The sequence below is a fragment of the Crinia signifera genome, chromosome 6 (genome assembly GCF_055691185.1).
Source record: "Crinia signifera chromosome 6, ASM5569118v1, whole genome shotgun sequence".
Lineage (NCBI taxonomy): Eukaryota > Metazoa > Chordata > Amphibia > Anura > Myobatrachidae > Crinia > Crinia signifera.
Genome location: NC_139222.1, coordinates 168,813,502 through 168,957,680, shown reverse-complemented (window position 1 = coordinate 168,957,680; position 144,179 = coordinate 168,813,502). Strand labels below are relative to the sequence as shown.

Sequence of the window (144,179 nt, the reverse complement as noted above, 5' to 3'; positions counted from 1 at the left end):
CCTCTGTGGGTGTCCACGACACCCATAGAGGGAGATTAAATTAGTGTGCCAAGCGTAGCGAGGCACCGGGCCCGCTGCGAGCGCAGGGACCCCACAAGGGGGGCGATCCACGTCCCCCCCTTGTCGGGATTTCGGTGGTCGGGATTCCGGGGTCTGGATTTTGACCACCGGGATTCCATACCAATTCCAAAAGAGGATATGCTTGATAGACCCCGGCATGTCATGGAGGGATGTTGTCGATCACAAATGATAGACAATCAAAAGGTTGACGCATGAAAAAGGTTGACATGGAACGATAAGTGGTTTAAATTATCATCTAGTGTGTATGCACATTTACACAGTCACATCATGCTGCAAGTTGGTGTCTCCGGTTTTGGAAAATCTGCTGCGGTATTGTCATAAGATGCGCCTGCAACAAAAGACGCAGCCATCTCTGCATTCGAGTCCCAATAACTAAATTCAATTGGAGAATTGGGATATTTAGATTTTTTCTGTACAGGGTAAATATTGGCTGCTTTTGCCTGTATACCACAAATGTTAACTTCATTTTAAACTGAAAATTTAGATTTCAGTTTGATTTCACCTCACCCCTATGCACCGAGTATCTGAAAACTTATTGCACACCCCTTGTATAGTACATGCAAAGAGAAACAAAACTAAAATTTTAAAAGGGTTCATAGAATATATTTGATATGTTGGACTTTATGTCGTCAAACTGATGGTCGACATGCATTGGGTTGACACCTGACATGTCGACATATGTCAACCGGGTCATTAGGTCGACACACGCATTAGGTCGACATAGGTTTGTCATTTTTATTTGCGCCAACATGTGCTGACAGGTGGTATTTCATGCCGTACTTTCCACTGGGGCGTGGAGGGAGAATAGTGTGCTGAGCGTAGTGAGGCACTGTTCCTGAAGCATGGCAAGTGCAGTGTGCCATGCAAGGGAACTCGGTGCACTGACACAATGTCCATGTTGACTGTCGATAATTGGGCCCAAAAATTTGAAAAACCCATCTCGACCGGTTGACTATCGACTTTCCCCATGTTGAACTAATGCTTGTGTCGATTTAACGACCCCGTCGACCTAAGCCCATGGCAACCTTTTCAGGTGTCGACATAAGACCATGTCCACCTTTAGTGGTCGACCAAATGCATGTCGAACTTCCTGTGGTCAACCCCATTGGACTATCAGTCTACCTTCTACTCTTCTACCATCTACTGTATATAAAATCTCAGTGATTTGCATATTGTCCTAATTAAATAACCAAAGATAATTAGTCACCTCTCTACTCCCATGCATTGCAAGAACAGCCAATGTTGATTATTGTAATTCTGTGTGTGTGTATATAGAGTAAAGTATTCTTACAGTCTTAATCTTCAGATGCCAATGTCACAAGACATGAGCTGCTTGGAAGGAAGCTTTTCTGAATATATTAAGTAAATAGACAAAATCTGGGACCTTACAGCACATACTTAGTGATTCAGATAAGGAAAACCACCACATTACAAAATATTTGTCTTCAAAGGTCACACTCCTACCAGAGAACATACTTATGCACAATCAACTATTTCAAAATGGCGATTCCCATAAATTGTACACACATATCTTCCAAGTGTTTCCGCCAAAGCAGGGTGACACTAAGATTAGACATTTTGACATCACAAATGCAGTTGTGTAAATTTCAATGGTTTTGCCAGTGATGATGTCACCAATCATTCACCTCCCTCATTGGGTGACACTTAACTGGCTATTTCATTTGTTTGTGACTTTTATATAAATTTACAAGAAGCTTTACAACTAAGGTGCAACTAATGCTACTCATGCTCCAATGTTTTATAGTAAAATTTGTACATTGTTAGTCTCTAGATTATATGCTTTCTTAAGGCCTCCATACACTAGGGCGACTTGTCCTAAGTACAAGTCAGCCCTGATTTCCCCTGAGCTTCCCCGGCAGCTCCCGGGGGAGCTTGATAAGATTTGGCACTTGATGTGCCATGTTTTACATGTGATAAATCGCATCAGATTTATCACATGTAAAAATCCGGGGAGCTGCAGGAGATCTAGCGGTCCGTGGGAGCGGGTACCAGTCCGAGGGGGTGAGCGGCAGAAGCAGGCACTGGTCTGGGGAGCGGCAGGAGAAGGCTGGGAGTGGGGACCAGTCCGGGGGAGCGGCACGAGATGTAGCGGCAGGCAGGGAGCGGGGACCACAGCGCAAAATGCAGAGCAGAGACCGGGTGCGCGGCGGGAGAATAGAAAGAAATCCTATTAAAATAACTGGGAGGCCGCTGATTGGCTGGGAACTCAGCCAATCAGCGGCCACCCAGTCTTTTGAATAGTATGGTTTCTATTCTCCCGCTGCTCTGCGGTCCCCATGGCGAGCGGGAGAATAGAAATCATCCTATTCAAAAGACTGGGTGGCCACTGATTGGCTGAGTTCTCAGCCAATCAACGGCCGCCCAGTCTTTTGAATAGGATTTCTTTCTATTCTCTCGCCGCGTCCCCGGTCTCTGCTCTGCATCTGCGCCGCTGTCCCCACTCCCTGCCTGCCGCTACATCTCGTGCCGCTCCTCCGGACCGGTCCCCACTCCCAGCCTGCTCCTGCCGCTCCCCCAGATGGCTGCACATGATTTGTCTTATGTGCAGACCGTCCGACATCCGTATCTGATCCGATGCGCATGGGACCGCACATCGGATCAGATCAGATGTCATACCCTACGCAATTTGGCCAATTTCACCCCGATTTCTCGGCCCAATCCTCCAGAATCGGGTGAAATCGAGTAGTGTATGGGGGCCTTTAGTATCTAATCACATGAAAGCAAGCAAGAGAATTTGTTGTAAAAACAACAAAATACATGTTGTACACGTCCATAAATATTGATTACAAGTGCATTCCTCATATTTTAATCTACTAGTAGCGCATCTTCTTTAATATATGATTTATTGGTGAGAATTCAGTTATCACACCCCGATCTCCCATCTAGAGTGTCGGGAGATTGCAGGGGGATATTCATGTAATTGTGCTCATTATGGTTGGGTTTAGCATCTAAACTCAACCAAAGTAATGTGCGCAATGCAAATAGTACCGTTGGAGCGCTCAAATGGGTCCCTTTGCACATTTTAGCTTGCCACCCCCAAGGGATGCATGCGGAAATTAAGGCGCTGGCAACCAATCATGCCTGACGGAGCTTCAATTGAATAGCTCCTTCGAGCACCATCAGCTAGCTGGCTGCTGGCTTGCTTACATTTGAATTCCACCCATAACAAGTTATTTGAGCCGGCATGTACCGACAGGCCGTATTTCATGCCCTACCGCAGCAAGCAGTACATGCCCTCTAGTGTGTACGCACCTTTATGCTGGGTACACACCAGGACGACTAGGGCCCGATTCTGTCAATTTAGATCCAATTCCGACCGGTTGTATGCAGATTGTATGTACTATCGTGTGTTTTTGACATTTATTTGATCCGATTCCGATCCAATGCGCGTACACGCCACTCGTTTGGTCGCATCTTTGGTCCTACGTGCTGCAGGTAGGATCCGGCAATCCCAGGCCGACCGACCGTCAATCGTATGCAGATCGTGAGTGTTTTTTGCCGCCTCCGTCATCCGTCCGTCGGTGCGTCCGTCGTTTGATCCAGCCTATTTGAGTGGCATTTCCTAAACACTCCCCCGGCGCCATGTTTTTCCACATAGCAAACAGTGCTGGCGCAGCAGTTGGACTCTCCTTCTTGTCTCATCTCCCAGAACAACAACCTGGTATGTTTGCACTCCCAATGCTCTCCTATGCATGCCCACTGTTGCCACCAATGTATATAGTGTGTATAGAGCACTGGTTTGGCAACCGTGCACCCGACCATGTCACTGTTTGCTCGGGTGGGCCCCATGTGTGTATATATACATATAACCATTGTCCACCATTGCAGTATTCCATGCACTCCTCTCTGCTAGGCCCTATTCACCTGTGTTTGTGTATATATAGATATATACATATAACCATTGTCCACCATTGCAGTATTCCATGCACTCCTCTCTGCTAGGCCCCATTCACCTGTGTGTGTGTGTTTAGTTTGTGTATATATACATATAACCATTGTCCACCATTGCAGTATTCCATGCACTCCTCTCTGCTAGGCCCCATTCACCTGTGTTTGTGTATATATAGATATATACATATAACCATTGTCCACCATTGCAGTATTCCATGCACTCCTCTCTGCTAGGCCCCATTCACCTGTGTGTGTGAATGGCAATCTGCACAATAAAATGTATAGTGGTTTTCATAAAAGTTTATTAACATTTTAAATACTTAAAACATAAGAACTAGGTAAACTGGTAACTATAACTATAAAAATTTAAATATGAAACAAAACATGGATATAACTATAACTATAAAAATTTAAATATGAAACAAAACATGGATATAACTATAACAACTAAAATGGTTTTATCTTTTTACAGTCCCAATGTCCAACGCAAAGGAACAAGAGTTTTTGGAAGGGTTTATTGAAAAATATCGTTCACACGAATGCCTGTGGCGAACAAAATCCAAAGAGTATTCGAACAAAATGAAAAGAAACCAAGCCTTGGAGGACTTGGCACGCTACAGTCTTCCATTTCACCCAGAGGACAATGTTGAATGGGTGAGGAAACGCATCCAGAATCTGCGCACGGTGTTCTTAAAGGAACACAAGAAGGTGGAGGCTGCAAAGAAGTCTGGTGCTGGAGTCGACGAGATGTATCAAACATCGCTCTGGTACTATGATCGGTTGACATTCACCCTCAGCCAGGAGTCGATGAGGACAGGAGTAGTCCTGATGGTCGAACATGAAAACCAAGAAGTCACGGCGCAGGAGGAGGAGAATTCGCAGTCTGCATCGGTGAGTCTATTTTTTTGGCTATCTAATTGATTCCTCCTGCCAATCCACAGCGCCCTCCCCATTAAAGTAGGCCATGTACTCTTCCCTCACCTGTTTGGCTCGTGCACTCCCTGTGTAGTGTTGTGTTGGGGTTTGCAAGGAGGATATCTGCACTACCTCCTCTGGCAGTTCTTGGTCTTCTTGGAGTGCTGTGCCTGTAGCCCTTTGCTGTGTGGCTTTTCTGCGGAGCAAATTGTGCAGGACACAGCACGCCGTGACAACCCAGTCAATTTTGTCCACCCTCAGGTTAATGGCAGTGTGGAAAATGCGAAACCGGTTAGCCAGGATGCCAAAAGCATTTTCCACAACACGCCGTGCCCTGGATAGCCTGTAGTTAAAGATCCTTTTGTTATGGTTCAGGCCCCTTTGCGCATATGGCTTCATGACATGCTCGTGCAGGCCAAAAGCCTCGTCAGCCACAAAAACAAAGTTAAGCCCCTGTTTAGTTTCCTGGACAGACGGCAAGTGAAGGGTGTTCGCTATGAGCCTTTCGTAGAACTTTGTGTCCTTGAAAGTGCCACCATCCGATGCACGGCCATTCCTTCCTACATCCAGGAAGATAAACTCATAGTTCGCATTAACAACAGCCATTAGTACAATGCTAAAATAGCCCTTGTAATTAAAATAGTAGGAACCACTATTGATAGGCTGGGCTATGCGGACATGTTTGCCATCAATGGCTCCACCGCAATTTGGAAAGTTCCATCGCTGTTCAAACTCCTCTGCGATGACTTTCCATTCATTCACGCTGGTAGGGAACTGAAATTAGAAGTAAATAGAATTGATTAGTAAACATGTTCAATTTCTTTACAGCTTGGTGACTACCCACCTGCAACCCCAGACCTATCTGTCCTATCTGATAATGCATGCACATCGAGCGAAGTTCCTACTCCGGCACGCACTCCGCCACCCACCCTGGAACCCACTCCACCACTCCCCCGTGCCAAAAAAATGCGTGGCAAAGGAAAAAAAGGAGAACCATCAGCACATGAAGAATTTATGATGCGGGCACAGCAAGTCCCGCAAAGAAACCCGGACAAACATGACAACTACTTCACTTATGTGGCAGAGTGTGTTCGCAACATGGCTCCGGACCAGCAACTTACTTTTGAAAAGTTATGCATGGAGTTGGTGTATAATGGCAGTTTAGGGTATCTCAACAGTGGCACTAAAATAGTTGGCATGGGTAGTGCACCAGACACACCACTGTCATTAGAATCACCAGTGCCTACTCCGCCTGCCACCGTAGCAGGCCAGTCGAGCACAATTCCAACACATACCCAGTCAACACCTACACAGCCTTCTCAACCCCCCCAGTACCGTCAATTCTACAGTTCTTTACTGATAGAAGATCCAGAGTCTCCTGTTTTTGAGGATCTGTCTTAAAAAATAGGCTATTTTATCATTTACCATCGACATGGTCTCAGCTGCAGGTATGTGATGGCCACTGCTCACATGGCGTATGGCGCAAATCAATGGGGCCGGGACCATTGTATCTGCGCCATGCGCCATGTGGGCCGCAGCCTTTACATATCTGCAGCAGACATCCTCTGCCACACAAGGGCCACAGTGTGTTTTTTTGTTTTTTTTTATATGCTGCTACCTGTACCTGCATTACCAGAGGGAGAACAGCATTCTCCTCAATCTGGATAGCAAACTCCATTTATTGCCCTTTTGTCTTTGCCAATAGTATGGGGTACTGTGCGGCAGACATGGTCTCAGCTGCAGGTATGTGATGGCCACTGCTCACATGGCGTATGGCGCACATCAATGGGGCCGGGGCCATTGCATCTGCGCCATGCGCCATGTGGGCCGCAGCCTTTACATATCTGCAGCAGACATCCTCTGCCACACAGTACCTTATCCCTACTGTTGTAAGGGTCTGTTCCAGAAGTTACCAGAGTGTGTTTTTTTGTTTTTTTATATGCTGCTACCTGTACCTGCATTACCAGAGGGAGAACAGGATTCTCCTCAATCTGGATAGCAAACTCCATTTATTGCCCTTTTGTCTTTGCCAATAGTATGGGGTACTGTGCGGCAGACATGGTCTCAGCTGCAGGTATGTGATGGCCACTGCTCACATGGCGTATGGCGCACATCAATGGGGCCGGGGCCATTGCATCTGCGCCATGCGCCATGTGGGCCGCAGCCTTTACATATCTGCAGCAGACATCCTCTGCCACACAGTACCTTATCCCTACTGTTGTAAGGGCCTGTTCCAGAAGTTACCAGAGTGTGTTTTTTTGTTTTTTTATATGCTGCTACCTGTACCTGCATTACCAGAGGGAGAACAGGATTCTCCTCAATCTGGATAGCAAACTCCATTTATTGCCCTTTTGTCTTTACCAATAGTATGGGGTACTGTGCGGCAGACATGGTCTCAGCTGCAGGTATGTGATGGCCACTGCTCACATGGCGTATGGCGCACATCAATGGGGCCGGGGCCATTGCATCTGCGCCATGCGCCATGTGGGCCGCAGCCTTTACATATCTGCAGCAGACATCCTCTGCCACACAGTAGCCCGTACTTATTGGGAAAGTTTAAACTGGGTCATACATACTTAAATCTTTATATATAGTGTGTGTTTTTGTACAATATGTTTTATATATGGTATTATAATATATTTGTGTTGACACAATCTATTTACTATTTTACATGTTTTACCTATGAAAGGCCTAAAAAACCTGTTTCTGTCCTAGGCCTAAATTATAAATAAAAATATTTTGTTTGCACAATAAAGTGTACGGTGTATATTTCATCCTTACCTTGCAATACTGGTACTGCAGCACCTTCACAATGGCTTTGCAGGTCTCCGGGATGATGAGGCCCAAAGCTTGCGGTTAGATGAGGGATCCAAACTTTAGGTCAGCAAGAGACCGTCCTGTCGCCAGAAACCTCAGGGTCACCACCAGCCGTTCCTCAGCAGGGATAGCCATGCGATACTTGGTATCCTGCTTCTCGATGTGGGGAGTCACCAGACGCAGCAATTCCTGGAATGTGGCATCATCCATCCTCAAGAAGTTATGAAAATCGTCTGGGTTATTTTCCCTGATGTCCCTGAGCAGTGGCATGTGCGAACGAGTCTGACGCTGAAGTAGCCACTGCTTTGTCCAGCATGATCTTTCTCTCCTGCGCTGGGCTCTCTGACGCCTGAGCTTCAACACTGCATAATAGAGCAGTTACTGTTGCTGGTGACTACCCATCACTGCATTCTCCATAGTGCAGGGTTAAAATACACTTTGTAATGGCAGGCAAAACAAAGTAATGTGTAAATAGCTATGTCCAGCGTTCAGCAGGTATAAACCAAGCCTCACTAGTAACAAAGCAGAAATACACTGGTTTAAAATGGCTGCTGCTATTCCTATCCCCCTCTGCTAGTCCTCCCCCTCTGCTAGTCCAGCCCCTTCATTCAAATTTCAAAGGCCAATCTGACGACGGTAGCATGTGTTCTTGCAAAAAAACAAAAACCAGCGATCCGACCATCTTAACGACCATCGCGGGCGCATCGGGATCGGATACAGATCGTTCCGCCAAAAAACCACAATTTTTGCTAATCGTTTGCTGGGGACTGCCTGGGAGCTCCCGGGAAGTCCAAGGGAAATCGTTCCATGGTCGTCTATCGGTCGTGGACGACGGTGGTCGTCCTGGTGTGTACCCTACATTAGTCTGCAAAAAAAAAACAAATGTAATCAAAAGAAGGATATGACAAACACAAAGATAAGAACATAGATAAGGGAAAACACAATAGGTAAAAGGGGTAAAAAGAAAGTAAAGTTAAATGTTTATAAAATATATGAACAACAATATAGAACTTACTACATCAGTAGTCAACATTAACCAGTTATTGTACTTATTCTAAGATTTTCCTATGCAAAACAAAAATAAAAAAAAGTCAATGGATTTGCATACCTCTTAACTGTCCCACTAACCGTGGGAACGTCCCGGTTTTTGGGGGCGTTCCCGTATCCTGCCCAGGGCCGCCATTGTCCCGTGGTGGGGGGGGGGGCAGTTGGGAGTCCCCCCAGCCTGGAGAGAATAGACGCTGTGTGCATGCGCACAGTATCTAATCAGCGGTGCAGAGCGGTTTAAAATAGGGGGGCGGCCTTAGGACACGTCATCCCACGAGGCCACACCCCCTTCTCACAGGCTTCGCCGCGTGTGTGTCCCGATCCTGTACTACCAGAAGTTGGGAGGTATGGATTTGAAGAATATGAATATTTGCATCTAGTTTATTTAAATATATAACCCATTTATAGTAGAATTGAATAACACACTTCTCTAAATCAGACAAGGTTGAATGACTCCAAAATGTAGGATTTTAATAATCTGTTTAACTGAAAATATTGATGTAGAAGAGGGACATGGCAGAACTATGAACAACACTAATAAGTCAATACCCTTCTGGACCTAGCTCCTAATAGGTAAAATTGACACATACAGTTGGGCAAAAAGGTATTTGGACATCCACTGATTGTGCAAGGTGACCCACTTAAAAAGATGAGAGAAGTCTGTAATTTCCATCATAGGTACACTTCAACTGTGAGACACAGAATGTGTGTAGGGGAGGGGGGGGTGGGTGGGACGGACGGACAGACAGGAAATCACATTGTATGATTTTTAAACAATTTATTTGTAAATTCTTGCGGAATTTTTTTTGGACACCTACCAACCAGCAAGACCTGTTACTTCTTCTTTAAGAAGCTCTTCTATCCCCCACTTGTTACCTGCATTAATAGCACCTGTCCACACCCTCAAGAGCTTTCTAAGGATACCAGGGGATACCTAAGGATACCAGGGACAAAATTGTAGAGCTGTACAAGGCTACTCCACAATAAGCAAGCAGCTTGGTAAGAAGAGGTGCAATTATTAAAAAATGGAAGAAATACAAGATCACTGACAATCTCCCTCGACCTGTGGCTCCGTATCAATGATCTTGAGAAAGGTAAGGAATCAGCCCAGAACTACACAGGGGGACCTGGTCAATGACCTCAAGAGAGCCGGGACCACAGTCACAGAGGTTACCATTAGTAACACACTACGTTGTCATGGATGAAAATCCTGCAGCGCCCAAAAAGGTTCCCCTGCTTAAGCCAGCACATGTCCACGTCCGTCTAAAGTTTGCCAGTGACCATCTGGATGATCCAGAGGAGGATTGGGAGAATGTCATGAGGTCAGATGAGAGCAGAATAGAACTTTTTGGTATATATACTCCACTCGCCGTGTTTGGTGGGAGACTAATGGCATCCCAAAAACACCATACCCACTGTGAAGATGAGGGTGGAAACATGCTTTGGGGCTGCTTTTCTGCAAAGGGGACAGGGTGACTAATCCATATTAAGGAGAGGCTGAATGCGGCCATATATTGTGAGATTTTGTCCAAAAACCTCCTTCCCTCAGTAAAAGCATTAAGGGCCTTATTCTAGTTCACTCTTTCTGACAAAATCCTTCTTAGATGGACAAAACCATGTGCACTGCAGGGGGCAGATGTAAAATGTGCAGAGAGAATTAGATTTTGGTGAGTCATTTTGCTTCTGTGCAGGGTAAATACTGGCTGCTTTATTTTTACACTGCAATATAGATCTCACTTTGAAGTAAAACCCCACCCAAATCTAATTCTCTCTGCACAAGTAACATCTGCCCCACCTGCAGTGCACAGGTTTTGTCCATCTAAGAAGGATTTTGTCAGAAAGAGTGAACTAGAATAAGGCCCTAAGTATGGAACATGGCTGGGGCTTCAATGACCCCACACACACCACCCAGGCAACTAAGGAGTGGCTCCGTAAGAAGCATTTCAAGGTCTTGGAGTGTCCTAGCCAGTCTCCAGACCTCAACCCAATTGAAAGTCTATGGAGGGAGTTGAAAGTTTGTGATGCCTGGCCACAGCCACAAAACATGATAGATCTAGAGAAGATCTGCATGAAAGAGTGGGCCAAAATACCTGCTACAATGAGTGCAAACCTGGTCAAGAACTACAGGAAACGACCTCTGTAATTGCCAACCGAGTTTATATTGCAAAGCATTGAGTTTACCTTTTGATTGTCCAAATACGGTAGGTAGTTATGTAGTAGCCGGGCGCCCACTAAGCAATTTACTTAGTGGGCTATTCTGCGTAAGAAAATCGCATTGCATGGGCCTTTTTATGGGCCGTGCGATACTATGCGGTTTTCCTATGTAATTTATTCACTGCTCTCTTGGCCCCGGCGGATCGCATTGCATCGCACCTCCCAATTTTATAGGGTGCGATGCTATTACATTAGCTATACACTTGTATGACATAGATGGAGGTTTTAAGCACCCCCCCACTATCCACGCCACCCCGAAGCGTGGTGAGGGCAGCGAGCCCGGCGAGGAGCGGCGGAATGCGTCCTCCGACCTTTTCATACACCCATTATCCACGTCGGCGCGGAGTTAATTTTATATAGTGTCTGGGGGGGGGGGGGTGTGACTAAAACCTCATTGTATGTCACACAAGTGTATAGCTAATGTAATGGCATCGCACCCTATAAAATTGCATGCGCTTTTGCGGGAGGTGCGATGCGATCCGCCGGGGCCAAGAGAGCAGTGAATAAATTACATAGGAAAATCACATCGCACGGCCCATAAAAAGGCCGATGCGATTCCCCTAAGCTAGAGTATGTATGCTATTTGGGCGCTACTACATAAATACCTTAAAATCAAACACTGTGATTTCCTTCTTTTTTTTTTTTACCACATTCTGTCTCTCACAGTTGAAGTGTACCTATGATGGAATTTACAGACCTCTCTAGAACACAGGATAATAATAAAGGTTATAACGAGGGCTATATAACCCTAAGTTCGGCTAAGTTTGGTTCTCCCCCTGGATATAGCAACGCAGCACATATATTTGGTGACAGATCTACATAACTACACACAGAGCACAACCATATATAAAAGGGTACAGTGATTATTGCAGATAAGGAATATTGACATCTATTAAGCAGGTATCAAAAGGGGACAATATGTAGTATGAGAAGAGGATAACTCAGATCATAGTCCAGTGCGTATTATTAAAACAGGGTGTGTAGAAATCGTAAGTAAAAGGGGAAACATTGATACATATTGCTGGTATTCTAGCGGCAGAGGTGTTCATAAGGGTGGGCACAGCATTAGGGGGTGCCTGTGCACCCCTAACACTCAATGTGCGCAGACCTATGGGCGTGGGGATAGGGGTTCGGAGTGACTGCTGGCAGCATGGGAGATGGCAGGTAGAGCGCGGCATTGTAGCTGTAATGATAACGAGCGGCGGGGGTCAGCGGTGGCGGCAGAAGTGTTTAAAACACTGGGCAGCCCTCTGATTGGCTGAGCTATCTCAGCCAATCAGAGGTCTGCCCAATGTTTTAAACGGTACTTGTGTAGTTTCACGGCGCCCGATATATCAGATGCAATATCGGACGATATATATCGATGCGATCCTATGCTATTTTTTACCTGTTCATAACCCCACTATCCACTATGCATGGAGTAGATTGGAAAGTTTTGGGGAGATGAGCGCTAATAAGAAGAATAGAGCAATAAGAATAGGGAAAAAAGTAAGAAAAACACCTGAAAATAAAAATGGGTTAAACATGAAATGCTTACAGCTCTTTTGAGCTAATGTGGATGTCCGTGGGTAGCGTGTATCTAACTTTCCCTACCTCAGGTAGTGCTTAACAGCACGAAACGCGTAGAAGGCAGCTCCGTGGTCCCCCAGCGTGCCCCACTCCTCTGGACTCCAGCCGGATTAACATCTTTTCTAAAGCGGCACCCGCCGCCGAAGTGACACCGCGCTGACGGGAGAAGAGGAGAAGACGTGCGGCAATTCAACCAGCCGCAGAAAGCAGATCTCTCTCACCCCGCAAGCACTCGGTGCCGGCACCTGAGGTAGGGAAAGTTAGATACACGCTACCCACGGACATCCACATTAGCTCAAAAGAGCTGTAAGCATTTCATGTTTAACCCATTTTTATTTTCAGGTGTTTTTCTTACTTTTTTCCCTATTCTTATTGCTCTATTCTTCTTATTAGCGCTCATCTCCCCAAAACTTTCCAAACGTTATTTCAATTGAGCTGCTTCTTATATCTCCAGCGCAGTGAGCAAACATATTTTTTAATGCATGGAGTAGATGTTATATAGTGTGACGAGCGCAGTGAGCCTCCGAGCCCGAAGCGTGGCAAGCGTAGCGAGCCCCGCGAGGGGACACAAATCCATGCGTAGTGGATAGTGGGGTTATGAACAGGTAAAAAAAATATATCGGCCAATATCGCATCTGATATATCGGGCGCCGTGAAACGACACAAGTACCTTTTAAACTTATCTGCCGCCACCGCTGACTGACCCCCACCGCCCACTAGCATTACAGCTACCATGCCGCCCTCTACCCGCCGTCTCCCATGCCGCTTGCAGTCCCTCCGGTCCCCTATCCCCACGCTGCTGAAAAAGCGTTCCCTCCGCCCCCCACCAGCGGATTGGTTTTGAGCATCGCATGTGGCTAAATAAGCAACATGAGATTGCTCCTGCAATTGGATAAATATTATGTGCAGCACATAAGACCGTGAGATTCGGCATTCCATCGGCGTGCCCATGCATTGTGTTGAATGGTACACATTTTGTGCATACAATCATTCGATTTATCGGCCAGATGTGGTTGAAATCGAATGATTGCATGCAATATCTCAGAAGTGTATGGGCAGCATTATTTATGCCCACATCTTAAGATCGCAGATGTTTCTAGTGTGTGGGCACCTTTAGGTGTATGGCAGCTTTAGGAGTTGATTGGCTGGTGCGTTATCACCTTAAATTTTATCTCTTCTTAAAGATGCCCACACTAGAACAATTGTTTTGCCAATTGGCCATTTCCCAAACGATCGGCTGAAAAATCGGCTGATTTTTTCCGATAACTGTCCGATATCGATCGGATGCGCTCTCCTGTGGATCTCTCGCTAAATCTTCTGATCTTACATGCATGAAAGATTAGAAGATTTAGCAAAAGATCCATAGGAACGCACATGGGATCTTAAGATAAATCTTTGGTAAAGATGTGCGCTTGCCAGAAATCTTTTGTCCAGGACGGATGAAAGATTTGAAGGCTAATTTATGCACACATTTTAAGATTGCAGATCTTTCTAGTGTGTGGGCACCTTGTGGCTTAATACATCAGGCAGGCAGCCTTTCTGGGTGCACTGGGCAGGATTACCCTGGGTGGAATAAACTACCCACAGGAAAGGTAAAGTAAAATCTTCTACATTATTATTTATTAACAATTTCTTATACAGTGAAGCAGGTTCTGTTTCACTTTACAATTAGAAATAGTTGGTGGTTACAGGCAGTCAAATGATAGGAGGGCCCTGCTCGCAAGTTTACAATCTATATGATTTTAATTTAGATACATAAGGTTGTATCATTGTTTAATAGAGAAAAGGACTTGTGTGAATTCACTCCGCTTCTGAATAGGTTTTAGATCAATCTATAAATGTATCATTACTTGACCCTCCAGGTACATTGATGTACTCAGTGTCGCAGGGGCTCCATGTACCTTTTTGGCAGGTGTGTTAGAACTTGTGATGCAAGGTTTAAATAAGGCAGACAATGTAACCGCATAGCTTCCTTCCAACAACTACACAGTGATTCAGGGAGTACATAGTGGTGGTAAGGGCAGAAAGCACCAGGGATAATTGGGTTAGGACAGAGAAGAGACTGGGGGGCAGATATATTAAGCCTGGAGAAGAGTTTAAATTGAAGGGGATAATACACTAGCAAATCAGCTCCTAACTGTCATGTTACAGGCTAGGTTTGAAAAAGACACTAAAGGGGTGTACAAACGGTGAGATTTTGGCAGAAGAGTTTGAATAGATAGTCAAAATTGCCTAGAAGGTTAGACAGAATCTCTCAGCTTTTCTCCAGTTTATTCAATATTGTCTAGCATAGATTGCTTAGCATAGCATAGATAACTTTTGCAGGCAAAGCAATTTTGACTAGATTATAAACTATCATTACTCAGACAAAATCGCTTAGTCAAAATCTCACCGCGTGTACGGGGCTTTAGCAGCTGGTTGGCTGTTGCGTTTATCACCTTCGTTTTTATCTCCAGGTTTAATTCTTCTGCCCCTGGGTGACAAACAGCTAAATGAGAAGTGTTATAGCCCATACACACTAGGCGATGTGTTCAGTGAAATATATTGTTGAACAATTTCCCTTGAACTATTCAGTGTCCTGGACAAACTATATTGTGCATACACAATGAACGATATGCACCTTTTTGTGAACAACATAGCCAAAATTGAGCTGAATGTACCGACAACACAAACACTTGTAAATGACCTGTGGGAGTGCGCATCTTTTGTTACATACTCACTGGGCAGTATTTTGAATGCTATCACTCAGAGGGGAAAAATGAGCAATATTGTTCAAAATATCACCCAGTGTGTAGGCACCTTTAGTGACGAGCCATAACGGCATTAGAGACAAGTCAAGCACAGCTTTTTGTGCAAGAACATTTTAATTAAAAATGTTACATTTATTCTTGAAGTGCCCTGACATTTTGCATAGTCACCCCATTACCTGTACTGGCCATCTAGCGGATGAGCTGATAGTAGGTACTTTTTTGGCAGTGCAAAAGGTATAATGTATTGTAGAATTGTATTCCAAATGGTAAGCCCGGGTTGCCTACCTGACCCTCTGCATGATGGAGAAAATGCTGTGTTCCTGGACTTCCCTGGTAATGTAGGATTGCCTTTCTTATCAATTACCTACAGTAGCTCACCACAGGTGCTGGCAATCATACATTACCAGGGAAGTCCAGGAGCAGAGCATTTTCTCCCTGAAGGAGAAGGTCAGGTAGGCACTTTATAATCATTGATGAAAATAATAAATAAGTAATACAAGCCTACTTCTGGAGAATACTAGTTTAAAGTCCTTTTTGAAATAAGTCCACAAAGAAATTAAATGAATTGTTTTATCTGAGAATAATTAACACACACTATCTGTAAAATAATGATTAGCTCCTGGTGTAAACATTGATTTTGTGTTAATCTAAATAATCACGCCTTACAAATAAGCAACAGACTTATTCTGGCAATGCCCTTAATATTTACATTTAAAATTCAAAAGAAAAACTAGTTTGTACAGTAAATAGTTTTAATGCTGACACTAAATAGGAGTGATGTTTTCTAACATTCACCTTTAATGCTGTGTACACACGGGGGCGATAGGGGCTGAAATCGCTGGGAATATGGTCGCTGGTGACCATATTGCCAGTGATGGGAGTGTGCCCCGGCGATAACTCGGCGGGTGCGCGCTCCCGTTTTCTGCCCCATTCTAATCGCTGGTCGCAGCAGCTTGCTCCTGCGACCAGCTGATTACCTCTGCGGCACCGCCGGCAGAGGTTTCCTTTCATCAGCGACCATCTCTGGTCGCTGATGAAAAGGAGAAACTGAGCAATATATTGCTCAGCCATATATTGCTAGTAATATATGGCTGAGCAATATATCTCCCCCGTGTGTACGGGGCTTTACCCTTTGAGTGCCAACGTTGCTGTGAGAGATGTGCAAAATATACGCTAAAAAGTTCAGGGCCGTAGTTGAGGAATCAGAATCACTTTAGTTATTGCCGGCAAATGATCTGAAGTCCCAAAAAAACACTGGTTGCTGTGAGTGAGGCTGCCATTTCAGAGAATATTTTGCACATCCCTCACAGCAACATTTCCCCTCAAAGGGTTAAAACAGCTTCTGCCTAGCTTATGTGAAAGGTGGGGAATGTGCTACTTGTTTGCTACCGATTATGTGGGGCATAACAAAGCAGATATAAGAGGTTATTCTGGTTCACTCACAAAGGCAAATTCACTTTCGGATGGACAAAACCAAATGCACTGCAGGTGGGCCTGATGTAACATGTGCAGAGAGAGATAGATTTGGGTGGGTTGGTACTTTAAACTGATATCTATATTGCAGTGTAAAAGTAAAGTAGCCAGTATTTACCCTGCACAGAAACCAAAATAAATCACCCAAATCTAACTTTCTCTACACATGTGACATATGCCCCACCTGCAGTGCACATGGTTTTGGCCATCTGAGAGTGAATTTGCCTTTGCGAGTAAGCCAGAATAAACCCCATGATGTCAGGGAAGTGTGATCATGTATTTTAATAAAACTCGGTACATTAGAGTTTTAGGTCTTAAAGAATTAAAGAACTTCAGATGGGGCACTGAAAACTGTAAATTCCAAACTGGGAATAGCTAGGCCTTGTCACATTGTTGATCTGTGCCATGTTCCCCTCTGCCATCTACAGTGCCCAGAGGGGAATAGCGCAGTGTCTGAAATTTATTGAGCTTTGTCTGTCCCGAGGCGACCACCAACACTACAAATCCAAAGTATTGTATGTCCCAGAATGCAATGCACATGACCTGGAATTCTGGGGTGAAAAACTCAGAGTAGACAAGGATTGCAATGTTCATAGGAGGCTGTTCCAGCAGGTAAGAGGAGGAAATAAGGGAATTGTCAGACCCCTATATATTTGTGATTTGACACTGTGGGGAAAATTTACTAAAGGAAATTTGTAAAAAATAGGTGTATTTGTATCCAGAAATACACTTATTTTTGACATTTACTATCCCGAAAATACGGCAATTCGTATTCGTATTGATAGCACATTTCTCCTTGTATGTATTCTGAGTGGTGAGAAATAATGTTTCAGATCCATAGAGGCTGATTATCATCCCCCACAACTTCCCTACTGTATATTGTAAAGCATGGAAAGGGCCGAGGAAATGAACTAGTGAGCAGTGGAGGAAGGTGATGTGGTCAGTTGCCAGGTGTTTTGGTTGAGTGGGACACTGCCTGGCTCTCCCACCCATAAATTTGAACCCCTGGGACCACCCCAAGCCAGAGAGGGCTATCAGGAAATTGGTCCATGCTCTTATTATTATTATTGTTTATTTATATGTCGCCACAAAGGCAGCACCTAACAATACACAAATTAGCAAAAACATAATGAATTACAGTACAAGACAATTTAGGACAAGTACATGGTAAATATGGATAATTACTTCTGGGGACAGGACACCGAAGCAATCATCAGGGGGGCAGAGGTTTATATATTCTAAGAAAGGCACATGAGGATAGAGTGCCCTGCTCGTGAGAGCTTACATTCTAAAAGGGAGGGTTAGACAGACTGGGATGACACAGAGGGGAAGAAGTGAGCATAAAAAGAAGGTTAGGATGAGAGATGGTCAGGTTTTATGCAGGAGGGTGGGAAGGGGTCAGCTTAGTCTTTGATATTTTAAGTCTAAAAAAGCGCTGGGTCATCCAAGAGTAGATATCACAGAGACAGTTGGAGTGAGGATAGAGGGAGAGAGATCAGGAAAGGAGCAGTAGATTTCAGTATTATCAGCATAGATGTGATAGTGGAAGTTGAGTGAGCAAATGAGCTCACCCAGAGAGGACATAAAGAGAAGAAGAGGACCAAGAATAACATGTTGGGGGCACCTACTATCAATGGAAGAGCAGGAGAGGTGAAGTCATTAGAGGTACAGTTGTGCATTTTCAAAACTGACAGTGCAAATACAGTGATAGTCAAAGTTTTAGCAGATGTAAAAATGGTGATATCACAGCTGAATGGCCAGATTAAGCATCCAGGAGTAGTATGTTGTGAGTATGAAGTGAGCTCATTTAAAGCAGTCCTTTGGTTTTCTGAGTTGCTGTTGTTTCCTGTCCTTCTCTTTCACTTCAGTATAATGCAGGTATAATGCTGCAGTCATATTTAAATTATGCCACACTTTAAAAATTATGCTCACAGCTGACCATGCACACAGCCTAAACGGCTCACAGCCTATGTAATGAGTCGTAAATGCAGAAAGAATGCATGTGCACGCATTAATTGGACTCAAACCATCCAATCCCCAACCCCCCTAATACAATGAATGGTAATAAAAGTGGCTTACATAAACACCCATGGAATTCCAAGATACCAAGTTGGTTGTCAGTAGGGATGGCACTCGACCATCAATGATTTGAAATCATCAATGTTTTTTGTGGTTCTTGGCCGATGTTGAATACTTTTGCCTTGGTGAGCCAATGTTTATTTTTTTCTCCGACCCACCCGACACCTGGAAGTCCCAACCCTGGTGATTGGCCCATGGGCCATCTAGTCATATATAATGGATGACCATCAATAGCTAAAACTATCAATGGTTATTCATTAAATAGTATACTACTATCGATGGGTGGGATGGCAACCATCTATGGCGTCTGCACCGATGGCCATCCCTGTTGTCAGTTTCTTTCAGTTTCTGTCCCGTTTCAGTCCATGCTAAGTACAGGCTGAAGTTATGTCATTGTTTTCTCCCTACTTAAAAATCTTCCTACTGACAAAACATCTATAGTCAGCTTTTAATTGTCAGCCAAGGCTATAGTCAGCCTTCTATCCTCAATAAGTACTAAAAGCTGTAAAGGCCCCCATACATTATGCGATTATGGGCCGATTCCATGTGATTTGGGCACTTGGGCCGATAAATCACGTGAAATCGTCCCAAAATCGCATGCTTGTGACATTTGATCCAACCCGATGCGCGGTCCCGTGCGCATCGGACCAGATCAGGAGGTCAGATGTTCAGCATGTACGATGACGTCCGACCTCCTTCAGCGGGCAGGCGGGCAGCAGCGGCTCTGAGATGAGTGCCCAGTGGGGGGTGCTGGTGACAGTGGGGTGGGCGGCGGTAATAATCAGCATGCTGTCACTGTGTGCCGATGGCAGTGGGCAAGCAGCAGCTGCTATTACAACTTTAAAATAACATGTCAAATGACTGTCCGGCTTCTGATTGGCTGAGATAGTGCACTCTCAGTCAAGCAGCGGCTGCTGGGAAGGAGCTGCTGATTGGCTGAGAGTGCTCTATCTCAGCCAATCAAAAGCCAGACAATCATTTGACATGTTATTTTAAAGTTGTAATAGCTGCCACTGCCCACCCACTGCCACACAGTGACAGTGCACTGATTATCACTGCCGCCCACCACACTGTTACCGGCACCACCCGCTGCACCCACCAGACACTTTTCAGAGCCATTGCTGCCAGGCCCCACTACTGCAGCTGCTCACCGGCTGCACCCCCACACTGCTCCTCACCGCCCTGCAGCTCCACGTTTTTTTTTTTTACATGTGATAAATCGCATGCGATTTATCACATGTAAACAATGGCACACCAAGTGCCAAATTGTATGTGAGCCTCCCGGGGAGCTGCCGGGCGGCTCGCAGGATAATTGGGTCCAACTTGTCCCTAGGACAAGTCAGCCTAATGTATGGGGGCCTTAAGTTCATTGATTGAGACCCCACCCAGCCAGTGCCCCTCTCTCACTACCAATAAAACTAAGATAAGCAAATGGTAAGAGGTTACATACCATCCTAGTCACTAATAAATTCTAACTCACTTTAAATCTTAAAAATGCATTTGCAAAATTACCTATGATATTGCAGTATGCAAGACAGAGTGATGCTGGCAATGACGGGAAGTTACAGTAAATACCTATGATATTGCAGTATGCAAGACAGAGTGATGCTGGCAATGACGGGAAGTTACAGTAAATACCTATGATATTGCAGTATGCAAGACAGAGTGATGCTGGCTCAATACTGGCAATAGCATGTGAAGTTAAATACCTAAGTACCACTCCAACAGTGTTCCCCTGGGATATAATACAGTACAAAAAAATTGAGATTGCAGTCATTTAAGTGGTTTGACATCACTGAGCCTTCCCATGATTATTCACTCACAAATAGGAACAGAAAAGCTCAATATCTGTGTCATGCTCCAGAGTTGGCCTTTATTACAGTATGCGGTGCTTGCTTGGAGGTCTGGACTTGGTGCAGTTACATCTGGAGTTGCTGCAGGTAACTGATGAGTGATTTGTATACTGCCGTCTTACTAGCTACTTCTCTGACAACTCCATCCTTGATCATCTTCAGTCTGGCTTTCACACACGCCACTGACACTGTCCACTCCAATGAAATCACCAATGACCTGCTTTCAGCCAAGTCCAAGGGTCACTTCTCACTACTTATCATACTGGATCTCTTTGCTTCTTTAAACATTGTATATCATTCTCTCCTCTACACCCTTCAGACTATTTGCCTCTCTAGCACTGTTCTGGCCTGGTTCACCTCGTGCCTCACTTACTGCTCTTTCTCATTGTTTGCCTCTGGCTCCACCTTAATTTCTTCCATCCTCCCTGTTGGGGTTGCTCGGGGTTCTGTCCTAGGCACCTGTCTCTTTTCCTTGTACACCCCTTCCCTGGGTGTGCTAATTAGCTCCTTTGGCCTTCAATACTACCTATATGCCAACAACACACATCTATACCTCCTTCTCTATACTCTCTTGGGTATCCAGCTGCCTCTCTGCCATCTCATTCTGGATGTTTGAGTGCTTTCTAAAGCTCAACATGGAGAAAACAGAACTTATCATATTTCTCCACCCCTCAATAACTCCATCACTGTTGACAACACCATCATCTCCCCCATTCCACAACTCTGTTGCTTGGGTGTCACTCTTGACTCCCACATCCCCACAACCAATTCCAGGCTCATTCCTGCCAGTTCCAGCCTCACAACGTTGTTCACATTAGGCTGTTTCCCTCTCAGAGTCCGACTAAACCTATTATTCATCTCACAGATTGAATACTACAACAGTCTCCTCACAGTCTCCCACACTACCAGTTTCTCCCCTCCAGTCTGCCCTCAACTCTGAAGCTAGACTTATCTTCCTTTCTTGCCTCTCCACTTCTGCCAAGCCCCTTCAAGAAAATCTGCACTGGCTGCCATTCTCTTATGTAATCCTCCTCAAACTCCTAACAGTCAAATAAAAGACCCTCTCTGGCTCTATTGCTCCCTACATCTTCAACCTCATTTTCCTACACACTCACTGGTCTGCCAAAGACCATCCCCTCAACTCTACCATGGTAACTGCATCCCACATAAGTGTAGTCAAGATTTTGCCCTCTGGAATGAGCTCACTCACCGTCAATGCCTGACTGTGTCTGCCACACACAGCATTACTGGGAGCGAGGGAGGGGACGCGGTGACGCGACAGCCGCTTTGCCACCATTGGTTGGTGCGGCCACCGTGTGACGGCGTCCCCTCCCACACCACAGTACTGATGTGCAGGGCGGGCGCAGTCCGGATTTGGCGGGCACATCTTTGAGGCGGCAAATGGCTACTCTGCAGTTCTCGCCTCTCTCCTGGCTTCCCCCCCTCTCTCAGGCACCACACGGCCCTGAAAAAGACCAAAGCGTGGCGAGTGCAGCGAGCCCCGCGGATTTCTGCACTCGCCACACTATATAAAATCGACTCCATGCGTAGTGGACAGTATGGTTATGAACAGGTAAGAAATCGCATTGGATCGGCCGATATCACATCCAATATATCAGCCGCTGTGAAACTAAACAAGTACCTATCGCACAATAAGAAACGACACTGAGGCATGGATAATCCCAACGTTTCGTGGCTGTGTTGCCACTTTATCAAGGTGCCTAAGAATTAAAAATCTTCTTATATGTTACTTTTTCCCTTTTTTTATATATTGTTGTATATGATCTTTGCACATTATGTGTTACAGCGTAAGCATTGGTTACACATGTCGTGCTTTTTTATATCAACTAACTTTATTGTTCCTCTTTTTGCACAATGCAGGTCCCCTCTGTGCAGCACTGCATGGACAGGCTTCCCGCAGCTAGCCAGTCTCAAGCAATAATTTTTTTTTTAAAAGAACATGATACAATAGCAGAAATCATATTTAGTACAAAACGGGGGATACATGTCCCCACTTCCGGCGGGCGGACGTTACTTCCGCCCCGCTTCCGGTGTATGCTTGTATAGTAAGTCTATGGGACTTCCGCCACCCTTTAGCAGACAGTCCCTGTTCAGATATGCCCCGCTTCCGGTTTTCGGCTGTCTGTCTGTCTCTTGGGCAGTCATTGGTTGCCGTGACTGTCAGTCATCCATTAGGTTGTTAGACTGGGATTAGTTGCGATATTGTCTCCAGTCGGCAGACATTTTGTTGGGGATGATCATATCTTTAGACAGAGTATCTGCCATCTTTCTGTATTCTGATGGGCCAATTCATAGTTTTTCTTTCTTTATGCTCATGTTTTTCTTAATAATCGATTTGACATATGACATGGGGGTAGAGAAAATATAATAAGTACACAATTTTGAAAGTATTTTACGCAATTGTGAGTTAATAAGTGAAATATAAGGACAATCGCAGATACCGATGCTCAGCCTATCCACTTTTTTATATTTCACTTATTACCTCACTCTTTAATCCTGTCACAGCCTCCCGGACTGCGGTGGTCACTTACCGGGTCCGGGGGCGTGGGTGGTGCGGGCGCCTTCTCCGGGCTCAGCGGCGGCTGCGGCGGGTCTGGGGCGGCGTGCAGGGCTGTCCGGGTCAGGGCGCTGGTTTCCGCGCTGGCAGCAGAAGTTTCCCGGCTGCGCCGAAGGAAACAGGAGGCAGGGCTCTGTCGGGCAGGCGGGTGCGCGCTCACTAGGGGAGCGCGTGCCGCTCTCATGCACTTTTAAAGGTACAGGCAGGAAATTAGGGGTTTTGCCTGCAGGGATAAAAGGAAGTCCCTGACAGGTAAACGCCGCCAGAGTATAGGTTCACTTTGCCTACTCCAGCGTTCTGATACTGTGTTCTCTGATTGTTACCGACCCGTGCTATTCCTGACTACTCTATTGCCAAATCCCTGTGTACTGACTACCGTGCTTCACTGTGTACTGACCCGGCCTGAACTGACTCTCCGATTATCCGACCTCTGATACTGTGTCCCACCGATTGTTACTGACCCGGCTTTTCCCTGACTATTCTTTGCTGCATCCCTTTGGTACCGCTTTGCCCATCTGGTGTCGACCCGGCTAGACGACCACGTCCATATTCACCCAGCACTTCCACTCACTAGGGAAACCTATCCAGGGGGCCGCGACCGACGTGTCGGGAGCCGCAGAAGCCCAAATCCCGCTTGGAGGGGTCACTGGCAGAAAACCCCCGGCACAGTTAGACTCCGCGCCCCTGTGGTAGGTCAAGCCAATTCCCGAGTGGAAGTGTACCCAAGTTGTGTGACAGAATACTCTGGCCCATTTGAGTATGGACCCAGCAAGTGGCCCGTCTCCTAAGGAGCTCCTGGAGCATCTCCTATCCAGGGTGGAAAAACAGGAGCAGGACCAGGCGCAAATCATGCAGTGCCTCCAAACCCTGATGCAGCGTGTTGAGTCACCACCACCTCCACCTCCGCCAGCACCATTGCCTCCAGCAGTTGTCGTCGGTGCACCTTCCCTTCGTATTCCTAACCCGGCCAAGTTTGACGGCAACCCGAAAGAATGTAGAGGTTTTTTGAACCAGTGTCTTATCCAGTTCGAGGTTCAAGCGGCACCTTTTCCTTCGGAGAGGACGAAAGTGGCTTATATAATTTCTTTGTTGACCGGCCAAGCCCTGTCTTGGGCCTCCCCACTCTGGGAGAAGAATCATGCCATTGTCAGCCGAAGTGCAGATTTCATCACTGAATTTCGCAAGGTCTTCGATGAGCCAGGTCGAGTGACTTCTTCTGCATCAGCAATTCTGCGCCTGAGACAAGGGAACCAAATGGTGGGCCAGTACACGGTTCAGTTTCGGACTCTAGCCTCTAAGTTGGGGTGGAATGATGAGGCCTTAATAGCCACTTTCACACAGGGTCTTTCAGATAAGATCAAAGATGAATTGGCATCTCGAGAGCCTGCCGCTTCCTTGGATGATCTTATTTCCTTGTGCACTCGGATAGACTAACGCCACCGAGAGAGGGACAAAGAAAAGGAGCAGTCCTGAAAGTATAGTTTCAAATTGGCTCCTCGATTTCTTCCTCCAGGGTCCAGCTCCGCTTCTGCAACTGATACGGCTACCAGCCAACAATTAGAGGAACCCATGCAGATTGGGAAATCCCGTCTGCCATTTGCTAAAAGAGAACAAAGGTTCAAGAATCGCTTGTGCCTGTACTGCGGAGAATCCGGTCATCTTCTCTCCAGTTGTCCCAAGCGTCCGGGAAACAACAAAGCCTAACTGACTGCAGGGGGGTCAGCCTAGGTACAGTACTACATACCCTTTCTCGAGTCTTTGCAGCAGGCTTTGCCATTGATGTTACCCTCCAAGGACAAAGTTCTCCCATTGCTTTCAAAGCCTTTCTGGATTCGGGTGCCGATGGTAATTTTATTACGATCCAGGCAGTCAAGCGCTTGGGGATTCCATGCCAGGCTTTAACCAATCCCTTACATATAGTAGGGGTGGATGGTAACAGACTGCCGCTGTCAAGCATACATTCCAGCACCAGACCGGTAGTTTTGAGAGTAGGAGCCCTTCACCAGGAGGCTATCTCTTTTTTCGTACTTCCCTCTGCTGAAAATCCGATTATTCTGGGATTACCCTGGTTGCAGATATATTCACCCATCCTAGATTGGAATAATCCCCAAATACTAGCATGGGGAAAGGAATGTCATGGTCGGTGTATTTCCAAAGTTGAACGTCTTTATTGTTCCTTGTCTTCTACCATGGATTCCGATGTCAAACTTCCAGCGCCTTATCTACCCTTCTTGGATGTCTTTAGTAAAAAAGAGGTGGAAAAACTGCCAATCCACAGAGTCTGGGATTGTGCCATTGATTTACTTCCTGGAAAGTCTCCTCCGCGTGGTCGGGTATTCCCGTTGTCCTTAGCAGAGTCTCAAGCAGTGCCTGAATACATCAAGGACAATTTGGAGAGGGGCTTCATCAGGGAGTCCAAGTCACCTGCAGGTGCAGGCCTATTCTTTGTCAAGAAAAAAGACGGCGGACTCAGGCCTTGCATTGACTACAGGGGCCTTAATGCCATTACTATTAAGGATTGCTTCCCTCTTCCTCTAATCTCAGAACTTTTTGACAGGATCAAGGGGACACGGGTCTTCACAAAACTTGATCTCCGGGGAGCCTATAACTTGATCCGAATCAAGTCAGGAGACGAGTGGAAGACTGCTTTTAATACACGGGATGGGCACTTTGAATACCTGGTAATGCCGTTCGGGTTAAGTAATGCCTCGGCGGTCTTTCAAAGATTCATGAACTCTATCTTTCAAGACTTTTTGAATAAATTCATGGTGGTCTACCTTGACGACATATTAATTTTTTCTGAGAATCTTCAGGCACATCGGATTCATGTTGGTGAGGTGCTGGCTCGTCTTCGCAAATACCAGTTATATTGCAAGCTGGAAAAGTGCTCTTTTGAACAGCCGGAGATGCCTTTTCTAGGCTACATCATCACGAGTACTGAGCTACGCATGGATCCACAAAAGTTGTCTGCAATTTCTGATTGGCCTTAACCAGTGGGCTTAAAAGCCATCCAACATTTCTTGGGGTTCTGTAATTTTTACAGACAGTTCATCAAAAATTATTCCTCAGTGGTGGCCCCTATCACCAAGCTTACCCGTAAGGGGGAGAATACTAAAGAGTGGCCTTTAGAAGCCAAACAAGCCTTTCTTTTACTCAAGCAACTCTTTGTGTCCGCTTCGATCTTGAGGCGTTCTGATTCGGACAAACCTTTTTTCTTAGAGGTAGATGCCTCGTCAGTAGGTGTTGGAGCAGTTCTTTCCCAAAAGGATGATACCAATAAGTGGTAGTCTTGTGGTTTCTTTTCCAGGAAATTTCAACCAGCAGAACGCAATTATGCAGTTGGAGACAAAGAATTGTTGGCCATTAAATTAGCTTTGCAAGAATGGCGGCATGTTCTGGAAGGAGTGAAATTTCCAGTGACGGTCTATACAGACCATAGAAATCTGTTATATCTTAAAACTGCGAACTGTCTCAATTATCGACAAGCAAGGTGGTCTTTATTTTTTGATCTATTTAATCTGGTCCTAACGTATCGACCAGGTGACAAGAATATCAAAGCGGACGCTCTCTCTCGAGTCTTTGCCCCAGCCTCATCGGAAGAATTGATTGAGCAGAAACCCATCTTAAAGTCATCCTGTTTTATTGCCTCTTCCAAAAGAGTCAAGGTTCCGCCTGGCAAAACATTTGTGCCTTCCAGATCAAGGACCAGTGTCATGCGTTGGTTCCATTCTTCCCGTTTTTCAGGTCATGCGGGTGCTAACAAGACCTTGGAGGTTATCTGTCGAAATTATTGGTGGCCATCGATAAGATCAGATATAAAAAAAATTGTCGCTGCCTGTAACGTCTGTGCTCAACATAAATCGTCCACGCAGGCTTCAGCTGGGTTACTCCATCCTCTCCCCATCCCAAATCACCCTTGGGAGGACATCTCGATGGATTTCATCTCGGAGCTTCCACCCAGTCAAGGCTACAACACTATATGGGTGGTGGTGGACCGCTTTTCCAAAGCCGCGCACTTTATTCCATTAAAGGGCCTTCCCTCAGCTCATAAGTTAGCCGAAGTCTTCATTAAGGAGATCTTCAGACTTCACGGCTTTCCACGAAGCATTGTTTCAGATAGAGGAGTTCAGTTTACGTCCAGGTTTTGGCGATCCTTACTGTATGTTCATCTTTCAACATTAAGCTTAACTTCTCCTCGGCCTCTCATCCTCAAAGTAATGGTCAAACGGAGAGGGTCAATCAAGATCTAGAGAAATTCCTCAGAGTCTATGTCTCAGCTAATCAAGATGATTGGGCGTCCCTACTTCCATGGCTAGAATTTGCTCATAATAACCTGTTCCATGAGTCTACTAGCCACTCTCCATTTTTTATCCAAAATGGCTTTCACCCTAATTTACCAGAAATGTTTTCCAAATCTAGTAGCACACTTCCGGCAGTCCAACATACGGTCAAAAGTTTCATGGACATTTGGTTGGACGTTAGAAAGAAACTTGCAAGCTCTTCGGAACGCTACAGACGCTTTGCTAATTACAAGAGGAGAGTCGCACCTCAATTCAAGCCTGGAGATAGGGTTTGGCTCTCTACCAAGCATCTACGGCTCAGGGTACCATCTATGAAGCTGGCTCAGAGGTTCATCGGGCCTTTTAGCATTCTTCAGATAATTAATCCGGTAGCAGTAAGACTCAAACTTCCAAGATCATTAAGGATTCCCAATGTTTTCCATGTCTCTCTACTTAAACCGCTGATAATCAACAAGTTTTCCAACACCAGGCATCCTCCCTGGCCCATTCCTGTAGATGGTCACGAGGAATATGAAATCAAACAAATTCTCGATTCCAGGGTGTCCAGGGGAGTTGTTCAGTTCCTCATTGATTGGAAGGGATTTGGTCCTGAAGAACGTTCTTGGGTTAAAGCTTCGGAAGTCCATGCCCCACAGCTGTTACAGGAATTCCATCGAAAACATCCCAGCAAACCCTTCATAGGGTGTTCGGTGCCCACCCCTAGGGGAGGGGGTAATGTCACAGCCTCCCGGACTGCGGTGGTCACTTACCGGGTCCGGGGGCGTGGGTGGTGCGGGCGCCTTCTCCGGGCTCAGCGGCGGCTGCGGCGGGTCTGGGGCGGCGTGCAGGGCTGTCCGGGTCAGGGCGCTGGGTTCCCCACTGGCAGCAGAAGTTTCCCGGCTGCGCCGAAGGAAACAGGAGGCAGGGCTCTGTCGGGCAGGCGGGTGCGCGCTCACTAGGGGCGCGCACGCCGCTCTCATGCACTTTTAAAGGTACAGGCAGGAAATTAGGGGTTTTGCCTGCAGGGATAAAAGGAAGTCCCTGACAGGTAAACCCCGCCAGAGTATAGGTTCACTTTGCCTACTCCAGCGTTCTGATACTGTGTTCTCTGATTGTTACCGACCCGTGCTATTCCTAACTACTCTATTGCCAAATCCCTGTGTACTGACTACCGTGCTTCACTGTGTACTGACCCGGCCTGAACTGACTCTCCGATTGTCCGACCTCTGATACTGTGTCTCACCGATTGTTACTGACCCGGCTTGTCCCTGACTATTTTTTGCTGCATCCCTTTGGTACCGCTTTGCCCATCTGGTGTCGACCCGGCTAGACGACCACGTCCATATTCACCCAGCACTTCCACTCACTAGGAAAACCTATCCAGGGGGCCGTGACCGACGTGTCGGGAGCCGCAGAAGCCCAAATCCCGCTTGGAGGGGTCACTGGCAGAAAACCCCCGGCACGGTTAGACTCCGCGCCCCTGTGGTAGGTCAAGCCAATTCCCGAGTAGAAGTGTACCCAAGTTGTGTGACAAATCCACTCTCTTCTGAATCTATGTGAACCCCCTCCCTTCTTTTATGCTTACACATCATAGCTAAAATGAACATGTGTTTTTTTCTTGGGTTAAAGCTCAACTGCTTTTAAAGGTGAGATAATCCCAAACACAGCACCTGAATTAGTATTAAAGGGGCATCTGTCACAGGTTTCAGGTAAATGAGCTTATCTAGGGTGCATGAGAAAACTATGATCACAGTAACAGAGGTTAATTAAAAATCATATATATATATATATATATATATATATTTATATACACACACATCTATAATGTATACTTTTAATTGTTATTATATATTTTTTCGGTACTTATGTAATATCTGGGCTCCCGTTTTTCTTATGAGACTGCGTCCCCTCGCGGGGCTCGCTGCGCTCGCCACGCTTCGGGCACGGTGGCTCGCTGCGCTCGCCACACTATATAAAATCAACTCCATGCGTACTTGGATAGTAGGGGTATGAAAAAATGGGGTGCATTTAACATGGGAGCCCAGATAATACATAAGTACCATTTTTTCTATTAAATTGATGCTTACAGTACTATAATACTATGATATTATATATATTCATGATAAAAATATGAAGTATTTTTCGCGATTCGTAATACAAGATATTTTGTGTGCGGCCCTCGAATATTTACTGGAAATGTTTAGCGTCCCCCCCAGCTAAAATAGTTGCCCACCGCTGATTTATGTGCAAACTTTCCTATGACCAAGAAATTAGCAATAAGGTTTTGTCTAGTGGAATTTAAACAATGAAACAGTTTGAATAGATGCTTTAGTTTAGTGCTATTGTTGCCCTAAATACTGTTTGTAAATAAACTGTAATGTATTTTGTACCGCATGTTTACAATGCAGTGTTTAAAAATGGCGTATGCTCACAGAAGCAGCCAACAGTACCTATTTTTGTGCAACAGACGATTGTACTTTCAAAAGGGCATGGATTTCCAGGATATATCATAGTCTTCACAAACATGTGCATAGTAAAGGTATATCTGAGGTTTGGTCTATTTTGTTTTACTGAAACATTGAGATCTATGTTTTTTCTATATTATACCCCTTTTTAACTATACAAGCTGGGATTTTGTACCCGGATGCAAACCCTTTCTCACTAGTATCCCGATCTGGCATAATGTCGGGCCGGTGATGTCATTGGTAGGTGGGCCAGGATGGCACTGGGAGATGAGAGTATCTCCCAGCAGCGGCTTTTACATTGCAGTGAATGGGACGCATCGACCCAGATTAGGCATTTCCACTGCCCGTGAACCCAGGACCATCCCGGGTCTAACCCAGGTAATTACCCAAATTGGATTGCTGAGACAATGGACCTAAGATTTTTCCTGGGGAGGCGTTTCCCCTAGCAAAAAACCCGGGTCAATGCGCATCCCCATGAAAAATCATGGGTTGTATTTTGCTAGTGGAAAAGGGGCATTAATGTGAATTATTGAATAACTTGAAGAAAGTGATACATTGTACATGCAAATGCAGCTTTATTAACTCAATTATCTTACAGAAATGCACAGCAGGAAATCTTTCAAATGAGGATTTACTGTACTAAAATCTTCATAAAAACAGAGCACCGAGCTTCAATAGCTTATGAACATTAAATAGTCATGTGATCAGCTAGAGAACCTGATGCATGAATCATGCTTTTGAGTTGGAGATGGAACACTAGGTCTGACACAATATGGAGGTTATTCTGATCGGAGCGGCCAAACGTGCGTACGTTCACTATTAACGTACGCTAGCCGTACGCAGCCGTTGGGGTTAAGTCCACCCACAAATCAGCCGCTTACGTAGGGGCAGAAATAACGTAGAAGGGGAGTGGCGTACAAATGAGCGTACGGCAACGTACGCGGACGGCTCAGCCCTTGCACTCCGACAACAGGCGTACAACTGAGCGTACGGCGCCGTTTACGGACGTCTTTCGTCCGTCTTCCCACCGACTTCTTGCGGAGATCTGAACGTACGCCAGCTTGCACGGACGGGTCCCTATTGTTTTCAATAGAAAAGTCAGCTTATGTCACCGCTCATGAGAGGGAGCGTACGTCCGTGTACGCTGGCATACCCTTCACATATATGGACCTGCAAATCTTGCCTTTCAACTATAATTATGAAAATTAATTAATTGATTGAATTAATTAATGTGCAAAATAGTGGCCATGGGCTTAAAACATTGCTAAAACATACTTTGTAGGTGTTAGATGTGGTTTATGTTATTGTATCATAAATACAAAACCTATGTTTGTATTACAGTGAACACGTTGACACATGTCGACTTGTGTAGATTGAGTGTGCTACTGTGTAAAGTCTATGAAAGCACGTAGTGAATGTGTATAACTGTTTAACAAATACCTACCTTAGCATATATAAGCAGGTCTTAAAAAGATTCTTACCTTAAATTAAACCAACCTTTAAATGTAGAGAAGTATAGAAAGATAAGCTTCCAATGTGTTAGAGTGCTGTGTGTGGCTTGCAGGTAGTGAAATCATGGTTTGGACTTAATAGACTGCAGCATTGCTTATTACATTCAGGTGTATGTGTTTGGTAGTAATCAGCGTAAATTAGCTCACGCAGGCATGCGGTATCTGTAGGGGTGGTTTGAGATGGCGGTTGGCAGCCGCCTGTTTGGTGTCCGAAATGAAATGTGCTTTAGTCGATCGTGCGGTAGTAGCACCGCTCATTTTTGGTGCACACCCCCGTGTACGCCCATATTTACGCCCATTTTCCCTCATTATTTCGGCCGCTCCCCTCATCACGCCCCTATGCCGCCCCCAATGCCCGTACACTCGCGTACAGGTTTTTTCGCACGTAGAGACCCGTCCGTAAGCGTTGTGGAGTGGTCGCGCCTGCGCATTAGCGAATTTACGCATGCGCAGATCATGAAAAACCCCGGGACGTACGCGTACGGCCCGGCCGCTCCAACCAGAATAAGGCCCTATATACCTTTGCACTTTGAAGAAACTTTAAACAAAGTCACCAGGAATCTACTTGTAACAGGTCAGTCACTCTTTTATACCTTAATGGAGTTTTGGATGATAAAGACATCTTCAATTAACATTTTGTAAGTGTGCGTGCCTATACCTGTCATACTAAGCTAAACTGCTGCAATCAACATAATACTATGTAAAGCTTTTGTGGAAAAAGAAACAAGGATCATTCATACCACAAGACAAAGAAATAGAGGGGTTTATTTACTAAGATGGGAGTTCTATTTCAGATGGGATGTTGTTGCTATGTGCAACCAATCAGAATCTGCTATTTATTTAGCACCTAGAAGATAATAGTTAGAATCTAAATGGTTTCCCATAGCAACATCCCATGTGAAATAGAACTCCCATCTTAGTAAATAAAAGTGGTTTGCAACCTTAATTGGGGTGTGATCTATTCGCGAAATAAAGGAAACCTCCTGAAGAGGCAATTCATTTATGAAGAGGAAAGAAATTTGGGCTAATAACCGGAAAAAATGAGGTTGTTAAATGAAAATGGAAAAAACTTTTATAGAAAAACAACAATGCATTTTGATAATACAGGGCCTTATTTTGGTTCATTCTTTCTGACAAAATCCTTCTTAGATGGACAAAACCATGGCCCTTATTCTGATCGGTGCGGATATATCCGCGTGCGTTCGTCCCGCCGATGTTTTGTGTCTGCGCATGTGCAGAGGCGTCTCTGCGCATGTGCGAGCGGGGCGTACGTATGTGAACACTCCGAACAGGGGGTGGAGATGGGCGTGAAGGGCTATTTGGGCTCATTACCATATGCATACGCCCCGCGTTTCATGGGAGTTCCCATGAAAACGCTGGGCGTACGTATGGTAATGCGTCCGTGACGCACGTGTAGGGGGCGGACATATGACATCGCCGGATGTCAGCTGCCCGCCCAGATCCCTGCTTTTGCACGGAAAAATGCCCGTGTGGTCTGAGGTTGCGGGTGCTGGTTGAGCACTCGGTCCTGCATTCGCTGGTCTGCGACCATCGAATGATGGGGGAGGTTCCCTTAGATGGAGGAGGCGTATTCCCTGAAAAATTCACGTGCGGTCCGTTCGGCCAGCTTCTTACCGCATACGGACGGAGTTGGCGATCCGTATGAAAGGCGGGGTTTCGCACGCACGGTCCTGGCCGCATAATCGGCTCCGGCCGCACCGATCAGAATAAAGGCCCATGTGCACTGCAGGGGGGGCAGATGTAACATGTGCAGAGAGAATTAGATTTGGGTGAGTAATTTTGTTTCTGTGCAGGGAAAATATGGACTGCTTTATTTTTACACTGCAATATAGATCTCACTTTGAAGTAAAACCCCACCCAAATCTAATTCTCTCTGCACATGTTACATCTGCCCTACCTGCAGTGCACATGGTTTTGCCCATCTAAGAAGGATTTTGTCAGAAAGAATGAACCAAAATAAGGCCCACAGTGATGCAATTTGATATTCTGATTTAATGAATGCCTGGCACTCAGAATTTCTCAATATTGTTTTAAAGTTCATTAGGTTACCTTTGTGTAGTGTAAGTAGCATGTTCTATGGAAGGTTCTTTTTGACAGCTCACTGTGCGCTGTGTGCACATTAATTAAAGGCCCTTTGTGGAGATATTTCAATATATAGCTGGGCTGAGCTGGAGTCAGTTGCCCCTGCCATGATGGGAGTCACCCTTGCAGTCATGGAAATGTAGTAATCTCCTGTGATGGAGGAGGACCGCTGTACTTGAATGTGTGCTGGGGCTCTCTGTGTTGGGGCTCTCTGTGTTGGGGCTTTCTCAGTGTTGGGGCTCTCTCAATGTTGGGGCACTTTCTGTGTTGGGGCTTTCTCAGTGTTGGGGCTCTCTCAGTGTTGGGGCTCTCTCAGTGATGGGGCTCTCTCAGTGTTGGGGCTCTCTGTGTTGGGGCTCTCTCAGTGATGGGGCTCTCTCAGTGATGGGGCTCTCTAAGTGTTAGGGCTTTCTCTGTATTGGGGCTTTCTCTGTGTTGGTGCTTTCTCAGTGATGGGGCTCTCTCAGTGTTGGGGCTCTCTCAGTGTTGGGGCTTTCTCAGTGATGGGGCTCTCTCAGTGATGGGGCTTTCTCAGTGATGGGGCTCTCTCTGTGTTGGGGCTCTCTCTGTGTTGGGGCTCTCTCAGTGATGGGGCTCTCTCTGTGTTGGGGCTCTCTCTGTGTTGGGGCTCTCTCAGTGATGGGGCTCTCTCTGTGTTGGGGCTCTCTCAGTGTTGGGGCTTTATCAGTGATGGGGCTCTCTCAGTGATGGGGCTCTCTCAGTGTTGGGGCTCTCTCAGTCTTGGGGCTCTCTCAGTGATGGGGCTCTCTCTGTGTTGGGGCTCTCTCAGTGTTGGGGCTCTCTCAGTGTTGGGGCTCTCTCAGTGATGGGGCTCTCTCAGTGATGGGGCTCTCTCTGTGTTGGGGCTCTCTCTGTGTTGGGGCTCTCTCAGTGTTGGGGCTCTCTCAGTGATGGGGCTCTCTCAGTGTTGGGGCTCTCTCAGTGATGGGGCTCTCTCTGTGTTGGGACTCTCTCAGTGTTGGGGCTCTCTCAGTGATGGGGTTCTCTCAGTGTTGGGGCTTTATCAGTGATGGGGCTCTCTCAGTGATGGGGCTCTCTCAGTGTTGGGGCTCTCTCAGTGATGGGGCTCTCTCAGTGTTGGGACTCTCTCAGTGTTGGGGCTCTCTCAGTGATGGGGCTCTCTGTGTTGGGGCTCTCTCAGTGATGGAGATCTCTCAGTGATGGGGCTCTCTCAGTGTTGGAGCTCTCTGAGTGATGGGGCTCTCTCAGTGTTGGGGCTCTCTCTGTGTTGGGGCTTTCTCTGTGTTGGGGCTTTCTCGGTGTTGGGGCTCTCTTGGTGATGGGGCTTTCTCGGTGTTGGGGCTCTCTCTGTGTTGGGGCTTTCTCCGTGTTGGGGCTCTCTCAGTGATGGGGCTCTCTCAGTGATGGGGCTCCTCAGTGTTGGGGCTCTCTCAGTGATGGGGCTCTCTCTGTGTTGGGGCTCTCTCAGTGATGGGGCTCTCTCAGTGATGGGGCTCTCTCAGTGTTGGGGCTCTCTCAGTGTTGGGGCTCTCTCAGTGTTGGGGCTCTTTCTGTGTTGGGGCTCTCTCAGTGATGGGGCTCTCTCTGTGTTGGGGCTCTCTCTGTGTTGGGGCTTTCTCAGTGTTGGGGCTCTCTCAGTAATGGGGCTCTCTCAGTGATGGGGCTTTCTCTGTGTTGGAGCTCTCTCTGTGTTGGGGCTTTCTCAGTGTTGGGGCTCTCTCAGTGATGGGGCTCTCAGTGATGGGGCTCTCTCAGTGTTGGGGCTCTCTCAGTGTTGGGGCTCTCTCAGTGATGGGGCTCTCTCAGTGATGGGGCTCTCTCAGTGTTGGGGCTCTCTCGGTGATGGGGCTCTCTCAGTGTTGAAACTGGAGAGAGGGGTGTAGGGTGCTGCTCGCTGGTGTTTGTCAGGCCACCCTATGTCCTGGGCAAGGTACTCAAATTACATCTGCAAGCTACAGATTGGGGACCACTGATTTAAAACATAATGCTTTTTTTAAGTGGTATCACCAAGTACTGGTACAGATTTCCCCACATATAGGATGCCACGATATGTCTATAACAATACCTTTATCAGAGGAACATTTGCTTCAAGTAAATTATATTTTAAAAAGGAAAATGTATGTTCATTCTGGAACGGAAGCAGATACAGATGGTGATGCGAATGGTTAATCACATTTTAAGCCTATTTAATACACATAAGTTTCAACGAAGTATATAGCCCTTGTCTGCTGAAGCATCCCCCACCCTCTTGCATTTTGAGTTTGCCTGGCAAAGGAGTGGGACCCCTGCTAGGCAAGTATTAGAGATTACAGTAATCATGCAGCCTGTAGGTTTTGGTTCCACTAGTGACACACTTGCCTGTGTACACTGCTGTTAGCACCTCCTGTCACATTTCACCAGGGAGTGGCACTTATATAGATAGAACCTGTTGGTCCACAACTTCCAGCACATGTTAGTTGTAGAGGAGTACTGTGCTGGCTCCCACTAGAATAGAACACACAGGACTACTCACAAGCACTTCTACTATCCTCTTCATCAGAGACCTGCAACAGGTAAGGACTTCCCAGCCTGTCCTGCTCCATGCATGCTAAATACAAGACATGCTTTTTATATTACATGGATGCCTTAGTTTCCAAAATGAACAATCTATATATATTTACTGGTGCAATGCCTTTTTATATTTATACTTTTTTGTGTTCTGCTTTCTTACTATGAATACTTTCTTACTATGTACCCTTTACCCTGTCATCTTTGGGACATGCAATATTTGAGGTCAATGATAATAACTAATGGACATCTCTGTTCAAATATTTTGGATTGCGAATCATATTTGTAAACACCTGTTGTGAAAACCCCATTCCTATTTAAAATATATATTTATAATGTTGGCATAGTATTTTATTAATCTGATCTCTCCTTGGAGGTCATTTAGGGGATAACGTTTGACTTATTGCTGCATTGTTCAGTTTCCCTGGTGCCAGTACATTTCTTGTATACCTAGAATAGTGGTTCATTGTGATTTTGCTGATTTATGGCTCACCTTTGTAACATGGGCTGTATTTGTCCAAGTACCAATACCAAGAGACAATCGACATGTTCAAAACTATTCTGCAGAATATTTGCCTTATTTGGCATGGAAATGTGGATTCTTTTCTGGCAGAATTTGAGTCCTGTATCCCCCCATCTCTCCCCAAGCACACCACAGATCAATGAACTGAAACGGTTTAACGAACTCCGTTTCAGTATATATAAATAATATGCCATGGACATGCTGACGAATGGGGAAGCAGATGTTATATTGAAAATTATGTGAAAATTGTATCACCAATTTAGCAAAACATTTTTAAAAAATGGCATATTCAATTCTGAGTAAAATGACTCCATAAATTTGCTATTGATATTGTTCTTTTATATAGTGCCACCATATTTACAGTATCCAACCATTTACAGGAGATAATGAAACATTTGTATTGGTCCTTCTCCTAGTGGAGCTTACAGTCCTCTATCTCTTAAACTAGGATTCATTTTGGTAGGCCAATACTGAAGTATGTATTCTGTTGTATGGCATTGTTGTTTGATTTTGGGAACAATTTACAGTACTTGTTTCCTAGCACGGCCACAACGATCTTGATCTGGGGCATCGCAGGTAAAAAAATTGCGTCGGTCGCATCGCATGCGGGCTAAAAAATCACATGCGATGCGACCGACGCGATGCCCGCGATTTCCCATAGGGAACAATGTAAAATGCCTCAATTTAACCAAATCAACATAGGGAACAATGTCAAATGGGCCAGAGACCCCAAAAAACCCCCCTGACCAGTGAAATGGCCCCCAAAAATAGTTAACGCCACCCCACGTTCAACGTCAACCCGAAGCGTGGCGAGCGCAGCGAGCCCTCGAGGGGCGGGGGTACGTGTCCTCCGACCTTTTAATACCCCCACTATCCACGTCGGCATGGAGTTGAGAATACATTAGTGTGGCGAGCGCAGCAAGCCACCGAGCCCGAAGCGTGGCGAGCGCAGTGCGCCCCGCGAGGGGACGCGGATACCTTCACAGGTAAACGCGTCCCTTCGCGGGCTTCACAGGTATCCGCATCCGCTCGCCACGCTTCGGGCTCGGTGGCTCGCTGCGCTCGCCACACTAATCTATTCTCAACTCCACGACCACGTGGATAGTGGGGGTATGAAAAGGTCGGAGGACGCGTACCGCCGCCCCTCGCGGGCTCGCTGCGCTCGCCACACTTCAGGTTGACGTTGATCGTGGGGTGGCGTTAACTATTTTTGGGGGGCCATTTCACTGGTCAGGGTTTTTTTTTTGGAGTCTCTGGCCCATTTAACATTGTTCCCTATGTTGATTTGGGTAAATTGAGGCATTTTACATTGTTCCCTATGGGAAATCGCGGGCATCGCGTCGGTACCATCGTATGCTTTTTTTGGCCGCATTCGATGCGACCGACGCGATTTTGACTTTTTCAATGCATTTCAATGGGAAATCGCGGGCATCGCGTCGGTCGCATCGCAGACCATTAAAAATTACCCGCGATGCCCGCGATTGTGGCCGTGCTAGGAAACAAGTACCCAATTTACTGTTTAGTACTAGTTCTTCCAGCATCCTGTTTTTATTTGAATTTATCTTTCATCCACACAGTCAGATGTCATCTATTACCAAATAACATAGATAAACACAAGTCTTTGACTGTTTGTGTTTGGGCTGAATATGTGGATTCCTGTGACACAAAAAATGATAACTAGACACACACACACACACACACACACACACTACAAAGTCGTTGTCTGATCCCATTTTACACTGATAAGATGTCCTGTATTATGCTGGCCACACATCAGACCAACTTTCCTCCAACCATCCAACAAGTTGGTTGGTTGGACTGAAAATCTGGTACTGGATGGGGGCAAATGCCAATAAGCAATTTGCTCACAAGCTCAGGAGAATGGACAAAAACATTCAGTGATATTGTTTAAATCAAATAGGTCCAACTTCAGTACATTGTCTGAGTGACAGTTGTTGTCCATTTTCTGATTTGTGAAACAAATGACTTAATTACAAATGACATTGGCTCCTATCCAGTACCAGATTTTTATTCCATCCAACCAACTAGTTGGATGGTTGGAGGAAAGTTGGTCTGATGTGTGGCCAGCCATTAGTAATAATTTTATCCAAACACACTGCAAGTTATAGCTAGTTTTAGCCAGTTAAGTCTGAACCAGTGTATGCACTGTAGTGCTTAATTTATCTTGAGCATGACAGCCACCTCTACTGCTGCGCAAACTCTGATAAAATGCCTTTCCGACCGAGAGATGTTTTATCTGACAGAATTCATCCACCAAATCTACCGACGGGATCTATTGGACATTCTGATTATTTTTGAATGTCCGAGAGACCAATAGTTATCAATTGGTTACTTGAGTACACTGTACAGTTTTCTGGTCAAATTGCAGTTAACGGGTGGAACAGCCAGATAACTGTATAATGTATGCTCTGCATTTAAGTATAACCTCCATCTAATACTGTGTACACACTGCGCGATTCAGTATAATTTTTTTATTCTATTTGGACTATGTATTACAATTCAAATCGAAAGTGCCCCTGAATCGCACATTGCTAGCTGCATTCGATGCAGATTTGATCCCAATGTGTGGCCCCGTGGCATCGGGATCGAAAGCAGAAACAGACTTGGCCGGCAAATCTATTTCTGCTTCGAACTGCTAGATCAAAAGCATTGCCATGCTGTTCAATGCAGCATCTCCCCTTCCCACCCACCCCCGCGTGCCATCCTTGCACCGTCCCTCCCTCTTGACCGATGCCAGCAACCCACCAGGTTGTGGCAGCCATCGATATCGAATTGGTATCGACAGCCAGCAGGTAGGCCCGTTTGTAGTACATACCCATAAGAGTTTTGTTTACTGAAATCCTGTGGCAACAATCGTTATGTAATGTTCTACTCTTGCAATTTACCATGCCAGGGAATAAACACCCCACAAAGTTACCGGCAGTCCAATGATTAACATTGCTGTAGAGTGTACTGGTGTTCCGGGCTGACAGATTTGTTCCAATGTTGGAGCGAGTACGCGATACTCCAGTGTGTCCCCAGCTTTATGTACAACTAATACACATCATCAATTGACCTGGTAAGAACCAGCAAAGACTCTACAGCTCCCATTGCTATGTAACAAGGACACTCATGCATCTGGAGATATGACAATGTACAAAAAGTATTCCATTCATCCTGATAAACCTGGTAAAACAGCATTTAAAATACTGTGAAATCACCCAGTAGTCACAATGATTGAGCGGTTTGGTGTATATACAGTCCTGGTATGTGACATCTTAACAGTATGGTTTGTGGATAAAAGGATTTTCCCATATTTTGAGTCCCTTACATAATACAATTGAATACAAGAAATATCCCCCTTTCCCAACAAGCCACCTCTTTGCATTACACTGTTTAATAGTGCTTCACACATCTGTACGAGGGGGATATGGTCATTGGGTCTACAGTAAGTGTGTCAACAGTCATTAGGTCGACATGAGGATAGGTCAACATGGTTCTAGGTTGACATGGGGTTTTTCACTATTATTTGAGCCGACTTGTGCCGACAGGCGGTATTTCATGCCCTACCATCTACTGGGGCGTGGTGGGAGAATAAAATAGTGTGCTGAGCGCTGCGAGGCACCATGCCCGAAGCATCACGAACGATGCGAGGGGATGCGGTGCACTGTAAACTGTGTCTATGTCGACTTTGACGACATTCGGTTAAAAAAACAGTGACAAACCCCATGTTGACCTTTTGACTGTCGACCTAGACACTGTCGACCTAATGCTTGTGTTGACCTGTTGACCTAAACCCATGTCGACCTTGTCCCATGTCGACCTAGAACCATGTCGTCCTTTCCCCATTTCGACCTAACACTGTTGACCTAATGACTGTCAACCAACTTGCTGTACACCAAACGATCCCAACCCGTATGAGGAAATACTTAGCGATTAGATTATCAGGGGTATATATATGAAGCAGTAATAACTTCTTTTTCCAGCATTTTTAACAGAACACATATTTAAGAATAGTGACACAGAAAAGTCATAATTTGTCTGGTAGTCCTTCTTTTTAGTTACCGTGCCCCCAGCCTACTTTATCAAACAGCATAAGCCGATTGCATAATCTTATGTGAGGGATCCCCCCGAAGTCATGTCCCACAGCACATATTGTTTAACTGTGAAAACCTCCACATAGCAGCGTATTGTTAAACTGGGAGCATAATATATTCCATACAGCTATGATATGCGGCTATTTGGATATTCAGATTGATTGAGGACATTGCAAATATTAGTAAATGATTAGTGAATGACCCTCTAATTCAGTAGCCAGCTTGTACTTTTCTTTGTCAGGTTGGGGGGGGGGGGATTTCCACCATTTTGGGGTATACTGAATGCCAAACAGGAGATGATGAGGGATGACTATGATGGTGAGAAATAGGCACTGCTCGCCGTCATAGCCCTCCATCAGTATTCAACACACCCTCTGCACTCGCCATTTCCCTAGAACAAAGAATAGGGTGAGCGGCCGGCGAGGGGGGGATGTGTTTAAACGGCGAGGATACAGTAGCTTGTTTTCAACAATCCTCGCCATAAAATCCACATTAAATATACCCCATAGTACTGACATTTTGCATCCTAATGTGTTTCTTAGATTTGTATATCCTATTTCAGTAATTAAACGGTGTACTCCTAAACATTAGCAATACAAGTGTTATTCTGAATTTAAAACGCCTGTGAGTTTTAGTAGCTAATAGTATTACCTGAACTAATATGAGATGCTCAGGTCATTGTAGGTGTGTTCAGTTTAATGTACTAAGCTGTGTCTGTATCCAACAGAGATAACAAATCTGATTTGTACAGTCCAGTATTAAAGTTATTTAACAAAAACAATGAAAGGAAAACAACATCAATTATCCTTCCTTCTGTAATTGGGAGGAATTAGATGAGATCTGTCATCAGATGCTTTGTGTGAGATATCTTCAAAAGGCAACATAATGGCTAGCATATAATAGTAAGTAAGTAAGTAAATGCCACATGATGGAGGGAGTACTGTCATTTCCACACATATAAAGGTAGCTCAGGCTTGTATTCGTAAAGTATTACCATGATGTTTAGATAGCCATTTTCCTCAGCTCTACACAATTATAGATAAAAGGTACTGAGTGAACATTCAGTTGGTGCCAAGCTCTTCCATTGGCACTGGTTCATTTATTATTTGAATGGTCTGCACCTGACATGGTAAAGGCTGCAGCTGGCACAATGTGCTTATTTACCATTATGTCCAACAAGAACACTAAGTAGCCTTTACTTGGCACCATCACAATGCAATTCCAGCATATTTTCAAAACTGAACAAACTACCTGGAGGCAATTGTTCTATTCATTTGCTCATTTTTACTTATTCATCTACTTTAAATCGGCGTCTTAAATATTGTAAATTCAGAAAAGAAGTTTGATGTAAACATATGTATTTAATTTAAAGAATGGCGAAAGGCCGATGACCTGTGGAAACAGTGAAGCTTCTTTGGAAGCTCTGTATAACTGTATCACTTTTTCATTAAGGAGATATATAATACTGTATGTCAATGCACGTTCACCAGAATTCACATAATTAGAATAAGACATGCTTACAGGCAGATACAGAACTCTGTGAGGCAATGGAGTCATCTGCCGCTTGGCTCCTGCTCGCAAGGGGGCACATCTCCTCCCTGCAAGTTTAAATCCATTCATTGAAAGCCATCGATATCGCTTCTGTGGTTGAGTTCTTAAATATATATATATGTGTTGTGCTCATAAGTTTACATACCCTAGCAGAAATTGTGATTTTCTGTCCGTTTGTCAGAGAATATGAATGATAACTCACAAACTTTTCTTTCACTCATGGTTAGTGGTTGGGTGAAGCCATTTATTGTCAAACAACTGTGTTTACTCTTTTTAAATCATAATGACAACAGTAACTACCCAAATGACCCTGTTCCAAAGTTTACCGTTTACTTGCGTTGACCATATTTGTGTTGACCATTATCATGTCGACCATTTGGGTCTGTGAACAGGTTGCCCTTAAGCACTCTGGACCTTCGACATGTCTATCTTTTGACCATGTCAACCTAATTCATGCCAATCATATAGGGTTGTTCTATTGACTGTTGACCTAATAACTGTCAGCCTTTTATCCAGAACCTACGGGAAGTTTCCTTTGAGATTCAGATATAGTTGCAACTTCGATGGTGTCTTAATTATCGGAAGACTGCATGCATCGCGGTTGCAATGTGCACGTGCCAATATAGCTTTGCAATGCTGTTCGCAGTGAGGAATCAGTTACAGAGTGATTGATGGCATGAGACCATGAGTGGGAGGTAATGGGGAGAGTCTGTAAAAATGCAGGTGTGTAGTGACCATTTTCAGGGTGTGCAAGGCCAAAAATCTCTTGGTCACAGCTCCCGCGGCTATTCTGTGTGGCCGTAAAGGCACGCATGGAGTTGATATTCCTTGCGTCTGCGTCATTGTAGTGGCAGTGTATGCAGTTGATTAGCAAGTTGCGATGGCTTTGGTACCATCTCTGTTCACTTTTGGGCAGCTGCTTCTTTTGCATTGCCTGGCAGTTTTGTCACCAAAAAAGATTGTTACTGCATCAGCATTGCGACCACATCTGAATCAGGCCCAGTGTGTGTAACATAAAATATACAGAGGTGTCTAGCATTAGCGAGGGGCCCCTTAAAATGTTGCTCTGGGGCCTACAAAATTCTGCTTATGCTCCAGCGACTTTTAGTCATATGTGAAAAGAGGAGGTTGGCGTTGATAGCATTTGCCAGTTTTTTCGTGCTTTGAGAAATTTGTCCCGAGTTATGCTCTATTGTCACAGCAAAAATAGCAAAATAATAGCCACGACCCTTCCTTTTATATAGTTTTATCAATCAATCTGTCTAATAAAACAACATGTGATTTACTATCTGAGCAAGTAAAGAGTGTCTTGTCAGTCTCTGTCACCCTTAATTTGCCGATGCTTAGATCCTGGTTTCGGTGCTATTTACAGTCCCATGCTGTACTATTAGTCGTCACATATACTGAACATACAAAGGGTGACTGGTCAATACAACAGCAAACATATACAGTAGTCATGTTATTTAGGTTCAAAATGACAGCAGACTTTAGTAATATTCATAACACTGATTATCTTACACGACCGCAGAACCGCGCATCGCACTGATATACCTCATGATGTGCACACAATTGATCGCATGACGCGATTCTGTACATGATATCGTTCTAGCGTATGGCCAGTTTTACTTTCTCTGCACATGTTATATTTTCCCCACCTGCAATGCAGCATGGTTTGTCTATTTTGAGAACAAAACTACCAGGCGATCAAGTCTAATTTAGGCCCCATAGTACAAAGTATAATACCATAGACACTTTGTAAGTTCATGACATTTTAGAAATAAATGTTTTTGTTATTATAGCTGGACTATTTATCAGCCTATCAAAATGACAGAGTATAACAGTAATGTCAGCACTGGCAGCTGTTGCGACCGAACGTTGCAACATTTGAGTTGCTCCATCAGGGGCCATCTAGTAGCTGCCTAGACTCAACGCACCTGCATTCCCCTCATAAAGGTGAGGAGTAGTGTTAGCCTTTTATTATATAGGATATAAGGGAGTCTAAGGATGTTCATTGTTTGTGTTCTACAATTACAGCTGACACAACACAATCCATGGGTTTCATAGGCGTGCACAGCCATTTTTCTTAGGGGGTGCACCATTGGAGGGGCGTGTGCATCTCCTCCTACTGGGCATGTCCATCACCTCCTACTGGGCATGTCCATTACCGCCTGCTGGAAATCAATGCAAACTACTGTAAATAGAAGGTGACTTATTTATGAATCACCCCCCCCCCCCCACCACACACATACTAGAAACAGGGACAGTACGTGCCAAAAGCACTGCAAAAATGTAAAGTGTAATGCCTATTACACATAATGCCATGTACAGTAATGCCCATTACACATAATGCGACACACCATAATGCCCATCACACATAATGCCACACACAGTAATGCCCATTACAAATTATGCCACACAACATAATGCCCATTACACATAATGCTACACACCATAATGCTACACACAGTAATGCCCATTCCACATAATTGCACACATCATAATGCCCATTACACATTATGCCAGGTCTTGACAAATTTTTCGTAAATAGGGTCAACAGGGAAAGTGCATGGCGAAGGCGCGCGCCAAAAATTTACACCGTAATTCCTATCACATACCCAGTACTTAGTATACTACATGCCATAATGCCCAATACATGTTATGCCACACACTGTAATGTCCAATACATGTTATACCAAACACTATAATGGCAATTACAGGCCAGACACTGTAATGCCCATTACACATTGCGCCACACACCATAATGCCCATTACACATTACGCCACACACCATGATGACCATTAACTATTGTTCCTCACACTGTGATACCCATTACACATTGTGCCTCACACTTTGATGCCCATTACACATTACACCGCACACTGTGAAGCCCATTACGCCTCACACCATGATGCCCATTTCACATTATGCTTCACACCGTGAAGCCCATTACAAATTATGCCTCACACAGTGATGCTCACTACACATTTTGCCACACACCATGATGCCCAGTGTACATTATGCCACACACTGTGATGCCCAATTCACATTCTTTGACACACATGATGCCCATTACACAGTGTGAACACAGCATAAATGGGGCAGAGGACTGGGCCCACTGGGACTGGCTGGAAATATACCATATCTCCCTTCCTGACCCCCTCCTCATATGCCACTTCACCTCCTTTATCTTTGCTTCTCCCCTTGTGATAGGCACATTGCGGGAACCGGGCAGGATGAGTTGAGGTTTTTGGTAGGGGACGGCTGGCTCTGGTCTCTTTACTGCAGCCTGCGCAGGTCCAGCGTAGGGTGCACAACCACAGACATCATAATAGTCAGCCGTCACAGCTCGCACTTCGCCGGTGGCTTTGACAGCTGTGACTGGACTCGGGGAGTAGTGCCGTGGATCCACAACAGAGATCCGATCCCCACAACACCCCCACCTCCCCCGCACGCAACATCCTCAACATCCCCACCACCACAACACAGTGCATTGTCCGCGGTAACCGCTGGACTTAAGTAAAAAAAAAAAATAAGGACGGCAATGTCGGCAATCGTGCGTGGGGGGGGCAGGGGTCATTAGGAGGTGCCTGTGCACCCCTGGCACCCCCCGTGCATGCCTATGATGGGTTTATATATACAATGATGTCCACTACATGTGTAATTTGCTCTCTAGCTTGCATAGTCACCATAAATGAACATACTGATTTTATTATCTGCAGAATCCGTAGACCAACATGAAAGGTCACATCAATGAAAATGTCAAGGATAAGCCTAAGTCTACATTCTGCATTTCTGCACAAGGCGTCTCTGGGGAAAAGTAATCTGTAGCATTAATGCCACAGGACTCACAGATCATATAAAGTTCAGGAAAATGTAACACACACACACACACACACACACACACACATTACTTATATCCAGACAGCAAGATCCCAGGGGTCAAAATCCTGACGGATTGCAGTAAGTATTTTTACCCTAACCCTAATTGGTATCCGGATGGCTCATAGACAATGTGTAGGTAGACAATAGGTTGGCAACAAAAGGCACTAGGTTGACATTGACGAAAGGTTGACACAAGTTAAAGGTTGAGTTGTCATTGGTCGACATGAGTTTCTCACAATTTGCTCCAATTTTTTTTTCATGGTTTACCATCCATGTGGACTCTGATTGGCAATGATAAAGTGTGCCAAGCACAGCAGCTGTGAAGCAAGGCACCTGGCCCAAAGCATGGCTAGTGAAATGAGCCATACAAAGGTACCTGCTGCATTAACTAGGGGTTCAGGTGAACAGATTATGACATTGGCACAAAAAAACCTGAAAAACTCATGTCAATCTTTTGTTTATGTCAGCTTTTGTCACTATCAGCCTAGTGCATGTAGACCTATTCACTCTATACCTAGACATTGTCTGTGAGCTACAACAAGAAAGATTGGGTAGGTCTGTCAATGCGCCAGGCAGCCCACTGGTGGGTACACTCAACAGTGGTAACCCTTGTTCCACTTAAATATAGAATGCAGAAAAACAATAGATGTGAGTGTTCCCTCCACAGGCGCCAAACACAATGTGAAATGGGGGAAAGAGCAAAATAGCAAAATACACCCCTTAAGGATGGGTAACGGTCCTCTTCTCCCAATATCGGACAAAGCTAATAGTATTGAATCAAACAATACCGTACGTCCCTCCTGGTGGGTGGCGTCTCCTCTTCTCCTAATTTAGACTGCAATAGCTGATGCTAACAGAGTTCACCGTGAAGGATGCCGGTGGACCTGGAGACTTGTCCCCAAGGGGTTAACTCCAAGGAATACCCAAAAACGAGGGAAAAGATAATAGTGCAACTCCACTTTTATTTTTCAAGAACACACATAATAAACGTAAAAAAGAGGACAAAAAGATAAAACAATGGCCAATTACCACAGTTGGTGGAGAACTGGATGGAAACAGCTCTCTATCTGCGCTTTTAAATGAAGGTCAACCCGGAATCGGCCTCCACAAACAGGCAGGTAGGTATCAGGTCCAAAGTCCTTTCAAATGTCCCCTCCAAATGGTAGCTGGGAACTCCAAGCGCGCTTTCGACCGTCCCTACGGTCTTTCTCAAGGAGAGTGCTCCCAGCCACACTCTGCACATGTTAAATCCAGAAGGATAACCAATCAGAAAGTCCTTTTCCCGATTGGCTAATCTCCAGCCAATCGCAACATAATGACACAAACCACTAGAGAGAAAAATACACATAAAATTCGGGCTCCAGAAAATTAGAACTAAAGGTCCCAATTACATCTAATAAACAGCGTTTTCCCTGTATCCGCCACTGATGATGATTAATATCGTATATGACTGTGTTTAAAAGCGGAGAACAGATTGCACCGTCCAGATGTATATCTGCCCCACTTCCGGTTTACAAGTAGTCTCTATTTTGCTAAAGGATCCGGCCGGCAGACAGATCCTGCCGTCTCAGCATTAATTCGCCCCCCTTCCGGTTTCCACAGGCGTTGTATATGTTGCTAGGGACGCCAGGTCCGGATAGTGTGCAGGTAAGCGGAAGCGCACGTGCCCCGCTTCCGTCTCTCGCGTTGTGGCAGCCATCTTGAGTGGGGACTGCGGCTGTCACGTAAAGCGCCAGATTCGGACAGTATGCAAGCTTGCGGAAGCACACATGCCCCGCTTCCGTCTATGGCGTTGTGGAAGCCATCTTGGATGGGGACTGTAGCTGTCACATAAGGTGCACGATTTAAAGTGCCAGATAGGATCGTTTCATAAGCGGTCCGCCTCAAAAATACAGAGGAATACACAATTAGATACAAATATATAAAAAACAGAATATCATAAAGACATTAAAAGCATTAAAAAGACTGGTAGGTAAAATATAAAATATACAATATAAAACTATAAGGAAAAAATACCCCACTAGGACATATAATTATAAAAACCATTTCACTTCGAAATCCAGGTTTAAACCCCCTGGAGCCAAAGTGTTAAAATTGTATATACAACGCATCTCCTCCTTTGCTAAAGTGCTTGTAGTGCTTTTGTTCCTTTGGTTACCCACAACATGTTTTAAACCAAAAAAACGTAATAAATGCTTGGGGGATGAATCGTGTTTAATTTTAAAATGATGGGATAAGGAATGTGTGGCTAGACCTTTTTTAATATTATTAAGATGTTCAGCCACCCGCACTTTTAAAGGTCTAGAAGTGCGACCTATATAGAACAGGTGACATGAACATTCCACTACATAGACCACATTGTTGGTATTACAGGTTATAAAATCGTCTATGGTGGCTGATGTTCCATTTATGGACGTGGAAGTGATTTTATAGATGTCCTGACTGGCAATCTCTCTGCAGCCTTTACACAAACCACACCGGTGAAAGCCCTTAGTGAGGATTTTTCCCTTTGAATGGGTGGTGGGGAGGAAACTCCGAACTATCTTGTTCTTTATAGTGGGAGCCCTCCTATAAATGAATTTTGGACGCTCCGGAAGGATAGTCCCCAGGACCGAATCCATTTTGAGAATGCTCCAATTTTTGTGAAAGGATCTCTCAATGGCCTTATACTGGGCATTATATCCAGTAATAAATGCCAGAGAGAATTTGTCATTCTTAGGTTTCACCGGGGCATCTCTAAGGAGATCCCCCCTGTCCAAAGCTCCAGTCTGAATAATTTTATCTTCAATGAATGAAGGATCGTAACCACTCTTCAAAAAATTCTTAGCCATATTGTTAGACTGATCGCAAAAAGTCATTTCATCTGTGCAGTTACGTCTCAGTCTTTTCAGTTGACCCCCAGGAATTGCATCGAGCCATTGGGCATGGTGACAACTGTCACGTTGAATGTATGACTGAGAGTCTGTTGGCTTTCTAAAAGTTTTTGTTTTAATCATCGCGTTATCAATAAAAATGGTTAAATCTAGAAAGTCAATGCTGGCCTTATCAACGACAAAACTAAGGTCGATATTCCGATTATTAGAATTAAGATGGTTACAGAATAGGATCAAATCTTCATCGGAACCCTTCCAAAAAAAGATAATGTCATCTATATATCTCCTCCAGGACACCAGGTCCGCCCCGTACGCATTATTGGACCAGACCACGTCTTTCTCCCACTGGCCCATGAAGATGTTAGCGTAACTAGGGGCGAACCTGGTGCCCATGGCGGTTCCCGTTTTCTGTAAATAAAAAACCCCTTTGAATAAAAAATAATTATTACTTAAAAAGAATTATACCCCCTCCATTAAAAAAGACTGTAAATCAGAATTCAAAGTGCTGGTGCGTAGGTATTCCTTCACTGCTGAAAGGCCTATCTTGTGGTCTATAATGGTATACAAAGATTTAACGTCTGCAGTGACCATAGTGAGCCCTTCAACATATTCGATAGTAGGAAGGAGATTTAAAACACTTTTTGTATCCTTAAGGTGGGAGGAATTCGATAAAACTAATGGTTGGAGATGGTGATCAATGTATTCGGATAAGTTTGCCGTTATAGAGTTGGTCCCAGACACTATCGGTCTTCCTGGTGGGTGGGTCACACTCTTATGCACTTTAGGCAAAAGGTAAATGGCAGGTATGGATGGTTCTTCATTATACAAGTATTTAACATTTTTTTTTCATCCAGAACTCCTTTTTGTCTATATTTATCTAAAAGGTTTTTTAGTTTTTTCTGGATGGCTTCCGTCGGGTCAGTACGTAGCTTCTGATAAACAGACCTGTCCTCGATTTGGGACAGAACCTCCTTCACATACCAGTCTCTATCCATCACGACAATTCCACCGCCTTTATCGGCGGGTTTAATCGTGATGGATTTGTTATCGCCCAGATCTTTCAAAGCTGCTTTCTCTTTCAACGACAAGTTATATTTAACCCTGTTGGGTTTGATATTTTTTATATCCTCCTGTACAAGGTTACTAAAAGTCTCAATATAGTTCCCCTTCACATGTGCTGGAAAGAACAACGACTTTGGTTTAAATTTGTCATAAATAATATCCGACTCTATCTGTGTAGATGTGGGTTGTTCGGATTCTTTAGACAAGAAAAACTTTTTAATACACAATTTCCTCACAAACTTGTGTATATCAACGAAGGTTTCGAACTGATTTAGATTATGAGTGGGGGCATACTTGAGGCCTTTTTGTAATACACTCAATTCTAAAGGGGATAAGACATGTTTGCTAATGTTAAAAATCTTAATGGTTTCACCTGTATCGGATGGCTCTTCTGGTTCATTAGATGGAACTGGTGGTGCACCCCTCTTGCTCTTGTGTTTTTTCCTTTTTCTAAAGATCTTCTTTTTAGTGCCGCCCCTTTTGCCCCTTTTTGTAGCAGGTTTTACGGTCAACGTCGATGATGGTCGACATCTCTCCCCCCTAAAAAACGCACCCTATTGGGCTCGTGTCTTAAGGGATCATATCTATTCCTCATATTGATGGGAGTGTGAATCTCCCTATCTTCTTGGGAAATTCTGGATCTGGTGTTATGATCCTCCCTGGGCAACCAGGAGTCATTAGAAACAGGTGCTCTCTGGGATACAGGATATTCCGGGGTGAATCTTCTATTATTCCTCCCCCCTTCGTCCCTGTCCCTAAATCTCCTTTTTATTGAAAATGGGGAATGAGCCCTCCAAGGAGGGTTACCTCTATTGGCAATGTTACGTTCGTAATTAGGCCTAAACGAATTGGGGGATCTCCACCTTTCCCTAACGGCCATTCTGTTTTTTCTCATTCTTACAGGGGTACGGTTTCTTCTGACTGGGGGGTCTCTTCGATGGGCATTTGAGTTCCCATTCCTTTTATTGGAGAAATGGGGATAACCTGGACTATGGAGATCGATTTCATCTTCTACTCCATCGTCTATGTCCTCATTAGCCACTCGTTTATCCCTAATGAATTTTCTAATTTTTCTGTCTAAAAGACTTTTCTCTGATTTTTTTATAGAGAGTTCTATCCGTTTTTCAAGTTCTTTATATTCGGGAATATCTTTAAAAGGGCTGATGAGGTCCTTAGATTTCTTAATTTCTTCATCTAATCTATTGAGTTCACTCTTTCTCTCCTGTATAATAAGTTCTATTAGTCTGAATGAGCAACTGGTAATAATTTTTTCCCAGTCATCTTTAAAGGAGACAGAGGAGGACTCAAAAGTGGCATGTTTATTGATCTGGAGACCTTTGGGGATGATTTCATGTTTTAAATATTTTTCTAAGGTGACCACCTCCCACCAGATTTTATTTTCTTTAAGGAGTGTTGTTTCAAGTTTTTTCATAATAGTCTCAAGATCCTGATCCAACAAGTCAATATGGTCTCCATCATCCCTAAATAATTTCTCTAAGAGAGTTTTACGGTGGTCTCTATAACCAAACATCTAGGCAGCTCTGACTGACCAACCCTGTAGGGGTAAACAAATATACAACAAGAAAGATTGGGTAGGTCTGTCAATGCGCCAGGCAGCCCACTGGTGGGTACACTCAACAGTGGTAACCCTTGTTCCACTTAAATATAGAATGCAGAAAAACAATAGATGTGAGTGTTCCCTCCACAGGCGCCAAACACAATGTGAAATGGGGGAAAGAGCAAAATAGCAAAATACACCCCTTAAGGATGGGTAACGGTCCTCTTCTCCCAATATCGGACAAAGCTAATAGTATTGAATCAAACAATACCGTACGTCCCTCCTGGTGGGTGGCGTCTCCTCTTCTCCTAATTTAGACTGCAATAGCTGATGCTAACAGAGTTCACCGTGAAGGATGCCGGTGGACCTGGAGACTTGTCCCCAATGGGTTAACTCCAAGGAATACCCAAAAACGAGGGAAAAGATAATAGTGCAACTCCACTTTTATTTTTCAAGAACACACATAATAAACGTAAAAAAGAGGACAAAAAGATAAAACAATGGCCAATTACCACAGTTGGTGGAGAACTGGATGGAAACAGCTCTCTATCTGCGCTTTTAAATGAAGGTCAACCCGGAATCGGCCTCCACAAACAGGCAGGTAGGTATCAGGTCCAAAGTCCTTTCAAATGTCCCCTCCAAATGGTAGCTGGGAACTCCAAGCGCGCTTTCGACCGTCCCTACGGTCTTTCTCAAGGAGAGTGCTCCCAGCCACACTCTGCACATGTTAAATCCAGAAGGATAACCAATCAGAAAGTCCTTTTCCCGATTGGCTAATCTCCAGCCAATCGCAACATAATGACACAAACCACTAGAGAGAAAAATACACATAAAATTCGGGCTCCAGAAAATTAGAACTAAAGGTCCCAATTACATCTAATAAACAGCGTTTTCCCTGTATCCGCCACTGATGATGATTAATATCGTATATGACTGTGTTTAAAAGCGGAGAACAGATTGCACCGTCCAGATGTATATCTGCCCCACTTCCGGTTTACAAGTAGTCTCTATTTTGCTAAAGGATCCGGCCGGCAGACAGATCCTGCCGTCTCAGCATTAATTCGCCCCCCTTCCGGTTTCCACAGGCGTTGTATATGTTGCTAGGGACGCCAGGTCCGGATAGTGTGCAGGTAAGCGGAAGCGCACGTGCCCCGCTTCCGTTTCTCGCGTTGTGGAAGCCATCTTGGATGGGGACTGTAGCTGTCACATAAGGTGCACGATTTAAAGTGCCAGATAGGATCGTTTCATAAGCGGTCCGCCTCAAAAATACAGAGGAATACACAATTAGATACAAATATATAAAAAACAGAATATCATAAAGACATTAAAAGCATTAAAAAGACTGGTAGGTAAAATATAAAATATACAATGTAAAACTATAAGGAAAAAATACCCCACTAGGACATATAATTATAAAAACCATTTCACTTCACTTGCTCTTTCCCCCATTTCACATTGTGTTTGGCGCCTGTGGAGGGAACACTCACATCTATTGTTTTTCTGCATTGTCTGTGAGCTAACACACCGGCCTAACCCCAACCTGACCTCAACCACAGTTCTTACCTTCGGACTCCACCAGGATTCTGACTGTCAGTGACTGCCGTGATCCTTTCCGCATCCCATACATAAATGCATGTGTATTTATATATGTGTCTATGTTTATGTATATAGTCTTCAAACACACATAAACATGTATGTGTGTTTGGTTTTACAAATTTGGTTTATTATGATGGTTTCATGTTTTACATATCAAGATTTTGCTTTCGCTATGCAGATGGTTATGCTGTTGGACAGTTGGGCAATAAACTGTGTGCATATTGATGAGTCCATTGTTATCTCACAGAAGTTTTTGTCTTTCTCTTTGTCAAGCATGGTTCAGGTACTTTGCTGTCACATCTTCTATCGGCATGTAAGTTTCTCTCTGGTCTGTAAAATAGCAGGAACAGGTGAATATGCTATACAAATTGCAAGCAGGGCAGAAGACTATACCAGCATTGAGGACAGAAGAGCTTCCTGTTTGCAGAAGTAAAGTTGGTACTTGTGTAGTTTCACGGCGCCAGTGTGGCGCCGTGCGTCTGAGTCCCCTTGCGGGGCTTGCTTCGCTCGCCCACGCTGCGGGCTCGGTGTCTCGCTACGCTCGCCACACTATTTAAAATCATCTCCATGCCAACATGGATAGTGGGGGTATGAACTATCCATGTTGGCATGGAGTTAAGTTACTTTTTTTAACATAGTTTGTGGCGGGCGTAGAACCCGGAAGTAGCTGGCGCCGTGAAACTACACAAGTACCGAAAAGTTTATTGTAGATGCAATAATGGAGGAACAGGGAGAACAAAGATTGTGCCTGATTCTGGGTCACATGCAACTTTTGTATGTGGCCACATCCAGCAATTTTTAATTTACTGTACATACAACCCAGGCTACAAACACATCTGTACAAAACTACAAAAATCTCAGCATTTCAAGCAACTCCGACGTTTATTTGCAGATGCTAAATGCCCGTTTCTGGGTAGCAACTGGATGGCAACAATGGAAACGAACCAAGGCATCCATCTTGCGGGTATGTCATGGATGTGTAACCAGTTTTAGCCATTTTTCTAAAACCTTGCGTATGCATTCTAGAAGCCAAATTCAGACAGCTGTCCAGCACCTGGCATTGGTAGTTGTTATAGTTAATGATAATAATGACGGTTGTGTGATTGCATAAATGAGTACACATTAGGATCTGTGAATAGTCACAGTAGCATTCACTTTCTCATCCATTCATATTCAGAATGCAGCTGTATTTGGTGACTCACAGTTAGAGATACTATCTCTAGCATGGTTACTTACATTTAATTTTACTTAAATCGATTTCAGAGTTCAAAAGGGATACAGTATTACAGCTTCTAAGGACCTCAATTTAATATGCAAAATAGACAATGGTAAATAGTGTTTTTAGACACCTTTGATGAGATACTAACAGCAATTATGCCCATTAGCAGTGGATGCCCCATGGCAATCGAATCCCCCCCCCCCTTCAATTTATCAAATCTTATGTGCCTGCCTCTGAAATGAGCGCCTCTTAAGTTTAACATTTTACCAACCAACAGTCTATGATCTGAAAAGTTTTATGTGAATCTGATGTCTATAGTTTAAGTACTTTCAGTTATTATTGGATGCGTTATATCAATACAGTATTTTCTCTATAGTCTTTAATGTAAAGTTTTTGTTTCTTTGAGTTGGTTCATGTTTTCTATCTTTTGGAAACAGTTTCAGAAGCTTGATTGTAATTTCCTTTCAAGATGAAGTGAATATTACTTTGATCCATTGTTACGAGGCACCAAAAAAGGAGCAATGACCATAAACTGCTGCCTACTATGCCTATTTGGTAATCTGGCATTGCCCACTAGTGTACACAGTGTCTAACACCACAGATTTTTTTTTTTTAACATCAATATTTTATTGAGAGATATTTAAATTTTTTGGGGGAGGGTTACAGAATACAGGGAAAGGGGGAAAGTAAGGGGGGGATACATGAGGGATTTGGGATGGGGGGATACACAGACTCTGTACATACATAGTCAATAATCGTCATACAGAACATAGTGAAAAATTTAGTAAACCTAAACAGGTACCGCCGGTAAAATTTCAACCAAAGTGACGTAGATTAAATCTATCTGGTCCAGACAAGTTTAACGGAGTAGCTAAGCCAATAACACTATTGCAGTAAACACAGGTTGATCCTAGAGTGGGGAATAAGGGTTCATGGAGAATTTGTAGGGGGGTCCTGCGTCTCGTTAAGGCTAAACTGAAGGGGGTCACTCTGGGGAGATTTGGGAGCGTGTGATGTACCCGCTCCAACGGTGATATATACATGCCATGGCAACCATCGAGCTGTGAAAGAAGGCGTAGAACTGGAGTCGGAAGAATATTGCGTTTCCATGGTGTAGTTAAAATTGAGTTTCTGAATCACTTTTGAAAGTGGGGGAGGGGTGGGTTGCTTCCAGCACTGGGCCAGGGCTGCGCGGGCCGCAATAAATATGTGGCCTAGAACATAGCGTTTATTAGGTGCGACAATGTCAGGGAAGATATTGAATAGGGCTATTAAGGGGGTGGGCATTATTGCTGTATCTAGGACCTGATTTGCTAAGTCAAATACATCCTTCCAAAACACAGTGAGGAGGGGACAGGACCAGAATATGTGGTATATATGGCCTATGTTACCACATTGTCTCCAGCAAAATTTGGAGCATGAGGGCCAGAAGGAGTGTAGTCTAGCTGGGGTTAAATATAATCTGTGTATCAGTTTAATGTGCATCTCGGTATGGTTTATACACTTTGACATGGTGTAGGAGGAGAGAAAGATTTTGGTCCATTGAGCATCTGACAAGGCTATGCCCAGGTCCGCTTCCCACTTAGATTGTGCATTTGATTTAGTGGGATTTGGGATGTCTTGCAATAGTTTGTACCAAAATGTAACATCTCCTTTAATGTTTGGTAGGTTAAGGCGGGAGTAGATACGTGAGTCAAAGTTGCCAGGTGTGTTAATGAGATTAGGAGCAGTATTCCACCAATGACAGATTTGAAAGTAATGTAATAGTTCGGATTTGGGGAGAGAAAATCTCTGCTGGAGAGCAGAGAAAGGGAGAACATACTGGCCTTCCAAAATATCTCCTAATTTAGATATACCTAATGTGATCCATATAGCCAGATGTAAGTTGGGTATTAGTTTGGAAATTGTTCTTAATGAAATTTGTGGGAGTTGAGATATGGGGTGGGGGAGTCTAGTATTCAAGGAGTCCCAGATTGTGATGGAGGCCCTAGTGGTTGGGAGAAGCGAGGGGAGATCAGGGCGGAGTTGTTTAGGTAATCTAAGCAGATCGTCTATTGGAGTCGAGGCATGCGATAGCTCAGGGTCCACCCACCGTGATTCTGATTGCGTTTCGAAGAAAGATTTTATCTGGGCTAGTTTACAGGCATCGTGGTATAGTGTCAGGTCTGGGAGGGTCATTCCACCTTTGGCTCTGGGGAGAGTCATTCTAGAGCGGGCTAGTTTGGGGGGTCCAGAGGACCAAATGTATTTGAGCATAATTGAGTTGCATGTGGCAAGCTCTTTTTTGGGGAAAATGTAGGGGATCGTGCGGAAGAGATACATAAGTTTAGGTAGGAGAGACATTTTAAAGGCAGCCATGCGTCCCATCCAAGATATGTCAAACGCAAGCCAGGATTTAGAGAGGGTTACTAGTGAACTAAGAAGGGGAGGTAAGTTAACTTCAAAGACTTTCCTAGTATCTGATGGGATGTTTATCCCTTGGTAGCGTATAGACACTTTCTGCCAATTATATGGAAATTTAGAAGATAAAGTTGAGTATGAGTCCGCTAAATTAATTGGTAGGGCATCTGTTTTGGTGGTGTTTAATCTGTAGTATGAGGCTTTACTGAAACTGTCGAGAATGTTGTGTAGGTGGGGTAAAGTACGCAAGGGGTCAGAGATAAAAAGTAAGATATCGTCTGCAAATAGACTCAGCTTATGTGAAGAAGAACCAGATTGAAGTCCGGGGAAATCAGGGTCGGCTCGTATTTTGGAGGCGAGAGGCTCGATAGATAGTACAAATATCAATGGAGAGAGGGGGCATCCCTGTCTCGTTCCGTTGGCTATGGGAAACTGATCTGAAAGAAAACCATTACTGAACACCCGGGCCGTGGGGGTACTATACAATGCCAAAATAGATGACATAATCTGATTTCGAAATCCAAATTTAGAGAGGACGGCCTGCATATATTCCCAATTTAAGCGGTCAAAGGCCTTCTCCGCGTCTAAGGACAGCAGCAAAAGGCCCTGATCATCCATAAGAGAGTCAATTAAGTTGAACACTCGACGTGTGTTGTCCGATGATTGTCTCCCTGGGACAAACCCCGTCTGGTCCGGGTGTACTAGCATGGGCAGATAGTTTTTAATTCGGAGAGCTATGAGTTTTGCAAATAGTTTAGTGTCGCCGTTCAACAGGGCTATAGGACGGTAATTCTGACAGTGGGCCGGGTCCTTTCCCGGTTTGGGTATGGTTATTATTTGTGCTTCTAGAATTTCCTTGGGAAGAGATCCTAAAGAGGTGATGGTGTTGAAAAGATTAGTTAAGTAGGGTGTGAGGGTTTCACGATAAGTGGTGTAAAAATTATTGATGAATCCGTCGGGACCCGGGGCTTTACCTCTAGGAAGTGATTTAACAGCAGCGTCCACTTCAGATTGAGACCAAGGGGCATTAAGGACTTCTAATTGATCATTGGTCAGGGAAGGCAAATTTACTCCATCTAGAAAGGAGGAGATAGTGGCGTTGGAGGGTTGGGGGGTGTCTCGGTCTAGAAATAGGTTATATAGTTGTGAATAGTAGTTAGCAAACTGGTTAGAAATATCCTTTGGGTTCAGAAGTTTCTCATTTGAGGGGGAATGTATGAGCTTAATTCTATTTTTAGCATGTTGCATTCTCAGTTTGCGTGCTAGCATTTTCCCAGACTTATTTCCTGATATGTAGAATTTTGTACGAAGTCTGTTCAAGGCTATTTGGGTCCGGGCCAGGAGCATTTTCTGCAATTGACTACGGGTTTCCGAAAGCTCTTTCCTTAGGGCAGCGGAAGGGGAGGATTGATTCCTACAGTCTAAGTCTTTGATTTTGTTTTCTAAATCTGTTTGTCTTTGAATGTTTTGTCTCTTAAGGGCAGCCCCAGCCTGAATAGCAGCGCCCCTGGTAACCGCCTTAAAGGCACACCAATGCGTAAATATAGAAGTATCTTGGGGAGTGTTATTGGTAAAGTACGAAGAGATGCTGTCTGAAATAATTTTATTGGGCAATGGGTCGGTTAGCAGATGGGGAGCTAAACGCCAGGGTCTAGGAGGCATATGGGAGTTATTTAGCGCCCATTTCCACAGGATCGGGGCATGGTCAGACCAGGTGATGGGGAGGATGTCTATGTCCTTGGAATGTTGAAGGGTCCATTTGTCACATAAGAGCATGTCAATTCTAGAGTATGAATTGTGAACGTTTGAAAAGAAGGTGTATTCTCGGCCCGATGGGTTATGGGTTCTCCAGATGTCATATAGGTCGAATTCTGTCAGCATATTACGGAATGCCAAGGAAGGGCCTGAGGGGGTAGGGAGCCGAGTTGTGGAAGGTTTGGAAGATTTATCAAGATATGGGTTTAATACTAGGTTGAAATCTCCCATTATCAGTAGTGACCCCTTGGCAACTTTACGAATTAGAAGGAGTAATTTACGCAAAAAGGAAATCTGGTTGGAGTTGGGGGCATACACTGAGACTAGAGTAACCAGTTTGTCATCTAGCAGTCCCGTCAAAATCAAATAGCGCCCGTTCTTATCCGCAGTGAGGGAGTGCTGGGTAAACGTCACTTTACTGCTGAAAAGAATGGCTACACCATTACGCTTAGACTGACCATTGGCGTAAAATCCTAGAGGATATCTATTGTCTCTAAGGATGGGGGGGTTTGCCGAGGTAAAGTGAGTCTCCTGTAGGGCGATCACGTCTCCTCTCTGTTTATGGAAAAAGGTGAGGGCAAGTTTACGTTTGTTGGGGGAGTTCAGTCCCTTAACATTTAAGGAAAGAATCTTAGTCGCCATAGGGCCATACGGACAAGATGATGGGTGAAGTGATCCACAGATAGTGGAGTGTTAGTCTGGTATGTAGGGTGCGCATATTTTGAGGTACAAGACAGAGTCTAGTGAGTAGGAGGGGGTTTTGACTTAGAGGGATAGTAAAGAGAAAGTTGAAAAGGAGAGGGAAAAAAACAAACCAAAACGGTCCATTATATCGGACCGACATGACTACTGCAGGGAGAAGGGAGGGGGAACAAGTGCAGTAGTATAGGAGAAGGAGGGGGCTTTGATGGTGGCCTAGCGCCACCGCCCATGTAGGCCCCACATTAGAGTCACTAATTGGATAACATATCTGCAAAACTGGTGCAAAACTTGAAAAATAATATAAACCATTAACGTATCTATCAATCATGCCGACTAACAGAAAACAGTATTTATCTTAAAGGCAAGACAAAAGGCATGGTATGTTTAAACAGACAGTAAATCTAGTAAACTAACGGCTGTAATACTTAGCCATGGGGTCAGACTCCAGGGTGCGGAGAGAAATTGTCCAGGTAAGGGACATATGGATCAACATGCCACGTATGGGGCAGTGGAGTAGAGTAGTCTCTCAAGTGTCCACCCATTCCGTTCGGGGAGCGGGGCCCCGTGTAGATGAGGGTGGGTGTTTTACCGTGATGTCCCATTCTGAAAGGAGTGCGGTTCCTGCGTCAAGGGAAGAGATGGTGTGCGTAGAGTCTTCGTGGGTAATCAAAAGCTTCACAGGGAAACCCCAACGGTAAGGAATGTCGTTGGCTCGTAGGGCTGCTGTAATCGGGACTAACGCTCTTCTTTTGGCAAGTGTCATGGCGGAGAGGTCTGGAAAGATCTGTAGGCCTCCCAAGGTGTTTGCTTCTCCGGCTGATCTTGCGGCCCTCAAGATGCGCTCCTTGATGGTGAAAAAGTGTACACGTAGGAGGGTGTCTCTGGGAAGAGCTGAGGAAACTTGTCGAGGTCTCGGGAGCCGGTGGATACGGTCGATCAAGAGGTCTCTATCTTCCACGGAGGGCAGCAGTTTTCTGAACAGTGCGATGACATAACCCTCCAGTTCAGGGTTGGATACTGAGTCTGGGATCCCTCTGATTTTTATGTTGTTCCTCCTAGACCGGTCCTCGAGGTCCGCCATCTTGTTTTGAACTGCTTCGATTTCAGCCTGTTGTTGATCATAGGAGGAAAGGAGGTCATTATGGGATGCCACTAGTTCCTCCATTTTTCTCTCAAGGTGATCTGTTCGGTTCCCGACAGCTATCAGGTCGGTCTTGACTTCACGAATCGCAGTTGTCAGGTCTCTAGTCAGGTCCGATTTGAAGGTAGACAATATCTGACATAGTAGTCCAGCTGTGAGCGGGGTGTCTGGAGCGCAGTCGACGCCTGCCGTTGAAAAAGACAGGCTAGAGCTGTGCGCAGGGGTGTCAGCTGCCAGCATTGCCACGGAGGTACCTGGGGATGTCCCCTGGGCCTGTGTGGTCCTTTGTGCAGGGAAGGAGACCCGAGGGGTAGGGACTCCTTTAGCTTTCTTAGGAGCCATCCCAAGCTCTTGGAAATTTAATTATTATTATATATTTTTTTTTTTTTTTAATATTATTATTTTTTTTTTTTTTTTTTTTTTATTGGGGTTTGAAAGCAGTGTTGGTCAGGGTTACACGCACTAGAGTAGTAGAATGGAGCCTGTTCATGCAGAAAGTATGAGGGTGTGGGTCACATGGGCGGTGACATGACAGAGCATAGTATCACATCAGAGTGGAGTATGCCATTGTATCTTGGACAGGTGTGATGCAGACGCCTGGGGTATGTTTAATGGCGAAAAGCGACCTGCTAGTGCAGGAGGGGCCTGCCGAGCACCTCAGCTCTGCTAGTATGAGAAGGTGCCGGTTGGAAATTCCTGGGGGGAGAAGACTTCTACCCAGAGCAAAGGGCCAGCCGTAACTGTGGGAGAGCGGGCTTCGGTGGGTGTGGTACGCGGCCCAGTCTGAGCGTCACAAGTTGTGATGTGGCACAGGGTGTTGGGCAGGCAGTGAGAGGCTGACTGCTGCCAGACCTGCCAAGCAGGATGTCAGTCCCGACCAGCGTGGGATCACACTGACCTACTGGGCAGTACCAGGCACTGGGAGAGGCTGGTGGAGATGATCCGCCCGCACAGGGGCAGTCTAGGGATCACCAAGGGCCACACACCACCCAGCAAAGGGAGTGGGTGCCACTGCTGCTTCCCAGCGTTTCAGTAAGGCAGAGTCTATAGGTAGGTATTCTGAATGGTAGAGCTGCACAAGTTTAGGGGGTTAAGCCAGGTATGACAGAGAGCCCTGGGTAGATAGGCGAGTATTTGGCCGCCGCAGTGTGTCTTGTGGGTGCTGTACTCGGGGCAGCGCCTCATCCAAGATGGCGGTGGTGATATAGTGGCCGGGTCCTCTCACCTCTGTTAGTATGCAGAGAGCCTCCGGGCGTCTGTCGGCAGCCGCCCACTGCCCTGCTGTGTCCCCGCTTGCAGGTTTCCCGCAGGAGATGTGGCGGGCGCTGAGCTCGCGGCCCGCTGCCGTGACTCCGTCACCAGCCCCGATGCTGTCTGGGGCCCCGATGTGCCGCGGGCGGCGGGGGGAGCTCCCGAACTTCTAAGGAGCCTGCACGGGCAGGTGACGTCTGGGGGGAGACCCCTGTTCAGTCCTCCGTCGCGGTAGACGGCTCCTCTCGCGGCTCCACAGCGGCTTCCGGAGACCCCTTCTGGCGAACTCGAGGCCCCGGTCCCGGCCTCACGACCAGGCCGCAACCTGCAGGAGCTCTAAAAAGAGCTCCCCGGCTCCGCGGGAAAGGTCAGAGGCGGTCGGGGCACGGGTGTGGAGAGATGAGGTGAGGGCAGGGTGTGCTGTTTGCAGAATTGGCAAGGGTAAGGGTGCTTTTGTGGCAATCAGGGCAGGAGCTTCAGATCAGCGCGTCTGCCTCGCTAGGTCGCCAGGCCACGCCCCCCTAACACCACAGATTTTTGATACAGTAAAGGGATTACAGCTAGGCTTGTGTATGATAGCATTAAATGCTTCTGGATCTCTTCCAAGACAAATACATTATTATCATTTCACTGATTTGTTATGGTAGACAAGTTACTTCCTTACTGGCACAGATGTAATTTAATTTGAAAATGTAATCTCTAAATGTTACTTCCTCCTCCTCCTTAAATATACTATAGAGTTACCAGCCCTGTTACACTATCAATCTATTAATATACAAACACTTTGACAGTCACCTCCAGATTGGCACAAGTTTCTCATGTCTGTATAAAAAGTGCAATCTGTAAAAGTAGCTTCCTCGTGCTCTTTCTTAAATATACTATAGCAGGGTTGCCTAATTTTAAAGTCTCCTCTCTGGGAGAAACCCGGAGAGGAGATTGTAAGAAGCACATTGGGGGGGGGGGGGGGGGGGGGGCAAGGCCTGATGTAGACGCCATCAAACAAATGACCCAATTTAAATCTTTAGCCCCTACCCCCAAAAACCCACAAATCGCAATTAACTTACTGCTGCAGCCAGGGAGTCCCGGTGGTATCCGAGAGGCTTGCCCACCATTCCAGGGGCCGGGAGGGGACCCAATTTTGGGGAGGCTCCCAGCCATTCCGGGAGGGTAGGCAACCCTGTACTATAGGCTTACCAGAAATGTTACATTGATGTGCCAAGCACTTGTAGTGCATACTGATTCCTTCCCTAGGTGTAACTCATCTTGCAGATCTTTCTCACAGGTAAGAGATTTATTAAATCTTGGAGAGAGATTCTCATGGAAACACCCATTTCATGCCTCCTACACCCCCCCCTTTCTGAGCACCTGAGACTATGCAAGAAACCGGACATACACACTTTTGGCGACCATGCAAGTATGCAGATGTATGGTACACCTGCACTCTAGCTCTCATACATTTGTTTAACTTACAGCTTCCAAGCTCCACATCATTTACCGGGTGTATATTGTACTTGGTTGCAAAAGAGGAGAGATTTGCTACAAAATCAGTACAAGGTCTATTTAGTGATGTTGAGCACAATGAGATTACATGAACTTGTGTACTCATTCTTGCATGAGGATTTAGGGGGGTATTCAATGTTGGTCCATATTTCCGACTGGCGGAAATATGGCATATCAACAGCTCACAGAGCACTGGGCATGTTCCCATGGCACTTACCTTGAGGCCACTCCCCCTTCTCGTAAGGCTACCCCCCCTAATTTTGCCCATGTACCAGAGAATTTGGCCCTTCTCAGAAGTCTTTAAGGTTGGGAGGTATGATGATGCCATAGTGCAACCGATATCACAGACCTGTACTGCACATACACAAAATAACGTAAACTTATTGTTAAAAAGCAGCAATAGGCTTTTAACACTACTTTTTGACTATTTTTCCCCAAGAGAACCTGTATCTACTTACGCCAGACATTATCTATTTCTTTCTATGATGTATCTACTGGCATTGAAGGATTGGAGAGTGAGACTATCTTTTGGGATTTATATATTTTGTGCTCTTTTATTTTAAAATTTCCGTTAATACTGTATATGGACATCAATGCGCTCAGTCATGAACGCAGACTGTATGCCCCAGTTTTCCCTGTACAGTCTTTTTTCCCCCCAGTTGTAAATCTGTCATTTAGAGATGGTATTATTTAGTTGTTCAAAAAACAAAATCTTTTATTTTCATGCACATACATACACATCAGGTTGCGTGGCACATGATGTCCGCAATGCAAGCAGGTCATAGGGGAGGAGTGCAGCTAACAATGATACACGCTCTTCCAGGCGCCAATCTTTAGTTGGGGGAAGGACATGGGGCAAATGGAGAAACCGGAGACAATGGAGGAAGTGCCCCCTTAAGACCAGGAGCCCGGTGGCAAGTGACTCCATTGTCTCCTGGATTTCTGCCACTGACCATAACTTATGTGAGTGTCATGGACGTGTAACAAAATCCTCTGTGCAATTCTTAGCCATGCATAATGTAAGGCAAGCCTGGTTTAGACATATATTTTTTCATAGCCAGATAAAGGGGGGACACATGACATACTGTAACCCTGCCCCCGTCTGTCAGGGGGCCACTGGCCAGCGCACAGTGACATCACTTGCGCTCCTGACTCCTGTTTCGGTGTGTTAGCAGTACAGAGGCTGCTGCTATTCTTAACAAGATAAATTATATATTTTATTTTTCTATTTGCATTTTAAGATTGTTACATTGCCTTTGTCCCATTACCAGAAAAATGTAGAAAAATGTTTTCTCTAAGTTATATGCAGATATACACTGTATCCTGGTGTTATTACACTACAGTATTCGTTTAAATATAATAACTCCACAGGTTTAACCCTTTGAGAGCCAGCATCTCTGTGAGAGATATTCAAGCTAAAAATGCCAGCATCGCTCACATTTGTTATATAAATTCAAATAAAACTGTAGTGTAAAAAAAGATTATATTTCCTATATAAGGTAACATTACATTCCTTTATTATAAATATATAAATAAATATTCCAACACAGGTGACGCCAGTAATATAAGAGGGAAGTCCAGGTAGAGAGCATTCGGTCCCTCCTGGGATGGGTCATGATTGGAGGCAGGGCCGGACTGGCCATCTGGCACTTGTGAGCCGATTTTGTGCAGCCAGGTTTAGCTGCACCCAGAAAAAACACTTAAAACAAAACCCAGAGCCGCCAGCTGCACAACAATAGCCCTGCAGCTCAAGTCACCAAGAGCAGAGCACACAGATGACCAGGAAGGGGGAGGAGAGGACACAGAGGATGCACCACCCCACAGCTCTTATACGTGTTATAATATACAACACCCCCTTTACCCGGTCGTTATTGCTCCGTGCCCCCCCCCAAAGCCTTAATCCGGGCCTGTATCCTGCACTTACTGTAGTATGGAATTGCTGCAAGTGCCAATTCCAGACACACATGAGCCTCCACATTGGTTCAACGCATACATGCATTAGCATGAAGCAATACCACAGGCAATACAGCCAATTTGTGTGCAACCCAGAATTAGCCCCTTAGATAATAAATTATACTCCATAGTATTCATTTATCTAGAATTTAGATTACTGATGTAACCAAATTATTGGCATCAGAAAAAAACAGCAAATGATATCTCAGTTCAGTTTTACACAGATCATAAGAGTGACCATAGAAAAACTGCAAGTAATAATGGTTGTATTATTATTATTCTGTAGATGTAGGTACCTGTATAATAGAAACTGTCCAATATAAATGGTTACTCATGATGCTGGCTGCTGTACGTAGTACAGTATAAGCTGTGTTTCACTTTCCATGGTGAGATGCCATAGTTATTGTCATTGATATTGGCAATACCAGTGGTACTGTATTCCTCTTTGCTGAAGTATACCTGAAGTATTTTTTTTTTATTCTGAATCACTTCATATGAGGTTATCAAGCATGTTCTAGGTCACTTGGTATAGTCTGATTGATACATAACATTGGAGTGAAAAGACCATTCCCAATCCCTTATACAGTGCTAAAATCAATCAAATGTCAAAGGTCTCTTAGCTGTTTTATTATTCATGAAAATGGCATTGATGGTATATGAGGAAAACCTGCTATGACATTCTACGTATCTAACGAGAGCAGAGAGTTCCGACCTGTGACCTTTCTGAATTCTGCAAGGGATTTATTGAACATATTTGCATTTAAATGAGATGACTTGGGCTCTGTTAATTAAAACTGCTACAGCTATTCCCACAGTGTTAACCCTTTCCTTTCCCCTTTTTCCTGGAATGGTGCAGACCAAGGTGTTGTCTATAGGGTGCTGAGTTGAAATAAGATAAACTCACCATTAAGATAGAATTAACCTGGCATAAATCACATTATAACTGCACAATTAATAACTGGGATATGGAATCCCCATGTCAGTGGCCAACATCCTAAACACAAAGATGTAAATTAAGCTTTTTTGTTCTTTTTCCAGGACTGTTGTGTGGAGATGAGCAACATGGAAACAGCCCAACAAGAATTGGAAATGCCTCACTCTGGCCAAGGCCAAGATACACATGTACCTAATACAGTTAATGAAGAGCCAGTATCCCTACCTACTACTTCAGCAGATGACACAGCTTTGGCCACTTCAGTTGTACAGGTGGACGTGTCTACACTAAGTCAGGAGCATGCTACCCCAATAGTTCGCTCTGATGTCTGGAAGAAAGGAGGTCGCTTGCTGTCAGCATTACTGGCCATAAATGTTGGCTTGGTTGCCTGTGTTCTTGTGAGCAGTGGTGCTTTAGAAGAGGTTACTGTGGAGGATACAGATGTCCTTGCCTTACTAGTCATTCTCATGCTGCTCTCCACTTTCTGGATGATATTCCAATTCTATTTTTCATGCCGAAAAAATGCAGTCCTCTACAAAGACTCACATGCAGGTCCTGTGTGGCTTCGAGGTAATTATGCAACAAAATTACAAATAACAGGAACTAAAAATGATAACAGCATGCTATAAATAACAGACATGCATGTGGTGCATAGCGCCTACTGACCGACCAGCATGTGACACAGACACAAATGAATGAGATTTATACCAGTGACAGACTGGAGCCCTATATTAGACCTGGCCCTGTTAGGGGCATGGTCACCCCTCATTATCATTACAGTAACAGAGCATGATCTTGAAGAAAGCCTGACTGGCCCATTAAGCAATCAGCCTTAGTGGCATTTACCAGAAGTGGCAGATGGCTAGTCCGGCCCAAGTTTACACACAGACAATCATAGTGTTTCACAGCACAGATATCTCTGGACATGACCTTTATATACTTTGACAGGAATATGCGTATGCATACCAGTGCACATTTTGAACTAGATCGCATCACATATGTAAGTAATATACAAGACATCTGGTTATGGTTAGATGTTATTTAAATCATACTGTTTTGAAATACAATTGTCATCCTAATTATTTGAGGACTGTAACATTAAAACCATATAACATTGCAATGATCTGTATAATGTTCCTTATTGTAAATTAGTCTCTGGAAGGCAATCTGTATTGTAAAGGGGATAATATAATGAAGATTGTATTTAAGGTGATCATTAGAAGGCTCTGTGTATTGTATATTACTATGTCACTAGAATGTTCCCTGTATTTTTTTCAGCTTTTGTCATATGGTGTCCAGTGGTTCAACTATTAATATTTACATTTAATTCAACTAGTGTGTCCATTCTTTACTATGTTGAGAACTAGTACTCATGACTATGTGCACATTATGTGGTAATATCTATTGTATTATTCACTTTACTTCAATAAAAATGTAAATATTTAATAATTTAGTAGGTAATTAGAATAATTGTTGCTCAGCTTTGACAATACAAAATAAGTTCTGTCACAATTTGTAATTTAATTAGGGGCATTAAGGTCACTTTGTTAATTCTCTTTTAGGTGGTCTGGTGTTTTTTGGCATCTGCAGTCTGGTGCTTGATGTATTTAAGATAGGATATTACATAAGCTATATTGATTGTGAGTCACCAATCAAACTGATTCACCCCATGGTGCAGAGTGCTTTCATTATCCTTCAGGTAAATGTCTCACCTATCTGGAGATGGTAACTTGCCTTGTGTGCTATTATTTGGCTGGCTTCTATAAAACAATCCACACAAAAAAATGACCTGCTTTAATATTTTTTTCATGGTTTCCAGACATATTTTCTATGGGTCTCAAGCAAACACTGCGTACAGATTCACACCAACATTTCCAGGTGAGTGCATCCTTATCAATCATAACACAGTATGCAACAGAACCCTCCCACCAAAAATTAGGCCATCTCTGGCCAAGATAAAAATCAGTCTAGATTGACTTTTATCTGCGACCAGCGAATGATTTTTCGCCAAGGCGGATGCATGCGACGGGATGTGATTCATGCGGCAGGGGGCAGGCTTTCGGCCGGCGTTTACCTGATCGCTAGGTTGTGAACATATGCAGCCTAGGGAGCAGGTCTGAATCAGGCCCTTAATACCATTTAAAAGAAAAATACTGAGTTATTTTTTTTCACCAATGAGATAACTACAGTGTCTGAAGTTCTTCTGCAACCTAATGCAATAGCTGAAGGACATTTTCATTCCATTAAAAAAACAGCGGCAGAATACCTACTAGCTTGATACAGTTGTAAATCATTTTCTTTTTTCAGATATGGCCTTATGTTGGTACTAATAACAAATCTCAGTATTTGGATGGCTGCAGTGACGGATGAGTCTGTCCACCAGAAACAAGACAGGGAGGATGACATGATTGCCCTGACCAGCACGGTTGGGTACCATGATCACAGAGGTATGAAAAATAAATGTCATAGTACAATAAATGGGATGTTTTTTTTTTATTTATTAACTCTCTTTATAACTCTTTTCTAGATTCTGGTGGAGCACATGGACACACCTGCCGCTGCAGCAACCACTTGTGCAACGTCTTCCAGACAGGATACTATTACCTTTACCCATTTAACATAGAGTATAGCCTCTTTGCTTCAGCTATGGCATATGTCATGTGGAAGAATGTTGGCCGTGAACTGGATGACAACATGCCATCCCACCGTCCGTTTAACCCTTGTTTCTGCTTTCATAGTATCTTTGTGGGCCTTTTGCTTGGAGGAATAGTTCTTCTTGGTGGCATTGTGGCTCTTGTTACATACAAGGTGCAAGTTAATATCCGAGATAAACGCTACCAGGCTCACATTATGTTCTATTCTTTCAACATTGTGATCCTTAGCCTTATGTCAATGGGCTCACTCACTTGCACCATCATTTACAGATTTGACAAGAGAGACATGGATGGCCATAAGAACCCGACACGCACTTTAGATGTGACCCTGCTCTTGGGCGCAGCACTCGGACAGTACTGTATCTCCTATTACTCCATAGTAGCAATGGTTGCCACAACTCCTGGAGAGCTGATCAATGCTTTAAACCTGGCTTACTCATTACTCATGATTGTACAGCTTACATTGCAGAATACCTTTATCATTGAAGGGCTACACAGGGAACCGTTCAGTGATGCCCTTCAGGATCCACACAAAGAACTTGTTTATACAAACGAAGTTGTTGCTCCCCATATACAAGATGTAGCATCTCCAGAATCCACATTACCTGCCACTAATGCAACGGCTAATGAAATGCAAAACACTCAAGATCTTCCTTGGAACTTAAAAAGAAGGCTTGTTCAGGAGATTTCACTGTTTCTACTGCTGAGTAACATCATAGTAAGTATTGCAAACCATAGTAAGCATTAATATATACTATACATTCCATTAAAATAATAATAATACATTCACTAGTGATCATCTTATATCCTATGTATATCCTTGTAGCCCAATTCCTTATGGCAGTGGTTCCCAATCTTTTTTCAATCACGGCTCCCTAGTGTATCAGATTTTTTTTTTTTACGGCACCCCTAGGCCAAATAAAAATGGAAGAAAAAAATTATAAAATGAAGTAGATTGTGTTGCTTTGGTTCAGTGATGTGGTAAAGGGCAGGATTTGCTTCTGTTTGCACACATATTTTATGATTGGCAACCACCAGCACTGGTATTATCCATAAATAATTGACCATACATAATTTGAATTGATCCGGGACCACCAACCCGTGGCACCCCTGCAAGTATCCTGATTCACCCCAGAGAGCCGCGGCACACAGTCTGGGAACCACTGCCTTATGGTAATGACTAATCCGCAAAGACAAATGTGTGTTAATGTGTCAGTGATTAATACAGATGGAGCCGCCATCAGCCAGACGGGGTCGCGCGAGCAGCTCACTCGTTTGTGCTGCAGGGCGTCCGTCAGAATGGGGTGTGCGAGCATCTCGTGCGCACGCGCCTCATTCTGTCGGACCCTGGAGGAGGGGTGGGTGACGGCGCATGACGATTCTATCGCCAGGAGCTGATCTAATGAGAGCGGCTCCATCTGTATATAATTTGTTTCCTGGACAACAGCGTCTAGATCGACAATCACATGGATGACAACTCATAGCCAAATGCATCTAGTTAGACGCCTAGGACAAATCAACAGTAACAAAAGATAAACGCAAGCATTAGGTTGATGATTGACAGACACATGGTCGACATGAGTTTTTCATGTTTTGTTTTGTTTTAATCTGACTTGTTTCATACTTTAATATCCAAGTGGGCATACAGTGTTCATGTCGACATAGACACAAAATAATGTGAAACACACGGGTCAACATACTAACTGTCGGTCACGGTTTGGACAACTTAACACTTGCGTCTGTCTTTAGTTACCGTTGAACTAGATGCCGCCTACTATCTTTAGGCATCTATCTGGATGTGTACGACCTAGAGTGGTCGAACACGTGCCTGTCGATCTAGACACCGTGGATCCACTATGCCAGAACCCTGTAGAAATGTGCAAAATATAGATTATATAGAGTTGGGGTGAAGGTCTTTAGCTTCAGAGTATACAAAATGCAAGTAATTTGGACACTAAGTCGATATATATTTGCTTAATCAGAAATTGCTCAGTTGCCCTCCAACAGAATGATACCCCAATATACTGCAGCAATTTGGCAGCACTCAGAGTGGGAAATTCGGCCAATCCATGGTCCGAATGGATACGATCGGGATCGGCTGTATTCTGGATAAAATACCCTTAATGAATATGGCAATTGTACTATCTGCCGTATTCACCTGATTCGTATTTTCCGATGGCATAGCCGTTCATATTTGGCGGCCGTATTTAACAGCCACCAAATATGAATGATGTGGCAGTCAGATCCGTGCAATGCTGCCCTGTGTAGAAAAAATAAATGAATACATTTTTTTTTAAACCATCGTGGGTTCCTCCGCCCAGCAATAACCAGCCCCGGGCTCATTGAGCTGGGCCTGGTTGCAGAAATACAGGGGGGAAACAAAGTTGGGGTCCCCCTTTATTTCTATAACCAGCACTAGGTTCATGGACTGGTCCTGGTTTCCAAAATATGGGAGACAAAATGACTAGGGGTCCCCCTGTATTTTGTATAACAGCACCGGGTCCAAACAGCCTGCAGGGGTTCCCCGTATTTTTTAAACCATAACTAGGGGTCTCCCTAGTTATGGCTTAAAACATCGCCAAAATCGCCTTGTTTGGGCGAATAACTTTTTGCCCCCTCCCCGGCCAAAGTGTTAAAGCCTGACTGGTACGCCTGGGCTGGGACCCTGGGACATGGTGACCCCCCCCCCCAATGATGGGGGTCCCCCCTCCAGTGTACCCCCTGCCCCTGGGTGGTGAGCAACAGGCTGATAGCCATAAATATGTAAAAAAAACAGTGTCAATAACTATTGGGTTAAGTTGTGTACTACAAGTCCCAGCAAGCCTCCCTCACATGCAGGGACTTGCTGAACCACATGTCCCAGCATTAAAGGGCTCACTGGGTTTTGTAGTTTGAGCCAAATAATTGACACACACACACACACACACACACACACACACACCATAGAAAACAAACTTACTTACCTATAGGTTCCACCATAGGCCAGTCCTCTTCTCCAATAGTAATCCATTAGGGTGCCCGTGAAAGGAAATTGTACTCACCATGTCGTATAATCGCCTAGACCGCCTCCTCTTCGTTCCATGTAGGCATCCACAACTAAAAACCACAAACTGACTGTCCCGACACCATAACGAACTGGAGGAGCAGCAAGTGTGTTTACACTTGCAGCTTCTCCTCCCCTACCAATCAGCAGCCAATCAATTAAAATGTTAGTTTGTTATGGTGTTCAGAACTGTCGTTTTTTTTTTTTTTTTTAACCCGGGACTTGTAGTTCCACAACTTAACCCAATCGTTATTGTTTCTATTTTTTATACATTTATGGCTATCCCTACTCCCAGAGGACCCCCCCCCCCCCCCCCCCCCATGAATAAATACACTATAGTTATTTTTGTATCCCCTGTTTGTGACCATTATAATTATTGTAGTTCTCTAACTTCTCTATTCACAGCTTTGGCTTATGCCAGCATTTGGTGCTCGCCCACAGTTAAAGAACAATTTAGAGTTGAAATTCTATGGAGAGTCTGTATGGACCGTAATTACCAACATTTGTCTTCCTTTTGGCATCTTCTACCGCATGCATGGAGCTGCCAGTGTTCTGGAAGTGTTCAGAATGTCCTAGGATGTTTGGATCTGAGAACACACAGGAAGATACAGGATGTGTGAGATACAGAACTGGAACAATGGAGATGACATTAAGAGATCCCAGAAATCTTGAACTTTATATTGTGCCAACGCTACATTTCTACAGGTTTCACTGGATATTTATTTAAAAAGTTCAGATTTGCATTAACTGCGATTACCCAATGAGACTTTGGCTTTCATTGTGTAGATCAGAGTACCCAACCAGAAACTGACTTTAAATGCCTAACTTGCACTTAAGCTAATTGCTAATTCATCCCTATGGGCTATTGCACATTTGAACTTCTTTAGTAATCAACTCCCATTGATATTTGCATGGCAGCAGGGTAGTACTTGTCTACATCTAATAATGGGTGTGCCAGTCAAAAAAACTCATTGACCGACAAGTGCTAGAGCAATGTTATAATTACAGGGCCTAAAAAAAGATTTGTTTTTCTAGAGACTCCATGAGTTAAAAAAAATAAAATAAAATACATGTCAGACATGTTTTATTTCAAAGCGATTGCTACATAATAACAGATCCTGATAGTTTGGTTATGATGAGTTATTGCTCCCTTGATGCTTATGAATCATACTTGCATACCTCCCAACATAGCCCTAAGGAGGGACAGGGCAGCTGAGAGGGGGGGGTAGGCAGGTACTAATTATCCGGGCCCGGGCTTGCTGGAGGGGCCCAGCAGGGGCCCTGGTCCGACCCCCTCTTCCCCCTTCATCCCTCCCAGGCAGCAGCAGCACACACATCTACAGCATGTGCTGTGCTGACAGTAGACTCAGCATGAGTGTGAAAGTTCATGCTGAGCCTGCTGTCAGCACAGCACATGCTGTAGGTGTGTGCTGCTGCTGAGTTTAGAGTTTTTTTCACCCCCTCTAAACATTTGGGGGCATGGCCTAAGCGTAGGAGGTGGCCACACCTCCCACACTTATGCCCTGCCCCCAAAATGTTACAGGGGCCCGCCATACCTCTCGGTTGCCCTGATGAGGGACACAATGCTCTATTCCTGGCCTTCCCTCTTAATTAATGATTGCCATCACCTGTGCTGAGACAAATTTGTTATCACTTAGGGTGGGATGTATTAATATACATCGCTGCCCTCAGCGATGCTAGCGCATATGTATTAAGAGGACCTGCAGGAAGGTAAGCCAGGGGGAGGGGGAGAGGGGGTGGCAGGAGGCGGTGGGTTTGTGGCAAAAGAAGCCCATATGCTTCTATAGGGTATACCCTGCCCTGTGATGACTCGGTGGCCGGATATATGTACCGTAGAAAATGCAGTAAAACCCCCCGAAATCAGGGGTATTACCGCATTTTTAGCTTGGTACATCCCGCCCTCAACACAGTTGATGGCAATCATTATTAAGAGGAAAGTCCCCAAAAAGGGCATTGTGTCCCTCCTGGAGTGGGTCATATTGTGAGGTATGTACTTGACAAAGTACAGTCATAGATAAATGGGAATATACAGATAACTATATACAAATAACGTACATTTTTTTCAATGAGCATATAAAGTAAAGTAAAACTAAATAAACGATTTTGTTACATTCTGTATATACAATTTATGCCTCCAACACTATTTTATGGCCCATGATGTCCATCTATATTGCACTCTAATCGATGAATGTATCTGGCACAGCACTCACTACTGTGACGGTGCCATTAAGTTACTACCTACACAACAGCCTCCTGCTGGACATTACCAGGTTTGTTGCTGAAAGGTCCATTAACCATGTATGTGTGGCATGTGGTTTTCTGACTGTATGTAGATAGGTGTTTATATACATCATTGTATATGCATTTATGTATGTGAATGATAGTTTGTATATTGTAGAAGTGTAATTGCATACTGTATATATTTAGATAAACATGTCTAATTATATGTGTTCATAGTAATTTGTTTTCTATGACATCCTCTTATCAGAGGCTGGCATTTTTCAATAAAGCTTCCTTATACAAATATGACATCTGTACTTTTAAGTATTAAAATTGAAACTCTTCAATCATCTCTGCCTCCTTCAATGGGTAAACTTGAAAATGAAACCTTCTTGCTAAGTGATGTAATTTAAGTCGGAAATGTAAGTGGTGTTCTTGTAATAGATGCACTCAAAATGACAATTGACTTCAAGAGAGTCTGAGGAATTAATCTTCCGCACTCTGGAACTTACAGTTCATATTTGCATAATGGGATTTTGTTTCTATAGACAGGAAGAAAAGGTACTTGTGTAGTTTCACGGCGCTCGCCACGCTATCTCAAATCAACTCCATGCCAACATAGATAGTGGGGGTATGAACTATCCATGTTGGCATGGAGTTAAGTTAGTTTATTTTAGATAGTTTGCCGAGCGTACAAACCGGAATTTTTTTTTGCTAGTTACAATTTCTGCATCAGGCTTATGATGTGTACACACAGAGAGATTTGACATTAAATTTTGACTATATAGTCAAAATCGCTTGCAGATCGTATGTAGATCGCACAGGTTTTTTACATTGCGATCCCGATGCGCGCTTCCGTGACAGCACAAATCGAAAAGGGCAGCAATGACTATATAGTGCACAGTGGCGTAACTGCCAAGGGTGCAGGGGGTGCAACTGCTATGGGGCCAGGACTGTCCCAGGGGCCTGCTGCATCCCCTGCACCCTGTCACACCAGACCAGTGAGTGTGCAGAGCAGAGCGGAAGAGCGTGCCGGGGAGGTGTCCGTCAAGGAGGGACAAACCCACTCTCCTGCTGCAGCGCACAGAATGATCTCGGCGGCAGGCTCAGCAGCCGGCACTGAAGGGGGAAGGGATATTGGAGGAGGAGGATTTTGCGGCAAAGCTCTCAGAAGATGGACGGGGAGCCGGAGGAGAGGAAGGTAGAAGTGCCGGTAATTTTAAATGTTAGGGCAGCAGCGCGGAAGGGACTCCAGAGCTCAGCGTTAGAAGCCCCGTTCACTGACCTGCAGTTAGTGGATGGGACCTCTAATGCTGAGCGCTGGAGTCCCGTCCATGCTCCTGCAGCAGTGATATTGTAGCAAACCCTCTTCTCCCTATTGCTATCACTCTATCTACTGTCGTCGTCCCTCACTCTCCCCCCCAATCATTGTCACCTTCTCACCCCATCGTTGGCGGGGGGGGGGGGGGACATGAGGGTACTACTTTGCTATGGGGCCCATGAGGTTTCTCTTTACGCCCCTGATAGTGCAAATCTAATGTAGATTGTATGAATTGTATATAAATAGTACAGTTAGCAAAGATTGCATACAGATGGGGCCGGTTTTATCTTTGCTGGCGAACCGATCGATTAGCAGTCATTAGTATAAAATATTATTTGCTCTTTTGTGTTGTGGCCAGTGAAGCAGGCAGGTGTAAGCAAAATCTTTTTTTGGGAGTCAGGCGCATTATATCAAGCTACCTAAGCTTGCACTTACTGTGTTTCCCTGATAATAAGCCCTACCCCGAAATTAAGCCCTACCCTTGATTTTGGGCACTGGTCCAAATAAGCCGTACCCTGAAAATAAGCCCTATTAAAATTTCCCTAAACAGAGTGCAGACACTAAATTGTACCCCATCTCCACCCCTGCTAACCCCTCTCACCTCTGCGTTGCTTGTACCGTCCAGGCTTCTACAGAAGCCGTTTCAGCTCCCAGTCTCAGAGATGCACTGCCGGCAGCGCATGATGTCACTGCACACATCACGGGGCTGCAGCACAGAGGGAGCAGTGGCACAGCCAAGAAGAAAAACTGGAAAGTTCTTTATTGTTGGTGAGCAGGACTCACGTTATTGAATGAAGGAATGGGGGCTGTTTAAAAGGACTGGGGTCATGTTATTAAAGGAGGACTGGGGGCATGTTATTAAAATAAGCCCTACCCCGAAAATAAGCCCTATGGTGTTTTTTGTTGGGAAACATGGTAAATGCAGACTACTACATACTACAGACACAATGCTCTGTTTCTTGACTTCCCTCTGAATGTATCATGCCATCACCTGTGCCGAACAAAGTAATTGATAAGAAAGGTGTTTTTAAACACAGGTGATGGCAGTTATTCATTTAGAGGGAAGTCCAGAAATAGATCATTGTGTCCCTCATGGAGAGGGTCGTGTTGGGAGGTATGCTACTATGGACCCATTATTAAAAATGTCAGCTGAACTGTTTGTAGGGCAACAAACCTGTTACTGGGGCAACAAGCTCAGGTGCAGTTGCTGCATGAGGTGCAGCAAGCACAGATTAACAACAGGCTGAACAACAGCAATCCCAGATACAGGGGCAGCAAGCTCAAATTAAGATTCTGCTTGAGGAGTTAAAAGAGCTGAGAAAAGGTGGGCGGGAGCGGGAGAGGCTACCGAAGCTCACTCCTGCTGATGACATTGAGGCATTCCTCTGCACATAAGAGTGCACAGCTATGCATTTGGGATGGCCTGCCGAGGAATGGTCTAACAGGCTGGATCCCTGTTTATCAGGGCAGGCACAGAGGGCCTATGTAGATATGTCTGTGGCTAAGTCACGCTCCTACCCTAGCCTTAAGAAGGCTATACTGGGTAGAATTGGTGTGACAGGCCCCAGCAAAGCCTAAACATTTCACGACTGGCAGCTGGAGGTCTCAGAGCTTTCAAGGATTCAGCTGGCCACTGGCATGTTAGCCTGGCTGGATAGGGCCTGGTTACAGCTTGATAAAAACGCGGCAGTGCAAATTGTGGAGATAGACGTGCTGGAGCAGACTATGCAGTTATTAAACCGGAAAGTACAACAATGGGCCCTGCAGGCTGATCCCAAAGTCTTTGAGGAGTTGGCAGTGATGATTGAGTGGCACCTAACCCTTGGTAAGTTGACAAAAGCTATACATGTTGCCAGAGCATGATGTCAATAGACACTTGGCAGTTGATACATCTCAGAAGCCCGAGTCTGGAGAATATCAAAGTTTGTGAGATATGAATGGGAGGATATGAATCTGGTGCATGCCTTTGATATTGCAAAAGTGGTTAATGGTAAGGTTGTTGAGGCTTTGCCACCAGAGGGTGTATCTTATTTTGAAAAATGATTTACTATATTGGGTAACCACTTTACAGGGGAAAAGACTAGAATAATTGTTAGTTCCTCGAAAACTCAAGCAGTTGGTATTGGAAACTACGCATACGCATCTGTGGGGTGGCCATTTAGGGTAGGAGAAAACTCGCTGACACATAAAATTTAGATTCTTTTGGCCAGACATTCATGTCACAGCCAAGAGGCATTGTCAGGAATGCCCAGTGAGTCAAAAGACATCACCTGGCCAGAGTTTAGGGCTCCCCTGGTACCCCTTCCTATCATTTCTGTACCTCTTGAGAGAATCGGTATGGATTGATTGAGCCAGTAGAAAAATCTGCTCAAGGCCATCAATATATACTTGTGGTAGTGGATTATGCCACCCGATACCCAGAGGCTGTGCCACTGCATAAAATAAAGTCTGGCACGATTGCCAAAGATTTGTTAACACTGTATACCCATCTGGGAATACTGAAGGAGTTATTAACGGACCAAGGTACTCCTTTTGTTTCTAAACTTATGAAAGCTCTATGCCGGTTGTTAAAGGTAGATAGAATTACTATTAGGATTAGATTTACTACCTGCAAACAGATGGCCTGGTAGAAAGGTTTAATCAGACCCAAAAACAGATGATAAAGAGGATGGTGTCTCTAGAAAAATGAGATTGGGACTTAGTCTTACCTAATTAATGTTTGTAGTTAGAGAGTTCCCCAATCTTCTACAGGGTTTAGGACCATTTACTGTTGGTCCATTTGCTATGGCCGTTCATTCGCACATTCGCACACGGACCGACGTTATGTTACTGCGCATGTGCATTTCTGCGCATGTGCATACGCAGGGTGCGTTCACCCATTGCAAATACTCTGATCACCCAGGACAGTGGGCGGAGAGCGGAGAGAGGCATGGGGTGGTATGGGGTGGCAGGCAGCCCCATTAGCAAATAGGCATATGAGCATTTTATGGGCGTTCCCATGGGATAGTATGTATGGGCGTGCCTCAGAGCACCCATACATATGCATGCACATTCCACATCATTTGATGGTCGCCGAATGATGTGGGTGTTCCCCTACACGCTGCAAATGGATGTTTATGTAAAACATCTGTTTGCAGCAAGTGTGAAGGAACATGCCTTGTGAATGGTGGGCCAGCGTACCGCCAGATATACAGAAATATATACAAAAGTTAGCAGTCATAAAACCCATCACTAACAGATGCAATGAAGAAGGTAATGATGTGGATACCAGAAGACCCTCCAGATTCACATTTAAAACGAAATCTACCTTTAATCCTGCAAATCAAATAGGAAGTGTTATAAATTGCTTTTATAAAATAATCATGAATCTAACTAAGATAAATAGGAGACTGTAAAATCATTGAAGAATGATAACAATTTAAGTAATAAAACCATCTGACAAAGGTGGGACAGTTGTTTAATTAGACAGACAGTGAAAAAAGGGGGTAGGTTAGCGCTAAGGATATCTATGTCTGAAGGGGCTGCAGAACCTGAGTGGTCCAAGCTCTGGGGTAATACAGTAGAATGCGGGAGTGGTACTGCGCTCACCTTCTTGGAACCTTGATGTGATGATGTTATCAGAATCAAGGGTCCCGTGATAAGTAGATGTATGATGCGTGCCTAAGCACCAATGTGTAACCACCCCTGATAACCAGAGTACACCCTCTAACATGCGAAATATTTCCTGTGTGACCCTGTAAGTACGTAAAATCACAAGCTGTATAGTGCAATAAACAAGTGGTTTATTGAGTGAAAAACAAGAGTATGCACTGAGACAACTCAGGTGGATAACAATTCGGGTGTCCCGGTATGGGCTGGTGCTTGTGGCAAACAGTACGTACTGGGATTGGATCACCTGGATAGCACAATGGGTGATGGGGATGGGAGTTGCGACGTTAATCTGTGACGGGGCAAATCACAGGTAACAGTGTACAAGGACAAGCTGGTGCAGAGATGGAATAAAAGTCACTGCGGTCGTAGTAAGTGTGTATGTCACCGGTGGCTGGCGTCCCTAACCTTCTTCACGGCCGCAGTGACTTTTATTCCATCTCTGCACCAGCTTGTCCTTGTACACTGTTACCTGTGATTTGCCCCGTCACAGATTAACGTCGCAACTCCCATCCCCATCACCCATTGTGCTATCCAGGTGATCCAATCCCAGTACATACTGTTTGCCACAAGCCCCAGCCCATACCGGGACACCCGAATTGTTATCCACCTGAGTTGTCTCAGTGCATACTCTTGTTTTTCACTCAATAAACCACTTGTTTATTGCACTATACAGCTTGTGATTTTACGTACTTACAGGGTCACACAGGAAATATTTCACATGTTAGAGGGTGTACTCTGGTTATCAGGGGTGGTTACACATTGGTGCTTAGGCACGCATCATACATCTACTTATCACGGGACCCTTGATTCTGATAACATCATCACATCAAGGTTCCAAGAAGGTGAGCGCAGTACCACTCCCGCATTCTAATTAGACAGACAGGAATATATCAACGAGATCAACAGGCAGCCCAGTAATAGTGGAACTTATAAAATGTGACTCCACTAAAAATATTGCAAAATCTTTCTTAGCTCTAACCACAGATGCATTTAATAAGGGTGTTATAATAAAATCTGAACCTGAGATCATTAGCATCTAACTCAGTGTCCACCATATATTTACTGCTTAAAGTATATAAAGTGCATAAAGACTTGTGTCACCTGCCTGGTAGGCCTATAATATCAAGGACAAATAGACCAACTTCTAACCTTTCAGCAGTCTATAATATTGATTTGCAACCAAAATATAAAAGCTTACCTTGAAGATACCGGTGATGTTTTGCTTAACCCGTTGAGTGCCAAGTGAATTTGTCAAAATTAGTGTGAAAATTGCCAAGCAAACATTTTGGTACTTATGAGTTATCCGGGCGCCCGATTTCTAAATCGGGTCGGATCGGGCACATCGCATCGCATCGCATGCGACCATCGGATGCGATGCGATGCGATGACCCGATTTTTCCATAGGAATCAATGTTAAAATGGACAGAGTCCATTTTAACATGGAATTCAATGGGAAAAAGGGGTCCTTTTCATACCCCTACTATCCAAGTGGGCATGGAGTTGGATATAAACCTGTGGCGAGCGTAGCGAGCCACCGAGCCCGAAGCGTGGCGAGCGTAGCGAGCCCCGCGAGGGGACATAGAATACCGTCCCCTCGCGGGGCTCGCTTCGCTCGCCACGCTTCGGGCTCGGTGGCTCGCTACGCTCGCCACAGGTTTATATCCAACTCCATGCCCACTTGGATAGTAGGGGTATGAAGAGGACCCCTTTTTCCCATTGAATTCCATGTTAAAATGGACTCTGTCCATTTTAACATTGATTCCTATGGAAAAATCGGGTCATCGCATCCGATGGTCGCATGCGATGCGATGCGATGCGATGCGATATCGCATCGCATCGCATCTGATTGTATGCCTTAACTTAAGGCATACAATCAAAAAATCGGGCGCCCAGATAACTCATAAGTACCAACATTTTTATTCATCCCAATGACCTGTAATGTTTCCGTTATGTAGGAAATATCATCTTTTTTTTATGCATTCATTTTTATTAAAATTTATATAACAAATACAGTATGAGTAATGCTGGCATTTTTAGCCGATATTTCCAATACTGTCCATACAGATGGAGCACCTCTCACTATTGCTTCGCCAGCGCCATAATTTGGCTGCTGGTGATCGCTGGCAGAGAGGCGCCCCATCTGACTGAGACGCACTTGCGTCTCACACGCACGCGTGTCTCAGTTTCCCGTCGGCGGGGGGACAGGAACCCTGTCCGTCTCTGCTTCATGGAGACGGACAGGGTTAGGGGGGGCGGCAAGGCGGCGGGGACCCGGGGCAACCCTCGGCGAGGCGGCGGGGACCCGGGGGGAGCCCCGTTGTAAGGCGACGTGCAAACATCTCGTGTGCACGCGTCCCCTTACGGCGGCTGGCGGGGAATGGCGGCTGGCGAATCTTCCGCCATCCCCTGCAAGAGCGAGGGGCGCTGCATCTGTATCTCTCACAAAAATGTTGGCACTTATATTTTGCGCATCTCTGACATTTTTTAGCGGATGTTTTTGCAGATCTCTCACAGAGATCTTGGCACTCAAAGGGTTCATTTAAAGATTGGGGTCAGATGAAATTTTTTTTTCATGAGAGCAGACATTTGTACATTTGTAACATTATAACTCAGAGTCAGAAACGGATTTAAGGATGAAATTATATTTTTGTAGGCTAAACAGATTTTAGTTCTAATCTTCAACTTCAACAGTTTTCTGAGTTATAATGATTGGTTTTTTTAATGGTGTATTTTATTTGCAGCAGGTTGATACGGCAATGGGTACATATTGGGAGAGCCAAGGTTGTCTATCATGATGGATGGCTGAGGAGAGACCTGGTATCCTGGGCAATATTTATAAACAACATTTTGTTTATTGGGAAAGGGACTGAAGCAAGTCTTGTGTTCTGTGTAATTTAAATGATAATGAGTGCAGACATTAATCGTTTTAATTTTGCTAAACTGAAAGTGTTTTTAGATTTAATCAGCAAAAAAAGAATTCATTTACATTAAAAAATCATTGCAAGCTTACAGACTCTTTTGACCTTGAATGAAGTAGCCAACACTATAGGAATTGGGTTGAATGTATACTGTATATCTGGAAACATCGAGAAGCTTTGGGGAAGGGGAATAATGTACTAATTGAGAGGGGCATAAGGGGACATTCTTGAACATTGGACACTATGGGTGAAATTTAATAGGATGAGAGATTCAGAAAGTGAGAGATTTGGTAACAAATCTCCAGTTTTTTTAAAGCGACGATCATTTACACCGCAAAACCAGTTTGATTTTTGAAGTGTAAATGATTGCCGCTTTAAAAAAAACTGGAGATTTCTTACCTTATCTCTCACTTTCTGAATCTCTCATCCAATTAAATTTCACTCAATGCATCTCAGGAGGAACTGCTCTGGTTCAAAACACATTAAGCAACTGACTGAGGACCCTGGTGCTGAGCAGATAGGACGCTGTACATGCTAATTAGGACTGAGTTTACTTGTGTCCGGGACCTATGTCTATTCAGCTCAGACTGATATCATCTGGTCCACCAGGAAATTAACATTCCATTCAGCACCTTCAGTGAAGTGATGGAGAGTATGACATTATTGTCTACATATAGGGATGGTCTGAAGCAGGGGTTCTCAAACTGTAGGTCCTGACCCCAAAGTGGGTCCCAACCTTCTGAGCATGGTGTCGTGACTCCATGTTGCGGACTATCTGGCTGTTGACTTTTCTAATCTCAGTCAGTGATTCAAGGAGACTGAAAAATCTGTTGAATTGTCTGTTATTTTAGACTCCTCTAATAATTTTTGCCTCCACAATGCTGCCATGTATGTGCTGTCTGCTGACTACACATGTGATGTGATGACCTTCTGCAGTAACTTGCTGGGGTCCTGTCATTATTTCTATTGTCTGATGGGGTCCCAGAGCAAATTAGTTGGAGGACCCCTGGTCTGAAGGTTACGAGTGTCACTATTGTATATCCATGCATACTGTATGGAACGCCAGATCTATCTGCAACAAACTCCCTGCCATCCATGAAACTCCCTGCTATTCCCTGCTATTCATCTCTAGTGCATCTCCTTGCTATCACTGAGACCTGGCTCTCCACCTCTGATTCTGTCTCTCCAGCTGCTCTCTCCCACGGTGGCCTCTCTTTCTCTCACACCCCCAGGCCTGACGGTCGCCAAGGTGGGCTTTCTCATCTCAGCCTCCTGCACCTACAGTGTCATTCACCCTGAAACCTCTCTCCTCTTCTCCTCCTTTGAGTCTCATTCCATCCGTCTGTACTACCCCTACCACCTCTGTGTCGCTGCAATCTACCGTCCCCCTGGCCCTATCTCCCAATTTCTTGACAACTTCGCCGCCTGGCTTTCACACTTTCTCTCCTCTGACCTACCTTCTCTCATTCTTGGTGACTTTAATATCCCCGTGGATAACCCTATTGACCCTGGCACCTCCAGACTCCTCTTTCTCTGCTCCTCTCTTGGCCTATCTCAGTGGACTAACTCTCCCACCCACATCCAAGGACACTCCCTTGATCTCGTCTTCTCCCGCTCTTGTTCCCTTACCGACTACACTATCTCAGATTTTCCTCTTTCTGACCATCACCTTATCTCCTTCTCCCTCACTGCTTCCCCCTCTCCCACCCTCCTCCCAAGTGCATTGTCTCACGGCATAACGTCAACACACTTGACATTGCTGCCTTCTCAGACACACTGTGTCCTCTTCTCGCCCGAACCTTGCCGCCTCCCTCTATAACGACACCCTATCTTCGGCATTTGACTCTGCCTGCCCTCCCTCCTCTATCCCCCTTCGATGTTTCAACCCCCAACCGTGGCACTCACCTATCACCCGATTCCTTAAAAAGTGCTCTCGCACTGCTGAGCGCTTCTGGAAAAAAATATTTCCTCCTTCAGCTCTGCCCTTGCTCTGGCCAAAGAATCCTACTTTAAGTCCCTCATCCTTTCCCAATCATCCAAACCCCGCAGGCTTTTCGCCACCTTCAACTCCTTGCTCTCCCCCCCTCCTCCAGCTCTTCCGTCCTCCATCGTAGCTGCTGATTTTGCTACCTACTTTTCAACCAAAATCTCCTCTCTCAGGACTGCCATCACTGCTGCCATGACCTCACCCTCTCCCTCCTCCCCTCCAACATCTCCACTCCCCTCCTTCCCACCCCTGTCCTCATTTTACCTGACCACTGCCGCTGAAGTCAATTCTATCCTTCAATCCACTTCTCCCTCCATCTGCCCGCTCGGTCCTATCCCCTCCAATATTAGCCGTCGTCTCATTCCGTCTGTCTTCTCTCACCTGGCTCACCTCTTTAATCTTTCCCTATCCTCTGGGATCTTCCCCTCCTCCTTCAAACACTCTCTTGTCTCCCCAATTCTCAAAAAAACTAATTTGGACCCCAACTTTCCGTCCAACTACAGGCCCATCTCCCTCCTCCCTTTTGCCTCCAAGCTTCTAGAATGTCTGGCCTATAATCTCCTAAGCAACCTTACTGCTAACTCCATTCTAGACCCCCTCCAATCCGGGTTCCACCCTTTACATTCCACTGAAACTGCCCTGACCAAAGTCACCAACGATCTACTATCGGCTAAATCCAAAGGCCTCTTCTCAATCCTAATCCAGCTTGATCTGTCGGCTGCCTTTGACACTGTTGACCACCCTTTCCTGATCAACACCCTCTGCTCCTTTGGCATCACTGGCACGGTCATCTCCTGGTTCACCTCATACCTCTCCGATTGCTCCTTCTCCATCTCTACTCCGAGCTCCTCCTCTCCTACTACCCAGTTGGTGTTCCCCAAGGGTCAGTCCTTGGCTAAAACTGAACTTCTAATCTTCCATCCCCCGAACATCCCCTCTTCTTCCATTATCTCCATCAGCATTGGTGAAACCGAGATCACCTCCACCGACCAAACGCATTGCTTTGGTGTCATCATTGACTCTTGCGCATCAGACCTTTCCTCTCCACTGACGCCACCAAAATTCTCATTTACTCTCTTGTCATCTCCCGCCTTGACTACTGCAACATCATTCTCTCCGGGCTACCTCTCACCCGTCTCGCCCGCCTCGCCCCTCTCCAATCCATTCTTAATGCCGCTGCTAGGCTCATCTTCCTCTCCCGCCGCTCCACCTCCGCCTCCCCCCTCTGTCTATCTCTTCACTGGCTCCCCATTCCTTTCTGAGTTCTCTTTAAACTCCTCACCACAACCTACAAGGCTCTCTCCTCCTCCACCACTCCTTACCTCTCTTTACTGATCTCTATCCACACTCCCTCCCGTCCACTTCGCTCCACCACCGACCGCCGCCTGACCTCTCACCTAATTACCTCCTCCCACTCCCGTGTCTAAGACTTCTCTTGCGTTGTCCCCCTACACTGGAACAACCTCCTGCCACCCACCAGGCTTTCTGATTCCCTTACCTCCTTCAAGTGCTCCCTCGAAACCCACTTCTTCGACTAGCCTATCCCTCCTAACCTCTTTCGCTCCTCCTCTCCTGCCTACCCTACCCCTCCATCTGTTCCCATCCATTGCTACTTATCCTATTGTTTTTTGTTCGTCCACCGACCTCCTTTTAGTCTGTTAACTCTTATGAGTAGGGCCCTCCTTCCTCACGTACTCACCCTACCTCTTTACCTCACCAGCGCTCCTGCCCTTTTCTTCCCTTCCTCTACTTCATCTTCAGTCTCTCTCGACAATCTCGACACCTACTTCAGAACTGATGCTGATTTTAGTTCTACCAGCTATACCCCTAATTATGCTGTATTTTATCAACACACCCTGTACGTTACCTTGTAATTTGTTTCTTGTTCGCTATGTACGGCTCTGCGGACACTTTGTGGTGCCTTATAAATAAACGTACTACTACTACTACATGTCATTAGTCACTCGACAGTTCGGTACTACCTATTGCACAGGTACTCTAGGACAGCGCCGTATTGCATAGCAAACACAAGAATTGTATTCTAGTTGCTAATATGCTTTGTGTATTATATGCAATTAACAAAAAATGTTCTCTGTATTGTGTAGTTGTCACTATTAGCTCTGTATAATATGACTTTTATTAGTTTGTTCTATGATGTTCTCTTTATTGTATATACAGTATGTGACTAATAATGACCAAATTATCATACAAAGCAGAATAAAATTACTTAACACGGTGCATACATGGGAGTATTTAATTTAATTTGAATTAAAAAACACCCTGTTGAATTATTGTTAATAGCATTTAAACAGTTATATTTTAAAAGTATAAATGTGAATTTTTATTCAGATGTTATTTTTTAGACTGGAGAGATAGGTGCTGTATATCTGGGCTGCCATAATAAATGGTAGGGTCTGTGACTGGCTACATAGGTTATTTTCACCCCTTGCCACAGGGTGGGGTGCTTTGTAAAATCTGGGCGGGACTACATCAGGGATAGGGTACCAATTGGTGTGTAAATCAGTTTACACTTTTTTTCTTAAAGTTTCAGATGTGCAGGTTGGTGTTTAGGCTGTAGATGCCAATCTAAATGATCTGATACATTAGCTCTGCCTCAGATACCTCAGTGTGATTTCTAAATACTATCATGGCATCTCTACCACACACATGTACACACTCACTCACACACACATGCGTGCGCACACACACACAGCAATATATCCCAACAACCTATCTCTCAAACACATATACCCAGCACTGCCCCAGCCACCTCCCTCTCTTAGATATAGTATAATATACCCTAGCCCTTCTTCACCTCAGTTGGTCTGCTTTGATCTTGTAGACATAGGCCCTTTTTCTGGTCCGTTCGCAGAAGGGCTGCATTCGCACGGGGACCAATGTTTTTGTACTGCACATGCGCATTTCTGCACATGTACCATATGCAGGGTGCATGCACCCACGGCAAACAGGTGCATACACCCAGAACAGTGGGCGGAGAGGGGTGTGGTTCAGCGTGTGGCCCCATTAGCATATGGGAATGCCCTAGGCGTTCTCATGCTAATGGGGCCATGATGCAGGTGCGGACAGCTGCCCGCCCATTTCATTCCCAGCATGCACACATATGTAAGTGACTTGAAAGTCACTTTTATATGAGTGCACCTTCCAAATATTTTGATGGCCGGTGACCATCGAAAGATGTGGGAGGTTCCCCCGCCCTGCGAATGGATGTTACTGTGTAACATCCATTCGCAAACCCCTGCAAGCGAGTCGCTCTTGCGAATGGGTGGCACCAACCAACCATTCGCAAGGCAGGGTTTGGTGGATTTCGCTGCCTTGCAAATCAACCAGAATAACCCCCATAGTGTGGCCTTATCTCCGACATCTGTTAAATGTAATACTTTCTTGTGTACTTATGTATTTGTTTGTCCATATCCTAGGTTGTTTTGTCTGCAAAATGGTGGTGCCATTTTGTTGAGGACATTTATTCCCATCGTCCGCAGCTGCAGAGGCCCTTGGGTCTTATGGCAACCCTTCTGCATGAGTATATTAGTAGACTTTATTTAAATCTGTACTCAGGGGTGCGGTCAGGTTGCAATTGGATCTGCACAATAGTATTCTCAGGTGGGTATCTCATTATGGGTCCTACAATCTTTACCTTAAGCATTTATTCTCCAAGAGACTTCTTCAGAGGTAAATCTCTAGGATGATAAACATCCACCACTTCAGGGAGTTCTTAGTTGTCAATGTTAAACTGTATCATCTTTATTTTAATAAAAATGACTGTCACAGTATCATTAGGACCAAAAGTAGCATGTTCTATTAATAAAAGCTAACTCGCTTTTAACACAGGGTTTAACACAGGTATCATCTGACATAAGTGATCCAATGAAAGCTTCCAAATACATGAAAAACCAAATACACAACACATAAAATACCTGAATACAGTATGTAGACTAAAACATAGATTGTCATCGAGCACAATAAAATACATTGTGAATTCATTTGAAAGATGTTAGTCAATGAGAGTCATAATGTAGAACTGGTTTAATATAGAGGTTGAAGTCATAATTTAAAGGATATAACTAATGTTCTCACAATAGTAAATACATTTAAACTATGTTAGTCAAAGTTTAGAGTAATTTAGATTTGCTTGATCATAGAAGTTAATCATCACTGAAAGCAATGGCTATCCTTTGATTCCAATAGTACAAGGGTATTATCTAACTATCTCTGTACCTAACTATCCAATACATATACCGGTACGTTATCTAGTATATCTAATACTGGATACTTGTATCTGTATCTAGTATCTAGCTATCTCTGCACTTGTTACAATTGCCTCACCTGTAGTGCAATATTGTTTGTCTATTTGAGAAAAATGTGGTATTCAATCCAGTCTGAATTAGGCCAAAGGTTTTATGGTACTTGTTTCCTAGCACGGCGCCACCGATTTACATTGTATGCAATCGGGTTGCAAAAATAGGGTCAATCGCATGCAACCAAATTGCATGCAATGCGATTGACCCGACCGACCCGATTTTACATTGACCCCAATGTTAAATGCCCCCCAGACCCCATTTTTCATTGTATGCCCCCATTGTTAATGCCACGCCACGATCAACGTGAACCCGAAGCGTGGCGAGCACAGCGAGCCCGCAAGGGGCGGCGGTACACGTCCTCCGACCTTTTCATACCCCCACTATCCACGTCGGCGTGGAGTTGATTTTATATAGTGTGGCAAGCGCAGCGAACCACCGAGCCCGAAGCGTGGCGAGCACAGCGAGCCCCGCGAGGGGACGAGCATTACTTCAAAGGTATTACGCGGGGCTCGCCATGCTTCGGGCTCGGTGGCTCGCTGCGCTTGCCACACTATATAAGATCAACTCCACGCCGATGTGGATAGTGGGGGTATGAAAAGGTCGGAGGACGCGTACTGCTGCGCTCACCACGCTTCGGTTGGCGTTCATCGTGGGGTGGCTTTAACAATGGGGGGCATTCTACATACAAATTATATGGGTATACAATCAAAAATTGGGTATAGGGGGCCATTTAACATTGGTTCCTATGTAAAATCGGGTCCATCGCATTGGTCGCATTGTATGCCATTATAATGGCATACAATGGACCCGATTTTACATAGGAATTTAACATTACATACAATGCTTACAATGTAAAGTTGGGACCCGATTTTACATTTGTCGGGAAACCTAAAAAAAAGCCCGAAATTGGTCGGTCGGGTCCCATCGCATATCTTAAGTTAAGGTAAGTGATGGGACCCGATGGGCGCCGTGCTAGGAAACAAGTACCGTTTTTATTATCAATGTTAATAGGAAAGGATTAATATTATAGATGGTTTAGAATAAAGACAGAGACCGACTCATCCCATACAAAAACCAAGGTGTTAGACTTCAGGAAGGCAGATTTTTTAGGGATGGAAAAATGTGTAAAAAATTAAAAAAGTGCAATACTAAAGGCAACAGAACTATGGGGTGAATTTATGAAGCTTGGAGAAGTGGTATCTATCCCCATAAAGAACGTTATGAGCAAGGTGATAATGGTTCAGCCAATCAGCTACAATATGTAAATTGACAGGTAAGAGCTGATTGGCTGAACCATTATCACCTTGCTCATAACGTTCTTTATGGGGATAGATAACACTTCTCCAAGCTTCATAAATTCACCCCTTAGTATCAAAGGGGTTAGGAAAAGCACAAGGAAAGAGAAGCCAGTGTGGTTTACAAAATAAGTAGCAAGTATTGTGAAAGCAAAAAAAGATGGCTTTTTAGGAATTATAAGCAGACACATAAACATGAGGACTAAAGGGATGTTTCTGGTTAGACAAAAGGAAACTAAAAAGATGTGCAAAGGCACAAGCTGAGGAGAAAATGGCCCAATCAATGGGTTAAGGATGCAAAACTTTTTTTTTAGGTATATGACTGAAAGGAGAAAAACAAAAAGGTGGAATAATAGGACTAGGTGTTTTGATGAGGGAAAAAAAGATGAAGCAGCGCCCCCTAGGTGCGCTTGACTGAGGGTGTTTCACTGAGCTGCTGCTAGAATAGGGGTAGTCGGTCCCTATAGAGGGGTAAGCAAAGAGAGAAAGTACTAAGCAGCACTGGTTTAAAATACTAAGACCAATTGGACTGCTTTCACAATAAAAAACACACAATTTATTATTATACAAAATATGTTCCAATACAATTTAAAATATGCAGTATTTTATATTGCTATGCAATATTGAAAAGCTTTTGATTGATAAAACACTATAAAAATGCTAGTGCACTAGATGTAAGTCCCATGATTGCCCTCATATCATACATTACCAGGGAAGGCCAGAAACAGAGCATTGTATCCCTGAAGGAGAGAGTCAGATCCAAAGGATAGTTCCTTTGCAGGAAAGCTGTGGAATACAGCGAAATGCGTCAGAGTTGTTACCCAGAACCCATTTAATCCTGGTATCGGAACCTATCCACCATCTCCGACTGGGATCCATCCGAACCAGCCCTCCATTGGAAACCTCCACCAGTTCCAGAACAGAAGCTAACTTCCAACCATCCCTCAGCGCTTACCACCTTCCAATCTTAACTGAACACCAACTTGGACCAGCATACACATCTGCTGAGGAGGTCGCTGACAGCGCAGGATGGTACCCCATGAGTGGACGGTAAACCTACACCCCCTTATTTCATTCTTGGGAGTGCTTCAAAAGGGCTCAATAGGAACGGACAGATCCCCACAATTATCATATCTCCTCATTACACCAGGAATCATGGGACTTAAGTCTAGTGCCCCAGCATGTGACGTGGCACACAGAAACCCCACAAAGACCCCAAAGGGGTACATACACCGAAAATTAGACTATTCAGCCGAGGAATGTGGAGGAGAAGAAAGGGCCCCCAGATCTGGGGACTCATTGTAAAATAGTGATATGCCCCGTACTTCTCTGTATTCACTCCACTTGCGCCATTTAAAGGATTGACGAAGCAGAGGCTGAATATTTAACATTGGCCGTCTCAAACAAAAAATGTTTATGGACATTGTTTGCAATATGTGAGATTGAAGGTATTACTGGAGATTTCCAATACTGACCAATGGCTGCCTTAGTTGAAATCAGAATATGTCTAAGAAGGTACAAGTCCTCCATAGATAATAATGTGTGATGGTGTAGTAATGCCACCACCGGATCGGGTGGGACTTTTAGTCTTAGGACGTCACTTATGAAGGAGAATACTGCAGACCATAGCGGACAGAGCAGTAGGCATTCCCAGGAGATATGGTAGATTGTACCCACATCTGCACAATTTCTCCAACAAAGATTGGAGACGGAAGGCCAAATCCCATGTAACCACTGAGGCGAGAAGTATGCCCTCTGGCATAATTTGTAAAACATTTCTGAGTGGTGTAGACATTTGGACATTTTAAAACCAGCATATGAGATAGAGTCCCACTCCTCCTCTGAAAAAGTGATGGAGAGATCCACCTCCCACTGTAACTGTGCTGGCAGTTTCCCTTTTTTTGATTTTGTGATTAGGTAGTCATACCATTTCGATATTCCCCCTTTATGTGTTTGAGAAGACAATTTCAAGTATAGGATTTTGGGGAAGGATAGGACCACCAAGGAATTTTTAAAAGTAGCAGATAACCAGTGACGAACTTGGAGGAACTTGTAAAAATCTTGTTTAGGCAACCCATACTATGTCTGCAGAGCGGAGAACTGCAGGAGAGTGCTGTCAGGGAACAACTGCCTTAGGGATAATATGCCTACTTCAATCCAAGGGTTTAGCTGTAAATTGGGGATGAGTCTGGCTATAGCTTTTAATGTTAGGTCGGGGCCCGGCAGAGAAACTTCAACATCATCCAGTATAGCTCTATACCAAACCGATAAAGTAGCTCTGATAGCCGCCCCTGGACCAGCCCATGTTGGGGATACATGAAAACAAAATACAGAATATTTTAAATTGTATTGGGTCATATTTTGTATAATAATAAATTGTGTTTTTTTATTGTGAAACCAGTCCAATTGGTCTTAGTATTTTAAAACAGCGCTGCTTAGTACTTTCTCGTTTTGATGAGGGAGACAATGTAATAGCAGATCATCTTAATAATTGTTTTTGCTAAGTATTCATTACTGAAAGAGAATTGAAAGTGCAACAGTTAAGTTGCAGTCATAGCAAGCAAAATTATATTAGTACATTTACAGTACAGAGGAGAAGGTCCTAACAGAACTCTCAAAACTTAATATGGATAAATCAATGGGGCCAGATGAGATACATCCAAGGATACTGAAAGAGCTTAAAGGGGAGCTGGTAGCACCATTATCAGAATTATTCAACCAGAACAAATGTTGTACCACTGCACAAAAAGTGGAAGCAAGGAAGATGCAAGCAACTACCGACCATTGAGACTTACATCAGTATTTTCAGGGACATTTATGAAAACACTCTTAAAAAAAAGAGTTGCAAATTATCTCAAATCCAGCAGTTTACATGATCCCAATCAACATGGATTTACTCAGGGGAAATCATTTCCTTATTGACTTTTTGTGATTTGTCACTAAAGAAATAGATAAAGGAGGGGCTGTAGATATAGCTCATCTAGACTTTAGTAAAGCTTTTGACACTGTGCAACATTACAGACTGTTAAACAAACTCAAAAGTATGGGATTGGATACTAAAATGGTTACATGGATAAGATGTTGGTTGCAGGAAAGAGAGAGTTGTAGTAAAGGGAGTAAATTCACAGGAGGATAATGTTAGCAGTGGAGTACCCTATGGATCTGTAATAATCTTGGACCAGTGCTTTCCAATATCTTTATCGGTGACATTACAAATGTTATTGAAGGAAAAGTATGGCTTTTTGCAGATTGAATTAAAGGTATGCAACAGGGTAGACACCCCAGGGGGATAAAACAAATATTTGAAGATCTACGTAGAATAGAAGAATAGCAGTTACAGTTTAATGCAAATAAATCCACAATCATACACTTGGGTCTAAAAAATGAAGGCTAAATATAATATTAATGGCAATAAATTGGAAACTACAGAGGAGGAAATGGATCTAGGAATCACTACAGTATTTCAGGTGATTTAAAGGCAGGTAAGAAATGTAACAAAGCACTGAAGAAGGCCTAGTTGCATAGGGAGATGAATCAGCAGCAGAAAGAAAGAATAATGTTACTGTATAGGTCACTTGTACGACCACATCTGGAATACTGTGTCCAGTTCGGAAGGCCATTTCTCCAGAAGAATATAAATACATGAGAGATGGTACAAAGAAGGGCACCTAAAATGGTACATGGCCTAAATCACAAAACTTACCCGGAAAGACTAAAAAAATCTCAATATGTATAGTTTGGAGCAGAGAAGGAAAAGGGGGGACATGATAGAAACTTTCAAATATATCAAGGGTTTTAACGAGGTCCAGCAGGGAAACTTTATTCAAAAGAAGTATTAGAACATCAGAACATACACTGACACTGGTGGGAGGGAGGTTTAGAGGAAATCTGAGGAAAAATGAATTCACATAAAGGGTAGTGGACAAGTGGAATAGCTTCCCATCAGAGGTGGTAGAGGATAAGACAGTAGAGCAATTTAAACATGCATGGGATAGACATCCTTACAAAGAAATAAGGGTCAAATAGGGTTTGAGGTAACCATTTGGTTAAAAAAGGACATACAAGATGGGCCAAATGGTTCTAATATGCTGTCAAATTCTATTTAGATTACAGCCATCATTATTGATATGTATACCCTGGGTTTGTTATAGTTGTCAATGTCTTGGCTTGTCACAGCCAGCGGCATTGTATGGGGTATAGTTTGTCATAGGGGTGTGATGTGACAATGAAGGCTGTACAGAGTTGTCGCTATGTGATTGCATCATTATTCTTATGCCTACACTATACAATGCCTAGATTACTGCAATATACAGCATGGGGCATGGCTACATAATGCAAATCAGCATGGATCGCACCATTAACTCTCTGACTTTCCTGCATCACTATGTAGGGTTTGACTGCAGAAAACATTATTATTATTATTAACAGTTTCTTATATAGCGCACACATATTCCACAGCGCTTTACGGAGAATATTTGAACATTCACATCAGTAACTGCCCTAGTGGAATTTACAATCTATATTCCCTACCACATATACACGCAAACAGACATTCTAGGGTTAATTTCGGAGCCAATTAGCCTACCAGTATATTTTGGGGATTGTGGGAGGAAACCAGAGTACCCGGAGGAAACCCACGCAAGTACGGGGAGAATATACAAACTCCGCACAGTTAGAGCCATGGTGGTAATTGAACCCATAACCTCAGTACTGTGAGGCAGTAATGCTAACCATTACACCATCCGTACTGCCAGTAGCATGTATGTTTTGTAAACATACACACTCTTTGGCGGCCGGCAGTGACACTTTTTTTGTGAGCCTACCGGCCACACCATCTTACATTTTTTTTGTAAGATTCTAACCATGGCCCATTTTGCCTTTGAAACGGAATCACAGGACCCTTAGTTTCCTTGGTAAACCTTAGTTTAGGTGGATGGACAGGGTGCTGACTTGATTTCTTCCCAGGGTTAAATATTTGGATAGTCCGCGGACTCCCCTGACACCCAGCACTCTCACCAATTAGAACTTTTTGCAGGCGGATGCTTATTCCGGACAGACCGCCCAATGGGAGGATGTTACTGACACGGTCAAACTACATTGACGTCAACATCACATGATGTTCCATTAGGCACTCCGTCTGGAATCAGTGTTTGCCTGCAACAAGTTTTAATTGGTGAGAGTGCTGGGTGCATAGGCATGCGGAGGAGGACCACCTTGCCCGTTCACAGCACTCTGTGCAGGGAGTGCTGCACTTCCTTATGAAAGAAATTGCCTGGCTGCCCTGTTGTGTGCGCTCCACCCATCACTGCAACTCCCACATCCCTGGGTAGTGAGTGTCTCACTTTGCCCATCTCCCCTAGTCTTATTCATATAGCACTAGTAGTGGGAATGAGGAGACACAGTGACATCGTCTGTCTCTCCTGCTGCATGCAGAGGAGTTTCCTGGCCACTGAAAGGAGTGGGGACCAACAAAAGACCCACATCTGGGGCAGGAGGAGAACTGAGCAGGACAAGTAGCCCAATTGGTAGGTAAAAGCTACATAAATAATTATATTTTAAAAAGTAAATGTTGTAGTAATTGTGTCTGTGACAGACTAACTGCAGAATTTGGGCGACTAAAAGTATTTAAATGCTAAAGGCCAGGATTTAAACACTTTATTAATATGAAGGCCTCCACCCGGATACTTCTTGAAGCCACCTGGCTGCTCATTTTGCCCACCGCAACCCCCCGACTGCCTCTGCTGCCCTCAATGTGCTGAACAAAACAGGTCCCGGAGTGCAGGCTTATTCAACCCAGGACGCCGGCGGCTAATTAAAATGATGCACCGGCTTTTGAGCCAATCAGAACTCATGTACTGGCAGCCAATCAGAGGGGCTGTCGTATGCAAGCTCTGATTGGCTCACCAGCCGATGATGCATTTTAATTGGCCACTAGCATCATGAGTTGAAGAAGCCTGCTCTCTGGGACCTCCGGGCTGCAGCTCAGGGGAAGAAGAGATGGGGGAGCAGGAGCCGGGTTACTTTAAGTCAAGTGAGGAGGGGGTTGGGGGAATGGCAAGACTGGAAATGAGTCCCGGCCTCAAAATTCCTGATAGCAGCCCTGCTCTTGATGGTGGATTAGCTGCCCATGTGATAGGCCAGGTGTGTGCTACAGTAGGGACCACTGGAGAATTTGCAAGAGTCTGTCCTGTGATTACATTTATGCTGCATGCTGTAACTCCACTTGCATGGGAAATTGACCTAGTATGCTGTAACCAAAATGAAGACCAAAGACTTCATTTGAATCCAGTGTATGTGTTCCTTCTCACAATACAATGAACATATGTACAGTACAGTATGCTGCATTGAAGGTAGATTATGCAGTCACAATGTATGCATCATGCATCTGTGCTAATGACAATGCAGCCACATAGCATGCACACTCATGTAACGTAGGTATAAACAATGCTAATCTCATCTATACAGGCATTTCTTGTACTCAAAGAGCCGGGGGTTGACTTGAGCTGAATACATTACTGTACACTATCTCCAAGAGCGCTAATCCACAATGGAAGTGTATCAGACGCTCCTGCGACTCAGAATTCTCAACCTGAGTCTTGTTTTTTTTTTAAAGCATTTCCAAATGTACTAAAGCCACAATGACGATGCCTATGGGCTTCTACCCAGAAAACTTTGTGAGGGATCTGATCAGATACCTTCTAGTATGCCCTGAGGCCACCAGCGCATGTATAGAGGGATTCCTGAGTCATAAACCCGGTAGTCCAGACATCAGAGTGCACAGCAAAGAACAGCACAGGACCGCTGTTTAGAATGGCCACGGCGAAACATACACTGGCTCTGTTGACCCCCAAAGGGAGATGGCTGATTCCTGCAAATGCTAGGCTTTGCCTTTAGTCACCACATTTGAAGGAGCGAGTAAAGCACGCTCTAGCTCCTGGGCAACCAGGTGTTAGGGAGTGACAAGGAATCAGGGATCCTCTAAGGGTATGGTCAAAAAAGAAAATCTAACTACTGGGCCTGCCTGGGGAAACAACCTCCTTTACGGCACCAGGCCAATGACGGGGAAGGTGACCTAGTCGTAGACACCTCAGACAAGAGAACTGGGATACCTCCAGCAATACCTATGCAGGAAATACAGCTTACCAATAACATAAGCAATAGCACAATAAACTGGTACATCAAAATGACCAAACCAAGGAGAATAACGCAACTCGCCATGCAGGGGAGGACTGAACAGAGATGGAACAAATAAATGAAAAACTAACACAAGAAATTGGCAGCTTGTCCGCTAACAGGGATAAAGAAATGAAACCAGGTTCCAATGGAGCACTTACATGACCTCAGACAGGCACAGACAGACAAGGAGACTTCCAGCAGCTGCAGGTGGAAAGAAGCAAGCTGGGACAGACTGGAGCAGACTGACAGGATTCTGGAACTGAATGGACTGCAGACAGCCAGGAAAGGCTGCACTGGACTATGAACAGGGAGAACAGACTAAGGACCAGCAGATGGCTGGTGAGCTCCAAACAGAGCAGTAACCTGACGGGTGGCCAGCAGGAAACCGGAACTTGCAGCTACCTGCAAAATGAACAGGAAACTATCACCGGTGAGGCAGTGCTGGGAAAAATGCCTTAAGAAAGGCTCAAGTTATCGATCACCTGGGAAAGATCCAGCCCAGCTCCCAAGCTGGGATAACGAGGTCATTATCTCCCAGGCTTGTGCATAGAGCCACTCAATTAAGAATTAGTTGCAAAGGCACAGACTCACCACTGGAGGCCACCAGAGAGTCCATTACCAGAAACAGACTGGAAAGACCACAAACTGACATGAAAGTAAGGAGCCATTATTACGCCACCTGACAGTACCCCCCCACCATGAGGAAGGGTCAACAGACCCCAATATCCAGACATCCCAAATAGGGATACATAAGAACCTGGAATATAAATTGAAGGGAAGCAAAGGAAACACCAGACAAAACGGACACAAGCTGTGACAACAGCTATGGTATACTTAAGCTTTCTACCCTCCAGTGTTTCATCTGCAAAAGAGTTTATTGCAGCCAGGAACTCTATGAGCAATCATTGTCGGAGTTACTTCCAAAAATGTAGAAAAACAAAATATATGATCGATACTATTGTTGCTAATTGCAACTGGAATGTTGTTTTTTTCCACATGATCAGGGTGAGTAGTTTAAACTGGATTATGTATGGGATAATAGCCAGTGTAGGGATTAGCAGAGAGGGAAGTCGGAGACAGAGCATCATGATAAATAGATCAGTCTAGCAACAGTGTTATGATAAATAGATCAGTCTAGATACAGTGTTAAGGAGACATTGGTGTAGAGAGAGGCAGTTGAGGGTAGGACCAGAGAGAAGGTTTTAATAAGATTATTAATGTAAACAGTGTCGGACTTGGACATTAAGGGCCCATTGGGGAATGCAGTGATAGGGCCCCTTGTTTAGGAGTCTGGCTAATCTCCAGGGGGGCTGTGGCCAGCTGCATCAGTGGTTGACTAATAATTAGGGAGTGTGTGGCAAGGGCCCCATGATATATATAATAAATACTGCTAGTGTATGCATTATAATTTACCAGAGCAATATTTGTAATTGTAGAAATATGTCATAGTCCCATGATGAGGTGGGCCCCAAGCCACCCTCTACCCGTGTGGGCCAGTCCAACCCTGAACGTAAAAGATTAATACATGTAAAAGAGCGGTGAGCTGCAGGAAGACTTTAAACAATCACCAACATCACATATACTGACAGACAGTGGTGCAAGTAGAAAAAATGTCTTAGTAGTACTGTGCCACGCGCCTTCGGCGGCGGTGGAAAATGGGCATGGTTTGGGGACGTGGTAATATGACACGCGGGGGGGTGGCTACATGACAAAACTTTAAAACACAATGACATTGCTATTTGGGCTTGTGCACATATATGCCCCCACAGTGCCAGATATCATTTACCCCCACAGTAGTAGTAGTAGTAGTAGTACGTTTATTTATAAGGCGCCGCAAAGTGTCCGCAGCGCCGTACATAGCAAACAAAAAAATTACGAGGTAACGTACAGGGTGTGTTGAAAAATACAGTATAAATAGGGGTATAGCTGGTAGAACTAAAATCAGCATCAGTTCAGAAGTAGGTGTCAAAATTGTCGAGGAGACTGAAGATGAAGTAGAGGAAGGGAAGAACAGGACAGGAGCACAGGTGAGGTAAAGAGGTAGGGTGAGTACGTGAGGAAGGAGGGCCCTACTCATAAGAGTTAACTTACTAAAAATAGGTGGGTGGACGAATGAAAAACAATAGGATAAGTAGGAACGGAGGGGAACGGAGGCAGGATAGGAGGATCAAAAGAGGTTAGGAGGAGGGATAGGCTAGTCGAAAAAAGTGGGTTTTAAGGGAGCGCTTGAAGGAGGTAAGGGAATCAGAAAGCCTGATTGGTGGCGGGAGGTTGTTCCAGTGCAGGGGGGCAGCGCGAGAGAAGTCTTGGACACGGGAGTATATGCCCCCACAGTGCTAAGTATACACCCAGTGCCAAATACACCCCCACAGTGCCACACATATGGCCCCACAGTGCTAAGTATGCCTCCAGTGCCAGATATGCCCCCACAGTGCCACACATATGCCCCCACAGTGCCAAGTATGTCACCAGCGCCAGATATGCCCCCACAGTGCCACACATATGCCCCCACAGTGCTAAGTATGCCCCCATAGTGCTAAAGTATGCCCCAACAGTCCTAAAGTATGCCCACAGTGCCACATATATGCCCCAACAGTGCCACACATATGCCCCCACAGTGCCACACATATGCCCTTACAGTGCTAGGTATGCCCACAGTGCTAGGTATGCCAACAGTGCCGCATATAAATGCCCCCACAGTGCCAGAATAAGCCAGCAGCAGCACAACACTGCATGTGGAACATTTGCGAAGTTCTAGCGGGAGCCGCTCCAGTCCCCCATAGGTTTCCATGAATCTGGGGTGAGATCTGGCAATGAGGTGGCAAGTTCTGCTACCAGTATTTGTAATCTATTGCAATGGGCAACTTGCCCCTTTTGCAAGTAAGGGCAAGTTAACTAAATCAACCATAAGGTCTGCATAGCATTATCACAACAATAATGTTAACACTGGAAGTAAATAAATAAATCTCCTCCACATAGCTGGAGTACTGTACAGCAATTATTTACTGTGGTGTTAACGTCTGCATCTAGACTCATTTTAAGTGACCAAACATTGTGTTGGCAGGAATGTCAAAAAGCATCTATATTGTATTTCACACGATTGTGGATCATAACACTTATGGGAACCTAAATGCCCCCTCCCCCATTCACATTCTAATTATCAATACACAACAGTGTGTATGTGTTTATGTTATCCATCCCAGTCATGTCAGTCACTCATTCAGGGCCGGCGCCACCACCAGGCAGCTCTAGGCATTTGCCTAGGGTGCCGGCACCTGGAGGGCGGCAGTTCGCCCCTCACCCCCAGCACTGTGGTACCTGTGAAGAATCTTGCGTCCCCGGCGTCCCTGCTGAGTGCTGGTGCGTGCAGGGGTGTCCGTGCCGCCGGGGGAACCTTGGGCGCTGTTATTGTGTATAAGCTTGTCGCGGCCGGTGGGGTCCCTACAGTGAATAGAAAATAACAAGCGCTATGCGCGCGGCGGCGCGGGAAGCGCTAGTTATTTTCTATTCACTGTAGGGACCCCGCGGCCAGCTTATACACAATAACAGCGCCGCAGGCTCCCCCCGGCGGCACGGACACCCCTGCACGCACCAGCACTCAGCAGGGACGCCGGGGACGCAAGTTTTTTTACACAGGTACCAACCTTCCCCCCCCCCGGCACCGGGGCGCCCCCACCCTGACTCGCCTGGGGCGCTCCGGTGCCTTGCACCGGCCCTGCACTCATTAAGATGTTTCACAGCGAAGAATGTAATGATCAGTAGCAGCGACATCCAGAAGGCACTACACTAAAGGTCCCCATACATTAGGGCGACTTCTTCGAAGTCCCAGCGAATCCCCTTACAGTCCTTTTGTACAATAGGAGGCTTGGCTGGGCGAATTATATAACCTAAAGCCTGTGCGATCTTCACACTTCAATGTGATGCACACGGGACAGCGCATCGCATCGGACCTGATGTTAATCATATGCAGGGCATAAAGTGGTCATGCAGAGGTGGGGGAACTCATTTCTCTATGCCACCCAGGGGCGGGCTGGGCGGCAGGGTGCCATGTGCCCCCTGGGCCGCTTAGCCAGTCACTGGCTGCGGGCTGCGCTGGATCACCATCCACCTCCTCCAGGCAGCCCTCCTGCGCTGGCCGCATTTCCAGAACACGGCCGCTGCTACAGGAAAATGGCCGCCGGCTCCCTGCACTGAGGACATGTGATCCAGCGCGGCCCGCAGCCAGTGACTGGCTAAGCGGCCTGGGGGAGCAGTAGAGGTCTGTCGGACCCCACCGGACCCCCCCCACCAGCAGCAGCAGATGGAGAGACAGCAACAATGGTGAGTTGCTGGTGGGAAATTCTGGCACTGTGGGGCATATGTGTTTCTGGCACTGTGGGGGCATTTCTGGCACTGTGGGGGCATATGTGTATTTGGCACTGTGGGGGAATATCTGGCACTGTGGGGGCATATGTGTATCGGTCACTGTGGGGGCATATTTGGCACTGTGGGGGCATATGTGTCTCTGGCACTGTGGGGGCATATCTGGCACTGTGGGGGCATATGTGTATCTGGCACTGTGGGGGGAATATCTGGCACTTTGGGGGCATATGTGTCTCTGGCACTGTGGGGGCATATGTGTCTCTGGCCCTGTGGGGGCATATCTGGCACTGTGGGGGCATATGTGTATTTGGCACTGTGGCGGAATATCTGGCACTGTGGGGGCAAATCTGGTACTGTGGGGCATATCTGGCACTGTGGGGGCATATGTGTATTTGGCACTGTGGCGGAATATGTGGCACTGTGGGGGCAAATCTGGCACTGTGGACATCACATTGTGCGGTGTAATGGGCATCATGGTATGGGGTGTAATGGGCATTACGGTGTGGGGAGCATTGGGTAATTGCCATCACAGAATGGGGTGCAGTGGGCATCAAGGTGTGCTGCATAATGTGTAATTAGCATCACAATGTGCAATCTGCAGGTACACAATACAATCAAGGGTATTTGTGGATTATCACGGCTCCCATCGCATGCCATCGCATGCCATATATAGTGGCATGCGATGGCATGTGATGCGATGCGATTTTTGACGATTTTTGCCGTTTTTGTAAAAATCACATGCAATCGCATCGCATGCGATCACATCGCATGCGATTTTTCACTGAAAAGCATCCAAATGCATTGGAATTAGTATGAAACATGTTCAATGGCCCCCAAATGGCATTTTTGAGGCTGTACCACCCCCACTATCAACGCGAACCCGAAGCGTGGCGAGCGCAGCGAGCCCGCGAGGGGCGGCGGCACGCGTCCTACGACCTTTTCATACCCCCACTATCCACGTCGGCTTGGAGTTGGGAATAGAAAGTGTGGCGAGCGCAGCGAGCCACCGAGCCCGAAGCGTGGCGAGCGCAGCGAGCCCCACGAGGGGACGCGGACACCTGTGAAGCCCGTGAGGGGACGCGGATACCTGTGAAGGTATCCGCGTCCCCTCGCCATGCTTCGGGCTCGGTGGCTCGCTGCGCTTGCCACACTTTCTATTCTCAACTCCACGCCGACGTGGATAGTGGGGGTATGAAAAGGTCGAAGGACGCGTACTGCCGCCCCTCGCGGGCTCGCTGCGCTCGCTACGCTTCGGGTTCGCGTTGATAGTGGGGGTGGTACAGCCTCAAAAATGCCATTTGGGGGCCATTGAACATGTTTCATACTAATTCCAATGCATTTGGATGCTTTTCAGTGAAAAATCGCATGCAATGTGATTTTTCATATACGATGGCCATCGTGGGAGCCGTGATAATCCACAAGTACCCAATCAAGGTACAGGCCACGTCCCCTTATGATAGGCCACACGCCTAGTTTTTCAGCGCGCCTCCGGCGCGCACAAGCATTCAGGGTTCCAGGAGGATGGGGGGGGGGGGGGAGGTACGGGCCAGTGCTCTGGACTTGCCCCCTAGGCTAAAAGTTGCCAGCCAGCCCCTGATGCCACCTAACTACACCCCCTCTCCTCCTCTCATTAGGCAGAGACAGGGCCAGTGGAAGGGTATTTGGCATCCCCCTGCAAACTACAATGCTTTTACGTATGCCCCTTTCCCACTGCAGGCTTTACACGGTAAAATGCCGTTTTTTTAGCCTTTTTAAACGGCTAGAGCTGCAGTGGGAAAGCTCCAGGTTGCTTTACACGGGTATTTGTTAACCGGGTAAAAAGCAGTGTTTTTACCGTGTAAGAGCCGTTTTTTCGGCAGTGGGAAAGGGGTAGCCCTTTACCCGTTAAAAAAAAAAACGGCATGGGGTCCCCCCCCACTGCCGTAACCAGCACCAGGCTGAAGGAGCCGGGGCTGGTATTAAAAAAATCAGGAAACCCGACAAATAGGGGTTCCCTGATTTTTTACAACCAGCCCCAGGCTCCAGGTCCGGGGCTGGTTCCCAAAATACGGGGGACAAAATGACTAGGGGTCCCCCGTATTTTAAGAACCAGCCCCAGGCACAACCAGCCAGCAGGGTAATGCTACAGCCGGGGGACACTTATTATATAAGTTCCCGCGGCCAAAGCATTAACCCTACCGACCAGTCAGCCTGGCCAGGGGCCCTGGGGGAGTGGGGACCCCCCCAATAAAGGGGTCCCCCCCCTCCAGGACTTACCTGACCAGGCTGAAGCCTGGTGCTGTCCTCGATGCCCCTGGGCGGTGGGCATCGAGCTGATGGTATGGTGTAAAAAATAGAATAAAAACCATTGTCTTTTACTGGTGAACTATGAGTCCCAGCAAGCCTCCCCCGCAAGCTGGGACTTGGAGAACCACAAGTCCCAGCCTGCGGGGCATTAAAGGGCCCGCTGGGTCTTGTAGTTCCACAGTAAAAGAAAGAGTTAAATAAACACACTGACACACGTGAAAAATAAAAGTTTAATACATACATAACACATACATACTGATACTTACCTATCTTGAGCCCGTAGGTAGCCCTGGTCCTGATGTCCTGGTCCGTGTCGGCGTCTGTATCCATGTCGGCATCCCTGTCGGCGACGGCGTCGGCGGTCCGGTGTCCGAAGAAATTCATTTGGGAAGCTGTGGAAGCAAACCATACTCACCTGTCCCAGTGCGACGTAGTCCAGGTAAGTTCTTTGCAAAAAAACAAACCGAACACCCGAACCAAGCGAACAGCAGAGAGCCGCACGGTGTTTGTTTACATCGTGCGGCTCCGCCTCCCGAATGCCGCTATTGGCCGCCTTGCGGCCAAGGTGGCCAATAGCGGCATTCGGGGGCGGAGCCGCACGATGTAAACAAACACCGTGCGGCTCTCTGCTGTTCGCTTGGTTCGGGTGTTCGGTTTGTTTTTTTGCAAATAACTTACCTGGACTACGTCGCACTGGGACAGGTGAGTATGGTTTCCTTCCACAGCTTCCCAAATGGATTTCTTCGGACTCCGGACCGCCGACGCCGTCGCCGACAGGGATGCCGACATGGATACAGACGCCGACACGGACCAGGACATCAGGACCAGGGCTACCTACGGGCTCAAGATAGGTAAGTATCAGTATGTATGTGTTATGTATGTATTAAACTTTTATTTTTCACGTGTGTCAGTGTGTTTATTTAACTCTTTCTTTTACTGTGGAACTACAAGACCCAGCGGGCCCTTTAATGCCCCGCAGGCTGGGACTTGTGGTTCTCCAAGTCCCAGCTTGCGGGGGAGGCTTGCTGGGACTCATAGTTCACCAGTAAAAGACAATGGTTTTTATTCTATTTTTTACACCATACCATCAGCTCGATGCCCACCGCCCAGGGGCATCGAGGACAGCACCAGGCTTCAGCCTGGTCAGGTAAGTCCTGGAGGGGGGGGACCCCTTTATTGGGGGGGTCCCCACTCCCCCAGGGCCCCTGGCCAGGCTGACTGGTCGGTAGGGTTAATGCTTTGGCCGCGGGAACTTATATAATAAGTGTCCCCCGGCTGTGGCATTACCCTGCTGGCTGGTTGTGCCTGGGGCTGGTTCTTAAAATACGGGGGACCCCTAGTCATTTTGTCCCCCCGTATTTTGGGAACCAGCCCCGGACCTGGAGCCTGGGGCTGGTTGTAAAAAATCAGGGAACCCCTATTTGTCGGGTTTCCTGATTTTTTATTACCAGCCCGGCTCTTTCAGCCTGGTGCTGGTTACAGCAGTGGGGGGGACCCCACGCCGTTTTTTTTTTTTTAATTCTCCCCCCCCCCCCCCTATCTTTACACTGCTTAAACGGGTTTTTAAACGGGTAAGTGTGAATGTGACAAAAACAGCTTTTAAACGGTAATTTACCGTTTAAAAGCTGCAGTGGGAAAGAGTCTTTATGGCTCTTACCCGTTTAAAGACCCGTTTAAAAAAAACGGGTCATTACCCGTGTAGGCAGTGGGAAAGCAGCAATAGTTACATACTGTAGTAGGTAAGGCTGAAAAAAGACTTGCGTCCATCTAGTTCAACCTGGTAAAAATATATCCATTGCTGATTTGGTAGGTTCTGATATTTTACAGACAGATACTGGGTGACATTTTTTAGAGATCGATGTTGGGTTTTTGGCGATTTTTATCTCAAAAACGGCCGTTTTTTCATTTTTTTCCCAAATCGACTTCTTAATGGGTGGCGATTTGCGGCATAAATCGCACTTTTTGCCGCGAAATCGCACTTTCTGAAAGTGCGATTTTTTTTAACTCCGGAATTCGCATCCAGATGTTTTCCCCTTTGAAAAAGATACAATTCGCATTTTTAATGAGATGCGAATTTGGAAATCGCCCAAAAAAATGGTCTAAAGTTCCCAAAAAAAATAGACCTGATCCTGACTGGCGATTTTGTCAGAAACATGGCGATTTTGTCAGAACCATGCACAGATCATTGTGATCTGTGTATGGTTCTTTGGTTAAATATGTGTAAAAGTAATTAAAAAAATTGGCGTGAGGTCCCCCCTCCTGTACATAACCAGCCCCGGGCTCATTGAGCCGGACCTGGTTCCAAAAATACGGGGGACAAAAAGCGTAGGGGTCCCCTGTATTTCTGAAACCAGCACCGGGCTCCAACAGCCCGCAGTGTCATGCCACAGCCGGCTGACACTTTTTACACAAGGTCCCCCGGCCGTACCATGAGCACCGTGGCTGGTCAGCCTTGGACGGGGTACCTGGAGGAGTGGGGACCCCCCCAATAAAGGGCCCCCCCCAGGCTCCACCCTCCACATTATCACTGGCCATACCAAGTTAGATCCTGTTAAATCAGATCCTGTGTCCTGGGCCTGTGTTCTGTCAGACTTGTGTCAGAAGGTGCAGGCCCCGGAGCGGTGTCCGATTTGCACTTCCCTGAAACCGCATTCGATGGTGTGTCCCCAGGAGGGGTGGCCGATGCCTCAGCCGATGGTGTGTCCCCAGGAGGGGAGGCCGATGCCTCAGCCGATGGGGTGGCCAATGCCTCAGCCGATGGCGTGTCCCCAGGAGGCGTGGCCAATGCTTCAGCCGATGGCGTGTCCCCAGGAGGGGTGGCGAATGCCTCAGCCGATCATAAATCAGGAACAGGTACAGGTATCAGAACAGGAACAGGAACAGGTATTAGGTATCAGGTATCAGGCAAGCTATAGCAGTACAGACAAGGCTGAAAACGCTATCACTGGCCCTGAGCTCAGGGCAAATGCAGTTTTAACACCAGCACAGACCAATCGCTGCAGCACACAGAGACAGGCCCCTCAATATGTGCTGCAGCTGGGAATGGCATTCTGAGAACAGCCCAGACCAGCTGATTACACCAGCTGGAACTGCTCTCAGAATCCACAGTTCTGCAGGCAGAACCCAACAGCAGCACCTCTGGCCACCCATAGGTACTGCAGACCAAGAAATGACAGCAGCACCTCTGGCCACACAGAGGTACTGCAAGGTGAATATAACAACAGCAGCAGCACTTCTGTGTAACCAGAGGCACTGCAGACCAAACAAGACATGAACGGCAGTCCTGACATTTCCTCAAGTATCAATATGTGCTGCAGCTGGGAATGGCATTCTGAGAACAGCCCAGACCAGCTGATTACACCAGCTGGAACTGCTCTCAGAAACCACAGTTCTGCAGGCAGAACCCAACATCAGCACCTCTGGCCACCGATAGGTACTGCAGACCAAGAAATGACAGAAGCACCTTTGGCCACACAGAGGTACTGCAAGGTGAATATAACAACAGCAGCAGCACCTCTGTGTAACCAGAGGCACTGCAGATCAAACAAGACATGAATGGCAGTCCTGACAGACATGGGGCTGGGCTCGTTGGAAAGCCCTGTCCCTCAGCTACAAAATGGGCCTATTTAATAGTGGGCCTGGAGCTGTAGCTCCATTAGTCCCATTGTTAATCCAGCCATGCATACAGAGTAGTAGATGTACTTTACTTTGCGGAATTTCAGCAAAAACTATTTTGGTTCTCCTTCATAGCGGTTTATTTACTAAATAAACCCAGTGCTAAAGGTTCTTTTATATGTTAATATTTAAAATGGCAATGCTTATGGTAGCTTTGTTTTGCTAGTAAAAACATTGCCTCTTTTTCGGGCATAAATCCGATTTGGAATCGCTGGGTTTCAGAACCTGATGCTTAGTAAATTGATCAAATATATTTATAAACTCCATAGTGTCCAATACTGATTTCAGTGGCTGTATTGCAGAGTTATGTAATTGTGAACCTCAATTGGGCAGTATGTAAGACATATAAGCTAATTCCTAATTCCTAGAATTCCTCCATTTTACTGGCCTCACAAATCTACTGCTTGACAGAAACTATAGTTTGAGGTCCAGTCATTTTTCAAGGAAAAACTGAGACACTATGGCCATACATTGGCACTATGGGCCTTAGGGCGAGATGTATTGAAATACATTGCCGCCCTTCGCGCCCCCCCGCCGCGATGCCAGCACATATGTAGGAACAGATGCGGCTGGCATCGCGGTGCCGTGACGGAGCCCCCCCGCGATACCTGTACTCTGGTGTGCGGGGGGTCTCCATCACCTCCCTGCTGCCTGGCTCTCTCCTCATGCCGGGGACAGCTAAGCAGGCTGTCCCCGGCGCCTCTTCCTCCCCCCTGCAGCCGGAAGGATGTCCGGCTGCTTCACTAGGGGGAGGAGGGGTTTACCTTCCGGGGTCCAGGATGACCCTTCAGGAAGGTAAGCTAGAGGGGGGGTCGGCGTGGCGGCGGGCTTGCGTCAGCGGTGGCGAAAAGAAGCCCATAGGCTTCTATAGGGTATCGCCACCCAAAGGAAAATGCAGTAAAATGCATTGGAAAATGCAGTAAAATGCGGTAAAACCGGGGTTTTACCGCATTTTCCGTTTGATACATCTCGCCCTTATTCTAGTTCACTGTTAGAGGCAAATTCCTTCTCAGATGGACAAAACCATGTGCACTGCAGGGGGCAGATGGAACATGTGCAGAGAGAGTTAGATTTGGGTGGGGTTTTACTTCAAAGTGAGATCTATATTGCAGTGTAGAAATAAAGCAGTCAGTATTTTCCCTGCACAGAAACAAAAAAACTCACCCAAATCTAATTCTATCTGCACCTGTTGCATCTGCCCCCCTGCAGAGCACATGGTTTTGTCCATCTAAGAAGGAATTTGCCTCTGAGAATGAACTATAATAAGGCCCTTAAGCTCAAATTGCTTAAAAACAATGGCTCTGGCTGTAGACACACAATAACCATAATATATATAAAGGTGTCACTAAAAATAATTAAGCTTTCATATATATTTATGAGAACAATTATTTGATTGATTTATTATTGAGGAAACATTTAAAAAATACTGAAAAAAATATTTTTAAATTAAGACAATATAAAATATGATAACTATTAAGGGACGGAAATAATAGGGCAACAATATTTTCATGTGAACAAGGACAATGTTAAATTAATTAATGATGGACGCACAAGTCTGTAATTACAATTGTGCAACATAGTAGATATTTCCATAATTGATATAACCCTTATTAACATAAACATATTGTTGTGCTGTTATATAATTTACCAATAATAATGTCTCCTTAATATTCATTACATGTTATACTTTATTATTATAATATAATTTGCTTTATTTTCCCTCAATATTTTATATTTTATTCATAATTGAAATATTCATTTTTTTGTCACTGAGTATTACTTTTCTCCAAATGTAAATATATATATATATATATATTTACATATGCGCTTTAGACAACTAAAGTGGAAAAAATATTTGTAAGACTTTAAAAAATATATAAATATATAAGAGAAAGTAACTTATCTAAAGGAGTCAGCAGGCAGTACCCAGCGTGTTTCGACTATTGACTAGGGGCCTTGATGAAGTCAAAGCGATGACACGCGTTGGGTACTCTTTGCACCACATTGGGGGAGTCTGCAGTATTCTATTTGCGTGCTTAATTCCACCTTGGAATGCGGAATTCAACAGCATGGCTCTCGCTAGTAAATTTGCTAACAAACTGTGGAAGTGAGCATCATTAATGAAATAAGGCCTGGTTCAGTGTTGATTGCTGATCAGTGAATTCACAAATCATAAAATCAATATACCCACAAGGTATATCAGGCGCACAAAAATATTTGGTTTAAATTAATAAGGTGGTCACAGCTCTAATTAGGCCATACTGCTGCTCCCAAAGGAATTAATAAATTCACAAGGAAAATGAAAAGAGATTAAAGAGAGCGCACTCTTCACAAATCAAGCAAATATCGAATGACTGCACATGCGTTCTGCATGCGTGAGCCCAAATAGTGAATGTATATAAATCATAGACGCAATATGGCCGGAGGTTGACCGTCAGGAAGCCGGCATTTAGGGGTGGAAATCTGTGATTTTCTGTCAGTGCCTGAAAAAATGAAGACGTGTCCACGCGATCTAAGGGAGGGTCTGTGATGTCAGCACCGGCCTCGATCAGCCTGTCTCTGCCACAGATTTGTCAGAGCTACTCACATTTGCACAAATTTGAAAAAAACATTTTATGGATCAGAAATTGCGTATGGATTTGCAGATGCAATCTGTCACAAATTTATACAGGGTGGGGTTTATTCTGTTTTGGTGGTGCCTATCTACTAGCAGTCATCTGCAGCTATGCACAATAGCGATCAGGCTCGAATAAGGCCCAAAGTGTGTAAACACTAAACGATATGCACAGAAATATCATTAACAGTATCCTTATCACGTATAACTTTAGAAACAACCGTCTAGTGCAGTGGTTCCCAAACTTTTTGACAGGTACAGATTTCATGACAGTCTCCCGGAGCTGTGGTGGTCAGAATACCTTATCCTTCCATTGTCAAGCCAAGCTACAACCTATCACTCCATCTGTCTCTCAGGAAGCTGCTGCAGCTGGTCTGGAGGTAAGAGAGCGGAGACGTACATAAAATATCGAGGCTTTAGGCATCTACAATCACATATACTACATTTCATTCCTGTCCCTTTACCACATGTCTCTAGTGTTTCTTTATTCTTTTCTTACCATGCTTAGAAGGGGTGCCAGATGGACTCCCAACATTTGGGAATCCCGATTGTTTAATGAACGACAGTCGGGATCCTGACCAACAGGGGCTATTCTCCCTTGTGGGGGTCCATGACCCCCATAGAGGGAGAATAGAACTTATGGCAAGCACAGCAAACCACTAAAGGTGCCCATACACATACCAATTACCCGGTACTTTTTGTGCTAAAATAGCATCGTTGTGCATATGTTGTGCATGGGATGCGATGCTATTTTAGCACAAAAAGTACCGGGTAATTGGTACGTGTATGGGCACCTTTAGCCTGCAAGGGGCTTCGTTGTGCTCACGCCCCTGTTGGGATACCAGCAGTCAGAAATCCGATGTCGAACTACTGACCATCAGAATCACGACTGTCGGAGCGCTATACCACACCCACTTATAAGGCACTTCTTATCCGCTGCAGTATACACTAGAGCTGCTGCTATTTATTCCCCATAACTTGTGTTATCCTACCCACTTCTCTCTACCACCCACACTTTCCAACAGTATACTTTTTGTACTGATTATACTTATACTGTTACTAGAACCAGCAGGTGAAAAATCACATTCACGGTTCAGATGGGAAAATCTACAGTACAAGGGCAGGATGAATGCCCCTCTGCCACAAATTCACACCAAGGATGGTAAGGAGCAATCTATTATTTACTCATTGTAAAGGGTGAATGCATTACATATGGATGGTGGAGAAGGTGACCTTGGGGAGCAGAAAATCTTCTGGACATTCATCCCGTAGTAGAAAGTAACCTATTTATTTACTACCAGTCATTTATATAGCACATACATATATATTTCTCAGTGCTTTACAGATAATATTTGGCCATTCGCATTAGTGCCTGCCCCAGTGAAGCTTACAATTTACATTCCCTACCACATTTATTTATTTACAGTTTCTTATATAGCGCAGCAGATTCCGTTGTGCTTTACAATTGTAGACAGTGATAAAAAAAACTGGGTAACAGTTAGACTTGGAGGTAAGAGGGCCCTGCTGCTAGCTTACAATCTATAGGGATATAGGAGGGAAACACAAGGACAGGCACCAGTAATAGCATAGCAGTCCCACCACGTTACAAGTCCAGAAGGGAAGCTATATAATACATAAGTGCCTCTGAGGGTTATGTGTGTGGTACTGAAATATGATAGGCTTGCCTGATGAGGTGGGTTTTCAAGGAATGCTTGAAAGTTTGGTGGCTATTGGACAGTCTTATTGTGCGTTGAAGGGCATTCCATATGGTAGCAGCAGCCCACATGTATATACACAAACACACACACACACACACACACATAAACTAGGTTTACATTTTTGTTGGATGCTAATTAACCCACTAGAATATTTTTGGGCTGTGGGATGAAAAACATGCAAATGTAGTAAGAATTTACAAACTCCACACAGTTAGGGCTGTAGATCATCTCAGCTCTGCAGTGTGGTGAAAGGATCCCAGTAGCTGCACTGTGTGGAAAGCAGGGCAGAGGGGGAGAATAGGGAAGGGATCTTAATAGATCTCTCTCTTAGTTAAACAATGGAGGAGAGCCTATCCTTAGACCATCTGAATATACCAATAACCAGGGGCGTAGCTAAGGGTTCATGGGCCCTGGTGCGAAAGGTAAGCTTGGGGCCCCCCTACATACAACAAAATTAAAATCTCGGTCTGTTTATATTTGAGAAAAACAAAACATAAAAAGCAGTAATTATTTCTGCAATGTATTGCATGTATTGTGGAATAAATCAGTGTGTCTACACATTAATAAAAATAAATGTGCGTGAAAAAGAGGAATTAGGATAACTAAATCCCCCTCCGACTAATAGGCTGCTGCACCACCCATCCCCCGTGTCCATGCCCCACACCCTCTCCTTCTCCCCAGCTCTATGCTCCATGCCACCTCCCTCAAACTTTCCCTGTCCCTGGCTCTCCGCTCCAACTCTCTGTCCCCCCTTCAGCTGTTTAAGCAGTACTTATAGTTTCCTTGCGCTGTCGTCCGGGAGTCCAGGCACCATGATGGGGCTTCCGCTGCTTCTCTTGTATTTCCACCTCCATGTGCCGGCGACAGGGCGGGGGCTGAACAGCGCGAAGCACCAGAGCCCAAAGAGCTCCTTAGCCTCTTTGTTCCTGCAGCTTCCCAGCAGCGCAGCGAGAGAGGTGGGTGGGCGGCATATGCCTGATAAGTGCGTGGATGCACTGAATTCCTGCGCCGCTGTGTACCACAAACCATGGAGGAAACAGGACGGCCGGACAGTGGCGGGGGTTGGGCCCCCCTGGCTCAGGGGCCCGGTCGCATCTGCGACCGCTGCGACCCCTGTAGCTACGCCACTGCCAATAACTTTGGAGTGCTCAGAATGAAAAGAAAAGATTTGGAGGTATTGATAAAAGTTAAAAGGAGTGAGGAAGAAGATGCTTCTACTGTAGGTTGTAAAAGACTATGGGGAAAATGTACCAAAGAAATCCAATATTGGCACCGGTGGGGTCGCCTAGTGTGTATGTTTGTCTATGCTGGTGAAGAAGTCAGGGGAGATGTGAGACAGAAATAACACCGCCCCGATTTGATTCCAAATCAACCCACCACTTAATACCCTTGGGAGAATGCCAGACCACTAATTGACTGTCTAGAAGCTTTTTAATATTTAGAGAGTGATGGGAGGCCCAGGCCCTGTAGGAGTAAGCTCATAAAAAATACATCATTGTGCAGACGGGGATTCCTGTTTTTACAAACAAACATACAATAAGGGTTTTGTAGAGAAGCATGAACACCTGCTATAGGGAGTGTTTGGAAAAAATACAACCGTTTAGGGCATGGGTCCTCAAACTGCGGCCCTCCAGATGTGGTGAAACTACAAATCCCAGCATGCCTTGGCACAGTTTTCCTATAAGGGAGTGTTAAAACTGTGGCAAGGCATGCTAGGAATTGTAGTTTCACAACATCTGAAAGGCCGCAGTTTGAGGACCCATGGTTTAGGGAGTACAGTCGTTTTAATCAAATTACAATTTTTTGCCAGTGGGAGATGTCCTGCTTACAGGCCCAAAGAGAGGAAGGTTGTTAGTTTTATATAAAATGGCATTAGTGGTCTTAGTGTGGTTGACCACTTTTCTATAGAAAGTAAAAGTGATCAAAATGGGAATTTTAAGGGGGGTGGAGGGGGCTATCGACAGGGGCAGATTTGCCTTAGATCTTACAGGGAAGAATCCTGGGAGTCCGACACACCTATGAGGCCACCTGTCTACAGTTTTGGCCCCATCTTCCACACAAGCAGACTTTGCCTGGTCACAGGGCAGAGTACTCAACACTGCAAATAATCATAGTTTGGCGACAATCTATATCCATTGTGACATCTGTTAAAGGGATAAAGGGACAGGAGTGGGTGCTATCTGGGAGTGAAATAATTTCTAGGGTGTTTCTGAGCTGCACTGTGGGAGGGGTGGAGATATGTGTGATATTCAGGGGATTATGGTAATGAGTCTGCATGATGGAGGTTTTGAGGTCTGTGTTCGGTCTCAGTGGGGGGAGGTGGGGTATTATTTGAAATGTGGATGTTTGTGTTTTGTCACAGCAGCATAAAGGTCTGGGGGCCAATAGACATCTAAGTGTATTGAGATAAACGGCTTCCACACAATTAAGTGATGGGTTAGTCCCTACTTTTTTTTGGCGTTGGTCCCGCCTACATTGAGGCTACATTTTGCGTTGGTGCCAAAAAAATGAAAAACAATAAAAAGATTTCTTAAAACATTTGTGATTATTTTTAGATAATTTTTCCTCAGTCACACTGAGAGCACTGGATGGTAAATGCTGATTGATTCTCTTTGTATTTTTATTTATTTTGAAAGCTTTTCTCATAAAACTGATGAACCTATGCTAGTCTCAAGGACTTGTGGAGGTCGTCACACTCTAACCTTCTTCCAGCATTTTGCCAAGCTGCAGGGCTTCACACCATCTGCCAGACTGGAAAGTGCACTAGCTCGCCACCAGGTAAGAGAAAGTAGACATGCATGTAATAACGAGGATACCGCCATGTTACTATCAATTTCAACACATGAAAAAAACTGTTACATTTTACCCACTTTACTGTTTTATTGTTCAATACTGTACTTGAATTGTTTCTGTATTTGGCCATCTAACAGCACCAGCAGGTAGAAGTTGTTATTTTCGGTTCAGATGGCAAGGTGTATAAGGGCAGGATAGATTTAACACCAGTTCACAACAAGGATGGTAAGTAAGCATCTATTATTTACTTGTCGCAAAGTAAAAGTTCATAAGTTGGGGCTGGGAAAAAGAGAACATTTGGTAAACAATTTTATCACTGCTTCTCTGGACAGGAAGTGAAGTCACCCCCTTGTTGTATTTCTTGCACATGTGCTAATGTTACTTGCAATGGGAGGGAGGTGCATTTGGTACCTATTCAGTGTGCAGCCAAATCAAAATACCGTAGGTAGTAAAATATGACTTTTTAAAGATGGCATCTGCAATTAAATCTGACTCTGAATGAGGTCCAAATTAATTTACAGTTTTGATCATTATATTTATTTAAATTATACAGGCAGTTCTAAATCTCAAGGATCCAAGCAATATGTTCCCTCTTTGGATATCCTGGCATCACGATCTCCGACCAGCCGCGTCCCCGGAAGTCGGGATGACGCGACTGCCGGAAGTTGTTGGAAACGCCTCCTACAACATGCCACTCGGCGGGTCGCGTCACCGGTAGTCCGGGTGACGCGATAACAAGCTCCGCTATACTATCCTCCCCCCCGCAATTGTTGCATAGAGGGGACGCCCTTACAGGCTACACCTCGAATTAGGTACTTCCGCCCTCACATCCCATTACTGTATAGAGGAGACGCCCTTACAGGTCGCACCTCGAACCAGGTACTTCCGCCCTCACAGTCCACACACCATCAGGGCAGAATGACCTGGAAACAAATTGGTAATTCCTCCAATCGTAATGCACGTATGATAAGGTCATTCCAGTTACCATGACCACCATACTAACAAAATCGATTGCACAAGCTAGCGATCATAATCTAAGCACTTTACAATCAACAACACACTATGTTCTAGTGTATATCTTACTATTGTATCTTATTATGTATGAATTTATAGTTACTTGCCTCCTACTTTAGTGCCCCATTTGTTCACAAAATAGATTGGTTGATCTAATTAAGTTGGTCACATGACCCATGTAACAGGAAATAAAGAGCCAGCCATGTTTTAAACCTGTTATCCTCTGACAAAGCTGCCTGGAGCAGCGAAACCGGTCAGGACTCAGGTTTCTATCTCCTTCCAGAAGACCAAACTGGTACTCCCAAAGAACCCGGAAGTGCTTATTTGTGCACACACTTACCATCCTCTGTCCAATTGGACCACCAAGTCCTAGCAGCAAGGTTGAGGTTGAGGACTGTACCCCGCTTTATTCCATCCAGCGGAGGGAGTCGGTTATTTGTGCCATCCTGGGCCACTCCTGATCTACATCTCCAAGTCCTCCCCACCATCTGCTACATTGGAGACATCCATCACGCCTCACCAGGACCTGGGGGTCCCTTTGGACCACTCACAGATCCCAGTCCGGTATCACCACCTTCACTGGTTCCATTTGGATTACAAATTTCTACAGTTAGGTAGAGGTAGAGGACCCATCCCGCTCCAGTCCATCCAGCGGAGGGAGTCGGCAATCCGTGTCAACTTAAGCCGCTCCTTATCCTTACATCTGGTCCTCCCTCCCTACTGCTCCAATTGGGCACATTATTGCAGCTACATACAGGACGATTCACACCTCAGCCCTATACAGGACTCTTGGGACTCTCCGGGCCACACGTTTTTTCCAGTTTGGTTGGTGAGATATGAATTTTATGTGATTTTAGAAAATTATCAATGTATTCTGGCTATATGTATTTTAGACATTAAAATTTATTTGTACTAGATCAACCAATCCCTCATTTTTTACCCAATTTTACAGGTTTCATTACCTCATTTTTATAAAGTTTACCAAGCGCAGCTCAACACCCTCTTCTTTTCTTGTATATTCAGTACAGGACTAACTATCCTGTCTCAGAGCAGCAGCTAGGGAAACACAGCTCCAGCCAGGCGCACCTGCACCCAGACCCACTTAGTGTGGTCAGGGCACCACCACCTTTTTTTCCATCTCTACATTAGAGTCTGAAAACCCCCCCAAAAAGGTGCACCCCTGGTCTTCTACCAGAGTGGATTAAAGAAAAGCATGTAAGCATGCACATCCCAGCATGCCCTACCACATAGGGGCGTTTTAAGAGAGGAGGAGGTCCGTGTGCATCCTCCTCTGTCCTGGCCTCCTCTCTGCTGGCAGCCAACCATTGCTTAGAGTCTGAACACTAGAGGGCACAGACACTAATGTGCAGAAAAATGGAGTGGTGGGCACTTTTCCAGTGATTTCCACAGTGCTGCCGGCATTGTTGTGAGACTCTGGAGGGGTAAGTATAAAAAAATTGGTGCATGGACTGCACTCATTATAAATATGCCACTGCTACCACAGTTTTAGCATTCCCCAATAGCAAAACTTTGGGTGGAGAGCACTGGTTGGCCTGTGTCATGGGATCCGATTTGTAATGCCGGCGGTCGGAATCCCGACACTGGAATCCCGACCGCCGAAATCCCGACATGGGGGGGACGTGGATCGCCCCCCCTTGCAGGCTCGCTGCGCTCGCCACGCAGCGGGCCCGGTGCCTCGCTACGCTCGGCACGCTATTTTATTCTCCCTCTATGGGTGTCTTGGACACCCACGGAGGGAGAAAGTTTCGGGTTTTCGGCGGTCGGGATTCCAGTGTCGGGATTCTGAACGCCGGGATCCCGACCACCAGCAAATTGACCGCATCCCGTGTCATGCTGTAGTGCCCACAGTCAGAGCATACCTCACAACTGACCTGTTTTCAGCACTTCAGTCAACATTTTTCTGGGTTGTTCCACTTTCCCACCTGTGAGCCATTGTGTTCCAATGGGCGCATGCATCTGTTATGCACACACATGCTGCTGGTTGTAAGAGAGGCATAGGCCAGATGTTTCAAGCTTCAAAAAGTGATAAAGTAGAGAGTGATAAACAACAGGCAATCAGCTCCTACATGCCAGTTTTCAAACCCATCCTGTAACATGGCAGTTAGGAACCGATTGGCTGGCTGTTTATCACCTGTCTATCATCTGTTTATCATCTGTCCAATTGGACCACCAAGTCCTAGCAGCAAGGTTGAGGTTGAGGACTGTACCCCGCTTTATTCCATCCAGCGGAGGGAGTCGGTTATTTGTGCCATCCTGGGCCGCTCCTGATCTACATCTCCAAGTCCTCCCCACCATCTGCTACATTGGAGACATCCATCACGCCTCACCAGACCTGGGGGTCCCTTTGGACCACTCACAGATCCCAGTCCGGTATCACCACCTTCACTGGTTCCATTTGGATTACAAATTTCTACAGTTAGGTAGAGGTAGAGGACCCATCCCGCTCCAGTCCATCCAGCGGAGGGAGTCGGCAATCCGTGTCAACTTAAGCCGCTCCTTATCCTTACATCTGGTCCTCCCTCCCTACTGCTCCAATTGGGCACATTATTGCAGCTACATACAGGACGATTCACACCTCAGCCCTATACAGGACTCTTGGGACTCTCCGGGCCACACGTTTTTTCCAGTTTGGTTGGTGAGATATGAATTTTATGTGATTTTAGAAAATTATCAATGTATTCTGGCTATATGTATTTTAGACATTAAAATTTATTTGTACTAGATCAACCAATCCCTCATTTTTTACCCAATTTTACAGGTTTCATTACCTCATTTTTATAAAGTTTACCAAGCGCAGCTCAACACCCTCTTCTTTTCTTGTATATTCAGTACAGGACTAACTATCCTGTCTCAGAGCAGCAGCTAGGGAAACACAGCTCCAGCCAGGCGCACCTGCACCCAGACCCACTTAGTGTGGTCAGGGCACCACCACCTTTTTTTCCATCTCTACATTAGAGTCTGAAAACCCCCCCAAAAAGGTGCACCCCTGATCTTCTACCAGAGTGGATTAAAGAAAAGCATGTAAGCATGCACATCCCAGCATGCCCTACCACATAGGGGCGTTTTAAGAGAGGAGGAGGTCCGTGTGCATCCTCCTCTGTCCTGGCCTCCTCTCTGCTGGCAGCCAACCATTGCTTAGAGTCTGAACACTAGAGGGCACAGACACTAATGTGCAGAAAAATGGAGTGGTGGGCACTTTTCCAGTGATTTCCACAGTGCTGCCGGCATTGTTGTGAGACTCTGGAGGGGTAAGTATAAAAAAATTGGTGCATGGACTGCACTCATTATAAATATGCCACTGCTACCACAGTTTTAGCATTCCCCAATAGCAAAACTTTGGGTGGAGAGCACTGGTTGGCCTGTGTCATGGGATCCGATACGTAATGCCGGCGGTCGGAATCCCGACACTGGAATCCCGACCGCCGAAATCCCGACATGGGGGGGACGTGGATCGCCCCCCCTTGCAGGCTCGCTGCGCTCGCCACGCAGCGGGCCCGGTGCCTCGCTACGCTCGGCACGCTATTTTATTCTCCCTCTATGGGTGTCTTGGACACCCACGGAGGGAGAAAGTTTCGGGATTTCGGCGGTCGGGATATCAGTGTCGGGATTCTGAACGCCGGGATCCCGACCACCAGCAAATTGACCGCATCCCGTGTCATGCTGTAGTGCCCACAGTCAGAGCATACCTCACAACTGACCTGTTTTCAGCACTTCAGTCAACATTTTTCTGGGTTGTTCCACTTTCCCACCTGTGAGCCATTGTGTTCCAATGGGCGCATGCACCTGTTATGCACACACATGCTGCTGGTTGTAAGAGAGGCATAGGCCAGATGTTTCAAGCTTCAAAAAGTGATAAAGTAGAGAGTAATAAACAACAGGCAATCAGCTCCTACATGCCAGTTTTCAAACCCATCCTGTAACATGGCAGTTAGGAACCGATTGGCTGGCTGTTTATCACCTGTCTATCATCTGTTTATCATCTGTCCAATTGGACCACCAAGTCCTAGCAGCAAGGTTGAGGTTGAGGACTGTACCCCGCTTTATTCCATCCAGCGGAGGGAGTCGGTTATTTGTGCCATCCTGGGCCGCTCCTGATCTACATCTCCAAGTCCTCCCCACCATCTGCTACATTGGAGACATCCATCACGCCTCACCAGGACCTGGGGGTCCCTTTGGACCACTCACAGATCCCAGTCCGGTATCACCACCTTCACTGGTTCCATTTGGATTACAAATTTCTACAGTTAGGTAGAGGTAGAGGACCCATCCCGCTCCAGTCCATCCAGCGGAGGGAGTCGGCAATCCGTGTCAACTTAAGCCGCTCCTTATCCTTACATCTGGTCCTCCCTCCCTACTGCTCCAATTGGGCACATTATTGCAGCTACATACAGGACGATTCACACCTCAGCCCTATACAGGACTCTTGGGACTCTCCGGGCCACACGTTTTTTCCAGTTTGGTTGGTGAGATATGAATTTTATGTGATTTTAGAAAATTATCAATGTATTCTGGCTATATGTATTTTAGACATTAAAATTTATTTGTACTAGATCAACCAATCCCTCATTTTTTACCCAATTTTACAGGTTTCATTACCTCATTTTTATAAAGTTTACCAAGCGCAGCTCAACACCCTCTTCTTTTCTTGTATATTCAGTACAGGACTAACTATCCTGTCTCAGAGCAGCAGCTAGGGAAACACAGCTCCAGCCAGGCGCACCTGCACCCAGACCCACTTAGTGTGGTCAGGGCACCACCACCTTTTTTTCCATCTCTACATTAGAGTCTGAAAACCCCCCCCAAAAAGGTGCACCCCTGATCTTCTACCAGAGTGGATTAAAGAAAAGCATGTAAGCATGCACATCCCAGCATGCCCTACCACATAGGGGCGTTTTAAGAGAGGAGGAGGTCCGTGTGCATCCTCCTCTGTCCTGGCCTCCTCTCTGCTGGCAGCCAACCATTGCTTAGAGTCTGAACACTAGAGGGCACAGACACTAATGTGCAGAAAAATGGAGTGGTGGGCACTTTTCCAGTGATTTCCACAGTGCTGCCGGCATTGTTGTGAGACTCTGGAGGGGTAAGTATAAAAAAATTGGTGCATGGACTGCACTCATTATAAATATGCCACTGCTACCACAGTTTTAGCATTCCCCAATAGCAAAACTTTGGGTGGAGAGCACTGGTTGGCCTGTGTCATGGGATCCGATACGTAATGCCGGCGGTCGGAATCCCGGCGGTCGGAATCCCGACACTGGAATCCCGACCACCGAAATCCCGACATGGGGGGGACGTGGATCGCCCCCCCCTTGCAGGCTCGCTGCGCTCGCCACGCAGCGGGCCCGGTGCCTCGCTACGCTCGGCACGCTATTTTATTCTCCCTCTATGGGTGTCGTGGACACCCACGGAGGGAGAAAGTTTCGGGATTTCGGCGGTCGGGATTCCAGTGTCGGGATTCTGAACGCCGGGATCCCGACCACCAGCAAATTGACCGCATCCCGTGTCATGCTGTAGTGCCCACAGTCAGAGCATACCTCACAACTGACCTGTTTTCAGCACTTCAGTCAACATTTTTCTGGGTTGTTCCACTTTCCCACCTGTGAGCCATTGTGTTCCAATGGGCGCATGCACCTGTTTTGCACACACATGCTGCTGGTTGTAAGAGAGGCATAGGCCAGATGTTTCAAGCTTCAAAAAGTGATAAAGTAGAGAGTGATAAACAACAGGCAATCAGCTCCTACTTGCCAGTTTTCAAACCCATCCTGTAACATGGCAGTTAGGAACCGATTGGCTGGCTGTTTATCACTCTCCACTTTATCACTTTTTGAAGCTTGATATATCTGGCCTTTTAGGAGAGGCTGAGTTCTGTCCAGCAGCTCCTGGAGTGATGGGAAGCCCCCAGTATGAAGAAAAGTAAGGGTTTGGTACACATGTTTGGCATCCCGATAAGGCCATGTCCCCTTGCTGCTAAGTCACTCCTCTAATTTTTAGGCATGTGCCTTTCGGAGTGCAAATTGAACTGCTTTCACAGCTAGGAAGGTCAAAGGCATAATTGGGTTTGGTGACACTTGGTCTGTTTTCCACATCACCCCCAATCACCTGAGGTGAGTGTCCAAAAAGGAGCATGGCCTATCATAATGGGGCATGGATTCATGGGAAATCCTCATTGTATCCATTTGGGGGCATTCTTGGAGATGTTGGGCTGCTCCAGGAGCCCAGTGACTCCTCTGTCACAGGAACCAAGTGCTGCATGAGATATTGATGTGGTACACCGGAAGGGTCAGCCAGGAATTCTCTGTATTACCTTGGTGTCGGAACTGGATAGACGTCTTCTTTTCTTCTCGATGCGGCTGAGGCAATAACCAGGCTGAGGGTACACTTCAAGGGTGTTTATTAACAACACGTGCCAACACTCCGAGGTAGACAATCAACAGCTTTACCACATATAACGACACGGTTAGATAACTATACTTCTCTTAAACACAGCTTAACTTTACCATAGTAAGTTTACTTTAGAATACAACACAGCATTTCCATGTCCTGGAGAGTGGGTGCACAGATCCCGCCACTGTCAATTAAGTGCGGGGGGACGTGGTGCTCTCCCTCTACAGCACTAGCAAGCCTATGTGGACCCGGGCCCTTAAAACATACCCGTACAACATGCACGAAACACAATTCAGGCAAGGTACAAACAGGCATAGACACTTACTAGGACTTTAAAACAATGCGCAACAACACAGTCCAAAATACACCCTTGTTGAGGATAGGTTCCTGAATGATATTCCGCGGTAGAGGATTAATACTGTCACTCTGAACAAGAGAGAAATTAGCTCCGGTAATATAACTTGGGCCACTAGATGGCAGTGTCCTCCTTAAATAAGGTGCTGATTCAGTGATGTGTCACTCTCCCGGATTTTAAAGGTAAGTATCGGACTAGGGATAGTGACTTTTTCTCCTCTTCGTTCTCTTTAGGACAAGTAAGTATGTTGACGTTGGTAAATTTGTTTATTGTCTCAAAATTCACTTTTACAATTTCAAATACAATAACATATCATCATAACATTGACAACAAACCGCTGTCATTCAATTTTCACACACAACTACAGGATTATTTTATTAAGCCGGAACGTGTCTTCACAATATACTCCCGGTCCCTCCGTTCCCTCGACTGCAATGAGTTCCTGTTAACTTGAAATAGTTACTATAAATAAACAACACTATAAACCAATATCATGTAATTGAACGTATCACTTTTTGTTTATACTTTTAAGATAAATAATTGATATTAAATGTTATTATTGCGCAATAATATATGTTCGCCTCTATATCTCGTTAATTAACCTTTTCTTATTGATTTCAGAATTCTATTCAAGCTACAAACATTTGGATTTTTCTCTAACACGTAAGTATTACACGTTTTACCTAACCTCCAATAAACTCGATATCTATAGATCTTTACTTTAGATCAATAACCTGCTGGATAGGCCAGCCGCAACACTGTATCTAATTAGTCTATTAACTGTCTATAAGAGTTCCGGTTTAGGTGACTGCAGACTATAACTCTGTCCTGTTCACTGTGCACAGACTATATTATTTTATTAAGAAACCTGCGGTATCCTGTGAGTCTGGTTGATAATTAGATTATCCTGCCTTTGGTCTATTCTGACTGTTTCCGCCGTGAGTAGTGATACTGGGCAATTCTGCTAAGGGCGTCCCCTGACCGTGGTCGGGTTTAGCCCTCCGTTCCTATTTAATGGTGCGATGATTAGCAGTTGATCTGGACCCAACTTCCACTGACTATCTTCCGCCTGCTGGCTAGCGCTTATTGAAGCATTGGGCGTCCCCCTGACCGTAATCGGGTTTAGCCCGCTAGCAATCCTGTGCTGATGCAGAGATGGCGTGGAATTAGTCTATCGGCATCTGACTACTGCGTTATTTATTATTCCCAAAGCTCTGCTAATCTGTTCCCGATAGTTCTCAACTAGCGCTGACAGTGGGGTTTTCACTATATCTCTAATGTCACAAAGGGATAAGAAGTGCAGCAGACGACTAGGCTGTGCTCTGATTACTGTGGGGCGGAGCGAACAATGAAGCTGGTGCAGTATGCAGATTACTCACCACTCCGTGTCCCTTCCCGGCACACAGGTCTCCGCCTCTGACCTGTCTGTCTCCGCCTCCGGGGTAGTACGCAAGCAAGCCCCGTTCACAAAACAGTCTCTCCCGGCAGCGGCTCTCCGATGACGCGGTGGATGACACGCGTCTAGGCCGGTCCCTTCCCTGCTTCCTCCGCGTCGGCACTTGGCTCCGTCCGACCGCAGACACCGGCAGGACAATCCGGACACTGTCTCGATGTTGGGCTAACACCGCCTCCGTCCAGGTAAGCTCCGACACTCAATCACCGGCACGCTCTATGCTTCCTAAAGGCTGCGTAGCTCTGCTCAGTCCAAGAACCGGTTTCTAACTACGCCAGAGCCGTTAACGGCTCATCTCTTATATCCCTATCCTCGCGGACCATTAGCTGCGCACCGTGTCCCGCGCTGTATATCTTTATTAGTCACAGTACAGTTCACAGCGCGGGCTGGTGCACGGGCCATGCAAAGCGGGCATATGTTGTATGGTCCTGGGCTATAATACAGTAACAGTCCCTTTACAGTCCACTCATATTTCTATATTTTACACTGCTTATGTACATAGTTTGACCTCGGCTGTAACCCTTACAGGCTATCACAGATGTCCTTAATATGTACAAGAAGTTTCACTGACACGGAGAAAGGGGAACAATTCCTCCCTGCCTAGGGGGACTGAGCTGGGGCCCCTGCGTACTGTGGGGGAATGGAGCACTGTAGGAGAGTCTTACACATTAGCAGGCAAGGTGGGGCATCAGGTAGGACACTGTACGGTAGTGACTGGTAGTGCATGGGGGTCTGTCCTAATGGCGGTCAAAGGTGGTACCTGGCAGCTGGAACAAGATGCAGGCTCCTGCCCGTAACGATGGGATTTCCCCGATGTCTGCCCTGCTGGCTGCTGGATCCCTCCTCTGTGGGGGAAGGGGCACGCTAGTGTGGGCGCTGCAGCTGCAGCGTTGCCACACTCAGTCGTGCCGCACTCGCCCTGTGCGCCTCGCCGCCGGCTGCTCCCGCTGTTGTCCTGTTGGGCACTGGATTGCTGGCTGCTGTGGTGGTCAGGGCCGTTACTGCTGGGCTCTGGTGGGCCTTGGAGGGCCTGTCGGGGGGGACTGCGGCGCTGCTGCGGCCGCATCACTCTCTCTCCGGCAGCCCTGGTCCACTGGTCACTGCGGTGGGGTCGGCGTCGGGCAGTCCGTCAATCACCGCCGGGCCTCAGGTCACTGAGCGGCAGCTCTGGGGATCATGCGCCACTCTCTCTCCGGCTGCTCCCGGGGCGCTCCTTGGTGACGCGGCTCGATGCTGCGGCTGCTCTCTCGCACCGCCGGGTCTTCTCCAGCTGTCAGTCACCGCCGCAGCTTGGACCGGGTGCCGCTGCCGCCGATCTGACAGGTACTACGGCACGTCTCGGCTCCCTGTCACGATGGCGCCCGTCCAGCCCTCTCTCTCGCGCCACTCACACACACTCCTCCTTTTCCTGCATTCGCGCCATTTCTTTTGCACCAATCCCAGGGCTTCTTTCTTCTGGCTGGATTCCAGCACCTTGGGCAAGTGCTGGGTCCAAGTGCCCCATTCCTATGTCCTCTGCACTCCGTATTGTTACTGAAGGGCGGTTGCCTAGCAACCCCCTGTGGTGCCCGCATAAAGGGGGTGACACTGGCCACCAATGTGAATGCTGGGCACTAAAGGGGTACCCAGTTTCCGGGGTGTCACATTGACACTGCAGCACCCGGCTCCTGTCACCAGCATTTTGTTGTCAGCTAACTCAAGTGTGACACCAGAGTGGGACCCTGCAGCCTCATAGTAACACCACTGCCGACAGTTCATAAAATAAATCACATAGTCAAGCCCACAGTTCATACCCACACGGACTCAGCTTGTGGGCCATCTTGTGGCCAGTATTAAACAGACTCATAGGGATTATATGCATTTGCATATTTGCATATGCATTTGTATATTTTGCCCATTCTCACTGGTTATTGAATATTTTACCTAAAATCTAGTGATGGTGCATATTTTAGGCCCTGCCCCCTTTCCACCCGCGAGTCACAGCACTGCTTTGCCCTGCTGCTGCTGGCCAGGTAGTGGTAGAGTGTGCAGGCTGGGGCAATATGTGTGCAGTGTGGGGAACCTTGAATGTACGATATGTCTGACACTGCTCTAGGCTGCCAATCCATGATGATAAAAGTCAGTCGGGCGGATGCCATTACGAAGCTCCTAAACCTTTGCCTGCCCCTGGCCTGGGACTTTACACCAAGAGACAGACTTCTGCAGCAGAGGAGGCGGGCAGAAGGGTTGTGACATCACGTGGCGTGGAGGAAAAGCCGGAGATGAGGGGCCGTGTAGTTGGAGCAAGAACAGCTTTGGACGCTGCAGTCTGCTGTAGCAGCCGGGAAGAAAAAAAAATCCTGTGTATAGCACTAGACATTTGCAGATGCTGTGGGCCTATTTTTGAGGTTTATTTGCAACTAATTGTATGCTAAAAATTACTTTTTTTATTACTTAATGTAGCATATTTTAACACTTTTCATGCATATTTTAAGTATTTTTCATGCATATCTGCATGCATATTTCAAGCTTTTTATGTTGCATATAATCCTGTCTCTACTCATAGTTATGGAAAATAGAAAAGCACCCTCCTAAACAATAATGTATCCAATAGATCTAAAATCAACATAATGGACAGATAACATAAACATGCAGGGTTGGACTGGCCCACAGGGCAGGGCAAATCCATGGTGGGCACCCCTGTCTAGGGCCTCCCCTTCTCCAGGGACCAGGTTCCAGATTGGGCACTTGAATTAAACATTATGCATATTTTACATTATACTTCACAAGACTATGGTTTATTCTCTAGAGCAGTGGTTCCCAACCCTGGTCCTCAAGTACCCCCAACAGCGCACGTTTTCCAGGTCTCCACACACAATCACAGGTGAGATAATTAGTTCCACCTGTGATCTTTTCAAATGTGCCTGAATAATGAATGCACCTGTCGGGTGACCTGGAAAACGTGCACTTGAGGACCAGGGTTGGGAACCACTACTCTAGAGTGCATTGTTGTTATTAAACTGGTATTTTATCAAGATGCACTAGTTCTATTTAATAAATCTATGACAAATATATTTCAGGGCCCAGACCATGCACTCTATTATAGTTAGCCAGGCCTCTGTGGCAGCTGGCCACACCCCCTCTAGAGAATGGCCACACCTGTAGACATGGCCCCCTAACACTGCATCCCCCCGGTGGGCCCGCCATGCCCCAGTCTGACACTGAACAAATTAGTTATTTCAGCAATAATATTCAGCTCAGCTCAGTAAAGCAGTCTTGACCGGTGTTTGCCAATCTGTTGTACATTCTAACCTCTCCAAATGGCAAAATACATATAAGCTTGTATCTCCAATACTGCTGGAGCTAATAATATTCTGCTGCCTCTCATCCACCACCATGCAACAATCCTAGGCATGCATGCCACCAAAGTGTGCCAGATGGGCACCAAGGATGTTGACTATAATAGTGTCAAAAACTTCATATATTAATCTATTTAACTTGTCATTGCTTTTACAACTGTATTAGCATTGTTTGTATTATGAATATTATTATGTATTTTGGCTTTACAGTAGTAAGCATGCTGTATTAGCTATCTATGTTTCTAATTCAGCATGGATTGCTAAATGAAAGCAGTTGCCTGCTATCAAATAGTCACAACCCAGAAAGAAAGACTAAACGCCCTTTGCAAAATTGCAATGCAAGCAATGCATTTGCAGATCCATTCGTAAAACCAAACATCGAAGGGTTTATTCCAACTGCGCCGGTCTATGGCTTCCACTAATCTGCTAAATAATCAGACTGGAAGTGGTTATTGCTGATGCCAGAGACCCACTCTCAAACGCCTTGGCATGCCTGCATTTTCACAAACGCACCCAGAAAATGCCATATTTCCACCACAATATATACGTGCATGTGCAGTCTTTTGATAGATGACCGGGTTGTGAGTTCTCTAAATAGCGATCCACATTGAATTAGGCCCTATGTTAATATAGTTTGTCACTTTTTTATACATTTGTTTTTAAAGATTTTGCAGTGAGAACCAGTAAAGTCAACATCAAATAGCAGAACGCTTTACGTGTAAGACACAGCATTTACACCTCAGAGAGAACGCTCATAATCGAATGGAATACCTCAATTACAGCAGTTGTATTTATGAAACATCAATAAACACACTAAAATATACAATTTATTGTAATTGTGTTTATTCTGTAGGCCTCAGACATGGCATATGCGGCTCCGACCGCACCAGACGAATCCCCGCCTACAAGACGGATCGGCACGGCCGTCCGTACACGGACGGCTGCCGATCCGCATGAAAATGGTGGAGGCGTACGCCTCCACCATGGTGGGAGCTGCCCCCTGCATTCGATGGTCGTCGACCATCGAAGGCAGGTCCGCACGCCGCGGCAGCTCCCGCAAGCTGAGACCACACGGACAATCGTCCGTGTGGTAGCTTGTATGGGGGCTGAAAGCTGACATCCGGCGACGTCAGCTTTCCGCCCCCATGAGTTGCGTCATGGCCTCATTACCATGCGTACGCCCCGCGTTTGCATGGGAACGCCCATGAAACGCGGGGCGTATACATAGGGAAATGAGGGCATGAAGCCCCTCACGCCCCTATACGCCCCCTTTGCGGCGTACTAACGCTATGTGCGGCGAATTCGCCTGCACATGCGCAGATTGACCTCTGCGCATGTGCAGACGGAAAACATCGGCGGTACGGCCGCACGCGGGCCGTACCGCACGAACCAGAATAAGGGCCATGTTGGAATAGTTACCAAAATAAAAGAAAACAAAGGGATAAGGAACAGAGAAGGATAAATGAGATCAGTGGAGCATGCAACGTCAACAATATAGATCATGTACACTAGATGATATCAACATTTTGTCGTTTCGACCTGTCGGAATTGGCAAAATCGTTCATATTATTGCCTAGTGTATACCCAGTTTAAGCTCATCTATCTACGCCATTAGCCACAGCAAATGCAAATTATTTGCCACTACAGGTCTGTCCACAGATATGTAAGTGTACACGCAATTCATAGGATCCCCTGGGTGCGTAAGCTCCCATGAATGGGCCACATACTATGAGACTAGTCACAATCTCGATGCGGCTACACGCATACCTGCCTACTTTTTTTGTACTCCTCTCCAGTAGAAGCCCAAAGAGGCGGGAAAGTTGGGATACGGGACAAGGCTACATGTCAGGGACGGGACGAGGCTGATTTTACCAAGCCCCACCCCCATGACAGTCAGCCACAGCAATTTGCGGGTCTGCGGATTGGGGGAGAGGCTAAAATGATGCAAAAAGACGTGATTTGCATCATTTTAGCCCCTCTCCACGAACCCAGGGAATTCAGGATTTTATGCAGTGGAGAAGGGGGGAGCAAGCGCTGTGGGGGTGATGCCGGAGACTTGCCCACCTTCCTGGGTGGCCTGGAGGGGAACCCGATTTGCGGGAGCCTCCCGGCCATTCCAGGAGGGTAGGGAAGTATGGTATACGGTCATATGGTCAACCGATATTAGGTTGATATGCATTAAATGGGTTGACCACTGAAGGACGACATGCCTTAGGTCGACACATGAAATAGGTTGACATGGCTAAGATTGACAAAATTGGAAGGTCGACATAAGCATTAGGTCGACAATGGCAAGGTCATCATGAGTTTTTCACTTTTTCTTTTGCCGACAGGTAGTATTTCATGCTATGCAAGGGGATGCTGTACACTTTGATGGTGTCCATGTTGACAAAAAAACATGAAAAACTCATGACCTTTTAATCTCGTCATTGTCGACCTAATGATTGTGTCAACCTTCCAACCTTCCAACCCTGGCGACCTTAGCCATGTCGACCTTTGGTGGTTTACCTAATATGGGTCGACCTTGACCCATACCGGTTTGTGGGATAGGTGAGGGGGATATATTTGTATATTCCACATTGGGCTTAATCCTTTATAGGTGAATTGGAATCCTGCGAGATGACTAGACCATAAGCATAATTTGATTCAGATAAGCTTAATAAGGTCTACTTTTAATTATGCATAATACATTTGAATTTCACCAATCATTGGGTGTTGAATTACTACTTTAGGAATGTCTTCCTGTCCGGTTGTTTTGTATACAGATACTTTAGATCAGGGGTGGCTAACCCGGTCCTCGAGATCTACCAATGGTCCATTTTTTCCAAGTCACCTAGCTGGTTCACAGCTGTAGTCCTTAATGAGGGCAGTATTCAATGAGGCTGATTCGCCATGTTCTACGGTGAATGTGTGCTATTTTCGTGCTCTAAGGTGAATCTTTTTACTGAAAAAGTGATTCACCCTATTCAATGTGCAATATTCACCGATGGTGAACAGTGAATGACGGACAATTTGCCGTCTGATAGTCACCGCAATTCGCTGTGGTTTTTCAATGGGTTTTTCAATGTGATTCGCCATGAATGTATTCAATGAGAAGATGGCGAAATGCTTTCTAAGTGATTTTCGGTGTGTGTCACCGTGTAGCAATCGCCATCTTTTTATGGCGAACTGGAAAAAAACTTTTAAAATAAAGGTTTTATTTTTTTTAATTTTGGTTTTAAAAAATTAGGAATTTTATTATGTGAAGGGGCATGCTATTTTTATTCATGTGTTTACAGCACATGAATATATATTTAATAAAAAAAAATATATTTTTTACACATAACAGCCAGCAGGGGGCCGAGAGCCGCTCATTAGATATTCATATATTCACTGCTCCCGATCATTACATATGCACGATCGGGAGCAGTGCAAGCTACCCGCATCCCCTGCTAGCTGCCCCCTGCTAGCTCTCCCAGGGGCAGCTTCTGCTGCCTGTGTCCTCGGGAGCCCTGCTTCTGCCCCACAGTGTCCGGCGCAGGCAGGGAGGCTTCCATCTACCTGCCTGCCGCCGCCCCCGTCTCCCTGCGGCGGTTAAGAATCGCCATCAGGGGCAGCGAGCCCCTGTGGCATTGAATACAGTGACAGGGAGGGCTGGCAGCGAATGCTCCAGCCCTCCGGAACACCGCAACTGCACATGCCGAGTATTCTCATTAAATACTGCCCTAACTGTCATATTTTCAAACATGCTGCATTCATTTGTACTATATATCCACAGGTTGCCTGAGCAACATGAACTGTTGGTAGATCTTGAGGACAGGTTTGGCCATCTCAGCTTTAGATATTATACATATTAATATCTAAAGCAAACCTTGACGAGTTTCTCCGCTGATAGACTGTGGCGGTTTCTTCAAAAGAAGATGTCGTCATCCTAAAGACATTTTTGTCAGATAAACTATTCCACAGGCACTTTATTATTCCGGAGGTGGTCCAGTTTAATTTTATCTATTACCTTTACATATTTTTATCAGGAGCTAATTATGCTGTACTGAATAATATTTTATGTTTATTGATTTTTATACAAATAAATTACATTATTATCCTAAATCTATCCAGGTGTGTGGCGCTCTCTTTGTATTTATATAGATATACACCAATACAATTGTATTTTTAGTTAATGGTTATTAAGTATATAAATAAGTTTTGTTTCCATTTCTACCAAGCAATTTCCAAAATTGCACTTGGGACAAGCCACAATTTGCATTTATATCTGTATTTCTTATAGTACATTCTAGTATAATTATATATATACTTTGAATGGTGGAGCTACTAACCAAATATCGCGCCTGATTGATCTGCTGTTATTTAAATACTGGCTGCTTTATTTTTACAGTGCAATTTGGATTTCAGTTTGAACACACCCCACCCAAATGTAACTCTCTCACATGTTATATCAGCCTCATCTGCAGTGCACATGGTTTTGACCATTAGAGATTTTGCTTTTGTGAGCCAACCTCAATTAGGCCCTGAATGTGATTCATTTATTCTATGTGAAAACGGCAGTTATTTCCGAGATTGACCACCACCCATAAGCATGAACAGAAATTTGAGTTGGTGTGTATCAAATTTTTTCAATGAAAATCTCTCTACCCTCAAATAGCTGGTTTCATGCCCACACCTGTTAGTAAGCTCAGGAACAGTTTCATGCCAAGCCAAATCAACACAGAAAAATAGAAAAATAATCAGCGTTATTCATTGTAACCACCGGATGGCAGTGCCACACTGGTAATACTGTATCTTCAGCAGCACTATCCTATTTAATTTTGTTCAGTCTGTCACACTCCGACATTCATGTACAGTGGGAGCCAGGGTGTGCTAAAAGTATTCGCAGAGATGTTTCAAAGTTTATTAGGACAATAAAAATCACATATGAATATCACTGTAAGGCCCATATTCAATGTGGTCGGCGAGGGGGTTAGACAGCGGGGATTGCTGAAAACAAGCGACCCTCACCGTTTAACCCTCACACTGGCTGCTCACCCAATTCTACATTCTGGGGGAATCCTTGCTGTCAGAGGTGAGGATTCCCTAAACAGTGATGCTCGCGGCTGATTCAGGGAGCCCACTGCATTTAGCCTCGAGCCTCACTGTTTTCTAGGGTTACCACCTTTCCCCTTTAATTCCGGACACATATTAATTACACAGGTTCTGTGGCTGGCTGACTTCAAGACTCCATATCACCTGGTTTTAAACTTCCACAGAACCTGTGTAATTAATATGTGTCCGGAATTAAAGGGGAAAGGTGGTAACCCTACTGTTTTCGCAGCCGCACGTGCCATTTCCCCATTGCTACAAAAACCCAGAAACAGGGGTGAAGGGGGTCAGTTGAATACTGACTATGTGAGCTGTGACAGCAAGCAAAAATCATTCTCATTCTCTAGTGACTACACTGGCAGTTGTTACTAACAACTATACATCCTAAAAAAAAATGTTAAGAGTTCTCAAGACCCTCTTCATCATTAAACCCAACCATCTCTCATGGTAACCTTCTATTTATGCTCACCTCTACCCCTTCTGTTTCACTCCTGTCTCTCTGCCCCTTTTTAAAATGTAATCTCTAACAAGCAGGGCCTTTCTCCTCATGTGGCTGCTGGAGCAAGAACACTGGAGATCAACTGGGAGCAAAGACTACTTGATGATGCTGCACCCTGTCAATGTGATCGGTGGTACATCAGCGGACTCTAGCAGCAGAGTGGGTGAGCACCTTTGAAGTCTGGGGCCTCCTTGCTCTGCTGACTCAGACTAAAGTGTGTTGTGCAGACTGGAAACCACCTCCCGCTATCGCCGCCACCGACCACACCAGCTGCCGGATCTTTCACTCACATCACCCACTCACAGCACCTGTACTGCAGAACGGCCACCGCTACCAATAACCCTGTAGTGGCCGGCATTTAACTAATGTGATGTGTCTTGTGTAGGCTCCGCCCCCTGAAATTTCCAGACTCACGCATGCGCAGTCCGTCTTTTGGTGATGAACCATAAAAATCCAGGAGATTAGGAGAGGCTTACGTAAAAAGAAACGTGAGCCTCCTGCTGAGGGAGGGGAACTCTGCTGCCGTGATTTCAATATTGGAAACTGTGCTGCATAATATTAATTGGTATTATTTTGTGGCCACGCCCCTTCCCCATGAAGCCACTCCCCTATATTTTTGGCTTGAGCACCCACCAGCAAAAATATAAATCGGCACCTATGATCCTGACCGCTGGCCATCTGTATATACCCCAAATTATATAGATCTTCCCAAGACAGTGGCTGAGGAACTAAAAAGGACAACTGAAACCATATTTACAAAGGAAAATCATCATGATCAAAACCTTTTTTTAGCAGTAAGAATGATTGGGTAACTCTGTGTGTTTGACTGATGTACATATGAGAGAACATTGTATATTCATCTTATATTGGGCCTGCTTCTGACCCGTTTACTGGGCTGTAAATCACAGCCTGAGCGATTATTGGACAGCCGCGCATGCACACAGAACTCAGTACGCATGCGTGAGCCGTCCATCTGAACACAGCCTTCGCCCTGTGGGCATTAGGGGCGGTAACACAGTGTGGGAGTGCCCCAGAAAATGCAGGTTTGCTCAGCCATTGGCAGAGCCGTTGATGTCATCAGCGGCCTCCTTTTCTCCATGACTTTCCCTGCGCCGAGTGAGTCTAGACCTACTTGTGAGCAGGTTGAAACTCATTCGATGGTGAGTGATTTTCCTCCTGTGTGCACAGGGGCAGGGGAATACGGCCCAGCGAGCAGGTCTGAATCAGACTCATTGTCTGACACTTGCAATAAAGCCAGTCAGTGTTCTCTGGGTTTACTACCTTGGACAGAAGTACATTGTCTACAAGGTAATAAGGAAACCAAATTTCTAATCAGTATTGGTCTATAGTTAGAACATAAAGTGGTGTCATTTGGATTAGAATTTTCTGACCTATAGTATTTCTCTCAGAATAAAAGAGGAAGAATCAGTTTTATTATTCGATAGTGATAGAAGCTGGATCATAAATGTATCTGTAGAGGTTTTATAGCACTGATCTGATTAATAAAACTGTCTGGGCCAGATGCCTTGTCACATTAAATTTATGAACTACCATACTACAGCAAATTGCACTGTCTATATAGTAGCATTAGTGTCTCACAGCACTGAGGTCATGAGTTGCAATTCCATTACCATACCTCCACTGTCCGGATATTCATGGCAACTCACACCCGCGGCCGGCAGTGTCCTACAGTGGGGGGATAGTTGTGAGTGCCCATTCTCTGCTTGGCTAGCAGCAGTAAATAAATGCTGTGTGCATATACACAGTGTATATTCACAGGAGACAGAAGGACTGGATGAATAATGTGGGTGTGAATTGCGATCACTGCATTGCTGTAAAGCCACACCCTCTTGTGGAAGACAAGCCCCTTTTCAGGAGCCCCGTTTTCTGTTTTAAAAATGTTGGGAGGTATGTACTATGCTCCGAACAACATAAAGTTTGTATATTCTCCGTGTGCCTGCATGTGTTTCCTCCCATAAATATACAGGTAGTTTAATTAGCATCAGTGGCGGTTTCAAGGGGAAGGGGCCAACAAGCAGGGGTGTAGGGAGGGTGGAGCCAGTGGAGCACAAGCTCCGGGCGCAGAGACATCAAAGGGCGCCAGAGCCGTGCAGCCCGCTTCCCCGCTCTGCCCGGCTGAGCTCAGCTGCCGCCCTGTCTGCCACTATTAAGTCTCCCGCTGGACCACTAGCCAATAGGCGCTTGTGGTCCAGCAGCCAATCAGAAGCAGAATTAATGGCTGCTGGACCGCAAGCGCCTATTGTCTAGCGGTCCAGCGGGAGACTTAATTCAAAATAGCTACTGACAGGAGCAGCTCAGCCGGGTAGAGCAGGGAGCAGGCGGGAAGAGGATCCCTTTGGCAATGAGCAAATTTTGTCCCCCTTGGCAACGAGCAAATTAAGTCCCCCTTGGCAACGATCAAATTTAGTTCCCCTTGGCAACGAGCAAATTAAGTCCCCCATGGCAACGAGTAAATTTAGTCCCCCTTGGCAACGAGCAAATTTAGTCCCCCTTGGCAATGAGCAAATTAAGTCCCCCTTGTCAATGAGCAAATTAAGTCCCCCTTGGCAATGAGCAAATTTAGTCCCCCTTGGCAATGAGCAATTTTAGTCCCCCTTGGCAATGAATAAATTTAGTCCCCCTTGGCAACGAGTAAATTTAGTCCCCCTTGTCAAGAAGCAAATTTAACCCCCCTTGGCAATGAGCAAATTTAATCCCCCTTGGCAATGAGCAAATTTAGTCCCCCTTGGCAATGAATAAATTTAGTCCCCCTTGGCAACGAGCATGAAGCCCCTTGGCATCGAGCATGAAGTCCCTGGCATCAAGCATGAAGTTCCTAGCAATGAGCATGTAAGTGGCACTTATGTGTCAGATGTGCAATGGGCATTACAGGTTTGTTATATAGTATGTAATGGGCATTACGGATTGTTATATAGTATGTAATGGGCATCATGTGTGACCTTATGTGTAATTGGCATTACGGCATGTGGATTTATGTGTAATGGGTATCACAAAGTTTGCTAAAATGTGCAATGGGCATTATGGTGTGTGGTATAATGTTAGGCCGCACGCCCTTTTTGCTGCACAAGAGCCCCGTGTACTACAAATGGGGGGGCGAAACATGCCCGTGCTCCAGGCACCGTGGCACCTAGCTACACCGCTGACAACAAGGCATGTGCCCCCCTTGTTTACGAAAAGATTTCCGACTTTATATTTTTTAAAATAGTTCTCCAGCGCAATGAGCTTGCCATTCCAGGGAACACAACTGGGGCCAGCAGTAGCTTACCATGCACTTCTAAGTAAAGATGTACAGGTTCTGATTTACTCTGATTTACTCTGATTTCAAAGCAGGATTTATTGGCTATCCCAAATCACATGACAGTTGTTGACAGTTGATAGCCAATAAGATCCTGCTTTGAAATCAGAGTAAATCAGAACCTGCACATCTCTACTTCTAAGTGGCTGTACCCTCCACAGGGACCAGTGGCCACTTCCAGCTGCAACCTATTGGTGCAGATGTCCAGGGATTCCACACTGCACAGGGCTTTCCTTGGTGAGTGGGGCCAAAGCATGGGGCATAGGATACCAGGGGGTTTGGGACTGGCAATGCTAATGACTCTGCTGCTGCTTCAGGTCAGTCAGTGTGGATCCACAGGTCACTGATACAGCCCTATGCCCTCCAATATGCTGCACCCCAGATCTGTCATCTGCTGTCCCCTGAATGCTCCCTATGTCCCTGAATGCACCTTATGTTCCTCATGGGTTCCATATATCCCTAACTGCTCCATATGCCTCTGACATACCTCTGACTGCTTGCTATGTTCCTGACTGCTCCCTATGCCCCTGACTGCACCCTGTGTCTCAGAGACACTTACCTTTTGCTTCTCATATCTCTGAGGCTATGATCTCTGACTGCACCCTATGCCCTTCAATACTGGCCTCTGACTGCTCCCAACAGTGTTTCCCACAGAGACACACTCTTTCGCAACTTCTTACTGCACCTCAGACCTATCAGTAAAACTGCCTGACACCCTCTCCCCACTGCCTGTGAACCTCTCTCTGGTGTCACCCTCTGCCTCCCCCAATCACCATCTCTGTGTCACTTTCTCCCTTTCCTGTCACCTTCTGTCTTCCTGTGCCTCTGCATTACCCTCTCTGGTCACCTTCTGTCACCCTCTCTTAACACCTGGATTCACTCTCTGCCTGTCTCCTGCATCACTATCTTCCCATCATCCACTCTCCCCTGTCACCCTCTCTCTGTCACCTTCTGCTTCTTCCAGCACCCACAGCCTTTCCCAATAATCTCGGCTCATCCACACCAAAAGATTTTTGAGAAAAACCAGCGCTAAAAGTAAACTGATTATAGATATAACAGTCACTGCATATAAATCCTATTATCCCCAGACTTTTGCTTATTTCTCCATACACACTTTTATAAAGTTTATATTTATAGAGAAGAGCTGCAGCTGCTGCTGTTACTTTAGGGGACGAGGCCCAGGGCCCCCACTGTGCCCTTCCTTCAGACTTTGGCCTGAGTAATTTGTACCCCCTACCCCTTTCTCTCTGCACCCCTGATAATACCACACAGTAAAGCCCCTTACACATGACACACATTATTAATGTCCTTATAACCATAATGCCCCTTACACATTATGCCAACCTTTATTAATGCCCTTCATACACATAATGACACACATAATGCCCCTTACACATATGTCACACATTATTAATGCCCTTATACACATGACACACATTATGCCCATTACACATATGTCACACATTATTAATGCATTTATACATGACACACATAATGCCAAACACTATTGCACAACCAACCCACCCGCAGACAGGACACGCACAGCCACTAACACTGTGACCTCTGCTTGGATACAGATGTTTCCTCATACATCTTGCCTCAATAGGCCATGCAGCTCCTGGCCAGTTCTGCTAACGTTGGGTGCCTTTTTTGCTGAAAATTTGTCTTATTTGCATTGTTATGACCAGCACACACAAGGAGCTTCTGATGATTAAAATGCGGCATACCTATATTCTGTGTGCGACTGTGGCTGTACCTGCATACGGAATGCTATGTTACAGTGATTTCCATGAATACACTATTTCATATGCAGATACAGCCTCACTCACACACAGAATATAGGCAGGCTGCATATCATTTTAATCAGCAGAAGCTGCTGATACCCCTAGGAATTCCAAATGCCCTAGGCAATTGCCTAGTTGGCCTATGCCTAAGGCCGGCTCTGGGGCAGTTTACTGTTTAATTTTGACCCTCCCCCTTCAGTCTAACTCATCTCCTTCCCAGTCCTGACCCACAACTTCCACAACAGTTGCAATTAACCAGAGCTATGCACAATCCCATAGATCAGCCTATACACTGAGCACAGCAGTGTGCACTGCACATACAGTATGATCTCCCCCTCTGTATTTGCACCTGCTTCCCTATACAATAAACATGACAAATCTATTGAACTACCCTGTATTCGTGAGCTGAGAATTCCTTCCTATCTTTTATTCCGTGCTCTGTTATTAGATGCTATTCACCCAATTTCGGCGCCTGTCGGGGATGCTTCTCCCCGGAGGCCTGCAATGGCTGCCAATGATGGGAGGCTGGCTGACACTCTGATCACCCCCATCACCCTCCTCTGTATTTACGCCTGTGCCCATGTGCATCTAATGAAGGTTATACAACTGGCATGTCTGATTTAATGCTTCTGGCATGTGAAGGAGACTTAGGCTTTAGGCTGCCCAACTGGCACTGTAGCACAATGTACATTAAGTAATGGTTCCATCTGTAAGCTACAGTATATTGGCAACTTAAGAACTTTAAATACCCCCCCCCCCCCCCCAGTACATCGGGATGGATGATAGATAGCTAAGAAGCATGGGATAAATTTATTACTCAACTGTCACATACAAGGCCCCTCTCTTCCTAGTCCTGGGGCCCTAGGCTACAGTCTAATCAGACTATTGTAGAACAAGGGCAGTGTAGGTGCTGGGCCGTGGGAATGCTCGGCGTTTCATGGTCATCCCCATGAAAATGCTGGGTGTTCTCATGGGAATGCTGGTGGGACGCAGTGTGCCTGGGGTGGCTGATGTCACATGCCGCCCATCCCGGGGCCCGCAAAAATAAGTCAGTCTCCACTGACTTATATATGCAAACCTAGGAACCCTCAAATGATTACTCCTGCAGCAGGCACATACAAGGGGATTGTTTCATAACACATCCCCTTGCATGGATGGGAGGGGATTTTTTTCAGCAGGGTGGCAGGGCAGGCAATCTTGGACTTGGTAAGTTGCAATCTGCGCAGCTTACCGAATCCACCAGAATCAGGCCCCATGTCCCCAGTATTGCGAGTTACAGATGTCGCCAGTAGTGTTGTTGGCAGCAAAAAAAAAAGTACATTCTGGAAACTGTGCTTTTCACAATAATTTGGATAACTGATATCTGGATAAGGGATACTCACCCTGTATAGTCATTTTGGACTTGAGGAGCCTGGGCATATTCAAGATTTTTTTTTTTTTAAACACAAACAGCCCCTAGTCCATTTTTGGCTTGAGGAGCCTGCACAATGCACTTGCTGAATGTCAAGCATCTTACCTTTTATAGCTCCTCTCCCTGATGTCACATACATCAGTTTCTTTCTAGGTGACTAAGCTATACAATAGTGGAAATATGACCCAAATGAATCACATATTTAATGCGTGATTATGGAATGACAGACAAAAAATCTGAAATAATTTTTGTCACTGTAGATCAAGGAGCATTTTACTCCCAAAAATAAATATATGTACAGACACAGCCATTACAACTTTTCAAAACTAACAATATCTACATTTTGCGCTAATGGTGAAGAATTAAAATATGTAGGTAGTCCATAGTCCTCCAAATCTCTGTTGGCAGAGATCAGACACTAAAAATATATATATAGTGTGGCAGAGACAGCATCGTCAAACATGAAAGTAGTGTGGAGGATCCAGACCAGGTTTTGGAAACAGTAGCAGAACCCCAGGTGTGTAATCAGTAGCACCTGGGATTTCCTGATACAGTATAAGGATTTCCATGGCAGAGTCACCTTGTTTTTGATGGTGGTATAGCTACACAAGTGATAGACCAGGGGTGTTTTATCATAGTGACCATTAGAACCTTTTAAGAGTCTGCTTTGCCGAGAGTGCCTGTATGCTACTGCCTGCAATACCGACTGCATCTGAGTCCCTGTGTTTGTGATCCTTGTCACAATTGGTGGAGAATGCAAGCAAGGACACTATGTACAGCAGGAATTGTTGGTAAACATACTGGTGTTTAAACTGCAGGTCAGGATACATGCCAATAACTAAGCCCAGAACTCAGGTCCCAGTGGTTAAACCAAAGGCTCTGCCTCCTTGGTGTGTGGCGAGCCTGGTCATGTGCGGTGGGACTGCCTGAAACCGGGCAAGCCAATGCATTGCTGTAAGGGAAAAACGGCTTGGCCGTTGGTCAGCATGGCAGCTGCGGGGGTATCCTCAGTGTTCTGGGTGCTGGTACAGGTAAAAGGCCAGGAGATCTGGGCACTGGTGGATACCAGCAGTGAGCTCACTATTTTTGGTGCCATTGTGGTTCCTCCAGGGGCTGACAAGGTCCAGCCTCCTGTCAGAGTGTTGTGCATCCATGGTAATGTGGAGGAGTGCCCACATGTCTACTTACCCTTGACTGTTCAAGGTCGGTCATTCAAGGTGGGAGCGGCAGTGACCTCCAGACCACCTTACCCGCTGATCCTAGGCCGTGACTTTCCATTACTGCAGGAGATGTTTTTGCTCCTGATGAAGACGTGGGCACTTCCACATTGAAACGCGTTGAACTTGTGAGTCTGTTTGAGCCTGCTTTTAAATTGAGCCTTTACTTTTTTATTTGGACAACAAATCTGCACACTAAGGGTACAACTGTACCTGATTCCAGACCAGCTAATAAGGAGGACTTCCAGGTACCGTTTAATCCTACTCAGCGAGGAACGGTTTCCATTATTTCCAACTTGTGGGCCCCTTGCATAATAGCACCATTGAGTTTGAATACGGACAAAAAAATCTGCCTTGATTCCACCACCCCTCAGCTGGGTATTAGACCGGATTCCTATGTGGCCTTTTTGTCTATAAATTTAAGGCTCATTTTATCTAACATGCATGCTAACCAATTTCAATTTTTATTTTTATTGTGTATTAATATAAAAAATGTGTTATACCTAGCAGTGGTATTGTTCTATACATCAGTATAACATCAGCGCTGTTCTACTTCTTTTTCTCTGCAGGAGATGTTTACCTGGCATAATACCAACAAGCCATCAGCCACTAAAACAACTCCAGGACCAAAGACCAGAGACTACCAACCTTGCTCTTGATGGTGGAATAGCTACCCAAGTGATAGGACGGGGTGGTTTATCATAAGGAGCCTTTCAAGAGTCTGTTATGATGAGAGTGTCTGTATGCTATTGCCTGTAATACTGACTGCATATGGATTTAACCTGCTATGCTGTGACCGGCTGTAAAAAATAAACAACAAACTCTTCATCTGAGTCCCCGGGACAACATCCGTCCGTACACGGTGGCGTACGCTCTGATGTACGCCAGGTATCGGTGGCTAAGAGGGAGATCCGTCCGTACACGGTGGCGTATGCTCAAGTGTACGCCACTCCCCATTGTCGGTGTTTGTGACCGTCCGTGTGTGGCTGTTCTGTGGGCGGACTTTCGCTCACCATCCGCGTACGGGAAACGTACGGTGAAACGGACCGTACGTACGTTTCACCGACCTAACCAGAATAAGGCCCTAAGTGTTGAAGTAAACCAAGAGCAACAAAAATGATTTTTTAGCTCAAACACACCTAAAAAGACAGTTAAAGCAAACCCTTTAAAGAAAAAACATTAAATAAAAATAATTAAAGAAAACAAATAAAGGGTAAATTATCATGGAGACCAGATGGAACTGTATTTAACCGGTGGATCCATTTGGCCTCTTAACCGGTGGATTGTAAAAACCTCTTATTGCGGTTGCTGCCTTTTTTTAGTGGAGGTACATAGTCAAAAGTTTTACAGTGCAAGGTAACCATGGAATGTTTAGCTTCTTTAAAGTGGCAAGCCACTGGTTGCTCGCAGTCTTTACCTTCAAGGGCCAACCCATATTGCTGACCGCTGCTCTCTTTAAAACTGCACAAACATTTTCCAATGTAGGCGTAACTGTGTGAACATTGAATCATATAAACAGGGATGGACTGGGCCTCCAATTCAGCCCTGGCATTTGTGCACGCGTACGCTTAAATTGCGTGCGTGCACACACCGGGCATACACATGCTTTGGGCATGTATATGCTGCTGATCCTGACATGCAGAAGTAAGGGGCATTACAGCCGTGAGTCCAACAGCTCTCTCTCCGATCAGGAGGCATTTCTGCCACCCTGGATGGACAAATCAGCCCACCTGGTCATTGGCCCTTCTGGCATTTGTAAGAAGTGCTAGATGGTCAGTCCGGCCCTACTTCTAAATGATAAATGTACTGTTGCAGGCAAGTATATGTTTGACCACAGTGAGGGTGGGAGATGAAATTGCCAGTTTCCAGGTTTCCTGTTTAAAAAGTGTCAGAAATAATACTCTGAGGCATGGAGATATCATTCTTGACTAACCAGTCTTTGATGTTCTGGCCAATTCATGATTTGAGTGTCATGAAGCTCAGGGAGATTTTTATCAGATATAAGTAATGGCCAATGCTTTTATGAAGTGCTGGAAATCAGTCTGCTCTATGTAGTAAAGGTCCTTATGTGTGGTAATGTCTGACTTTTAGATCTACTGGAGGAAACTAGACACTCATCTCCAGAGCTCTGAATGGCTTTGTCAGGAGGGCATCTGTCAGAAGGTGTCGTGCGCGCACCAGGTGCTCACGTGCCCTGTTCGGATAGAGCTCCCGCCCCCTTGCTGCCCCCTCACCGCCACCCTGCACCCCCCACCCTAACCCTGCCCATCTCCCTGAAGCAGAGATGGGCAAGGTCCCGCCGCCCAGCCACCGAGTGACTGGGACGTGCGTACGTGTGAGACACTCACGTCCCAGTCTAATGGAGTCCCTCTCAGCCAGCGCTCGCCAGCTGGGATATTCTGGTGAGCGCTGGCAGTCAATGAGAGGGGCTCCAACTACTACTAATGCCATTTGAGTTTCATATATGCTTCATGGTATAACATTCAGTTTGAACCCTGCTACATGCATTATTATGCCCCATAATTAGATCCTTAATCTATTTCTCTCTGTTATATATGACTTATGATACAGGTATGATAATCATCACGTAGTAAGTTATTAGCCAAAAATAAAATGAAGAATATGTGATGATGAATACTAAGGGCGGGAACCAATTATTTTCCACCAGAATTTCAGATTACTATCGCTGGGGTGGTGAGCTGAAATGCACGAATGTTTGGCTAAACCAAACTACAATGAGTGCTATGTGCGCAAAAGATTAGATGAAATATCGGTACACAATATTTTGAATAGATTCTTTATAGTGTTATGTATATATTTACTATATGTCCTTATGTAAAGGATAATATGCCCTGGGAATGTTTAAATAGTATTGATATTGAGTATTTTTGGCACTGTGGAACCCTGCAATACCTAGTTACTATAAAACTAATAGCAATAGATACAAATAAGCTATTCAGATGTTGTCAGCTACATGTTATGCAATTTGTTACATTTTGTCACGTAGTACTAGCTCACTTAATCCTACATAATTCTAGGAACATTTGTACAGTAGATCAGAAGGAAAAGGTCAGCTGCATCACTCTTCTGGGCGCTGTCCTTTAAATTACCTTTGTTTTGTTTTAGGGAGGTGTTATTTAAGGTACCTGTATGCCAATAGGGAGTACTTATTATTTTGTTCCCCGTTGTTCATACTGTATTTAGCATTGTAAATGTGTTGGTTAATTTTACAGGATCACTTATCCTGAATTCTCAATTGTTTTATATAAATGTAGCCTTACAGATACAGTAGTATGCTTTACATGTAGTATGGGATCTACCTAGTGCCGGATTAAGCTTTCGTTAGGCCCAGTGCACTTTAGACAGGGGGGCCCCCTTGCACTTGTCATTACTGGCCACACAGGAGAATATAACACTGTCAAAACATAGAGTATAGGCAGTATAAACTTGGTCAATAGGTAATAGAGGGGGGGGATATATTTTATTATATATATATATATATATATAAATATATATATATATATATATATATATATAGATCCTTGTCTGTGCGGCACGCAGGAAAGAAAAAGCAGGTTGAGAAATGGCTGGTTTGCAACGTTTCGATGTTTATTTACATCGTCTTCAGGCAGTAACTTCAGGCGTTACTGCCTGAAGACGATGTAAATAAACATCAAAACGTTGCAAACCAGCCGTTTCTCAACCTGCTTTTTGTTTCCTGCGTGCCGCACATACAAGGATCTACATATCGTGTCCCTCGCAGTGGGGACCACAGGTGGAGGCACCAGGACCAGTTGAATTATTTAAGTGAGTGTGCTGCCATATCGGGAATATATATATATATATATATATATAAATTTCGGCAAAGTCCGCACTCAAATAACCATCCTTGTAAGGCGGGTGCTCCTACAGATGCCTAAACATCAAAGTATATCGGAGGTGAAAAAAGGGCACTCACCATATTAAAAGCAATTTTATGTTTTATTCCATGTAGATAGAAAAAGCTGACATACCATCGACGTAACGTGACGTTTCGGTCTTACAAAAGGGGGTATTATGCATACGGCACTATGGGGAGCATTATCTATGT

At 45.3% G+C, this 144,179-nt stretch overlaps 3 protein-coding genes and 1 long non-coding RNA gene across 4 annotated transcripts; 3 read left to right on the top strand and 1 right to left on the bottom strand.

Moving 5' to 3' along the window:
- Positions 1-4,080: 4,080 nt before the first annotated feature.
- LOC146009676 (uncharacterized) lies at positions 4,081-14,523 on the top strand. Its single transcript, XM_083150133.1, has 3 exons — positions 4,081-4,884; positions 5,737-5,993; positions 14,418-14,523. The coding sequence occupies exons 1-3, from the start codon at positions 4,471-4,473 to the stop codon at positions 14,521-14,523; spliced, it is 777 nt and encodes a 258-aa protein (XP_083006259.1). The 5' UTR covers positions 4,081-4,470.
- A 38,966-nt stretch (positions 14,524-53,489) lies between these two features.
- LOC146007146 (uncharacterized) lies at positions 53,490-110,091 on the bottom strand. The gene is made up of 3 exons (XR_014444254.1): positions 110,018-110,091; positions 72,369-72,458; positions 53,490-53,649 (listed from the first exon to the last, which is right to left on the bottom strand). It is a non-coding gene; the product is annotated as an uncharacterized LOC146007146 (long non-coding RNA).
- LOC146007145 (proton channel OTOP2-like) lies at positions 66,294-73,169 on the top strand. The gene is made up of 6 exons (XM_083145520.1): positions 66,294-66,744; positions 67,737-67,873; positions 67,994-68,052; positions 68,482-68,621; positions 68,702-69,546; positions 72,277-73,169. The coding sequence occupies exons 1-6, from the start codon at positions 66,294-66,296 to the stop codon at positions 72,445-72,447; spliced, it is 1,803 nt and encodes a 600-aa protein (XP_083001646.1). The 3' UTR covers positions 72,448-73,169.
- Positions 110,092-110,775: 684 nt separating the features above from the next.
- On the top strand, positions 110,776-127,594 carry LOC146007144 (glutamine-rich protein 2-like). The gene is made up of 4 exons (XM_083145519.1): positions 110,776-110,878; positions 114,071-114,212; positions 114,365-114,452; positions 127,455-127,594. The coding sequence occupies exons 1-4, from the start codon at positions 110,814-110,816 to the stop codon at positions 127,490-127,492; spliced, it is 333 nt and encodes a 110-aa protein (XP_083001645.1). The 5' UTR covers positions 110,776-110,813; the 3' UTR covers positions 127,493-127,594.
- The last annotated feature ends 16,585 nt before the right edge of the window (positions 127,595-144,179 follow it).

Bases quoted from the DNA above. Each gene is read 5' to 3' on its own strand.
- LOC146009676 (XM_083150133.1), top strand. From the start codon at position 4,471: ATGTCCAACGCAAAGGAACAAGAGTTTTTGGAAGGGTTTATTGAAAAA. The intron at 4,885-5,736 runs GTGAGTCTATTT...ATTTCTTTACAG, and splicing joins AGAATTCGCAGTCTGCATCG to CTTGGTGACTACCCACCTGC. The intron at 5,994-14,417 runs GTGTGTTCGCAA...TTGACCCTCCAG, and splicing joins TACTTCACTTATGTGGCAGA to GTACATTGATGTACTCAGTG.
- LOC146007145 (XM_083145520.1), top strand. From the start codon at position 66,294: ATGAGCAACATGGAAACAGCCCAACAAGAATTGGAAATGCCTCACTCT. The intron at 66,745-67,736 runs GTAATTATGCAA...ATTCTCTTTTAG, and splicing joins AGGTCCTGTGTGGCTTCGAG to GTGGTCTGGTGTTTTTTGGC. The intron at 68,053-68,481 runs GTGAGTGCATCC...TTCTTTTTTCAG, and splicing joins ATTCACACCAACATTTCCAG to ATATGGCCTTATGTTGGTAC.
- LOC146007144 (XM_083145519.1), top strand. From the start codon at position 110,814: ATGGGAAAATCTACAGTACAAGGGCAGGATGAATGCCCCTCTGCCACA. The intron at 110,879-114,070 runs GTAAGGAGCAAT...TTATTTTGAAAG, and splicing joins ACAAATTCACACCAAGGATG to CTTTTCTCATAAAACTGATG. The intron at 114,213-114,364 runs GTAAGAGAAAGT...GCCATCTAACAG, and splicing joins GTGCACTAGCTCGCCACCAG to CACCAGCAGGTAGAAGTTGT.